Genomic DNA, 126,180 nt, shown 5'->3' with positions numbered 1-126,180 from the left:
TCTTGCACTCAGTCTGTAATGCAGTCAAGTCTTCCAGGCACACCCACTGTGATGTGTGCCACTTCTGTATGACTTAGTTGGAACTCTTGCATTAGTAAGAAATTGTACTCAAGATTCATTCAAGGTGTTTTCACTATCACTATTACCACTCCCTGTTTGTCAGATACTTGCAGTCAGTTCAGGAACATCCTTATTCCTATCATTAGACCTTCTTAAAAGGTAAAAGTAAAGGTTCCCCTCACACATATGTGCTAGTCGTTCCCGACTCTAGGGGGCAGTGCTCATCTCCGTTTCAAAGCTGAAGTGCCAGCGCTGTCCAAAGACGTCTCCGTGGTCATGTGGCCGGCATGACTAAACACCAAAGGTGCACAGAATGTTGTTACCTTCCCACCAAAGGTGGTCCCTATTTTTCTACTTGCATTTTTACATGCTTTTGAACTGCTAGGTTGGCAGAAGCTGGGACAAGTAACGGGAGCTCACCCTCTTACGCAGCACTGGGGATTCGAACCGCTGAACTGCCGGCCTTTCTATTGACAAGCTCAGCGACTTAGCCACTGAGCCACGGTGTCCCTATCAGCCACCTGCTTAATTAATTAATGACCCACCTGTTTAGCATACATAATAAACAGAATGAAGAATCTGTATCAGGAGAAGTCTATGAAGTAAGATCATGCCCTCTGATCAGTGGTGGGGTGCTCCCAGTTCTGTCCGGTTCTTTGGAACCAGTAGTAAAAGTGCCCGCCCGGATGCCATAATTCACTATCTGCGCATGCACAGAAGTGTGTACGAGTGAAGCAAGTGCATGCACACACTCCCATTGCAAACCACTAGTAAAGGTAAGTAGAACCCATCCCTGCCTCCGATATGCCAAAAAGCACAAAGTAAATTTATTCATTTGTAATTGGAAGGTTATGGCTTACTGACTGAAACAAAAACCAAGATCCTACAGCGCATATCATTGTGCAGGGATAGGAGTGAGGAGACTTGTAATCCTGACCTCTATAATAGTTAATGAATAATACTATAGGCTATATTTAACCAAAACAAAGAGAACACTGAATTTAATATGGTTTCCAGCTCCACCCACCGCAAAAAAGGAAACTCAGATACAAGAACTCATTTAATTCTTTTACTGTAAGTTAAGATGATCCATCAATTTTAAGTCTAAATTGTTAGTGGGAAAATCTAGTTCTTCCAAACAAATCTTAAGTATATGATGAGTGGGACTGGGAGAGAAACAAAAGACTAGTTTCTGAGACAGGCCAACCACCAATAATTTCCAATTCTTAACCCTTTACTCATCTTTATTTATTTGTTAGTTCACTTTATTAGAGAACTCTGAATCATCCAGTGCAACCAAACAGTGGATATTCAGAACAGATAGGAAGAAGTATTTACTCCCACAGCACATGGGCAGTTATGTATGCAATTTGTAATGGCAGGATATAATGAAACCCACCAATCTGGATGATTTTGAAAAGGAATTAGACAGATGAATGAAGCACAAGGCTATCAATGGCTACAAGTCGCACAGTGTCTTTATGTTACCTCAGAATCGGATGAAACATGTTTGTGAATAGTAGTTGCTAGGGAACCCAAGTGGGAAGGTACTACTGCACACATGACCTGCTGTGAGTTTCCTGTAGACATCTGGTTTGCCACAATAGGAGCAGAAAGTTAGACTAGACTAAACTGTTATGGTCCATCTCTTTGCTTCACTGTAGACAGAAGCCTGCACCTTTTTTTTTACAAGTGAAAAAGCGTTGCCCTTTCAATTTGGCTAAAATACTACAATTTGTTCCATTTGAGAGAATCCCAGGAAGAATCATGCCATCTTGGGGTATGGAGAATTAGGAAGATATATACTGGTAGTCCTCAGCTTATAACCATTTATTTAGTGACCGTTCAAAGTTATAACGGCACTGACTTATGACAGTTTTTCACACTTACCACCATTGCAACATCCCCACGGTCATGTGATCAAAATTTGGATTCTTGGCAACTAACTTACTTATGACGGTTGCGGTGTCCTGGGGGTGGTGGTCATGTGATCACTTTCTGCAACCTTCTGACAAGCAAAGTTCATGGGAAAGCTAGGTAGCATCAAGTTAAATAATATTGACATATTAAACATTAAATAGCATCATATTTAGTATAAATATTATGCTTTAAGGGGATCAATCGCTGTTTCCTATATTTATCTGGATTGTAAAATATATTATTATACTTTTATTAAGATATCCAAGCAATATAATCTCTTATGGGTGGCTAATTAGCAGAGGAAAGATCTTCGGCTTCAATTACCACCACTACTATGTTATTCAGTTCTGCTCTTTTTCCAGAATTCAAGGCATCAGTTTAGCTACTAAAGTCCAACAGAATGTGAAACTTTAAACAATCAATTGTCCCATACGTGGGGAACCCTTCTGACAATGACTCATGCCATTTTCACCATATTATTAAACTACAGCTCTACAATTGAAGATGACTCAGAAGATGTAGTTACTCCGAAATGGAGGGGCCTGACTATAAGCGAAGCACCACACCAATGTTTTAGTCACGCTACTGGTTAGTGCTAGGTTTCCAGGTCTTATTTAAAGTGCTGGTGTCGTCTTATAGATTCTTACACAATTTAAGTCCCATGTATTTTTTCTCATATCCAAAATATGCTCCTCCTGTGTGCTCATCCCAAATGGAGATGCTGAAGATATGTGGACATAAAGGGAGTGGAAACCTGGAAGTGGTCTTTCTCAATGGTGACTCCCACATTATGGAACATTTTACCCCCTAAGATTTGTTCGGTTAGGGTCTATTCATAAACAAATACCCTCACCCAAGATCCAACAAAGGTAGGAATAGCCCTCAGCCATAATAGGAATTGCCCAAAGCCCCTTCATTGCATCACCAGCAAGATTCAACCAAGCCTGGGACACAGACAGCCTACAAAGTTAGCTAACACCCCCGCATAGCCCCCTGGGAGTCTGACAACCAATAGGATACATTTCTTGCACAGGAACAGGAAGCTCAAAGGCAAGGCCCGAGAGAGGGTATAAATCAGTGGTGGGTTGCCCCTGGTTCGCACCGGTTCTATAGAACTGGTAGTCAAACCAACGGGAGGCTCCGCCCACCGACCCCAACATCATCAAAATGCTTCTGCGCTTGCACAGAAGCGGGCACGCACAAGCAAAGCAAGGACGCACGCGCACGGCCCCGTTGCAAACTGGTAGTAAAGGTAAGTAGAACCCACCCTTAGTATAAATCTTCCAACAGGGTGATAACCTTAGAATTACCTGTACTTCAGCTACCTGTGCCTCCGAAAAGGCCAATTGTAAGGTTAGCCATATATCATAAATTTCTATGGTAAACCATAGAACAGATTTTATTTTATTACTTTATTAAATTTATTCACCACCCATCTTGCAGTGACACCACTCTTCAACATAAAGCCAAAACAGATAATTAGAAAATAGTATGCTGGGAAAAAAAGCAGGTGCGACGTTATACACATCGGTGACACATTATACAATGTATTCTGCGTAATACGTGTAGCACGCATAATAGTAATTCTCCATCTCAAGAGTAATGCTTTTTAGAAAGAAAAATATAAAGAATCTCCCACTCCCTATTTCTTGAGGGAGGTTGCCCCCCAATATTTTTTGGCATCACATATATGAGTTAAATTTCTCACCATCCTCCATGGTTTATTATCTGCTCTTGGGAAGGGCTGCCCTGTGACGGGGGGGGGGGGCATGCCTTTAAATTAGTCTTGGTGTGTGAATTTTACAAAGCAATGATTCCTTTTTTAAAAAAAGGCGGAAAGGGGAGCTGCTGTTGTCCCCCTTCTTTGTTTTTCCCGCCTAACGTTAATTCGACGGAAGGGTCGAGAAGCCACAGCAGGGTTTTAAAACCTGCCCCTGTCCTTCTCTCTCTCTCTCCACACACCCCCCCCCCCCCACACACAACCCGCTTCTCAAATTCCTCCGGGCTAGAACGTCCTTTCAATGAAATCCACCTGCATGAAAGAGGCGGCGTTGCTGTTTGTGAATGTACCGTCTCTGCACATTACCTATGCTCCGTTGCATTGTATTTGTATGAATGGGGGTGACATGTGCTTGCCCACACGTCCACGTGAGACCTGAGAGAGAAGGGCAGGAATTGTATATCCCTTTTTCTCGGGATGTGTTTTCTACAAAGGAAATGAATGGAGGGGAGAGGAGAGGGGAGGGGGGAGAAATCTGTACACTCTCCTAAAATGCCCCTTCTTTCCCCCCCCCCATCCAGTGCCCCCGATCCCCACCACAGGCGAGATATGGCAGCTCCAGGGACACAGGCGAAATCCAGCAACTCCAGGGGCAGCGCCCTTCGTTGGCCCTGCGGTGTGTGTGTGGTGGGGGGGGGGCGCTTGCGCCTGGGCTCCTGCGAGCATCCTTCAATGGCTGAGGCGAAGGCTAAAAACAGAAAGATGCAACACAAAAGATACCGCAGTCAGCTCTAGCAAGGGAGTTATTTTTAGATCAGAAAAGGAGAGGAGGAGGGGGAGAAGGAGGGGAGAGAGTTAGAGCGCGAGAAAGCGGGGAGGGCTGGTCTGGGGCGTGCAGTCTCATTTGATTCTCTTTCCCCCCCCCCCCACCACCACCACTACCACCCTCGATTTCTATCGAGAGTATTTTTATGCAAGTTTATTCTTTTTTAACTTCTATCTTTTTTTATCTCTCTCTCTCTCTCTCTCTCTCTCATCCACCCCCTCCCTTCTTGGGGAGGGGAGGTTTGTGGGGAGGGGGAGGAAACACGGGGAAGCTAAGCTGAAGATTCTGGAGTTTTATAGCTCATTCCAGCTAGTGGCCTCTCTCTGCCAGTTGAATTAATTTGATACTATTTTTGAAAGTCAGTGTTTCTAAGGGAGACCTAATGACGCAATGACGTCAATGCAGGTCAATAGCACACACTGGAGGAACTGACTGTGCTAGCGGGAGGGAAGAGCTGGGAGCCTTTTCCAACCTTCCCCCCTCCCCCAAAAAAACGCGCTCTTGCACACACACACACACACACACACACACACACACACACACACACACCAATGAAAAAGTCTTTTGCAAAAATAATCTTCCCCCATAACATGTTCACCAATACGACCGTTTTGATACCCCCCCTTTCCAAATACTCCAGAAGATTCCCCCATTATCTATCTATATATATAAAAGATGCGTGCTTTTTGCACGCACATGCACCTACAAATATATGTATTTTTATATATATAGAGAGAGAAAAGCTGCGATTGGACGCAGTGCAGTGCAAAAAAAACCACCCCAAAACCACCCTTTTGCCTGTCAAAGTAGCTTTATTGACACACACACAGAGAGAGAGAGAGAGAGAGCGCACACACACGTTGTGAATGCAACACACGCTCGGCATTAGAAGCCTATAAATAGAGCTCGCGAAGGTGCGTGCATTGGCAATTTACTCCCCTGGTGGGGAGGGGGAAGAGGAGGGGGGGAGGGAGGACGAGCGGGAGGCTTGTGAACGTGGGTGATGAGTTATTCTGCACCGCTCAGTTACTCAGGAGGTGCCTGTATTGGTGGTGTGGGGGTGGGTGCGTGGGTGGGAGGGTGAGTGGGAGGGGGTTTTTGCTTCTCTCTGTCTCCAAGTCAGGCAGAGAATGCGAACTGGGTTTTTAAAATTTCCTCTCTTCTCCCCCCACCCTTCTCTCTCTCTCCTTCCTGGAAGAGTTCAGATACACATTACGCGACATTCGCACAGCCTTTTCCTAGGGTGCCCAGCACCAAATACTGGAGTGGTATTTATGTAATCTCCCACCCACCCTTTTCCTCCTTTGCAGTCCTCGCCAAAATTCCCTAGAAATCAAGCTCTAAGGCTCGCGCTGAGGAAGTTGATCTGGGCTCCCTATCTCCCCTCCTCTTTTTTTTTTTTTTTAATTTTCTTTTGGTTTTCCGTTGTTTTGTGAACTCCCGCACTCCCCCACACTCACCCCTTCGCCCCGTACACATAAGTGAAGAAGATGTTGCAAGGTAGGTTTCTGTGCAACTGTCTCTTCTTGCCTGTGTCTGTTTTGTGAATGTGCGTTGTGGGGTTTTTTTTGTTTGGTTTTTTTTTGGCTTTTGACAAAGTTTTCTGATTTCAGTGGCTGAATGCTTTTGTAAAGAGCAGACTTCGCTGTTGCTGGCTGCCTTTGGAAAGCTGCACGAAGCTTTGGTCAGCAAACCCTCCCTTTCAAGAAAGGAGGAAAAAGTTCCAGACTATTACTGGGCTGTATTTTCAGGGTATTTAAAGGGTTTTTGCTCAGGGAGAAAAAAATGCAAAAGGTGGAAAATTCATGCCCTCTTTGGAAGTTAAGCACGATTGAGCTTTTTAAAAACAAACTCCAAATTGGGGGTGGGGAAGGGGAATGGACGAAGGTGTGTATATTAAGTTGTAGACTTTACTAATAGTTGTACTTTGCCACACATTGGAACCAAAAGAAAACTTGTTTGTCTAAGGATCATGCATATGCAATGCTGATTGCATAAAAACTGATGGGCAGTTTGCTGATAAATCCCAGCACAGGTAAGCAAGGAAAACGGACTGCATTTTTGGGGGGGGGGCTACTGTATAAAGAACTGTGGTAAGCCCAAGGATGGGCGCAAAATAAATGGGGAGAATAAATGAAGATTGAAATGATTTTCTGTTATGGAAGAAGAAGATGCTGCCAAGGTCTTCAACCACCTGTAGAGGGAGATCTTTGTACACTAAAATTCCCCCTCCCCTATAAATTGTGCTGGAAGAAAAATGAAAGAGAATTTCCCATTCTAAACTTTACAAGGCAGCAAGGACATCATACAAATGCCAGATTTATGCTAATATAGCTGTTGATGGCCCTGACTTTTTGGAGTCTCTTTCCTTTGAATGCGTCTAATGGAAACAGGAAATAGACCTTCTCTTCTTTTGACAACACATTTCTGATCATCTTCAATGCTGCCTTTCTAGTAGAAGTCTACCCTATCAACAGGTGCTTTTGTTGAGAAGTTTCCATTCATGGTTCATCTGAAAGAGATTTCACAATGGAGACAAACAGAATTGAGGAGCCCACTGCACTTCTGCTACAATGTTTGTGGTCCATTAGTCCTTGTTTACCCATGAAGAATTTGATTCAACTGACTGGAGAACATGAGTGATATGTTCATAGCACACCATGTTTCAAGTGACCCTAACTCTTTACAGTTGTGTCTGCACTGAAAACTGCTTCATTGAAATGTGATCTGCTACAAATTTCTGATTCAGGGACGAGAACTGAAGTGTAATAGAGACAAGAGAACTAGCAAAGCTTAGTCATGGGTTGATACTTGAATAGATGTAATAATGCCACTTGTTATCATAACATGGAATTAAGAGACTTGGAATTCCAAAATTAACTGGATGCAAAAGCACCAACAGCATTACCTATGGCGGTAAATGAATCATTGCAATGGAAATATTGATGTCTCAGTCATGATCTGATACAGAAGAATATTTCTAGTTTTGTCAAAGACTTGACATTCTCTATGAAGTCTTGCTGTCATAGTCAATTACATAGTATTTTTTAACTTGCCAGGCAAGGTGAACATTTTTCCATTTTTATAAGCCGCCAAACCACTCTAGACCACAATGTCAATATATATTTGCTAGCTTACCAAGACAATCCTATGTCCATTTACTTTGGAAGAACACAAACTGAACTGAATGGGAAGTGAGAAGACATGGATAGGATTGTGCGATAGGTGTCCTTCGGAAGACACTGTTACACACAGATGTTCACCCATTTAATCAACCAATTAAATGGAAGAAATAGCAAATGTTAAGAAACAGTATCCTAATTCTAACAATTGGATCCACTAGAGTTCTCATTCAAGTGGTCTGCAATGTTATCTCTGTTTTCTATCACTTAATGGATAATGATAAAGGTAGAAAACAAAACTTAATTTGTATCTTTTTTTCCAACACTACATACGGTAGTTGCATCAAGTGAGTTCAGTTATTACCATAAAGCTTTCTACTCAAGGCAGTCAAGCCACTGTTAGACTATTAAAACAATTGTGTCTCATTTTGATCAGCTTGTATGTTTCTTTGGAATAAAGTTGAATGAAACAGTAAAACACCAAAAGTGTAACATTTTTAGATCACTAAGTTCAAAGTGATAAATCTGCCTGGAACAGCTAACAGTTTATGGATTTTCAAATGGTTTCAGATGTTATTCTAGAAATACTGCTGCTTCTTAATTTTCCTCCGATGGGTATAGGTACATCCTATTCTACAGAATTACAATCCTAGAAGAGTAACTGATTGAAGTTCATTATCATGAAGTAATTTATTTTCAATTACAGGATAAAGACAAAATCAAAATTGCATGATAAAACAAGTTATTTTTTTCAATAAATGATGAAACATCTATCTACTACTGTGGCATAATAGTTCCAAAATAGATGGTGGTTAATCTGGCAATTAAAAGTAGACTGAAGGTTCTTAAGTAGCAGAGTGTTGGAATTGCTGTTCTATTCCTGGACATTTCACACACTTTAAGAAAAGAACTCCGTCAACTGCATCTAATGGAAGCCAATATTTGGATGTTCTACATAGACTTTCTGGCATCGTTTTACATTTCAAGAATGTGATTCTTGGTGCACAATACTTTCAGTATACAGAAATGTAATAGCAGTTTTTTCATTTTACAACATAGTATATAATAAGAAAAGCATTATTTTTTTAAAGAGCACAATTTTAAATCTTATCCTTTAGACATAATAAATAAATACATCTGAAATAAATAGGTCTGACAATATAAGTAAATGATACAGTAAAATTTTAATAAAGCCTAAAATAATGTCATGGATTTATTTAATATAGAAAAGTACACTCTAAAAAGTATATAATATATACTTTGATATCCTTGAACATGTGTACACATACTGACAATAAACTAAGGAAAGATCTTTCTTGTTCTCCAAATATTTGTAGATATAATCGTGGTTATTAATTTAGAAATAAAGGTGCTACATTATCAGGGTAATCAGTGGAGGCCATAGCCAAGTAGATTTGAGTGTAGATTTTTTTTTAAATTCTAGAACCCATTCTGATATTTAAACCTGACTTCCAGATAGGTTTACGTTAAACAATATTCTAGAAGCTGGGTATTTCAAAACATAACCTTCTACTGCCCTGACTGTACTCTTAACAATTTTGATTTGGTAGCTCTATTTGTTGAGAATTTAAGGAAAGCAGGTGGACATTTGCAAAAAGTCCATTAAAAAAAGGCAAGATATGAATCAAATATAAACATCGTAGGCCGTCTCCCCTGTCTTCCTGATACTGTAGTATAATAGCTAAGTATATGACCTCTATAGCTGTATAACACAAAAAGAGACTTGAACTGTGAATATATGCTCATTGAACACACTGAGTATAATCAAATGTCCCTGTCCTATTAGCCAGGTTACTTACAGCTATTTGTCACATTTTGTAAGACGTTGTTGTGCCTTAGTAAGAGCAGAAGCTTCAACACATGTCCTATCTTGCTGAGAAAGACTGGTGTGACATAGGAGTCTTGCATGCTTATAGTGACCTTCTTTTATGTCTAGTAAATCAGGGAAGCCCCACTGAGCTGTTGGGGTTCACTATCATTTTGCACGTGCCACTATTAAAAGCTGAATTTTAGAATTCAGTTTACATCCAATCTTAGACATCATGGTGACTTCAGATGTTTTCAGTGCAGTAAAATACAAAAAAACCCTCAACTTTTTGGTTTACTTTCACAACAACTGAAACCATTTCTGTAATAACAAAGTCATTCTAATCATCAAAACCTAAATCAAAGTTTCATTTTTTTTTCAGTTTCAAGCAAAAAAAAGTCCAAAAGTGAGTTCCAAATACAAACAAAACTAGATAAATTCTTCTCTTTAATTAAAAAAGTTTATCCATCCCTGCTAATTAGATATTGTTAAATGCTAATCAAAGAGAGAACCAACCTACACAGAAATGACCTGTTTCCTACTTAAGCAGGCTTAGAGTAAAAGATCTCCAAGGCCCCTTCCAACTCTGTTATTCTGCTGTTCAGTAGTTATTAAAAGTAGTGACTCTGACTAATGCAAAAGTGGTCAAGTATAATGTTGGGATACACATCTTTATAGAATGCATACTAGAATTCTCCCACACAGATTTACTTACCTTAGTTCTCATTTTGCTGGAAGATGCTGGCTCATATGCCAGTTTAGACCACAGGTCAGTGTAGGGTTTGTGTGTGTGTACAAACAAGTCAGTGTTTGACTTGAATTGTCTGTACAAGCCCTTGCAATTTTCTTGACAAGTTTTTCAGAAGTGGTTTGTCATTGCCTCCTTTCTAGGGCTGCGAGAAAGTGATTCTAGGGCCAAAATCATCCAGCTGGCTTTATGTCTAAGGCAGGACTAGAATTCACAAGTCTCCCATTTCTAGCTTGATGCCTTAACTTGTACATCAAACTGGCTTATAATAATAATCAAGGTTATTGTCACATAGTGATTCCAAGCCTTTAACAAAAGATTTTATTGAAACTTAACTGCAGGTGCCTTGGATTAATACTTTTATATGGGGACCTGAGGTTTGGTAAAGGTGCAGTTCTCTCTATACAACATTAGATATTTGATTGATTGATTGTACAATAAGTAGGAATATTTATGAATCAACTGACAATATTTATGAGCAGGCAAATAACTGCCTTACTTTCTGAGCAACTGGAAGCAATTTTATTATTTAATTACATGTATATTATTTCTTTGTATATTGTATATGCCCAGGCACTAACAGTTGCATGCCAAATATAAAAATAAATACAAAACAAAAGTACCCAACAATTAAAACACAATATAGAAAATCATGCATGGATAAATAAGTCATAGTAAATTAAAGGCAGAAGTTAAGTTCAATCTAAATATATCTGACGTGTAAGTGAATTGCTGATCAGGGATTAATATTTTAGCTCCTTGATTAGAAATAATCATAAATCTTTTTTTTCCTATTTGCTGCCAACAGTAAGTATGCAGGTATTTTGTTTTGAAATTTTTAGTCCTGTTATTGAACTTTTGTTGAAAGTCAATGTACAATAAATCTAAATTAAACAATAATGAATAAACTTAGAAAATATATAAAAACATTGAAAAAATAAACCAAGTAAAAATAACAGTAATTTATAAGTAATGTTAAAGAACTGGATTTTAATTAAAATCTGTCAAGAGAGTGGAAGAGATCAGCAATTATCAATCTCGATGCAAATGCTTGTTTGTCTGGGGAAAAAACCCTTTCATATATGGTTAAAAAAAAAATTGGCTGTGAGTTCCATAAAGGAAATGTATCTTATGTAGCCTTTGGGTTTCTTTAAAAATAAAGTCTGTGATGAAGGAGGGGTGAAATTGATTTCCAGCCATTCCATGTTACATTACTGTAATTAGAAACTTTCTATATAAGAACTGGGAAAAATTCAATATGTGTTCAATATAGGTAATACTTCAGAAAGACTAGATTTTGTGTGTACGAATGTATGATGATGTATGACTGAGCAAAACACTTTCAGGAAACCTTTTATAAATCAACTCTTTTATGGACAGTGGTCTGTTTATTTTTTTAAAAATAATCTCCAATCATTCATTGTCCAAAGATGCAACTTTAGTCCAACCTTTTCTCATTTTTCTCAATGTATCATAAATTAGTAATCCATCTAGGTCAGGATACACCTACAAAACAGCTACGGGTTCTCTTGACCTATAGTTAGAAGGTAGTAGGATGCCACTCTGTTTACATTCTGTTTGATCTCACTCTGTTTCTGAAAATTACCTACAAGTAACCCAGGGTGCATGTTGCAGAGGAAAAATGTTTGTAACAAAAGAAAAGCTGTATTTTGAAGACATGGATTTGCTATTACTATTCTTCATGTTGAAGAAGCCCCAAATAAACATCTGAGGAGCCTTAAGAGAACCTCAATATACAGTCTGAGAACCTTCACTGTAAAGTTTCTAATGCATTTTGAAATGTACAGAAGCCGTGTTTATACATCTAAGATCATTTTAGTCAATATACTTCACATTCTTCACACCACCCTGCTCCCATGATGAGTCATATTCCTTCATTTTCGTAACTTGGAAATTAATAACACTGAGTTTGATAGAATATACTTCCCGGAATATTGGCTAGCATTGCATTCTACAGAAATACTTGTTTCTGAAAATAGATGAAAAATAATGGACAACATAGTAACTGTATAAACTACACAGGCACTACCATAATAAAATGTGAACAAATGTATTGAAAGGCAACCATGGAGTAAAAAGAAAAAATAACTAAAAAAAAATACTTGTGTAGGCCATGGTCATTGAATTGTTCCTTTCTTGTGAGTTTTCAATCTCATTCCATTTTTCCTCTCTTTGTCCTTCATTTCAAATATTTTTGCAGTATGGTCAATTTCCAAGAAATATTATTTTGCAAATGCATCACTTGCTGCTTAAATGTCAGTACGTAAGAGAAGAGTCTATCTGGCCAACATCTTGTTTTCATAGTAGCCGTTCAGACAGCTGTAGGAAGTCTACACAGAGGACAAAAGAACAGCAGCTTTTGTTCCCCCCTTTTTTGTAATGAACAGAAATGCACTCTTAACATTGACCCCCACTTTTATTTTCTAAGTAAAACAAAAATTCATTATATATCTTAAGTCCCACTCTGAAGACTTGGAAGAAAAATATTGTATTATTGGTCTGGCTGAACTATGTTCTACTGAGTGTCCTTAGGATCAAGGTGCCAGTGGTTATAAACAATCTGTTGTTTATAAATAACAGATAAACAATCTGTTGGTAAGGAAAATTTACAGATACTGTGTCTACAACTGAGACAGGTCACCCTGACTTCCTGTTTTGTGAGAAAGAAAGTGGTCTTAATGTTGTGTTCACGTGCATAGCAGGGGTGCTATTCAGCAGGTTCTGACAGGTTCTGGAGAACTGGTAGTGGAAATTTTGAGTAGTTCAGAGAACCAGCAAATACCACCCCTGGCTGGCCCCAGAATGGGGTGGGAATGGAGATTTTGCAATATCCTTCCCCCAGGAATGGGGAGGGAATGGGGATTTTGCAGTATCCTTCCCCTGGAGTGGGGTGGGAATGGAGATTTTGCAGTATCCTTCTCCTGCCATGCCCACCAACCACACCAAGCCATGCCCATAGAAACGGTAGTAAAAAAAAATTGAATTTCACCATTGATGTGTAGTATATTACTATTGGTGAACAAATCATAGACAGGTAGTTCTCAACTTACAACAGTTCATTTAGTGAAGATTCGAAGTTACAACAGCACTGGAAAAAAGTGATTTGTGACCATTTTTCACCCCCCCATGTCATGTGATTAAAATTCCAGCACTTGGCAACTGATTCATATTTATGAAGATTGCAGTGTCCTGAGGTCACGTGATGACCTTTTGAGACCTTCTGACAAGCAAAGTCTATGGGGAAGCCAGATGCACTTTACAACCTTGAAATGCTTACTTAACAGCTGCAGTGATTCACTTAACAACTGTGGCAAGAAAGGTTGTAAAATGGAGCAAAACGTAACTATCTCAGCAGGATAAAAGTTGGGTTCAGTTGTGGTCGTAAGTCAGTAAGTAAGGACTATCTGTATATCAGCAATTAACATTTAGAATCCAATGGGCTTTCCATCATTTACTGACCAAAAAACCCCCAGGTTTTAATAACTAACTGAACTCAATTAGGTTTGATGTTATGTGTCTATTTCTACAAATCTTCTGGTTAATGATTAGAAATATTTGCCTATGCTGGAAGTATCAACTCATATCTTATTCTGAAAACTATGAAACCATGAATTGCAGAACAAGCATTTCTAAGGTGGTTAGGCCAGATGTGTTCTCACAGTCCATTTCTCCTTTCACTCTTCAGAATCTCCTTTAATGACCTTTCATAATTCTTTCATTTTTGCCTTCTTGCCATTTCTGTTTCCTTTTTTTCTCTGATTACTTTAACCTGGCAGAGTGATGGGAGTTCAAATCCAAAATACCTGAAAGACCAGTAAGTTGGGGAAGGAGGTATATTATGTCATCTCCTTCCTGAAGACAAAATTATATCTATCCTTAAGTATCAGTCTGTTATTTCTGATCTTAAATATTTTGTGCAGCCTATTTGATTGCTTATTTAATTATTGTTATCTTTCAGTGATAACATGGATGCTTTCAGTTAACTGTTGCCTTAATCTTATTGCTCCAAAGAATCTACAAGTCTACAATCCTTTTCCTTTGTATACATTTATACCTACATCATTTATTATTTTCTCAAAAATGACTTGAAATACTTACACAGAATTTTTTGTCTGTCAATTATCACTGATAATTACGCCTAATATAAATTAAAAAGCAAAATGAATTTACTAATAAAATGTTAGAAATATAAGGATTTTTTTAAAGTGGTGTGATCTTATGAAAGGATATACTCTTTATTTTAATGTAACTTCATTAAAGGCTTAGACTTAGACAAATTGAGCCTCAGTTTACTGTAGATCAGCCTGAACTGGTTGATCTAAATGCCTAGACCTGTGATGGCGAACCTATGGCACGCGTGCCACAGGTGGCACACAGAGCCATATTGGTGGGCACGCGAGTGTTGCCTTAGCTCAGCTCCAGCACGCATGCGTGCACCGACCAACTGATTTTCAGGCCTTCTGGTCCCACCGGAAGTCTGGAAACTGGCTGTTTCTGGGCTCTGGAGGGCCTCTGGGGGGGATGGGGAAGGCTGTTTTTGCCCTCCCCAGGCTCCTAGAAAGCCTCTGGAGCCTGGGGAGGGCGAAAAACAGGCCTACTGGGCCCACTGGGCCATTGCATGCCAAAAGCAGAGGGGAGCGTGGGAGGGTCACATGCACATGTGCAAGAGGGTGGGGTGCATTGAATTATGGATATGGGCCATGCACCCGCGACCCCCCCCCCGCTCCCCCCGCTTTTGGCCCGTGACGGCAAAAAGGTTAGCCATCACTGGCCTAGACTCATGTCAGAAAAATGTCTTAATGAAATCATTAATCTATACAAAATGTCTCTAAATACTGAATAAAAATTATAATTCTTCTATACTGAAATAAAAGATCAATTTCCCTTGAAATCAGTAGTTGGATTGTTTGGCCTCTTACCCTTACTGTTTTCTCTGCCCAGCAGTGGCTCTCCAAAATCTTAATTTCATCTAGTAAAGGCAGTCAGAATTGAATTTTGTATTGTGCACCATTCAAAACATGTGTGGAACCAATGAGCTCTGAACCAAAGATCTGCTACAAAGATCTCATCACATCTTTTTAATGTAAGTATAATAAAATTGAAATGGATACAGCATACTAGAAGTGGCGTGATGAGTTTGCATTCACAATTTAAATTAATGATAACATTTTTATGAAATACAAGTCCTCTTTATATGTGCAATGTGTAATGTGCAAAGACATTCATGGCGATGACTGACCCATATTCTTGGACAGAAGGTTTCAAGTTGCAGAACCAACTAACATCTATATGTATTCATGACAACCATATCAGTTTTAGGCTAGTAGCCCAATGAATGTTCTTCACTCAGTTTTAACACATGTCTAAATTCTTTCAAATTCACAGGCCAAATGATTCCCTAATATCATTAATGGCAAAAAATTGGGGTTTCTTTTAATGATAGCTACTTATACTTTAAGAAACTGCTTCTCAGCTGGAATTGCTAGCAGTAACTTCTTTTTACCAAAGTAAATATAAGTAACAGAAGGGCATAATACAAACTCTTGGTGATCCATACCTATAAGCTACATTATAGCAAAACTAACTTCTTAAAATTACAAACAACAAATCAATAGTCAATGTTTATATTAAATGGTGGAAAATAAATAGTGAGAGCTTTGGAATCCTTCAAATGAAAAGTGATTTGGATTTATTTTAAACAAACATCTCAATGTTAAATATTGCTGGGGGGAAAAAAACATTCAGAGCAGGCTAAATATGCTATTACCAATGGGGAAAAAAGACATTGTATTATGATAGTAGGATCTGAAATTTTATTGATCTGTTTGCTTATTTGTAAGATGAGTAAATTATATCACTCCAGAGGCTCTGAGAGGTATACAAAGTCAAAGTGCAATCTGAAACCACAGATATTAGGGATAGCAAATGCGGTGCTTCCCCATCATATTGTAGCACTTCTGTTAACTGATGGCAATAGATGAATAACCACTATCTGTGAAATACATTAAGAAGACAGACCTCTTTGATCTGAGAGGAATCTTTGAGATTGGTTTGATTGTAATAAGTTTCCTCCCTCTTTTCCTGTCTTTTGAAATGCTTTATTTTTCATAATTTTTCCCAATACTGATAGTGTTTTGAGCCTATATTTTTTACTTAAGCATGTTCTTTAAATGCATTATAGAATTAGTACTGATGTGGAATAGCCTTCCTTCCTTCCTTCCTTCCTTCCTTCCTTCCTTCCTTCCTTCCTTCCTTCCTTCCTTCCTTCCTTCCTTCTTTTCTAACAGATAGGCCCAATGGAAAAGCCTCTGCCCTACTCTGAATATTCTGGATAGTTTTTATAATAAACGTATCTACTTGAGTAAGAATGGTCCTGGCCTTAAATTGGAGGAATAAGTGAGAGTCTCTTGGTTTTGCTATTTCCTTGCCATCATAGAAATAGTTTTATTTATTTTATTTTATGCTGTCAGTCTTAATACTTTGGAAAGCAAAGAATCTTGATAAACATAACATGCTGAACTGCAAATAAAATTCATTTTGCTCTTGAAGCAAGTTATTCTTTACACTTTGTATTTTCAAAGGTGAGGTACAAATACAATAGAGATAATGTTATTATTTAGAAGTCTCTCAGTTGTTTATAATAAAACATAAACTCAAAATTAACATTGGACATATTACAAAGCATGTAAAGATCCAATAAAGTCAATGAAATAATTAAAAGCTTTCCGAAAAAGATGCACTTCACTGGCTTTTTAAAAACCAATAAGGATGTGAGGTCTTTCAACTCAATAAGGACAGTATTAGTGAAAAAAAATTGAGGCAGTTACTGAAAAGACTCTAGTATGAGTCATCACGAGATAAGCCCCCAGAAGCTAAATGCACCTCGACAAAGATCTCAGTGAGTGGGATGGAGGTTCTCTCAAGTAGCTTCTGCTTCCACCACCGTCCACTTTACTAACCTTGTAACGTTGTTGCTGGTAAGAAAACATGAACCCATTCCAGGGTTCTAATCTCCCAAAGAGCATTAAAATGTATAAGAGTGGTGTTATGCTTGATAGCAGATCTGTTTCTTAAATTGTGTAGAAGTATACTCTCTGGTCAGATCAGATCAGTTTAAAACTGGATTACCTGAACTGCAAGTTATCTTTCACTCTACAGTTTGATTTGTAACAGGTATAATATTAATGATAATGTTTGTAATCCTATATGTATTGTTGCCTTTTTTAATCCAATAGAATCAGGATTAATCAAAATTTACCATAGGATGTACTTTCATCAACTTTACACGATATTGCCTGGATGGTTTCTTCATGAATTGGAATAATAGAAGGATGAATTAGTAACCTGGATGCTAAATATTTTGTTAGAAGGAAGAAGGCCTAGCTGTATGCGATATATAACATACATGTGTTGACTTTAGTAAATCTTTTATTCCAAGAAATTAGTATGAAATCTTACAGTCCCTTTTAAATTGTTTGCTTGCATCAAAAAGTCTGAGAAAAAAATGAATGTTTTGCAAGATTTCCCTCATCGTTATTTGCACGATGATAAATACTTTATTACGAGAGAGAGAGAGAGAGAGAGAGAGAGAGAGAGAGAGAGAGAGAGAGAGAGATCTGACTTTTTGAAGTAGTGTTCCCAAAAAAGATTCTATACACTGATTTTGGTGAACTTGTTTTAGATTTAAGGATTCTTTTTGGAAGCTTGCATTAATTTAATTGGTGTATGCTACTTTCCCAGAGAGAAGACCTCTCTATATGAGAGAGATGAAGAAATGAGAGAGATTCTGAATGAGGCATGTAGGGAGATGCTATGTGACTGCATCTCATCACAGCTGCATAAACATAAAGACTGTAGCTGGATTATGTTTTTAAAGTCAAATAAAAGCCCTTCTTGTAATATTTATCAAGGTGCATATGGATATCCTAACATTTCTTTGGCATCATTGATAATGTTAATGTCTCTTCTTATTTCAATCATTGTGTGCCTAGCAAAAAAAAACAGTATTCCAAAAAGTTAATAATAACTGGCATCTTTAATAAACTGTGTTTGCCCATGCAATTTAGATTACAGATAGCTTTCTATGTCTTGTCTGCACATTTAGTTTCTTTCATTCATCTAGACAAGGTATGAAGTGAGTTCTTGGAAAAGTAAGCCCTTTGGTGCACCAGTCACAATATATAATTTTCATTTTGATCCACAGATCTTGTTTCTCTTGAGTGCATGTGTGTTTTTCCTAATCGTACATCGTACATTTTTCATTTTTACCTGAATCTATTTACCACCCCTTTGCCGAGATCCTTAAAAACTAAATCAACCATCAACTAAATCTTTGCACACTTCCTTGAAGTTGCTTATCATTTTTGGAGGAGGATGGGGAAAAGACGAAGGAGAAAGAAACCTATTTTGCAGTAAAGATTCTGATTAATACTCATGAGGATATATAGAGTGTTTTCTCTCTACCACCCACACCTATCTTTCAACCTCAGTGTTTGTTTTTCCTGTCAGTGTTTGTAATCTGGGTCTTTGCAGGTATATTTCTTTTAATGGAGTTGAGGGGAAGGAGTTTGTATGTGGAAGAAATATCCAATTTGCCAAATAAACTATATATATTTTTTTCCCAATAACATCCTTTCTTTTGGAGTAATTGAAGTTGAATTGATAGATGAACATTGGTCCTCTGGATTCGTGCGCTGTGTACCACTGAAACATCAAATTTCACCTTGTGGGTACAGACATACAGCTGTTAGTTATAATTTTTAATTGCAACCTCTCCCTCTCTCTCTCTCTGTGCCTCTCCATCTCCTCCCCCTCCTCTCTAATCTGGATCATTGCTCTCTGTAGCTGATTCCGTGGGAGACCAAGCAGAGTGCGTGGGTGCAGAATATAGAAAGCCAGAGCCATAGAATTTGTTCTTTGCGTCACTCTAGGAGACAGGGCTGGTTGCCTGCAAATATACAGAATTAATCTCTGCTTTATCAATATATGGGTTTTGCTACTGTAGAAAGATAAAAATATGAAGTGTGTGTGCAGTATAAGTGGCTCTAAGGGTAAAAGGAAGAGATGTTGAATCCTATTTTTCTCCAGATTTTTCAATGGGTGGGTGAGAATAAGGGAGGTGTACTAAAATGCATCCACCACACCCTCTGGTTTGCTTGATAAGTATGTACTACCTCAAATGTTATATTCCCCCCCCCACCCCATTCTTCATTTTACAGCACATGGGAATAATAATAATAAAAAAGGTGGGAACACATGAAATTCCTGCAGAGTGCATGTATAGGGTGTATAATAATCATTATATCCTCATCAAGTCATTTCTACCAGGAGTATGTGTTTTAAATAAATCCAGTTTTCCCCACCCCCACCCCCACATAGCTTTTCAACAACACCTTTGTCTCTCCATTTCTTTCAATGCCTTCCCTCCCATTGTGCATTATGTTGATGTTATTTATTTAAAAAAAAAAAAACTCAGCCGATTTAATTGCAGGAACGGTGCAAATGTAGAAGTGGATGCAACCCTTAAAAACGTGGCTCTTGCTAATTAACTCTTTTCCCTCGATCTCAATTGCTTCTCTGCAAGCACAAAGCTCCGAGCATACACCTCTTTCATGATGAACTGGAGCCTCTGAAGAGGAGAATCTGAACGTGACGTCAATAGCTGATAACTGACGCAGCCTTGGAAAGGAGTCTCAGGCTGCCTTCTTGCAGCCTGAAAGCCTTAATGATTCTATTTTTCCCCTCATCTCTCTTCCTAGTGATTTACTAGAACGCAATCGTGTATATACACACATTCACGTTTTTAAAAGTGTATGTGTGAGAGAGTGTGTTGATAGAGGCTTTATTCGCAGACAAAGGATTTTTTAAAAAAAAAAAATGGGGTGGGGAATGAAGAATGTTAAAAACAACCTTTCTTTGTGCTGAATATAATTCCTTCTGTGCGAGGTCTCTCTTTTTTTTTTCTTCTCCCCAGACAAGCAAGCAAGCTTGCTTAAAAAGCCACATCTGTGCATGCTGGTAAAGTAGTGCATGGCTGTTGTGTGCGTGTTGCTATTGTTGCTATTGTTACTGTTATTATTACTGTTAGAATCTACTTTATAAAGACAATGCAAGAGAGACACAACAATGCTCGCAAGGCAACAGGCAGAATCACTCTCAATAAAACCGTGAAGTGTGTGTGTGGGGGGGGGAGAGGAAGGTTGAGCAGTAGGGTAATATGGAAAGCGATCAATGTCGCCCCTCTAAATTCTCTGCAATGTTGCACTTAAAACAACTCTTAACGGTGAAAGAGAAAGAAACTGAATTGGGGAGGGGGGAGCAGGTGAAAGACTTATTGTACATTTGATATTTTGGACATAACGTTCGAGCGAAATGCCTTTGTGTGGATTTTTTTTTTCTCCCCAGCACTTGCTAAAAATAGCACCAGGGTTTTGATCGCGTTCCAGAAATAGACAGAGAGTTGCACTTGTATATAAACGCCAGCGCGGGTGGAAGAAAACCTGGACATCACCGCAGTATATTTTGCCTAACAACTGTCTGGAAATTAATTGTTGGATTTTTCCCCCTCCTCTCTCTCTCTCTTGTCTGTATGTTTTCTCTCCCCCCCCCCAAATCACCACCACGACTTTTCCTCCACTCCCCTATATCCTCCAACTCTCTTCCCCTCCCATCCCTATCAAAGGAGTTCCCGTTTGGGTAAGTAGTAATATTTCTTGTGCATGCGGCAGAGAATGTGTCTGTGAATCTTGACTATACTGTATGCATGCTTGGATTTATTTCGTGCCTCTATTTTTATACCGGAGCAGGGTGGAGGAAGAGGGAGGGAAGATCGCACTTGTCTGTTTAACGAATTTGGTGCATGCACGGAGCCCCAGACACAGGGAATTCTTGCAGAAAGGGGAATCACCCTGTCGGTAAATCTCTGAATCAATAGCAAACTGCAACTCTCTCGATCCCTCTCTGTCGGCGCTATAGAGTCCCTCTTTCTCTTTCGAACTCTACTCGCTCCCCCCCCCTTTTTTTTTTTTTCCAGAAAGATGGCTAGATGCAATCTAACGGTAGGATTTCTCTTAGCTTGAAAGAGAATTAGCAAAATAGAGAAAAGGAACGAACGGACAGGAGAATTTTCGCTGTAAACAGCACGAAGATGAAAGGGTTAGTTTGTTGCTTCTCCTTCTTAGAAAGCCACCCGAGCATTCTCTGCCTGGGAGCTGTCCACGGCTCCGGGTACTGAAAGAGCGAGCAGCCCGCTTTAACTTTCGCTCCCGGGGAGATTGACCTCTTCGCCATGCAATCGCTAGCACAGACCCCTTTTTGCTGGCCGGCGAGGAGAGCCGGTTGTCCAATGGCGGTGAGGCCAAGGAGCAGAAAGTGCCAGCACCCTCCCTGATTGTGACTTACGTGCCAAGAGCATACCCTTTTCTAACCCCGGATTTTCTATCAGGTGCGTAAAAGCACAGTTCTGGTTTGACTTGGCTATCCTTTTCCCGCCTGTGCATTTGAAAACAGCCGACACCTGATGATGGTGCTTCTCAAAGAAGAGTCTATAGGTTGTTTCATTTGGACTCACCCCTTCTCCTCCCACCTCGTTTCACCCCTCCGAAATGCCCACATCTTCTGCCTATCCTTGTGTGTATGCCTTTGTTAGTCTTGCCCTTCCTTCACCCCTCTTAGAGACGTCCTCACCAAATGAGTTGGTGGAAGAATGGGAAGTGGAGGCAAAGCAATGCTGAGAATTTATCGTAATGTGTACATTCAGCAGATACAGGATACAAAGCCCAGTCATTCCCCGATATCTTCTTAAAGCCACGGTTGTTATTTTTAAGTCGTGATCACGCTACCACAGAAGCCTTTCTGGTTAGCAGAAACCCCACCGTCAGAAGAATCTGTACCATAGATTCATCCCAAGGTTCACGTTTATAAGTCCATTTAGCTCAATATTTGACGAGAAAGGGAGGGAGGAGGTGGGTGTGTGAACACTTTAGGAAGGAGCCTGAAATCAGCCCAAAATGAAGAAATGAAGCACCTACCACATGCAAAGTTCAGCAACACCTAATGGTTCTGCAGACACTGAAAGAGGCAGACAGGATTGTAAGATGATACAGTAGATAACAGATAAATAGGGTTTGTTAAAGCAGTCTTGGCTCGTGTTGCCTGAAATAGCTTGGGCAGTTCTTGCAACAGAAACAACGCAGACGTGAGTCAAGTATTAAGTGCACAGCAACACTGAGTGATGTCCTAAAAATATCGAAGGAGGCGTCCATTCCCGGGGCTTGCTTGGTACCATCACAAAAGAGCCCTGTGGTCCTAAGAGTAGACCCTTTAGGTGCTTAATATTCTATATCCAAAGTCTCTGCAAACTAAGAAGCCTTTCGTTCCGTACCAAATCCCACCCTCCCATCCTCTTGCCATAGATTTCCCCAACCTGCCTGCACTTTTGTCAGATCACACTTGGGCATCTCCCAGGTCAATGTATAAGATTACCCTTAACTGGATCTTATTAAATAATTCAATGGCGGTGGTGTAATTTCGCTTGCAAACTGCACGGATTTCCAAGTCGTGACTGTAAAAGTGAGTAATGTGTGCTGGCTGCGTCATGGCTCCAGTCACAGATGGTTCCAAACTGAGGAGAAATCGTGACTTCGACTTGAGACGTCCCCTCTACATGAAAAGACCATCCAATCAAAACGGCGTCGGGGGAGGGGGGGGGCTGGACTCCTCTGAGCCTCTGCCTTTTTTGCTCCCCCATCTTTGTGCATGTGTGTATGTGTGTGGGGGGGGGAGTATCAGGTTTTACACATTCTCTCTCTGTGTGTGTATATGTGTGTGTGCTCAGAGAGACTTGTCGCAACAAGTTGCAGAAAGAGAACTGAGGCAGCGAGGGAAGGGTTAATCTTTAGGAAATCTTCTGCACTTAGCAAGATCGTGACCCTCCCACACACTACAGTAGTTTATACATACCTGGAGGAAGGGATGCTTGCCACGAGTTTCCTTTTTTTTTTTAAACAACAACAACAACAACAACAAAAACATACACACACGCGTGCACAGACATTGGGGGGAGGTGATGCCTGTACCTCCAAGCAAGGATTATTCTTATCATAATTCTCACCAGAGGCCGCTAAGCGCCTGGCGAAAGAGGTAAGTGAGAGGGAAAGGGATCCCCAACTTTGTGGTCTTCTCTTGGCTCCTCGCTTCCCCAGTCCAGAAGGTCTCGAAAGCAAAGCAAGTTGAGGGGTGAAGCCGCAGCAGTCGCCGCTGCTGCCGCTGCCGCCGCAGCAATAATAAGAGCAGTACTAGAAGGGAAAGAGGAAGCAGGTACCGCTCAGTAGGAGTTTGCCTCTTGACGGGGCTGCGCTGTTGCTGCTGCTGCGTTAGTGCTGCAGCTGCTGGAGAGCTGTTGCTTGTCGAGGTGGATTTGCCGAGGAAAAGGCAGCGAAGGTAGGAGCTTTCAGGTCTTCTAGAAGGAAGAATCTCTCTCGGTGCGCTTGGGGGTGCGGGGAAGGGACGGGAGGGGAAAGTCGCCGGCGGAGGTAGTCAGGAAGGGGTCTACCAAGTTTCTTGGGTCCCCGGAGAAGAATCTTGTCTTATTTAACTTGGCGATGAACTTCATGGGAAAGTGTCCGCTGCCTTTCACTGCTGTAGACCAGGCACCTCTGCGAGGGTTCAGTGCCCAGCAGGGGGGGGTGGAGGTGGTGAAATCAGTTCGATGCCATCTCCTGCAACTTTTCGCTTGGAAGGCGTTTATTCCGCCCACTCCTTTGCCCCATCTTCGGGCTCTTTGGGTGGGGGGGTTGGACAGACGCTCAGAAGCCACTGATGGGCGAATGAAACGCACATCCCTTCGAACTAGCTACGCTCTCCATGCTGAGGGACCTCATCTCCAATAGCCAGTCTTATGGATCAGCTACGGCCATTGGTTGACCTCCGCCAGTGGGCTTTCCTTGGGTGGAATGATTCGGTGAAAAGGAATCAGGTGAACCTGAACTTTTTGACTTATAGTTTTCTTCTCCCTCATCATCCTCATCCTCATCATGCCCATTTGGCTCACCTGCTGATCCTTCGGGTGCTTTTTGTTGCATTGTGTTTATCTTTAAATCTTGCTACTGGATATTAGGACCTATGGCTCTTTCATCTGGAATCCTAGCCTATCCTAACCCACCCCACCCCACCCCACCCCCACCCCCCATTCTTCAACCCCGGGGCAAGCAGAAGGAAGAAATCTAACAGACATAGCAACACTATGGATTGTGCTCTTATCTAAGGTTTGTTGAATAATTAGACATGGAAATGTTTCTTCTCTTTCTCTTTCCCCCCTCCCCTTTGGGGAAAAAAGAGGGAGAGAAAGAAAAAAAAAAGTAAGGCGCCACCTGATTGGCGAGTGACGATTTTAGCTCGCACCAATGAACGGCGGGCCTCGTCTCTATTTATTTAGTGCTCAGGGGGAGAGTTTTCTCTTTACGCAGCGTCTGTGCACAGCGCTAGACCCTCTGCTCGGGAGCAGAGCGATGGAGGGGTGTGGGGGGAGCGCCTTCGGAACTGCCTCGCTCACAGAACCCCTTGCTTCTGCAACCCAGTGCGCTCGGCCCCCTTCAAGGGGACAGCGAAGGAGGGGGCTGGATGTGAAGGGCTGGGCCAAGAACCCCCCCCACTCCACCCCTCCTTTCTTTCCTTCCCCTCCTTTTACTCTCCCGAGTTGGTATCTCGGCTTGGGCTCGCCGAGGTGCTCGATGGGGATGGAGCGTGTGTGAGTGAATGGACGGTGGGGCGGAAGGTGTTCCCTAGTGCTTGAGAAACCAGCAATCCTGCCGTCTTGGATCTATACACACATTTTTCCTCTTTGGTGGCAGCCGGATGGATGAATGTGGAAGCCACAGGAGACTTTGTCCTTCGCGAATCTTTTTGCGGTCTGGGCTTGCTGTATATAAGTACCTAGCCGGGAAGCCCTTACCCCAAAAAGCATTCGCGGAGGGCGCTTTCGCCGAAGGAGGAGCAGCAGCTGCGCGACCGCCGAGACTTGGACTTTACCTAGATTCTGGGCTTTCCCTTTGCTTTCCCTCTGTAACCCCACGGACCTCTCCGTCCTCTGTGTGTGTGTGTGTGTGTGGTTTGTGTGTATGTGTGTGTGTACGCGCGCGCGCATCGCGAGGATTAAAACGGCTTGTCCCAGTCCCTACCATACCTTCCCAGTTTAACTTTCTGAATCGACTTCTGCTCGCTTGCTTTCTCCTCCCCCCCCCCACCGCCCCAAAGGATGATTTGGTGGTGCCTTTTCATTTTTTTTCATTTTTTTCATTTTTTTTTAATCGCCGAATAAAATGCAATAAAAACTTTCGCAAAAGTTTGGAGGACGCCCCCTCCCCCCGCTTGAAGGGTGGGATGTGTTTCACCCCATCAGGATTGGAACTGATGTGCATTTGACCTCTCCCGTAGAAGAAGGCAAGGAGCGTCGTCTGGGGTTTAAAACGGGGGAGATCTCTCCAAGGGAGAATGGGTGGGATATTTGGGGAATCACCTCCTAAATAATATGGGGGGGAAAGAAGGACGAGAAGCAGCCGCTGTCGAGGGGAGCCTCAGGTATTAGGCGATGCCTTTCCTTCCTCCGCCTCACTTCCAACCTCCTTTTAGACAATTTGTAATTCTCTGATCTCCCGGGTCGCCCTTTTTCCAACTCGAAGCGATCCTGCACTTGGTTTAAAAAAAAAAAAAAAAGGCCAGATCCCGCGAAGAACTCGACCGAGGCGGCTGGGATCGAAAGAAGCCGCCTCAGCCTCCGCTGTCTAGCGCCGGGATCTGGTACCTCGTCTTCCCTTGGTCAGATCTAGCGCGGCGAGGAGTTGGAAGCAGCTTTGCATTGCTTTCCCTTTCCCCTTGTCGTGGCCGCCCGAGAGAAGGGCGCGGGAGGTTTCCCCTTCATGGTTGCCCCCACCGCCTCAGAAGACAAATGGGGGAAGAGCTCCGGTCGGGAGACCGGACCAGTGAGAGGGAAGGGGGCGAACAGCAAGGTGCCAGTGGAATGCCCAGTTGTCGCAATCGAAGGGCCTATTGGTTACAAAAGCCTTCTTGGGAGGGAAGGTAGGAGGGAAGGAGGGGGAACCCAGATATTCCAAAGACTCTTTCTCTAACTATTGACAACTTCAGGATCCCCCTTCTTCCAGCCAATAGAGAGGGGAAAGTGCTTCGCTCCAGGCAGGAGTTTCCCTCTGGCTCAGGAGAGAAAGCTGCAGTGGAATCAGGGCGATTGGCACAGCCGAGGCTGAAGGGCTGCTCCTTCTCCAGAGATAAAAGGCCATTTGACAACCTGAGGTGGTTTGTGAAAAGAGTAAAAGGCCAACTAAAGGGTGAGCGGATAAGCCCGGGAAAAGCAAAAAAGAAAAAGGAGGGGGGAAAAAAACAGCTCAGCTTCCTTTCCCATCCTCGCTTCCCAACCTTAGCCAAGATTCGTGACTCCTGAGCGAAGTAGATAGAGAAAGGTTACATCACGAGGACCACTCCATTCTGCAGCCCAGCCTGCCTTTGCCCACAGTGGTTGCCTTTTGCATCTTTACCTTCTGTACACAACCTTCAGCACCCTCAGCCTTGCCTTCCTTCCTTCCTTCCTTCCCATCAGCACCAGGTCCTCTCTGCAGGGGGCAAACCACGACCACCACCCCTCGCAGTTCTTGAAAGAAAAGTGTATTAAAGAAAGAAGGGAGAAAAAGAGGAATGCAGAGACAGGTCTCTATCTGTGAGGCTTGTATCCCGGGTGGCAGAAGAATCCCACCTGGGAGGCGAGAGGTGTCTGAAGAGATGCTTTTTTTTTTTTTAAGCCCAACTTAACCAATGTTAGCTTCTTGCCTTGGCTTCTCAGCTCTCACATTGGCAGCCAACTGTTGCTACCAATCTGGAGAAACTACTGCAGTTGTGGGGCCTCTTTTCACTCCAAATGCCAAAGGGCAAAAGCAGATCCCGAATTCTTGCTTCCTTTATGTCCACTCCCCCCAGTTTTTCTCTTCGTCTGTATGCTTTTAGCATCTGGAAGGGGGTTGCTCTTTTTGGGCACCTTTCCACTGTCTCTGCTCAACAAACAGCAGCTGCTTAAGAGGCCTGAGGTGATGGGCAACAAAAATATCCACCTTACCCCTTCAAAATCTCCCCACTTTGGAGGGTATTTCACCAGATTGCATAGTTTTATAGGGGGGGGGGTTTCTCCAATGAATAAACTGGGACGTAAGTCTCACTCCTCTGGAGTACAGAGAAGGCCTCAGCCTCTATTAGCTTTTCTCCCAATTAAAAAGTCTCATGTTTTGCAGACAGAGGCTGAAGGAAAAGCTGGGGATGCATTATAGGGGCTGCTGGATTCCTTACCCTCCACCCCTCCCACATTTCTAGGCAAGAGGTGGGGGAATGGCTAATCGTTAATTATTCTGCACAGTTCACGTTTGTGCTGTTCTTTGCTCACTTCCCCACTTGTGGGGGAAAGTGTTTCTTTTTCAAGGGGAAAGTCACATGGGGGGGAGAAATCCTCTTCTATTTCTGCCCCCCCACACACACCTCAGGAACGTTTCCATCTAAAACCATAGAGCACTACCTTCCCATTTCAAATGCTTGCCACGCATATCCAAAAGCTAAAACAAACTGACTGAAGGTTGGGCTAAACTGAGTCTGAAAGAACAAAATCAACTACCAGTATTCTCAGAAAAACTCAAGATTTCTTGGAAGAAATGGACAAAAATAGACTCTGACTTTCTCAATATTCTTTATGTACTTCGTCTCTTGTTACCCCCTCCTCCCTTGCCCAATGTATCCTGCAAGAAGTTTCCAACTATAGTGCAAATTGAATATTTCCTTAATACTTCCCACCTTTTGCCTATACCCTTTTGTGATGCCTGCAACAGAATTTCTTCTCCCTCCCGACCCTGTATGGCAGTAGCAAAAGCTATAAGCATTAAAGTAGAGTACATTGTGCTTCCTTGCAGGTGGGCCCCTACATTTGGCCTGAGAGAGGCCTTTCGCAGAGATCCTATCTCCAAGGAAAGAAAGCCGAAGTGGATTCACCTAAGCTGGGAGAATGCAGGTGAGAAAGATGCCTATGTCCCCACCAAATCCCTAACAGACTGAGCTGAGTTACCATCAAAGGCCACTAAATAGCACCTTGCTCTTCTGATCAACCCCATTATTCCTGGAGCAGAGCACAGGGAGTCATCCTGAGATTCACTAGATAGGCCCAGCTTGTGCCATTTTTGATTGTTCTCAAGGTAGATCATTGGTAGGATTTAGGCTTTTAAAAAAAGGAATATATGCTTCCAAAAGATTTTGGGAAAAGAAGAGAAAACCCACAATGAGAAAATTTACTGATGAGTCGATTTAGTTTTTCAACCATCTTGGAGATGGAAATGTGGAGGGGAAGGATGTTGACATAATTTCAAGTTTGTTCTTTCCAGAACACAGAAAAAAATTACAGTCAGCAGAAAACAGAATCCACATCGTATTCTCCCTTTGCCTTGCAAACCTGAAGTTGGTCACGCTAAAGTTCAACTGAGAATTGTCAGCATTCTTTTCTTATTCCCTAGAAATGTAACTCACGTTTGAAGTTAAAACTTTCAGCAAAAATGTCTGCCTTTCCTCCCCACCTTTTTCCTAAAGGAAGGTTTTCCAATCCCAGCTTTTTCAAAAGGCCTTCTTTAAATATGCTGGGATGTTAGGCTAAAGATATTCCCCATAATCCTCAAATATCACTTATTCACTTATTCAGCAGAATGAATAGTTCGATAGATAAACTAGATTATCTAGATTTACTAGATAAAAATCAAGCAGAAAGAGATGGTTACTCTTCATTTGGCCTTCTGCGAATGGAAATAAAATGACCAGTTTAATTAGCTAAGGAAGTCTGTTCTTGGGGGGGGGGATTGTAAGTCTTTCTTAATTTCTTGGTTCGGCATGTTGCCTATAAAGCATGCTTTTCAGCAGAAATAACTTGTCTGGGTTAAGCCCAACTTTCTATCTTTGTTTAAGAACTGTAGGGCAGATATGGGTGTTTGTGGAATAGCTAATCCCATTGAACTGTGATCCAAAATAAAAGATCTGGACCCTCCTACTTTGAAATCCTCTTGCTGCATCACCATTTGAATGTTCCCAATTCCCAGGGATTAAAAGTATACCTGAGATGCAAATTTAATGGAAGAGGATTTTCTAGAAACTGAACTGACTAGGATTAATATTTACATGGACAGGCAGAAGGAAAGGAGAAATCCAGAGTATTAATGAACATCATGATTTCCATTTACAGCAGCCCCTATCCCCAGACTGGTTGTTGGTTCATAGCAAAAGATCTAACCCAGAAGTAAAATAATGTATTGTTCAATTGCAATTTAAATAGGCTTCTTGATTCTGTGAGCAAATTTGTTATCACAGAGAAAGAAAATTAGGCCAAAACATGGAATTCGCTTACTATCCATAAAACAAAAATGTTTATTAACAAGATGCAATCTTGCTTACAGATACAGTGTTTTTGAACTGTAACCCAGCCCAGTTCCAAATGTAACTGGACAAGTTTGCAACTATGAACATAGTTACACTGTGAAGGTGTAAGACTCTGTTTTTTGATGACCTCTCTGTAACTTCAAGAGCATGGTTAAGCAGTGGTTAGAAGATTTCACCTGAGACAAAGAAAATCTAGGAAGACTTATTTTTACCTGAGTCTCACTTAGAAGCAAATTGTAGTTATCTTGGGTCAATATGTCAGAAACATCACAGTTTATCTTAAAATCCAGAGACGTTTGGAATGTTATTCATATAACAAACCAAATTTAATTCATTTATTAGATACTGACCTGCTTTCATATCCAATCTGTTTTTTAAAAAGAGGAAGATGTCACTTCGTTTTATTGGTCAGTTAAAAATAAACAGAATGAGAAATGATCAATGAATTATGGGTTTATAAGTACCTTTAATTGAATATTTAACCCTAAGGTATATTTAATAAGGCTACATATGGGATTCTCGGACTTAAAGTAAAAGTTTTTCAGGATCTCTTGCGTTAGAGACCATTGCTGTCATTGCACCTTGGCCCTTAATTGCATAGGAAATCATTATCTTATAATACACAATTTCTGATAATATAACATAATGTTTTTTTTAATGCTATAATAGTCTGATGGCATTGAAAATAGGTTGCTATTTACTGCATTGTCTTGGGCCATGTTTTTTTTTTTTTACTGTGTGAAAAGCTTAGACATCATCTGCTATTGTGATAAAAATATTGTTCATATATTTATATATAGAAATACAATGCTACGCAATACCAATTCTATTCACGGTTTCTTGGAAATAAGTCAGTCTGATTTGAATGAGTTATTCCCAAGAACATTTCATAGGACTGCAACTTTGATTTAAGACAGGAGGGCAGAATATCAACTGTCCAGATTATTTTTGGTAGAGAAATGTGGAATACATTGCATTGAATAAATATCTTTAGAATATTCTTTTACCCTAGCTAACTTTCACGTTGGTGAACTGTATGAGGTTTTTTTTTTTGCAGGAGAAATAACACAGAACTTTGTAGGCCCCTCAAAAACTTGTATTTGACGTGCTATAAAACTCCTTTGTTTTGATATTCATTTTTATATTGGTACTATGAGGGAATTTGATAACAGAGGTAAGGGCTTAATCTCAATAAAATTAAAGTGACATTTCTTACTTGGGAGAAAGGCCCATTATCCACAGTGAAACCTGGTTCAGGATAAAGCCTTCAATAATATTAGGAAATATAATTTCTTTCTTTGTTTTAGCATGAAGTAAAGTACTAACAGAAATATCTGAAAAGATGTGTAGTTGTTTTGCCATCAGTTGTAGGTTTGCTTCCTCACCACCATTCTCCTTAATGGCATATATAATCAAATGCCATTTCTGTCTTCTCTCTATTGCATTGCTTTGCTCATTTTGGGCTGTTTTTCCCTTCAAGCACTTTGCACTTCTTTATCTGACAAAATACCACTTTATTTATTTCAAGAAATTCCCGTCATCAATCTTTCTCTATCTATGAAAAAAATGCTTCAAGAAAAGAGAGGTACAGTTTGACAATGAGCATTCAGTATACCAGAAGAATAGATTTCTCTTGCATTTGATGCAGATTGAAGCAGGATTATAAATCTATCCAGCTGTGATGAATATATTTCTTAGCAAATCTACTGACCAAAACATGCATATTTATTTCACCATGGTTGAGGGAGAATTATAACCTTATCAGTGCTGACAAATTCTTGTATCCTAATTTCTATCACTCCCCTAACTCCATCCTTGTTCAGTTCTCATTTCATTCATTCCATAATTTCTGTAGGCCGTTCCTTAATTCATTCTTTGTTTTAAAGATGCACCAAGAAACTTGATTTTGCCTTTTTGATTGTGTTATAGTAGCTTCTGGTTTACATGGAAATAAACTGAACTGATTAATGATAAACTTCAACATTTAAAATATATTATTATTGAAAATCTGGGAATTAGCTTGAAAGTCATTGTGGGTTTGGTTTGGTTTTTTTAAAGGTTTTCAGCACCTCTATATACCCACTAGATGATTTATAATTCAGAAGTGCAGATTTCTCATATCTAGTTAGTTTTTAAATGGCAGTGAGTACGTCCCATGAAACTATAATTTGGCTATCTAATTTCTGTTCCCCTTTGTCCAATAAGAAAACTAACTGGTGTATATGAGTGCCCAAAGCACTCTGTAAAAAATGTACAGTATATTTTATGTTACACATTTTTGAACATCTCACACAATTTACACTATTAAAATCAGAAGCAGTTGCATTCCCATACATAGGTAATTTCCTTTTTCTTTAACAGAACTGTAAACTCATTGGAGTGCAGAGAGATCTTATAATCCTTCTTACAATTAATATCACTTCTTTAGGGAGGCCAAGTTGCAACTTTACAAATTACAATGTGCATCTCTATTTCCTAACTAGAGGTTCCCACCATAAGAAATGTCACACGCATTTCTGCTGACTCACTTGGGAAAAGATAAGTGTAAGACAAAACGTCAACAACAATCTTTAACTATCTCTAGTAGTTGTCTCAGTATCATCTAAATGGTTAGGATTAGTTTGGTTAAATCGGGACTTCTGGTTTTGGTGTTTCTGCAATTTTTTAAAATGCCGCATAGTAGTATTGCGCTGGATAGAAATTAGGCCCCATTAGTGATAGCAAAATAGGACATTTTAACTTTTATATGTTAGTACAGATTGTATAGTATTTGGATGCAGAGGACAGAAAAATAGACTCAGAAAATTTTGGTTAAGAAAAATTAAGATTTTTTAAAGAAAACAATGCCTTGGATATTTAAAATAAGATTTCTTTTAAAATTAGAGATACATCCCAAAAAGGTGTATATGTTATATAAACTTAGGAAGAATGTGTATTATTTTATTTTCATTAGTCTATGTCAACAGATGTGTGCAATACATAGTTATAAGAGATCTTCTCAATTAAATGTAGTTGAGGCCTTTTCAGTAACTTGTTTTTTAACTTTATCAAATCAGAGTCACGTAAATAGCTGTGAAGCCAGATTTTATATCTGAGATAAAATATAGAATTATAAAGAAATATAGAAAATGTAGAACAGGATCATTGTTCTTAAATTATAATGCAACAAACTATTTCTGCAGCATAGCAAAACAATGGTCCTTTCACATAGTTTCATGAGGTCCCAGTTTGGTTTGTGTAAATTAAAGCTGGAACTACACTAGTTCTTTAAAATGGCCATCAGTGTTATCTTAATCCAGTTCATAAAAATCAGATTGTTAAATTTCAGGATTTTTTAAAATTAAGTAATAAACCTCTTTTCTTTATTAGTTATACTTCCATGATATAATTGTAAGCTGTTTCATTAGAACATGTTTAATAAGCATCCATTTCTTCTATCTTTTGAGATATATTTTTTTAGCGTATGCCATCTACCAAGGTCATGTAATCACTGATATACAAATATAAGTTTAAATAAAGTATTAGTAAATTATATATATACTATATACATACAGTATGTGGACAATACAATATGTGGTATAATCGTTTGGCACATGTCATTGCATAGCTCAAATTTACAGTATATCTTTCCCTTTATAGGGAGCTCTTCCTTGGCATTTTGGTAGTTTTGAATAAATTTGCATTAGATTATTAAATTATCAGGAAGATAATTTTTCTTCCCTGAAGAGGGCAGTTTTTTGCCCTCCAGAAATCAATTTAACTGCTCCTTGTTTTGTGTCCTTCAACATGGTATGGCAGTGGATGTTGACATGATGTTTCCTAGTGACATGGGTGGAGAAAATGGCAGCTCTCTCAAGTAAAATTCACCACAAGTTTCTTCTCTGAACAGTCACACAATTAGCTTTTGTTAAGAATTAAATTAGAATCATCAAATTGAAATTGGTCCATTCGTTTAATATATATAGGACTGGGAGCAATATTAAAACAATTGGGAAGGGGAAAACTCTTATTTAGCTGACACAGTATACATTCTGTTTTGGAATTTATATGGTTGATACAAGGGGGGGAAAGAAAAACTCATTCCCCTTATTTCCCCCCCCCCTATTTTATTAGACCATTAATATGCACACAATTGAATAACGAGAAGGGAAATTTTCCTTTAGTAGAAAAAAGATTAGTTGGATCTTTTGAAATATATCGTCACGTGACTGGTTCTGGTTAATCTGTTCAGAGGTGAAAAGACAGTGTTATTCTTTTGGAACACCTGTTGATCAGTAGCATAGAAGATGGATACAGAATGCACCTCTGCTTGTCAGTACTGACATCTCCTAGTAAGGCTGTGGGAGAGTAAAAGAATGAAGAGATGCGGCTTGTCAGTATAGACAGAAACCAACTTGAAGGACTAGTGGTCTGACAGTCTAAGGAAGTGATCAGTATGTTCATTCCATTCCTCCATTCCTGAGCATTCCCTCTCCATTTTATTGCCATAATAACAACCTGGCATAGTGGGCATGTCAATGATCCAAATTCATGAAATGACTGTTTATGTCCAAAGGAAAATCTCTCGCTGTTCCCAATCTGGCTCAGTCACTAACCATTATAGGGTATTCATTCTCTCCATAAAGCCCTAAATGAGCTTCTCTATTTACAATAGCATTGCCTCTGAAAACAGTCTCCTTACCTGGAATGCTTTTTCATGGAGAAACAAAGGACAATAACTTAGATAATAGTTTGTAACATTGAAAACCAGGGCCATGAACTGATAAACATTTTTTAACCTATGGAAAGCAAATGCCCTCCACCCGCCCAGTGTTTAAAACTTCAAATATATCTTTGTGTCTTTTTAATTTGCAAAAAGTCTAATTTGTCTTAAAGGCTGACATTTTCAGAAGTTAATCTCAGTCACAAGTACCATTTTCTAAAGATATTCTTAATGGTAACAACATTGTCCTATAACATTGCTATTGTCCCTGTTCCCATGTAATTTATTAGCTTCACTCCATTTAATGTAGCATTAAAAATAAATAGCAAAAAAGTGCCTTGACCTTAGTTGGGCTGAATGTTTGTCGTCCCTTAGCTTTTTGTCTGTTGAGTGGTCCTTTCTTCTTCATCTTTTCTGACCTAACCATCATAAGGCTGATGATTGTATTAGACTAGCAAATGCTTCTCAAAGTACAGCTTAGAATATATGTAGAAAACACATATGTGCTGCACAGATTCCTAAAGTCTCTGTGTGTTCTCTTGGAACCCTGTTGTTTCATAAAGACATAAAGATAGAGGTTAGTTTTATCTATGATACAAATGGTGGCTGTAGCGTACTACTGTTGCCCACTGGAATTATGGGAAGTCATTCAGAGAGAGTAGAGAAGGCAAAAAAGAATTCAGCTGTAATGCTGCTAAGTAAACCACTTTCTTTATTTTGTTGTGTTGTGGTGGGAAGTCTTGCAAAGGACTGAAAATGAATGGGACAACAATCCTCTTTCCTTGCACACAATATTATTTTGATCACATAGCATTTTTGTTCAATTCTACTCTCTCTATGAGGCTTTCATAGCTTCATTCTATGTTGTGTTTTAGTTGAATGCAGTGGAACCATGAGAAAGATAGATGGATGGATGATAGATAGATGTAAAAATCTGAGTAGTAACATAACAAAGTAGGCTTTCAGAGATGGCCCAGAAGACAGTATTTGTCTTTAAGTAGTCCAGTGCGTGTTCTATTGACATGATTTAGAGACATGTAAATCGTTTTATGTACTGTACTTAGATAACTTTCTCTGAACTGTGTCCCATCTGAAAGGGTGACAAAGCCTACCGTTTCTTCTGACCTTCAGTCTTGAAAAAAGTGTTGGGTTAGTCCAAGAAATACCAGTATGGTTGGGGAAAAGATATGTAGTAGTGGAAAACACATTGGACAATATATATCATTCTTGAGGAAATACATGGTTTGCGAAATACAAACTTTTCAGTCAAAATAAACTACATGAAATAATAAAGTTCTTATACATTTTAGCATTTATCATCGAACTGAGCTGAATGATATAGGATAAAGGGGATACAGAGTTTTGCATCTTAGTTTTTATGTACCATATCCTGTCAGGCAATCATTTCATGATTTGTATAACACTGGTCCAAGAAAGACAATGATATTGGAAACTCTCTCAACAGTTAATAGACTTAAATTTTGGCTTGGTATGTTTATTTGTTTTTTCCTTTTTCTTCCCCCTCTCTCTGCTTTTTCTCTTTATTTTATTTTGTTTCTCCTTGGCTATGATTCTGAAGTTCCCTCTGTCCTTAAAAAAGAAAAAGTCTGTCCATCAGTCAGCTCTATGCCACCCAGTTTCTATGCTATGGTTCCTAAGTGTTCCATTCACCAAACGATGATGAAGCAGGAGAACTAGGAAGCAGAATCAAAATGTCTGACTCTAATGGATTAAGAGGCGGGTATAAGCCACTTAGTACCAATTTCAGAAAAGCACAAGGTATCACTTGTACTTCTGCTTGAGGTATACGAAGGAGCAGAATGCAGGATTTAAATTAGGTCCTTAGGTCCACTCCCACATGAATTCCCTTATTTCTCATGATAATAGCCAAGGCAGATAAACTATCTTGCCCTGAGTGTTGTTTATTAGAGATTTGGATTTAAAAAGTTAATACAAGAATGGTTGTCTCGTTGGTTAGAGAAGGTATCAGTTTTACATTAAGATGAATAATTTTTCTACATTTTTACCAATGTCAGAGGGGAAAAATAAGGGTTGGGCAAATCATTGTTAGGTAAAACAGTTGTTACAGTCTTTGAGTATTTTTAGGGCTGATGAAATAGCATATAATATTTCACGAGACTAATATCTTCTAACTAATTGCTGATAACCCCTAAAATACCTAGCACCTAATAAGAGCCATTCAGTTTTTTTCATCTCCCACTTCTTTATATTTTTTATAGGCTGTGACATATAGTCACTAATGACTTCTTTAAAATATTATTCATACATGTGCAGTATTAGTAGCCACAGTCTGTGTAATAAATTTATATATAATATGTGTATATAATAGAAAGCTGTGAAGGCCAATAATTGAGTACTGAAGTATCCTGAAGTGCCTGAGAGAAGAATATTTATATCCTAATGGAATTATATATTTATTGGATAAAGTTGTCCATACTCTGTTTAGTCTTTGCACAATTTCTCTCTCTTCAGTGCACTTGGAACCTATCAATGTTATCATAAGAGTGTACATTATAATGAATTAATTGTCTTATTAACGATCCATCAATTTAGGGAATGATTTAAATTTAATTTCTCAAGATCTGGAGCTTCCCCACATCACTTCAATACAAATAGGATGTTTCATATGATCAAAGGGTTACATAAAACCTTTTTCTACCTTCCAAAGGCATCTGGAAGAGTTTAGTGAACTTTAGGCTTTGAAATGGATTTATGTGGTAGAATTTAAATTTCATTGAAATCAGTGACAATCAGTGGCAATGTTACTTGACTGGATTGCTATCTAACATTGTTGGAAACATACTTAATAACACCTGCAAAAATGCCTCCATGTGCAGATTTATGTACAGTATACAAAAATTATTTTGGTATAATCAGAACTGTATTGCTTCAAATTGAATTGCAGATGAGTGAATTAGAAAATGTTGAAATATTGCTCCATTTTTACAAATATTTTCCTGATTCCCCTCATATTAAAATCCTTTGACCAGCCTTAGTGATTAGAAATGGTGGAAAGAACGTCTATGACACTGCATGACATATCTTGATTTGGACCTCAACAAACATCTACCTAGTACTTAGTCTAGAAACTCTGTACTTAAAAGGGTATGTAGAGAAGGTTAAAAAATATTATATGGAGAAAAAGAAATGTACCACTGAGCTGTTTCTATTTTCTTGTTCCTTTCTAAATAGCAATTTTCTCATATCTGCCAGTGAAATTAGAAAAAAACAGTAAAAAGCAAGAGCAAAAAGACTAGTTTGAAAACAAGGAAAATAATTGACATGAAATGTGTTTTCTGTTTACCAAATACAGATACAAAGTACAATTAACCAGGCATCCTCTGCCTCAAACAAACCCTTTTATGTTATATTTCTAGTTATAAACTAGAACTTCCAATTAGTTTCAAACAATGCAACTAGTTATTTAAATAATACAATGTCTTATTCCTATTTCAACTCCATTGAACTGTATATAATTCATAAAAATCTCTTATAATCCCATTTCGTGACAGACAGCAGATATGGTGATGGGTCTTTGATATAGGAGACTAGATTAAGCAGGAGTCTAAATTTATTCAAGAAATTGTCCTTTGCAAACAACAGTGAAAGATAAAAGATGTGGGCAGAAGTTTGTGTGTTACAAGTAGGAGGCATCATATATGAATGACATCATTATTAATTACAGGCACTTCAGCTAGAAAATTTTCCTATTCTGGCAGGCGTGCTGGATGTGTGTTAATAGATTCCCGTCTATTATGTTTCAATGATATTTGATAAATGTTTATGTATAAACTGTCTCTTGGTGTGCATAAGTGCTGTTTTAGAAAAAGAGACAGTGAATATGTAAATCCAGGAACCAGACTTGTACCAGTAAATACCATATCGTTTGTTGATTGCAGTCATGTTCACATCTCCCAAGAGATAGGTGCCCAGTTTTAATCATGATAAATTTGTACTTGGAAAGAAGAAACGGAATTGCTACTATGCCTAAGTCCCATCTTTGGAGTTGGAGACTGAGAAAAAGTAGACTCTTCCAGTCTACAAGGTGTGTTTTGAAATATAAACATAAATTTCTTAGTGCAACAAGCCATCAAAGAAATAAATCAGGATAAGAGTCTCTTACATAATAATCTCACAGGGATTGTTACAATCTTTAATAGTATGATCACTGTGAAATGAGGTTCAGGCTTACTGTAGATTTGTACATACACATACACATATACATACATATATACCGTACATGCATATATACATATATGCATACATATATTTCTAAGTAATATTTCTGCACGCCCTTTGCAAAATATACTACAGGCTACTTTTACAATCCCAGATCTAGTACAGTTGGAACAGAGCAAAAAAAGAAAGCACATTAATTCAGGTATAATTGTATAATGAACATGATTTTAAGCAAAGTTATTCATTCTAAACATTTGTTTATTTATTTACATGCAGGCACATACAACTAATTGATTAGAAACAAAGATATATATAGTACTTTATGGTTAACCAATTTATTAATGCAAAACAGTAATTGGGTGGCCATATTAAAAGAAGAATCCCCAGTAGGGCAAGATTAAGCTTTATTTATTAAGATTAAAAGTGTCAAAAGTGGGCTAAAAGTTAGATGTTGCAGATTTTTTTAAAAAAATCAGGAAAGACGGAAAAGAACAAAATATTAGCTGAGTTTCAAACCGTGGAAATATGATCTGAAATATAAAAGCACATTGCAGAATTTGATATATGAAATATTTCCTTTTATGATTCATATTTGTTTTTGGGGCAGTACAATACAAAACAGGGTTAAAGTAAACACGTTCAAAATCCATCAGTACTTGGGTAGATATCTTTTAAAATGTTTTTGATTTGATTTCACTGTGCATAGCCAGTTTATGGTTGGAAAACATATAATGCATCCTTCGCTACTTGACGCCCAGTGTAGGAATTGAGCCACAGTTTCATTCCCAGACAAAAAGCGGTAGTTTAGGATGAAAGCATGAAGGGAAAAAGTATATATTTCTGCTTACTTTTTATCACACCTCAAGCAATGGGAAGTGGCCTGATCCATTTGCTGACTCTATCCCACAGACTACCGAAAGGACATAATTTAACCAGAAATTACTACTTTAGGACTGACTTAAAAAAGCAAGATTATGTATGCTTACTTGAAGGCAAGGTTTTTCAGTGTGATTTATTCTAGGTAAGAATTACAAATTACTGCAGTCTTATATAAATTAAGATTTGCAGATATGTATTTTAGTCCGGTAAAAAACTGCTCTTAATATTAAATTACATATTATATAATGCTACAAACATAGAGTATTGTGGATTTTCAAATCTAGATCAGTTTTGAGAAGCAAAAGCTTTATCAGAAGTAGTAGACAAAGCAAATTCTAATCCACAAAATGTATTGCTCTTTATTGTATTGCTCTTTAAAGAGTCCAAGGATTCTTTTTGTTTTTACCTCAGCACAAATTAGTAGCCTTCTAGAAATTATTATCTATAATTAGCAATTAGAGCATACAAAATCAATAGTTATATATACTTATTTGCAGAACTAAATAATAAATCATATCCATTCTGAATCAGGCATGTTATAAGTGGATTCAGTCATGTTCGTTCAGAATTACTAGTCCCTGTTGGTTTGAATTCAGAATAATTCAGAAAAGAAGCCTTAAAATTGTAGCCTGTGAAAATGTACAGATATTTTAAGCATAGTTATTTTATTTTTGTTTTAATTATTCCGTCCTTTGAAGACCAGGCCTCATATCACCTTGCAACATTCTTTGAAGATCTTTCAAATTTGGTTCACAACATTTGCAAGGGGACTCATGAGAGCCTCAGAAGTAATGGACAATTTGTGTGGTTCCTTGGATCCTAATCTTGGTGGGAGGGGTTTTCTCATTGCCTTCTATGCACAAGCTATTTAATAATATTTTAGAGGGACAAAGAAATCATTATTTACTTAAATAACAAAGCGCTTCCTCATTCTCATAACTGCTTATCACCTGCAAAGAGCAAACCAGCACTATTGTAAACTCAACACTATGTATTATGAATATTTTCCCTATTCCCTATTATGGAGTGGAATTGGCCCGAAATTCTTCTAAAATAAATGTATTGTCCCCATTGTTAATCCCTACCCTGTTTTTATTAGCGTTGAAGGTAAAGATGTCAAAGCTAACATATTTTGTATACCTTAGATGATGTCAGAATAAAGTGGAAACACTAATGTAATATTAGTGCAGCTAAGAATCACTTATATTTTCTCATTCATGAGTTGGGGTGGATAGGATGATATCAATGTCATGAGAATAAGACCTAAATCCTGTTTAGATTCTACAATCACCTGAGAAACGAACAAAGCTTTAAGGGCATGTAGCACTTTTTTAATGGTGGCTCTTCCCTTATTCTGCAAAATATTTTCCCCTCTCATACACTTGAGCACGCGTTTTTCCAGAGGCTATTTAGCAGCTGGGAATAAATAAAAACGTATTTTATAGATTAAACAATTCCATGCACTTAAAACATTTATTATATTTTATTAAATCTGGCAATATGAGTATGGCAACAGTTTCATTTGCACATTATTTACCTTCAGCTCTTGTAAAAAAAGAACAGTTTGTTTTATCAGGTAAGTATTTTTACCATATAAGACACAGTTATGGGTTTAGCCAAAAAAGCTGAACCACCATTTTGGCCCATCTAATCTAAGCACCACATTGTTTGATAACATCTATACTCTTTTTAAAAAATGAAATTAACGTGGTTGTGTATGTATACATTTCTAAACACACACACATACCCCACACTGACCGTACAATATTTCTTTGAAAATGAGACGTTTTTCATTACAGGTATTGTCCTAATATAGATTTTGGACATTTTTCTGGGCTATCAACATTATTTGTTTTCTGTTTATGATTATATTAATTCATCAAGTAAATAGTAATTAAAATGTCTTGCAATATAGTAACAGTAAAATACAAGCAGCAATATATTTGGAATAACTATTCCAAAGAAACCTACTTGTTTTTTAGTGAGTCTGAAAACCACATGTGTATGACTCATAGCCATGATTATTAGCCATGTCTTCCCTTTTGGTATCCATTATTTGCTACGTTATTTACAATGTAGTATTACAAAACTGCATAGAGTAAATAAATTATCAGCTTCTGAAATTCCATCCATTGCTTTAGTAGACAAAGGAGGGTGGAAAAAGCAGACTAAGAATATACATTAAATTAAAGACTTGGTTTGGGTTATTTCTATTTCCTAAATTGGTAGCTGCTCTAGATCTTCAAATAATGTATTTTTTTAAAAAAAATAACATTTTTTTAAAAAAGTTAAGAGTATATAAAGGAAAAATGTCTGCTGCAATTATTTCATTTAATTGAAATAAAATAATTGTAGTTTAAATAAGCAAACAAACACCTCTGCTGTGAAACACCAAAAGAAATAATAGTTAACACAAATATTTATTTTTTCATTGCAGCTACTATGAAGGTAAATCTGTTTGCTTTCTAATTTATCACTGGGCAAAAACATTTCCTTGATCTTTACATAGTCTGTTAAAATTTCCTATTCCTCAAGTATTTAGTATTAGGGATCACTAACTTTTCTATTTCTAATTAATAAAACAATTTCTGATTAATGAAAAAGATCCTAGGCAACTAGAAATGCAGTCTGAACATACTAGGCTTAATAAAGTTATTCTTTCACCTGCATTTTTTTCTGTCACATTTTAATTAATAGAATTACCTATTTTAAGATTGTGTCCAAACAAAGCTAAATGGAATGATTATGAAGAAATCTCTCTCCCCCCCACCCCCGATTTGGCATAACTGAGATTTAACTCTCTTGCCTAGAAAGATTGGCCTCTAAAGTTCTGAGAGAGAAAGCTATTGAGTGTTATTGTTGTTATTGTTGCAGGGCTGGCTAAGTCCAGAAATAGTGAGAAGACATATAGAAGTGGTAGCACTAGAAAAGTGAGGTGTCTGTGTTTACTTAAAGCTAAACATTTTACTTATTATGCAAAGTCATGAGAAGGGGAATTGGAGCAACAAACACCTGGCAGAGTCAGGGCCAAATTTAATTTGTTGTCTGAAAACTATATAAGCTTTCCTTCCTTCCATCCTTTTAAAAACCCCAAGGAAGGTGTGTGTGTTGGGGGAACCTAGGAATGATAGTGATAGACACTGAAATTGTTTCCATTTCAAGATTTACTCACCTGGGAAAAGAAGCCGAGCTTGGTATAATGTCAACCTTGTCACTTTTGGTGCCATTGTGGTTTATTTACCAGGGCAAACGAAAGCATCAGACAAATAATTTTCACTGAACTGTAGAGCTCAATAAAACCCTTTCTCCTCTGTCTTCTTCCCTTCCTGAGCTGCCTTCTTCAGGAATGCTATTTATATAAAACCAATATGTTAAATGTTTAGATACATCGAACACAGTTGTATCCAACTTGATGCCGTCCAAAGCTGTGGGAAGGTTGACGGAATGTATTATGTTTCTAATTCTTACTTTCTCTGATTTTCTAAATTTCACTCTCACTTGTTCAACTTGATTACCTCTTCCTCCATATTTGCACTTGTCCTGGTTCTATATGGAAAACATCTACCCTTAAAACAACAACACCCAAAAGTGCTCTAGATGGAATGGCATGCTGGCAAATATATATCTGCTGCCTCTCAATGGAAAGAGGCATGAAATAAATTAGCCAGTTCAAAACCCAAGTGAATATAATGTATATTGCAAATCTGGGGGGAAAATTTTTTTTTTAAAATGCTGAAGCTTAAAAAAGAATGTTGACCCTTGTTCTGTTCATCGGAAGATCTCACCAGATTGTAAATATATGCACTGATTGTATAGGACACTGTGGTGACTGTTTTCCACAACAATACACGTTCATTTTAATGCCTGAAAAGAAGCTTTAGATGCAGGGCTGAGCACCACAAGTGCATTAATTCTATGTGAATGTAACATAAGAAAAGAGCTTGGAAGAAAGCAAAAAAATCTGTGAGTTGCTGGATCTCTTTTATTTTTTTTTCTCCTTATTTATATATTGTACTGCACCTTCTTTTATGTGACATCTTTGCTAAATAACATTCAAGGATAGGCCTGAGTTTTACCATACTTGAGTCTTACGAGTTTCCAGTGTTAATTGTCAAACATTAACATAGTACAAATGGATCTTTAGTAGTGTTCATATTGCTTGTGTAATAAAAAGATAGTATGGGCTGGATTTCCCAACTCCTATATACTATTCACAAATACAAGACAAAGCTAAAGAATCCACATGCAGATTCATAGAACCATTGTGAGATATTCAGTTGTTCCATGGATTGTTATTTTTCCTCTAAATTTTCTTTTGGATTATATATTTTTATATAATTGCATTTTTATTGTTTGTTTTAGTGGTTGTATCCCATACACATTTGGGCAGCTTATAAATTTAATGAATAAATATGTCAAGACTATATTTTATTAACTTTCTTAAGAATATCAAAGAATACAGTATTTGTCTGCAACATTCAACCAGTGAACAGAATCTAATGCAAATGAGATAATATCCTATTTATGAAACTATATTTTTATATCAGTGAAAATATATTTTTTAAATCATGAATTGGTTGATATCCTCCATTTTGTTGGTTTTGGAGGTTTTTTTTTAGCACTAATGATCAAACTAATGTTAAGGATGGGTTTTACTTATTTTAAGAATAGATTTTTAAGTTTCGGTATTCAGGAAAATTATATAGCTGAACTGCAATAATACTTTGCAAACCAGAGTTTGTTACATATAGTCTAACAGATGTGGATATTAAAGTCCTTGCAACAAGTTATAGTTCATCCTATGCACAATACATTGATTTTTAACTTCACTGTTATGGTTCTTAAATTCTGGCTTTTTCATTTATAAGATTTAAGAATGCTTTTGTATTCCTCTATAGGGGCAGAATGGGCTGTATTGTGAATATTTTGATTTCTGATATTTTCCTTGCTGCCTGGTTGAAATTTTAATATGTCTTTCCCCACATCTTAGTTTTCTGCACAGATAAGTTAGAATATAGAGCAAGATGATAATGCTTGAAAAAGAACTCCCTATATTCTCTTTCCTGGGCATTAAGCCTAGTTTAAATTCATGCAAAAAATAACATCAGAGACGTAAAAATAGCACTAAGAATATTTTTTGTTTAGTCATGTTTAATTTCTATAGTAGCTGTAGTAACTACTATATTGAATAAACCAACAGTGCAGCAGTGCTCTGGATAAAGTAAATACCTTGGTTTGTGTCATCATTAGAGACCTGTTGGGTTAGATCACTTGTTTTGTACCTTAATAGGGCAGTTAGATAATATGTTTTCTTATAAGTAAGTTCTACTGTGTCAGTGTTAGAGTTCACTTCTGGATAAATGTGATAAGACTGCAGCATAAGTGACTGCGAACAATCAATGGGTCTGTGTACATGGGTTCTCTTGATAGAGGTACACATTCTATGGCTAGTTGAGTTTTTGCCATTGCTCTTGATGTATATTGCTTTTTAAAAGTTTAATTTTCATAGTGCTAAGGAAAACATTTCACATTGTTTGAAAACATCCATTTGATTCATGATAATCTTCCATGAAGCTTGTAGTTTTCTACTCCCAGATCTGCAAATATTTTAATTGCCACTTCCTCAAAAATATGCAATCCCAGCAACATATGATATAGCATATATAGTTCTTTTCAATGTTCAAGTACATTTTTTACAAGTGTATTTGGAATCAGAGTTAAGCACAAAACTTAGTAACTATTGTGTAACTTGTTTTGCACTGCAATTAATAGAGGCCAGTATATACATGATATGATCCTTCAATATGCATCAGTATCAGAACTGGTTATGTGTCAACTTTGTATCAATTCCTTTTTCCAAGAAGCATTCAATTTTTTTTCTGCCGCCATTTTGTCCTCTCAAGTAGATGAGGCCCAATGTAGCAGCTGAAGCTGCCGGTGAATTTCATAGCCGTGGTGACTACATCATGCTTCACAGCATATTTAGAGAACAATTCAAGCCAACCAGCTGAATATGTCGTTCATCAGCCAAGCCATTAAAAATAGAACTACAGATTTTTAATGAATCCCATAATATTTTTAACTCCACATGTCAGTTCTGGTTGGGACATCAACTTTTTAAAATGGTTTGGTAACCGGTTCAATTGGTTTACAGTAAGCGATGCACTTATCAGGAAATAAACGGTCATAAATAGTCTGTAGATTTGAAGTAAAATCTCCTAAAATAAACTGGCATAAAAAGAGGCCAAAAAACAATAATCCCCAAATTCTGTTTCTGCCCTCACATGGAATCACAATGGCAAATGCAGTGCATGCCTATCTATAACATTTAGCTATTGTTTTCTGTTTTACAATGAAGACATTTTACAGCATGTCTTTTTTTTTATAAAAAAAGTTTTTATTTTATAAACAAACAAACAAACAATACATAATCAATCATTCAATGTGTCATCTAAGTACATCTTTTGTGTCTTCTTACTCCTCCAATATTTATCATATCTTAATATTATCATTTCATTTATTATGACATTTCCCCCACATTTCTTACTTCTCTGTTAATACACTTCTCTATCTTTTTATTTTATTAAAAAATTTTCAACAATTTTATCCCCACACAACCTTCAACCCCCCCTCCCCACACACGCCCCGACTTCCCAGAGCAAAAACAGGGTATAATATTTAACAAACCTAAGCTAAAATATGCTAACTTACTACAAGATTCAAAACGCCCTCAAGTTCTTTAACTCCCCTTTTAAAAATTATTCATCAACCTTCCTTTCATAAATTCTTTTATCACATTTCACATTTGTTACTAAAATCCTTTCCATACCTTCTTTTTCAGCATTACTCCCTAGTAAAATTCTAAATTAAACATTTATCCTCTTTAGTCATTCATAAACCACTTGCCAATTTCTGATTGTTCACCATTACTCCCTTGTAAAATTCTAAATTAAACCTTACAGCATGTCTTTTAAGCACAGGTAGAAATTCAATTTCCTTGGCTAGTAGATTAGAGGTAATATCCATTGCAATATCATTGTTGCAGATGCAAAATACCAGTATAAAACTTTTGTACTGAATATAAAGTGCTCTGTTTTTTTGGTTTGAAAGGGAAACTGCAGATCTTACAAAGCTATAGAGTAAACCAGCAAAATTCTAGAGAACCCCTTCCCTAGAAAAAAGATTTTTAAATTTAGAAAATCAACATATATAATTTCTTCTTCTTTTAGAAGATTTAGGAGTATCTTTAAACCTAGTCTTTGGGTTGCTTCTTTTGTGCTTTCACAATATTGATTGTTGGGCAACTGAGTTAATTTATTTTGGCTTAGTTGTAGCACATTCAGAGTCAAAGGGCTTCATGGAGTTCGTGGATAACCACTTTACAACAGTAGAAAATCCTGGACTGTGCCATTCTGCAGAAGCTCACTTGCACACTTCTGATTTACTACTGTTTCAGCATTTATTATTATTTAAATTGTGATTTCAGGGGCGCTGCTGTGATACTATTCCATCAGTTTAGCGACTGTAGCAATTTTCACCAGTCCCAATAAGCTGGATACAATGTATGTGGGTGCTCTTTGATAGCTTTATTTCTGGTCTTCCATTGGTCACCTAAGAAGGAGCATTGATGGTCCATGTGGTTTTTCAGTGTTACAGGGTTAGCTGGATTAAGGACAAGGACACATTGGTTTGGATTTGTTTCTGAAATTTGAGATGTGAAAATGGTGACAGGATGGAAAAGATCAAGAACTGAGTTATCTATAAAGACATGGAAAAAGTAGATAACGATAACAATGCTGGTTACTGATACTATTATAACAGTGCTTGCTTTAAGATGTGTGAACTGGCTGGGGAACTTTAGGAATTGAAGTCCATACATCTAACCTTGCCAGGATTGAGAGACACTGCTATATAGTACCATGCATAGTTGAAAAAGCTTTTGTGTCTTTAGACAGAAAAAAAACATTTAAGAGAAGACCTCTATACCTGTTTTCACAATTCTGAAGTAATCCTTGTCAGGGTTCCAAGTAACACCCCCAACGACAGAAGACTCCGATTAGAAGTTCCTCAAAGTTCCATTTTATTAGAGATGTCATATTGGCACATCTGGGAAAACCCGAATCTGAAAACTTCCAGGTTTTCCCCACCCAAAGGAAAATCCAAGTCCCTGCCCCAGCACCCACATGTCCATCTCATGTCCCAATCAATGCACCGTCCCAACTGGAGATGCCTCCCAGTCACACCACTCCAGGTGCAGGGCAAGATGTCATTGACTCTCAGAGAAAGGAATGTTATTATGACTATATATCTCCCCTGCTCCATATAATTCCCCCCTCCCAGTTTCCCACAGCACTAAATGTGGCAGGCCTGAAGATCCAATGCAAAACATGGCTTCCAGGCCTGACAACCCTGTTCAGAAGAAGTCTGAGACTAGTCCTCATCTTCTTTAGGGGACAGGATCAGGACTAAAGAGTGAAACTTGGAAAGAGTTGAGTTCAATTAATCAATGGTTGCGGGCTCTTCCAAAAATATTTTTTAAAAGAGTTTGAACATTATCGTTTCAGAATGTTATAGATCAGTATTTCTTATTTTTTCTTTCTTTCAGGACCTCTTCCCACTTTTAAAATTTATGGAGTATCCCAAAGGAATCTTTGTTCATATGGCTTATATTTATCACTATTTACCCTATTAAAAATGAAACTAAAGAATTACCATTACCACCTGTCACAAAGGTTTGGTGGGATTTTGATATTACATTGTAGGTTGGCAAATAATTTTGATTTTATTGACCCCTGAGAGATTCTTGGGAACTTCCAGGGGTCCTTGGACCACATTTTGAGAAACAGTGTTATAGATGCTCTTGCAAAATAGGTGCTGGAAAGCTTTCAAAATAGCTGCCAGAATAACTAGTTCAAAGCACCAATATATCTTCTTACTATCTGCTCTCTCCTCTAACCCTTTGACATGAGACACTCTGTACTAGTGATCAACCTTTGATTTTTTGCTGGGCACAAAGGCATACTTATAAACAAAATACTAAGGCCTGATGGCAAGCATTCTCTTTGGGATCTCCCCTCCTATGAAACAGCTCCCCACCCCCAAACAAAGATAGCTCATACTCTCATGGCCTTCTGGAAGCTGATAAAAACTGGCTCTTCCTGAAGGGCTTTGGGAATTGACTCAAGAGGAATTACCCAAGTCAATATGTTTTTAATGATGTATAGTAATGCTGGACGATATTGTTTTGCTTTGAGACATGACAGCCTTCCATTGATAGCAAGTAAAGTATCAGTTGTAATGTCAAAATCCAGATAGAGAAAAGAGCCTGGCAAGTATTCAAAATGAATACTTGCATCCTCAGAAATACAGGTGACCAGAATGCAATGTGGGGCCTTCAGCTGTGATTGAATTGTGCAGCGACTAAAGAGTTGACATGCAAGGTCTGTTCCATGAGGTTATGATTCCTAAGTTGATCTGTTCTTTATTTGATTGATTGATTGATTGATTGATTGATTGATTTCTACATTGCCCATGTCACTAATACAGTGACTCTGGGCAGTTTACAGGATAACAACAGCCACAACAACAACCAACAGCATGACAAAGTAGCAACAATGATGCATTGGAAGATATGCAAGAAATACCATTTGCCTGCATGTAAGAACTCGTGGGACCATAAAATAAACAAGTAATAGAAAATGAAGAAGTTGAAATGCTCTGGGACTTTAGAATTCAGGCAGACAGGTACCTGCCACATAATAATACTCCAGACTTAACAATTGTTGATAAGAAAGATAAAAAAGTATGTATAGTGAATGTGACAGTACCTGAAGGCAGCAGAATAAAAGAGAATAACAAATAGGAATAGAATGACTGCTGCAAAAGACAGCAAAGGTAGTACCAATAGTACTACCTTTGCTGTCTTGGGTGCAATCCTAAAACAACTGGAACACCAGTTGAACACCATTGGCGTCGACAAAACTCACCATCAGTCAATGCAAAAGGCAGCTTGACTTGGAACAGCTTATATCCTGCAATAATACCTTTTAACACCATCAAACATCAACATCTACCTATCCCAGGTCATTGGGAAGGACTCAATAGGTGAACAAAAATGCCAAATCCAGTCGGAACATCTGGCTAACTGTGCAATGAACCACAATAATAATAAGCCCAGACATTTGAACTACAAATGAACTACATCTTCCACAAAACACCATGAACTTATAGTTCAATTACTAAAATTATAGCCATTGGTTTAAGTAGCTTTAAGTAAAGAGTCATTACATTCAGAGAAAAGTGGTCTATTTGTGAAACTTCCATGCTCAACTGCAGCAGATCTTTGAGAAGCAGATGCCAGGAATAAGAAATAGTCCTTATTTTAATGCTTTGCTTATGAGTTTTGCGTGGCATCTTACCACAATTAGAAATTGAAAACTGAACTATGTGCATAATTGGTTTCATTTGGCAGAACAGTTAATTGAGTCTTACTTACCTCCTTCCCCATTGATTCAACCCTTATCAGCAAAATATCAGTAGGATCTACACTGGAGCCTATTTCGTTTCTGAAGTATCATTATGCTGACATTCTGAAGTGCAATTGCTTGGTCTGGAATCACAAGTATTTACCTACAGTATTACAAATGTTTATATACCATCTATTAGTACAAATACTTGTATGCCATCTAGTCACATGATCCTAGTAAATGTATGCTCCACAGAGTCATACTGTAAGGTTTAGTTCATAACTGCAGAAGAAGTACTTGGATGTTGAAAAGTTCCCTTTTACATTGGTATTTATAGTGTGAGCACATACATCATAATAGCCCTATTATGCCATGCTGATCTAGGAGACAAAAGGGAAGCTATGCTGTTAGTTCATGTGTTTTTTTTTTTTTAAAAGAATGGAAGTTTCATGTGAATCTCCATAGGTGAACAGGAGTGCAGATTTGTTTGTCTGGACAATATCGTTTTTAATGTACTCCAGTGGATCTAGTCTTCTTTGTGGTAAAGTTTGGTTAATTCAGATTTTGTTACCTCTCCGTTCATTCCACTATGATTTTAGGTTTCTCTCTCATTCTCAATCTCTTTTTCTCTCTCTCTTCCTCTTTTACATTTAACAGATACATGCACAAAGAGCCCCAAAGGGTATTTAAAAAATCACCACATTGTTTTGGCTTGAGGTCAAGCTAATAAGGAGGGGTTACAGACATATTCTACAGCTTTTAAACCACTTCTAGTGGGAAAAGTAAAAATAATGCTAAATTAGAACACATGCAATACAAAGAGATTCCAGTAATTGAAAAAGCTTTTGTAAAAGTAGATTGAGGGAAATGGGGTGACAGAGGAACAATCTCAGGCAGGGAAATGGGTTAGCAAGCAGACTAGTCAAACATGAGTGAATAAGACCTTACAGTAGATACTGAAATTGTAGTTGAGCCTCTCCACATGTTGTTAGATTTCATCATGTCTTCTGATGTTCATGAAGTGCTCTGCTAGTCTTCTGCCTGTTTTCTACATTGTGGCTCTTAACAGTTCTTTCTTTCTTTCTTTCTTTCTTTCTTTCTTTCTTTCTTTCTTTCTTTCTTTCTTTATTATTCGTATTTCTATGCCGCCCATTCTCTGAGGACTCTGGGCAGCTTACACCAAAGACAGTATACTAAATAGCATATTGCCCCCAGCAATCTGGGTCCTCATTTTACCCATCTCGGAAGGATGGATAGCTGAGTCAACCTTGAGCCAGTGAGATTTGATCCGCTGATCTGCTGAACTAGCAGTCAGCTGAAGTAGCTGCAGTACTACACTCTAACCACTGCACCACCTCGGCCACTTGCCTTGCATGTGATATGATGACTCAACCAGAGTTTCAACTGGGATACTATTAGCATCTTATACCAAACCAAATCCAAAAATACTAGGAAGTGGAGATGCATAACTGAATATTATCTACTTTTTGATGATACTTCACCCCAAACCAGAAGATGATTTTCCCCAGAGACTTCAGGTAGAACAAGATAGCGAAAAGGTCTGAACCCTGAAGAACATCATAACACGTACCTATCAATTTGAGCTCTCTGTCCCAACAATCACCTTCTCAATCCACCCACTCAGGCAGGACTGGAATCACAGTAAAACTTTGTCTCCAACCTCCTTTGTCTCCAAGCTGTCCAGAAGGGTATGATGGTTGACGGTATTGAAGGTTGCTGAAAGATCTAAGAGGATAAGAATGGTCATGCCACTTCCATCTAAGGTTTACCATATATCACCCATGAGGGTGGCCAATGTGCTTTTCATGTCATGCCCAAGTCTGAATCCAGATTCCTATAGGTCCAGATATAAGTGTCATCATGTTAGGATTATACTAGGATGCTACATCAAGCAAGGATTATGTTTCCTTAAACTTCACATAGTAAATTTGCACAAAGTGAGGCACTGAAAGAAATGGAAAAGGCAGTGGAAAAGAAGGAGATTGCTGAGTACTATGTGAAATTTTGAAATCAAAATGCATTGAAATCTGCTCACAAATTTCTTAATTAATATTACTTGTTGTTTTCCTTATCTCCATATATAGTCAGGCTAGAAAAAGCCATATTCATTTTAGAATGTTTATCATACACAAAGGTGACTAATCTGAGAAATTGTCAGGAAAGACATTAAAATTTCTTTGAAGTTATTTTTCACAGCCTATATTTATGGATTTATTTCCACAGAGTGCAATAAGACTCACAATCTTAAATGGTTTCAAGTCATTCAGTAGCAGGCACCAGTCACTACTATGACTTCCAAGTTCACTTTGAACAAAACCCTCATCCCTTTAACCTTCTCTTTTTATTAAAGATTATTGAGAAAATGGTGGGGCTGCAGTGGCAAAGGTTCTGAGGAACACAAATTCTGTTTGCCTCTCCCTATTCCCTCTATACATTTGAACTGTACACAGATTTATTGCAAATGTTCCTTCACCACCTACTTTCCCCCCCCTTTATTTTCTATGCTGTGAGTTACTGAGTCAAATATTATTTATTAAGTTTATGATTAGTATATCTAGGTTGCAAAAGTATAGCTGACCACTAAGTGGCAGTAAAGAGATACGGAAACCTCCAGGTCTCCTTTTCAGCTAGTCAGAGCCAGTCCTAAAAACCTATGCAAAACCTATCTAAAGATGGGACTTAATTCAAAGACCTGTCAACATATCTTCATACTGCACCATCTTTGTTTATTATTGCCCATTGCCCCATTTTGAGTTGCAGATGTAACAGATATTTTGTTGTCACATTTACAGATTCATTTATAGGTGTGTTCTTGAAATAGGATTGAGTTGGCCTTTGTCATATGGTTAGAAAGAGAGATCCAAGTGAGATGGAATTTTTAATATGGCAATTGTATGTGTTGAGGCTATTCTGGGAAGTCCGAAGTCATGCAGGCTCAGCTTCTTCTACCCTAAAAACAAGTTTGCTTCCAGAAATCATAATGACAATGTTGGATTCTCCAGAAGATTAGCATTCACTTTGTAGTCTATTGAATGAATGCCCCCTACTAATAGCATTGCCAGTCAGACCAGTCCACTTTGAGTCCAGTAGTGGAAACTTCACAGGACAGTGAAAAACTAGAGACTTCCTCTTGCTACCTCTTCTTATTTCACCATATATGAGTTAATTTCCCCCCAAGAGATAAAAGCAGAAATCCTAATCTTTTCAACCGGGGTGGGGGGTTTCGGTTACTATGGTAGGCTTGTCTCCTGTAGTGAATGTAATGAGTTGCCAAGATCTTCCTTCCTGAAGATAATTAAAAATTCCATGCATTGAGGATAGATAGGTTAGATAGGTCTTTGAGATAAGTGATCCTTAGGTTTGAGTACTTAGGTACCTTATCTTTTCTGAATGGGATAGAATTCATCTTGCAGGAACATGTTCTTGAAGACTCACCTTTCTCTCCTGGTTCAACTGGCCAAAAGTACCTACTACCAGGTTTAACCAGTACAGCAGCCCCCAGGTTCTGCAACTCCTTCTCCTACAATGATACCAGTTATACTTCTCAACCTTTAAGTTGACCAAGTGATGCTATCAAAATTCTGTCACGGTATCTGGAAGTTGTTGGGATTTTGCTTAGATAATCCTTAGTAAAAACCAAATGGCTGTGGGTGTATGGGCCATTTATTGCCAGGGAACTTCCATCTGTAGCTCTGGATGGGATAGTATTTACCTGAACAAAATTGATATGCAGTTTGATGGCATCCTTGGATTCACAGTTGCTGTTTGAAGAGCAGATGCTAGCCAAAGAGCAAGTGGTAGTCTATGGTCACGAGAGTCTTTCCACAGATTCATCTTGTGCACCAATTGTAACTATTCTTGAAGCAAGATATCCTTCTCACAATCACTCATACCTTTTACAGTACAGCTGGATTAATGCAATGTGCTTTACATGGGACTATTAAGAAACTACAACTGGTCCAAAATGTTGCAATAGTTATGTTTAAAAGGCTTAACGTTTTCCCCTGTCTAGTTGTGACCAATTCAAGGGGTGCAGTGCTCATCTCTGATTCTCAGCTGAGAGAGCCTACTGTCAACTCTCGAAACGACTCTGGCTAGCTGAAGCCATATTTTTTCTTGCTTCATTTCTTAGTTGCCATGCTTATGGGGGGGGAGGGAGGGGGACTTATGGAATGTAGAATGTTTTCCTCCAATGTGCCAGACATAACAACAATAAGGCTCCTGAGAACCAAGGCCAAATCAACGTGCCCTAGCAACAGCAGGAGGGAGTGCTGAGTGGTTCATCACCTGCTTGGTTGGCTAATGTGACCTGTGACACAAGGGGGATGGGCAGTATCTATTCTTTAATTATACCAAAGTGTGGGAATTATTCAGTGTTGGATTCACATTTGACCGTGCTGATATGATATACCCAATAAACAGAACTTTTGAGGAAGCCATGGCCTCGGAGTCTTGAATTGATTGGGAGCATTACTCGGAACTATGACACTTACATTGTCTGAAAGATATTTCTGCATCATATGGCCAGCATGAAAATGCAGAATGCTGTAACTTTCCACCAAAGTACCTATTTATCTACTCACATTTGCATGCTTTCAAACTGCTAGGTTGGCAGGAGCCAGAATAAGTAATGGGAGCTCACCCCATCATGCAGCATTTAGTCTGAAACCCAGCCTTTTCAACTGACAAGCCCAGATTTTAACCATGAGCCATCGTGCTGCCCCTATGTAAATAGTATACTCATGTAACCATAACTTTGTTAGGTGCCATGATTACAGTAGGAGTTCTGGTACAATTCAAGTGATCATCCCTTCATAGCACAGGCCCTAGATATTTATGATATGCTCACTGCCCATAAAAATCTGACCAGGTTGGTAGACTCTGAGCTCGTCAATGAAACAATGCTACTTTGGGATCAAGGAGTCGTACTTTGTCTGTTGTGGAATATTATTTCCACTGAGATTCATATATGGTAGATCTGGCCTAGGTGGCCTTCAGGAAGGAGCTTAAGATTTGATTGTTCCAGCAGGCTTTGAGTTACATGTGGGCTCGCTGTACCAGAAATGGTGTAAAACATTTGATTTGCTCTTCACAGCAAATGGTTGGTAATTTTTTTTTATTGTGTTAACCTTCCGTAAATGGCTCAGTTATAGATGAGCAGGTGGCCATAAAATGAATTAAATGAATGAATAAATAATAAATAAATGGATTAAATAAATGAACAAACAATATATTTTTTTTAAAAAAATCATTTTTATTTGATTTTTTAAAGCATTTATGGTAACTAAATTTGTGCAGGAGAAAAAAAACCATGAATTAAATATAACGTATTGTAAAATGTAAAAGAAGAGGATTGAAGTTATCTACTTTGAAATTAGCTTGCTGTTTAATTTGGATGAAAGAGTGGATGGATGTTGCTGAGAAACAATAGGCAATTGGAGTTAGAAGGATTTGAATTGAGATTTGGATGGCATAGATATTTATGGTATGATAAAGCTAAGCGTAAATTTAAAAATTTATTTTGTTAGACATGCCATATTAAGAATATAGATATAAACTCAGCTATACAGAAAATACTGTAGTGGCTGTCAGCACAAGTAGCATTTTATAAAAAGAAATAATAAGTAAACACAAATGGCTAACTTATTGTGACATACGAAAACATAGAATTTTGCAAGAACAATGCAAAATAAAATCAAGAGAAAATCTGCCAACAGAAGTATATTCTTGTGAATGGTTTTCTTATGTATAATTACTAGAAAAGTTTAATAGATCAAATAATTTTTTGGTTTTGAGCATTACAAGAGTGAGTTTTAAAAAAAACTGTGTACAAATGATGAACATGTTATTGATAAAATATATAAATGCGTATTGAAATTCAAAAGAAATGAATGAGTGATAAAATGGGCTAAAAATATGATTACAATAAATAAATGGATCAAGTGAGAGAATTTGTGATTGAAAGGATTGAACTTTATATTATGTTATAATCTTAAAGAGAATTTTTTTAATAAAATGATGTATATTTGGTATATGTCACCAGATAAATAAAGCTGCAAACCAAAGTAGGAAGCCAATTTAGCATGTATGGCTGAACTTGGACCTTTTTCAGCCTTATTTTATAGGATTGTTGAAGATTGGACAGTAAGTGATACCCATGGTCAATATTCTGAGCTTAGTTGCAGAAAAGTGGAATACTAGTTAATGTAAAAACAAAGACTAACAACAATCAAATACAGTGTGTGTGTGGGGGGGGGTGTCCTGTTACTCTCTCATTGTTTCTCTTTGTCCAATAAGAAGACAGGATGGAGAGTGGCATGTGGTTGGGATATGATGAGCAGTATAATTTCTCTTCATATATTTATTTTGCTTAGGCCTTACAAAATAGGTGCATAAGAGCCACTTAGGCCTAGTAGTAGAGACTGGGTTCCAGTCCCTCCATAAAGCCAATTGGGTGACCTTGAGCCAGTCTCCTTGTCTCAGCTCCAGGAAGGAGGCAATGGCAAACCTTTTATGAAAAAAACCAAACCTTGCCAAGAAACCTATTCAGGAAGTTTCTGAGAATCAGACATGATAGAATGGAAGAAAAATAAAAATAGGTGCATAAAAAGGAAACTATGATCAAAAGCCATAAAGGCCTATAATTAAGCACTAAGTCTCAGAGGTAATAAATCAGTATAAGAATCGCTATAGATCTGGAAGTTAAAAAAGCAGATCTAGGAACTTTAAATTTGAAAGTAAATTTAAATATTAATTTCATCTTCAATTGGAATTAATTCAGAAGTGTGTGGCATTAGGGAAAGAGCACATATATTAAATATCTTCTTCGTTGTACTTTTACACAACAGATAGCTCTATTGTAACATCTACTGTATTCAATCTATATATTGGAAAAATAAATACATTGCAATTCTATCATTTCAAATTTTAAAGCTGCAGATTCCCCGCCCCACACTCCCACAAAATGGATTTGAAAATATTCCACTTAATTTTTTTTTTCTGTAGCCCAGATTTATAGATCCAGTATCACAATAGAATTTGAAAACTTCTCTCAAAGCAGTAATTGCTGGAAGGCTAGACAAAAAGCTTTTATATAAAGTCCTTGTGCTTCTATAACAGCCATTTGGCAAGAAAACACCTAACCATATAGCTAAATGTCAGGGCTAATATGAATATAAACTAAAAGAAAAAATATTCATTTGAAGAACGTATCTAGTAAATGAATGAATTAGATTTAGATATATATGTAATATAGTCAAAGTGACAATTTTTCTATAATATTGAATAATAGGATTTGTATTTGTAGAGTATATGTTGAGTATATATTGAATAATAGGATTTGTATTTGTAGAGTATATGTTGATCACTGTGTGTGTGTGTGTGTGTGTGTGTATTAGATTCACATTTGAGAAGAAGCTTATTTAAATTATTTGGGTTTCTTTTCATATCTTGGTAATCTATACCTACCAACATCTCATTATCCATTAATTTAGAAATTAGAAACAGTGGACAAAGCCAGCCATGGGATATACCTTTAATTTACCTGCTACAGCTCTAAATGTTTGAAAGCCTTGAGGAGTGCAAAAGATGAGAGTGCTTTCAAAGCTAAGAAGGTATTACAATTATTTGATTAGTCTTTTAAATTCCTAACCAGAACTCTGCCAGGCTAATCTATTGTGTTATGGAATGTCATTCTGAGCTATGTAAAATGAATTTTATTGTACAGTATGACAAACTGTATAAATGACACAGCAACCTTACTACCACCACAATCTGAAATAAGACAATTTAGAAAGACTGGATGTTTCACATGAATACCTAGTTAGGTCAAATTCACGTATCCATCAATTGCAAGAATTTAAGGAATGCCTTGGATCATATCAAAGTTCTACATAGTGCAGCATTCCATATCACACAGTGCAGTGGTCTTCCAAAGAATTCTGGGAATTGAAAAACACAACACATGCACAAAAGTTCTCTTCTGCTCTGGCACCCCAGCAACTGGCAATATTTAAGGCCTTCTGCCTATGACTCAAGAGGCAGTGTATGCAACCATCAAAACTAATAGCCACTCGTAGATACACCCTACTAAATTTCTATAACAGTCTTGTAAAACGATATAAATGGGTCTTCCCCAACTTGGCAGCATCAAATTCCATTATTTAGCTATATGTACATTTTATCAATCTGAAATCTCCCTGTTTTCATCTTTACTGGATCATTTTGAAGTTTAACAGGGCAAAATGGGAAGGAGGATGAAGAAAAACAAAGGAGGAACACATTACTTTGTCTGGATTTTCATGCCAATGTTTTGTATACTTCTATCTGGTCACAATTTTTCCCATAGGAGAACTGTTCCAGCACCCTATTAATTCATCCTATTTGGGAAAGTTATTTTTTGTTATCCATTGCTGCTGACAACTGTTCCAGTTTTATATTTATCTTTTATCTTTTTGAGGATGCCTGTTAAACCTTTGTTAATAAGAGTTGTTGAACTGAAATGCTTCTAGGTTTAGTTCAAAGTTTCTAGACATTAACAGACTGATAGCACAATCCATACTCCTATTTGCTTGTTTCTTTTTTCAACATTTAGTCACATTATCTTTTTTTTTTTTTAATTTGATTTATATGCCGCCCTTCTCCGAAGACTCAGGGTGGCTTACAGTGTGCTCAGCAAAATCTCTGGCAAATATGCATATAAACACGTGTGAATGACTGTGAGACATAGCCATTTTACTAACAGCAATTGTTGTCGTTCATTTGATCCTAGGGAGAGGCAGATATTTCTCTCTCTGGACATACTGAGAATATATCTGCTGAACAAAACTCCGCATTGGTGACAAGAAAGGCATCTGGCCATTAAAACACCCTGCTAGCTCCTTTCAGTTGCCCAGACTCAGTGGTGGGATTCAGCCAGTTCGCACCACTTCGGGAGAACCGATTGTTAACTTTCTGAGCAGTTTGGTGAATTGGTTGTTGGAAGAAATCATTAGGGCAGAGAACCAGTTGTTAAATTATTTGAATCCTACCACTGCCCAGACTCCATCCTGCAAGGGATTATGGAGTTGTTAAAAGAAGATGTTGATGAATTGTTGTAGTTCATTGAGCTAAATTATGTCAAATTATGACATAAACCCTAATCTAACACCATGCTCTATGTCTCTCCAGATGGGTGGTCGTGTATGAAATACCCTTTTCAATGGCAACCAGTGGTGGGTTGTTACCGGTTCACACTGAATCAGGCGAACCGGTAGCAGCAGCAGCAGGAGGCTCTGCCCACCCACCTGGACGCTTCTGTGCATGAGCAAGCGCACATGTATGCATGAGTGAACCGGTAGCAACAGGATTTGGAACCTGCCCCTGATGGCAATCCTCTAATTGAAGAATGTCATCCGTAGAAATCTTTGTGGTGTCTGATTTAATATCTTTTTGAAGCAGGCAAAAACTTCTTAATGTTTCAAGTTTCTAATTTACATGGTAATTTAGTACTATTTTAGTTTTCTGAATGCTTATTTTTCTGCTTTGCATTTTATAATGTTGTAGCATGGTGCTGTGTTTCTGGCATTTTCTGCTAAATGGAACCCCCACCCCTACCCTTTACAGTGTTAAACTGGTGTAGGAGAGTTTATTGCAATATATACCAATAATATACCACATGATGATGAGTTTTCAGCCAAGTATAGAACGGGTGGGTAAACTATTAGTGATTCATTATCAGATGTCACGTTTTGTAGGAATTGTCAGGTTTAAAAGCGTTTGCAGTTCTTTTACAGTTTGATCATGTATTTCACCAAATAATTCTGCCCAGAAATCTGTACTTCCCCTTTTAACTAATTGTGTTCCTTACTGTAAAGTTGTAATTGAACTCTCCAATCATCTATTGAGATTTCAATTTCAATGCATGTCAGTATGTTGCTGTATCCCTGCTTCTTACCTTATCTTTCTGGATGGTACATTGAAAAGACAACCTCAGAGCTTAAAAATAGTTACATTAATACATGTCCATCCCGCTGTTCCCTTTTAGTGTATAGTAAACAATATTTTGCTAAGCAAAAAAAGGAGTTGCTGATGGATTTTAGACTCCATTGCCTATTTGACTTTGATCAATTGAAGTTTTCACATAATGCTTTCTAATGAAATAAAAGTTGTTTTAATTACCGTATTTTTCGGTGTATATGACACACCTTTTTACCCCCAAAAAGAGGGTGAAAATCTGGGTGCGTCTTATATGCCAAATGTAGCCCCGCCCACCCACCGGCCCCCACCCTTCGGCCATTTTCGGCCAGTTCCAGGCGGCAGGGATTTGGGTCGGGGCACAACCTTTTTTTTTTTTAAATTAGATTTATATGCCGCCCTTCTCCAGAAACTCAGGGCGGCTTACAGTGCGTTAAGCAATAGCCTTCATACTTTTGTATATTTATACAAAGTCAGCTTATTGCCCCCACAAACTGGGTCCTTAATTTACCTACCTTAGAAAGGATGGAAGGCTGAGTCAACCTTGAGCCTGGGGAGATTTGAACTTACAGTAATTGCAGACAGCTGGTGTTCATCACAATGCTATCAGTCTGCTGAGCCACCAGGCCCTTTCCTGAGCCTCCCTCTCTGGGACAGTGGGGGGGGGAATCTGCCCAGCAGCTTTGGGGAACAAGGCGGGTGCCACGATTTGCGGCTGGTCACCCCTCTAGCCGTGCTGACTTCACTCCCCAGCAATGTGAGGAGCCGCCGCCGCCGCTGCCTAACCCTCTCTGCGCCCAGGAGCCAAGCCGAGCTGAATGGGAGCCCCTAAAGGGAAACATTCCTCCTTTCCAGTCATCGCTGCCCGGATTCCAAAATGCAAACCTCAAGAGTCGCGCTTCAGGTGGCAGCCAGTTCCCCTGCAATGTGCAGCGGAGAACTGGGAAGTGCTTTAGATTCGGGGAGGAGATTGTAGCGCTGATGCCTAAAAGTGTTTTTCTGCACATTGCAGAGCCGCGGGCCCCCGTCCTCCTTCTCAGCAGACTCTTCTCTTTCCTCCTGGCCAGATCCGCTGCCTGAAACACGGTGCACTTTTTTTTGTTTCTGCACACATCCCATGTTTGGAATCGGGAAGGTGATTGCGGGTTCGAGCAGCAGACCCGTGATGCCCTTCCCGATTCCAAACATGGAGTGTGTGCAGAGACAAAAAAAAAGTGCACCGTGTTTCAGGCAGCAGATCTGGCCAGGAGGAAAGAGAAGAGTCTGCTGAGAAGGAGGACGGGGCCCGCGGCTCTGCAATGTGCAGAAAAACACTTTTAGGCATCAGCGCTACAATCTCCTCCCCGAATCCAAAGCACTTCCTAGTTCTCCGCTGCACATTGCAGGGGAACTGGCTGCCACCTGAAGCGCGACTCTTGAGGTTTGCATTTTGGAATCCGGGCAGCGATGGCTGGAAAGGAGGAACGTTTCCCTTTAGGGGCTCCCATTCAGCTCGGCTTGGCTCCTGGGTGCAGAGAGGGTTAGGCAGCGGTGGCTCCTCACATTACTGGGGAGTGAAGTCAGCACGACCAGAGGGGTGACCAGCCGCAAATCGTGCTACCCGCCTTGTTCCCCAAAGCTGCTGGGCAGATTCCCCCCCCCACACTGTCCCGAAGAGGGAGGGTTGTTCCTCAGGCTGTGCTCTGTCCCTCCCACCAGAGCATGCTAGGGGTCTCTTTGGGGGAAAGCGAGTAGTCCCTGCACCTCTCGCTTGCAGGAGGAAGAGGAGGGCGGCGCCACCTTAAATGCTGGTAGGCAGAGGTAAAATACTTTTTTCCTTGTTTTCCTCCCCCAAAATTAAGGTGCGTCTTATACTCCGGTGCGTCTTATACACCAAAAAATACGGTATCAGCCTTGCTTATACCTGTATCAGTTCTGGCCCATGGGGCCACCCTGGAAACTGCAAAGGACTGGACCGCAGTTCCTCTCTAGTGAAAACCAGTGAAAATAGGGCCCTCCGGAGCTCCATTTTTGCTGGCAGAGGTTTGCAGGAAGATGTCCCAGCTGAAAATGGACTTCAGGAGCCCGTTTTTGCTGGCAGAGCACTCGGGCCACTACAGGCACCCCTGACATTAGTGACATCAAGCGGGCCATGCCCACCCTGGCCATGCCCACGCTGGCCCCCTGAGGTCAAACACAACCCTGATGCGGCCCTCAATGAAATCATTTCCTACTAGTGATAACGGCATATTTTCCTACTAGTGATAATGGGGTGTTACTAAACAACCAGACCCTAGTTTATCCCAAATAGTTTCATGCTATTCCATGCAAGAGAGGCTTTCTAATCCCGAGACTATCTTGCACATCAATATAATCTTGCCTACATGCTATTGTCATCAACTGAGGATCATGTGCCCTATTCTGACAAATGAAATAGAATTCAGGATTGTATACAAACGTGCTGGAGTGGATGTACAATTATTTATTTATTTATTTGCTTATTTATTCATGAGGTTTATCTACTGCCTCAATCCAGATGGATTATACCTGGCATACAAATATTGTGAATACAAAGTTCTATAGTAAAAAATAATATAATCACCACACAATAACCACACTAAAACTAGTATTGATGCCCATGATTTCACAGTCAATCCCCAGAGGCCTTCCAAAAAAGCCAAACTTTTACTAGTTTCTGGGGAAAAAAAATAAAATTTTTGAGAGAAATGTCTATGGGGAAGGGTCTATTTGAGAGAAATGCCTATGGGGGCAGAGGTAACATGACAAGAGAAGTTCCCTCACAAAACTCAGTTCTAGTAATGACCAGGGGTTTGGGGAGTTTTTTTTTGCAAGTAACCAAGAAAAGAAAAAAAATGTTTGTCAAATTGTTTCCTAGTACCTGACATTATAGATAAGGTTTATACAAGTGATGAAATCCAGATTTTTTTACTATCGGTTCTGTGAGCATGGCTTGGTGGGCATGGCAGAGGAAGGATACTGCAAAACAGTTTCCACAATTCCTGGAGGAAACATCCTATCTGGATCCGTTCCAGTCAGGTTTCAGGTCTGGGCACAGCACGGAAACGGCATTGGTCGCGCTGGTTGATGATCTCTGGAGGGCTCGGGACAGGGGTTATTCCTCTGTTCTGGTCCTATTAGATCTCTCAGCGGCTTTTGATACCATCGACCATGGTATCATGCTGCACCGGCTGGAAGAGTTGGGGGTGGGAGGCACCGTGTTACGGTGGTTCTCCTCCTTTCTCTCCGACCGGTCGCAGTTTGTGTTGGCAGGGGGGCAGAGGTCGACCTCGAGGCCTCTCATTTGTGGAGTGCCGCAGGGATCGGTCCTCTCGCCCCTTCTGTTCAACATTTATGTGAAGCCGCTGGGCGAGATCATCCGTGGCTTTGGGGTGAGATACCACCAGTACGCTGATGACACCCAGCTGTACATCTCCACCCCAGGCCACCCCAACGATGCCCTTGAAGTGATGTCCCAGTGCCTGGAGGCTGTGCGGATCTGGATGGGGAGGAACAGGCTCAGGCTCAACCCTTCCAAGACTGAGTGGCTGTGGCTCCCGGCATCCCGATATAGTCAGTTGACTCCATCACTGACTATTGGGGGCGAGTCTTTGGCCCCCACTGAAAGGGCTCGCAATCTGGGAGTCCTCCTGGATAGGCAGCTGTCTTTGGAGGAACATCTGACGGCTGTTACCAGGGGGACCTTTTATCAGGTTCGCCTGATTCGCCAGTTGCGGCCCTTTCTTGATCGGGATTCCCTGTGCACAGTCACTCATGCCCTCGTCACCTCTCGCCTTGACTACTGTAACGCTCTCTACATGGGGCTCCCCTTGAAGAGCACCCGGAGGCTCCAGCTGGTCCAGAATGCAGCAGCGCGGGTAGTGATGGGAGCAACATGGCGCTCCCATGTAACACCACTCCTGCGCGAGCTGCACTGGCTCCCGGTGGTCTTCCGGGTGCGCTTCAAGGTGTTGGTTATCACCTTTAAAGCGCTCCATGGCATAGGGCCTAGCTATCTCCGAGACCGCCTACTGCTACCGATGACCTCCCATCGACCCGTGCGCTCCCACAGAGAGGGCCTCCTCAGGGTGCCATCAGCCAAACAATGCAGGCTGGTGGCCCCCAGGGGGAGGGCTTTCTCTGTGGGGGCTCCCACCCTCTGGAATCAGTTGCCCCCGGAGATAAGAAGAATCCAGGACCTCAATGCCTTCCGTCGTTCCCTGAAAACCTATCTTTTCCAGCAAGCCGGGTTGGCTTAAGAAGAAATTTTAAAACTTTTAAATCCTTTTAATTAGTCTGTGATTTTTAATTTTTTGGGCCAAATTTTATATATATTTTTAAATGTTTTAATATTTGTATTCTATGTTTTTTATCTTGGCTGTACACCGCCCTGAGTCCTCAGGGAGAAGGGCGGTATATAAATTCGAAATTAAATTAAATTAAATTAAATTAAAAATCTCCATTCCCACCCCAGTCTGGGGCCAGCCAGAGGTGGTATTTGCTGGTTCTCTGAACTGCTCAAAATTTCCACTACCGGTTCTCCAGAACCTGTCAGAACCTGCTGGATTTCACCTCTGGTTTATAGGTATTGCTATCCACAGTATATATTCCTCAATGAGTCTTTGACCATATAAAAATCAAAAGCTATCTCTTTGTCAAAGCAAGGTCTATTGGTGGAAATTTACTACAAGCACACAAATACATTGTGAGCAATCCTTTAGAGAAGAAAGAGACCACAAGATGGAAGCTAATTTAATGCTTATTACATGTTAAGAGATGTAACATCCACCTGATAACTAAGATCATTCAGCCCAAAGAGGTGTCTTCTTTCAACATCATTCTTTAATGACTTTATAGAACATAGAGGACAAAAACTCATGTCAACTCAGCAGAATGTCACTCAAATGTCTCCTGCTAATCCCTGATAATCTTTTTTATATCAAGAACTCCAGATTCTTCTGGGAAGACTGGAATCAAATAGTCTAGCATACTTTAAGAGTTTTGTCTGGGCATAAAAGAGGCATTTATAATTAATTTGGTTTGTACTGTATATTTATACTATATAGTCTCTATAAGCTTTAGAATGCTTAATCAAAGTGCACATTCAAAATAATTCTGTGGGGAAAATATAAAATATTGCATTTGGGGCACAACAATTTGTCATCTATAACACTGTGTGGTTTGATACAAGTTACTGAGGATTCCCAAGGAGACAAGATATCAGGACATACTGTAAGATTTTTTTCCACACATTTTTCATATAATATTTTAGATATAGGTGTGAACATGTGTGTGTATGTAACAGCTATCTATGTACACATGCTAGCCGAACATAGAGTAACAGATTGGTTTCTTGCTAGAATGTTTAGAATTTCAATTTGTTTCCTGATATTGTTCTGGGATACCACCTTTCCCACCTGATGCAGCTCACTTTAAATCCATGATTTATTTCAGAGTCAAAGACTCTGATAATTATAAATTATCTCCCAATCAAACATAGAAAAAAATAATTGTTGGAACAGTTTTGTGGCAGTGAAGGCGAGTAAAGAAATATTTCAGAGAGTTTTTTTAAAAATAGGACTTTCATCAAAAAGATGCAGTATTTCAAAAGAAAAAGACATAGACTACAGATATACTCAGAGCATTATCTTATCTTATTTTACTGAATGAACTTTTGATTTGGCCAAAATCCTGGGACAGATGAGTGATACCATGGATAACATTGAGCAGAATAGGATTGTTTGGCTCCAGAAGATAGAGAATAGGTAAAGAAAGGAAAAGATGGATGTGAAAAGTACTCCTTAACAATCCTGCCTTCATTCAGAAAGTCCATAACAATTTTCAATAGATTGCTAGTATCTCCTTTCTGGGAGGTTGTTACTGCTTTATTATTACATGCATTTTTGGAGGCAACAACTATAGACCTCATTTTAGTCTATTTTCAGACCTGATTTTAACATAGGAAACTGGGACAAGTATCCTGATGAATAACAAATGTGGGGAAAAATACGGGGAAACTGTTCTGCTGAAACTCTTGGTACCCTTCAGTAGCATTGGCCATAATTTTCAGTGGTATTGATGGTATGGTGTTGCTCAACATTCTTAAACAAAGCTCTTTGTTTAAGTGGTGCTAACACCTACTTTTCCTTTTCCTTTTTATAAGTCTTGTGGCCCTAGGAAGGAAGGAGAATGGCAACTAATAGGAGCAGTAATAAAACATAGTAGTTGGTGGAAGATTTGCTTATCAGTAGAGGTGATAAGTGGAATAATTAGGCCATGTAGTGATTATTCATACTGCTTGTTTTTCATCCTGTGATTTTTTTTAAAAAAAAATCAAATCTTCAACAGAAAACTCCAAGGACCAATCTACTTTCTCAAATGTTCTAACCAATTACTTATATTTTTTGTAATGATTGTTATGATAAACAATAGCCCGATCCTCAAATCAGATAAGGCAAAATATGTTCAACTCAGTTCACTTGCCTTAGAATAACTATTAGTGAGTAAAGTTTGAACACATCCAAATATTCAACTTCAACTACTTTGTGGAATATAATAAGTTTCTCACTGAAGTTAGTTTTCCATTCTTACAGCCATTCTCTTCTGCTTTTGTTGTTTGTGGTATATTATAGGTATAAGAAAGCAAGATACTCATGAAGAATTTCAGAAATGATACAAATGATGAGATACACTTTTGTCTAAATTGTGGCGTAAGAATCATGCCTGCAATGGAAAGAAAGGCATTGAATTAGAGGGTTACATTTGTTGAGAATAAGGTTTTCTACCATTCTTAGCATATTTTTTATGTTCCTGCTTTATCAGGAATTCATTGGCTAAGAAAAAGAATTCAAAGGCAAAACATAAACCAAGAACGAAAAGTATAGAAGGAAAGAAAAACGAAAAAGAAAAAAACAGGTATTCATATGGCAAAAATTTTAATAGCACTGTCATGATTAAACCAGCTGAAGATCAAATCTTTTCAAGTTCACAACAGCTTTCCCATGAAAAGTGGCTAAATAACAGACTTCACATGTGAGGTTAAATTGACATTATGCTTTTTTCATCAAGTGGTATTCTTTCCCAATCCCTTTAAATTAATATTTAATATTAATTACATGTTTCACTATGCTACATTATGGGTCTCCTGTTCACATTCTTCATTATTGGGTATTATATTGTCCTGGAACAAGACTGTATGACTAAATATGATGGAAAGAGATCTTGACGCTGGATTGCCATTTCCTGCAGCAGCTCTGAGTCAAGGATTGCCTGATTTTGCCACTTGAAAGCCTTATGAGCTCTGATGTCTCATAGGTGAATATTATAGATGGACAGTCAGAAGGTAAAGTATCAGAGGGTCCATTGTTTCTGGCGTTCATTAATGCAGTCAACTTAGTTATTATATTTGAACTGCAAGCCCACGAGGAATTAAAAGACAACAAGCTAACAGTACTAGCTATAATTCTTTTTACAATAGTCTTAAAGTTATGTCTACAACAGAAGAAGAAACAGTAGCCCTTGCCTTTAAGAGTACATTAATTATCTTTGTTAGAAATACATTCAGAAAAGGTATCGTTTTAAAGGATATTTTATGAAAATACTACTTCTGTGATTGTTTAATATAACCTTTTTAAGTACAGTATTTGGAAAATGTATGTGCAAATGTAATGCCAGGAATCTGTGTTATTTCTTTTTTTTTTTAATTGCAAAAATTTTACAATTACATTTTCACCCCTTTCCCCCCCCCCTCAACCCACCCCAGCCTTCCCAACCTCCCTAACCCTCCCTAACCCTCCCCTCCCCCCGGACTTCCACACAGTATACTCATATCAAGTAAAAAAAAAAAACCTTTATATAAAACTTATATAAAACTTGAACCCCTCCCTCCCCCTTATAATTTTCTTTTTTATCTTCATTACATTAACATATTTCTATCTTAATATATCATTTTCAAATAAAAGCTATTTGATACTTCCTAGTTTGGTATTTGTTCTGAACATAATCTATCCACTTTTTCCATTCCCATTCATAAGTCTCTTGTGAGTGATCTTTTAGATATGCTGAAATCTTCGCCATCTCTGCAAAACTGGCCATCTTCGTAGTCCATTCCTCAATAGTGGGCAAAGCTTCATTTTTCCAGTATTTACCTATCAATAATCTTGCTGCTGTTATCATATACAATATCAACTTTGTTTTACCCAATGTATTATTTGTTATTTCTAATAGATAAGAAATTTAAGAAGGGAAGCTCCCCCAGTATTTGCCCACCTTATAACAAATATTACAATGGGCATTTGCCAGAAAGCCTATATAACCCAATCCAGGAGGAGTAGAATAGAAACAACAAACGGACATATATAGCATATTCTTCTTATGGACTTGTGAATGGTGGCAATGCATGACTTAAAGCAGGAAAGCTATTTTTAAATGGAATAAATATTCTAGCTGATATGATTTTTAAATTCAGAGAATGAGTGTCACAAGTGGGAACGCAGACTAACGACTCCTTAAAAAGTTAAGTTCTAAAACTTGACTCTGAATTATTGTAGCTTTCCACAAAGGTGTCTTACCTGTAAATCTTAATTTTTAAATATTCCTACAAACCTGAGGTCAAAAGGAACAAAAGGTAGTCAAATGGGGGGGAGGGGAACTCATGGAGAATTGGTTTTAAGTATGGTAATGACAGTGAGGTTATTATACCACATGTACAAAGATGGAAGAAAACAGAAATAGCAACAATGGAAGAGTGGGCTGTGAAGATGGTAGAACTTGCAGAAATGGCTAAATTGACCTGTTTGATTTGGGAAGGAACAACAACTTTTTTAAAAAGACTGGAACCCTTATGGACATTTTGCTGAAAATTGATAAAAATGAACAGGTGATTTCTGTATCTAACAACTAAAAAGAGCTGTATATGGGAAGAAGGGAACTATGTTATGTAACTGCGAAGGAGGAATGGTATCAAGTATGCACATAGCTGCTATAAAGGAGATCAGAAGTCTTTAAGTACTTTAAGCAGTGGTGGGATTCAATTTTTTTAACAACCAGTTCTGTGGGCATGGCTTAGTTGTGGGTGTGGCTTGGTGGTAATGTGACCGGGTGGGCATGGCTATGTGCATAGGGACTACTCAGAGGGCTGAAAAAAGTCATTTCTGACTGGTCCTCGCCCTTATGACCATCACATTTATGCTGGCTGCGGCATTCTTAACAACCGTGTCAGTCATTTCACCACTACTTCTCTTCACCACGGTGACAAGATAGGGCGTAAAACGTAAAATGTGAGGACAGTCCTAAGTTCAAGGACTGGTCAAAAGTGCGAGGACCGGTCAAAAATAACTTTTTCAGCCTTCTGACTAGTCCATATGCACATAGGGACTATTCAGAGGGCTGAAAAAAGTCATTTCTGACTGGTCCTCACATTTTTGACCGGTCCTCGCACTTATGACCTTCCTCATATTTATGCCCCTTGCGGCATTCTTAACAACTGTGTCAGTCATCTCTAATCTTAATCAAATTCAATTTTTCCCTTCTATTCTATATTATACCCCTTCCCAATGTCATCTATTTTTATATCCATCCTCACATTGGTTAATTATGTAATATTACAGTTGTTTAATACAAATTCAACATTTTAGTATAAATCAATTAGTTATATAACTATCTTTTTTGTATATTAATCAATATGAACATGAATATTCCAATTATTTCCATGCAATCCAATTTCTTACAAATCAATTAATTATATTTACCAATAATAATAAACCAAATAATTTTCCCCATATATTCCTCCAAACCACAACTTAACCATTTCTGCTTTCAACACAATATACAATTAATAGTATCTCAATTATTACAATTCCCTAGTTAAATAGAGCTTTTTTTCTTTTGTGTTTTAAAATCTTGAACTCTCCTCTTTTCCCCTAAATTTCCCATTTGCACCTACCTTTTTTGATGAGGAAAAAGAAAAAAAATCTGCCTGCTTAATTTTCCAACATTGCAGCAACAGCAAAGCCAACAGCCTGCTTTACTTTCAGTTTCGTTTTTCAGCATAGCTAGGGGGAAAAAAATCTGCTCCAGCACTCCTTGCAAGCAAGCAAGCAAGCAGCAGAGCCCTGAGCAAAACAGCTGAGAGCAAATCAGCTGAGAGTCGGGAGGCCGATCTAATCAACGGGCTAATTAACCTATGCTGAAACTCCATGGGCCAATAAAATTACAAAAAAACACCGAACCGTTTGTTAAGTTGCTGGCTCGCCCGCCCCTCGCCCACCACTATTTATTGGCAATAAATAGTGGTGCGGAGGGGCGGGACAAGGGGTGGGGCGAGCCAGCAATTTAACAAACGGTTCGGCCGAACCGCCTAGAACTGGCAGAATCCCACCACTGACTTTAAGTATCTCTTTTTTATTTGCTTTCAATTGTTCAAACACTTTTAAAATCATTTTTCTTTCTTAGTTTTCTTCTATGTCATTTCATGTTTATCATTTACAAAAGATTTTTGTAAAAAAAACTTTAATAAAATTGTATGCGTGTGTGTTTGGGTGTATAACTATAAAAGGTACTGTATACAAGCATGCCCTTTTCTTAAAATTCACCTACTTAAGTGTAAACGGCCCAAAGGTGCTTCTTCAAGAGGCAACTAGACTTTCTGGTTTTTCTTTGAAGATGTTTTACTTCACATCCAAGAAGCTTCTTCAGCTCTTTTTTTAAATGTCTTCAAAGAAAACTCCAAAAAGTTCAGTTGCTTCTTGAAAAAGCACCTTTGGGACAATCATGACCTGGATGGCTAAGAATCTCCATAGACATTAAGTGTGAATGATTTTAAAAATACATAGTTTAGGTAGGGTTCTATTTCTCTTTGGGGTAGTACTAAATAAAACAGATTCCTTATAATAAATTCAAACTCAAACTCAAAGTATATATATATATATATATATATATATATATATATATATATATATATATATATATATATATATATATATATATATATATATATATATATATATATATATATATATATATATATATATATATATATATATATATATATATATATATATATATATATATATATATATATATGTTTTTCTTTCTTTTTTGTAGGTTTTATGTGTATTTCTCTCTAGCCAGGTTCCACCTACATAAACCAAGATATTATGCAGCCCTAGTTCAGAGAAATCACAATTCACTAGTTTCTGGACTTTTTTTCTTTTCCTTCTGGCAGCCAGCAGACCCTTTGCTGCCCATTGGGAGACTAAGATAGATCTATTTCGGCCTTATAAGGCCTCATCAGTTAGCCACACCCTCATCTCATGTATCCTCCCTGTAAAGGTACAATATTTGTTTTTCTTTCTTTTTCATAGGTTTTATGTGTATTTCTCTCTAGCCAGGTTCCACCTATGTAAACCAAGATATTATGCAGCCCTAGTTCAGTGAAATCACATTTCACTAGTTTCTTATTTATTTTTCTTTCTTTTTCGTAGGTTTTATGTGTATTTCTCTCTAGCCAGGTTCCACCTACATAAACCAAGATATTATGCAGCCCTAGTTCAGTGAAATCACAATTCACTAGTTTCTATATATATTGCTTTAATTTATATGCCGCCCTTCTCCGGAGACTCAGGGCGGCTTACAATGCGTTAAGCAATAACCTTCATCCTTTTGTATATTTATACAAAGTCAGCCTATTGCCCCCACAATCTGGGTCCTTATTTTACCTACCTTTGAAAGGATGGAAGGCTGAGTCAACCTTGAGCCTGGTGAGATTTGAATTTGCAGTAATTGCAAGCAGCAGATGTTAATAACAGTGCTTTATTTATTCCCCTTTATTCTCATGTTACATTATTTTACTAGTTAACAATTCATAATTCATAATAAATCAGTGTGCGGTGGCAGCCAAAAAAGCCAATGCAATCCTAAATTGCATTAATAGAGGGATTCAATCAAGATCACATGAGGTACTAATACCACTCTATAAAGCCTTAGTAAGACCACACCTAGAATACTGCATCCAGTCTTGGTCACCACACTGTAAAAAAGATGTTGAGACTCTAGGAAGCGTGCAGAGAAGTGCAACAAAGATGATTAAGTGACTTGAGGCTAAAACATATGAAGAACGGTTGCAGGAACTGGGCATGGCTAGTCTAGTGAAGAGAAGGACCAGTGTTCCAATATTTTAGGGGCTACCACAAAGAGGAGGGGGGTCAACCTATTTTCCAAAGCACCTGAAGGCCAGACAAGGAATAATGGATGGAAACTGATCAAGGAGAGATTCAACCCAGAAATAAAGAAATTTTCTGACAGAATCATCAACCAATGGAACAGCCTTCAGAACTTGTGGGTACTTCATCACTGGAAGCTTTCAAGAACAGACTGGATAGCGAAATGTTATAGAGTCTCCTGCTGGGCAGGGGATTGGACTAGATGTCCTACAAGGTCCCTTCTAACACTCTTATTCCATTCCATTCCATTCCATTCCATTCTACTTAGTTACTTAATATAGCCTAAAGTTATGAGTTATATTACCTTGATTTCAGTGACAGAAAATAATCCAGTCATTTCATGTTTAGATAAACATTTAATTACAGTATAATTTTTTAAGAGATAAAGAATAGTACAATTTTTGTGTGATGAACGAAGTGGGCTTGTCTTTCTCAAACAGTAGCCTTTTGCATGATGAGACTAGGCTATTTTTTAATTGGCACAATTAAACACAGGTAGAATTAATTCATTTTAAATCCTGTTATATATATAGTTTTTCTGTCGAAGCACCTGGTCTACCTCAATATGGGTGAGAGCATACTGCTTCCCTTTTGCCTTTCAGCTCCAATCCAGGAGCCCTCAGGCATCATGGCTAGCTGATGAGAGCTAAATAGCTTGAAATAGATCTATACTAGTCTCCTTTTATTTCTTTATCAACAAATATAAATTTTAATTTGTGTGTGTGTGTGTGTGTGTGTGTGTGTGTGTGTGTGTGTGTGTGTGTGTTCCAAAAATGTTTTGAGCCCTTGCACCTAATTTGTGAATTATGGAAATATTTCTTATTATTTTTGTATAAATAAGATGTTTTTGTTTAGAAGAGTGGAGCATATATTTTCTTTCATTTGGATCCATCTTGGAAAATGAGAGATAAACTTAAAGCATTTTTAAGTAAAACTTTATGTTGAATAGGCAGTATTAATGTATTGTTAAAATGCTTTTAAAAAATTCATTAGGTTCTCATTTCTGCTCTTAAATGTGCACTGTCCAAATCTGAGAAACTCTTTTTAACTGATACTCTGATTTGTTCAAATGAGCCATGATCAAATCATGATTTATATTTCTAGTTTGTTTTCAAATCAAACTTTCAACCAATCAGAATTCTGCCAGTTCAGATGTGAATTAGTTAAAAGCAGAAGCAGTTGTGTTGATGTTAACTTTATATCTTATATCTCTACTTGAGATTCAGAAAGTAATAAGTATCACAGCAAATATTTGCACAGATAGCAAATAGTTCAAATAGACACAAACGTGCTTTTTGTCTTAGACTAGGAAAACTAGGAAAATAGACAATTTTCTTGAAAACAAGAGCAAAACATATGAACTGTATCCTAATCCAGATTAAGCAATTTATCTGATAGCGAATGAACTTTGCAGCTCTTTAATTGATAATATTCTATCAGGTCATTGTCAACTTTTAGATAGATTTTCTCCATGAATGTACCATCTACCGCATTTACTTTCTGTATTATTACTGTATATAAAACCCACATACAGAAATTATTTGAAGAAAATGAAAGGTGAATATAAACTGTTGGTAATTCAGTTTGAATTCTCTAGATATCTGCTTAGATGAGCAAAGAATATATTTGTATATTAATAAATTATATTATTAATTCCTAATTAAAGAAACATTTAATCAGACTTTATATCTTTTGCATTTATATCTTAGCTTTTTTTCTGAGTTCTGAAAGGTCTAAGCTAATCTTATGCCCACAATAATTGTGTCATAGTTTGAGCTAAGTAAACTGGGCAAAATTTATCCAATGCCTTTGTAGACAGATGAGAATGAGAACTAATTTCCAGAATTAAGTCCTACAGTTTAACCACTGCATTTTACTAGCTTTCTGGTTTGGATCAACCTTGCTTATTTTAGTCAGTTGAATTATTGCTATCCAAGGATATCTGAACATATGCAAGATGCATAGCATTTGCCTTTTCAATTTACATAAAATTCTTTGTTGAATATTTAACAGATTCAGAACTTAGCAGAAGTTGAGATATTTAAGCTCAAATTTGAGAAAAAACAACAATTCAGAAGTTACAAAACTCTAGATTATAGGTTTATGCACTTGCTTCTCCATCCAAAAAGTTTTCTCTGTGCTACAGCCCACTACTGTGCATTCATGTTAATACCTGATCTATTCCCAGAAGTGGCTGAGAGACTGGAATGTGACTGGAATGTAAGACAAAAGGAAAACTTTAAAAACAGTGTGGGTGGGAAGTAGACAACAGATTTATCATTGCAATCACAAATAGTACTGTTCCATCTTTCTCCCTTTCAGGCCCTGGGAAATTTTGGGTTTGGTAATTTAATAATAAAACAGACTATGGGCAGTTTAAAAATGGTTAAAAAACATTTAAAGCAAAGTACAATTCAAAAAACACAGAAACAGCATACAACAACAGAACAAGGCAAATAACCCAAACTCGGAGAGGAACAAAGAAAAGGAAGAAAGTGGGCATCAGTCCGTTCCAAAGGCCCATATGAAGAGCCATGTCTACAGGGTCTTCAAAATACTAATAGGGTGGAGGTCATATCAATCTTGGGAGGAACCTCAAACCAGGGGACATGTCCTGCTGCCGAGAAGGTCTGCTTCCAGGCTCTGATAGTATCATTTTTTAATTGATGGAACCCAGACCCAGCCAACCCTGCTCAATCAAATATGATGGAAGGTAGGTGGTCCCTTAAATCAGTGGTCCCCAACCCCCGGTCCGCGGACCGGTGCCGGGCCGTGGAGTACCTGGCACCGGGCCGCGCAGCGGCCGGGGGACATGAACGCTGCAGCGCAAAGGCTCCTGGGCCGTGCGCAAAAGCTCCTGGGCCGTGCGCAATGGGCCGTGCACAAAAGCTCCTGGGCCGTGCCCCCACCCCTGCGTGCGCTCAGCGGGCCGCGGCGATAAAAAGGTTGGGGACCACTGCCTTAAATAACCAATCCTATGCCATGTAGGGCTTCATAGGTAGTGACCAACACCCTGAATCCTACATAGAAGCAAACTTGGCAACCTATGCAGCTTTCAAAACAGAGTTGTTACATGGGCATAGTGAAACATGCCCATTACTGCCTATGCCACTGTATTCTGGATCAAGTGAAGATTCCTCTAGTCTTCAAGGGCGGTCTCATGTAAAGCGCATTGCAGAGGTCAAGTCAATTTCCTCCCCATTGGAACGAGGAGTTTTCAAATTGCTTTCTATTAATATATGCAATGTTTATACTGTTTGAAACAAGTATTTTAAATTTCCAAATGAAATAGCATGATTTTCTGATCAAATCCATAATCTAATAATAATTATCAAATGTCATTCATCTTAGTGCAAATAAACCACATTTTTGCTCATTTTTTCCTTCTTAAGTAGAAAGTCAGTACTTTGGGAAATGTAATTTTTGGAATCAAATTTTATTTTCAGCCAATCAAATTTTTATTTGCATCCATATGTTAATTATTCCAAGGGAGCTTCCTACAGATATAAAATAATGTGTTTTGTAACAAATGACTCCAAAAGTATTAGTAACTTTTCTTCTAAATAAAGATCACAGAGGAGCTTTAAAAAAATTATACAGCAGAAGCCTGCTTATTTTTATTCCATTCTCTCTCTCTCTCTCTCTCTTGTGTAACAGTAACTAAATTTTTCTGTGAAATAAAATATACAAGGATTTTAGCATTGAAATTGTCAAGCGCAAAGGTAATCAGGAGATTCAGGCAGTTCAAACGAGTATAAAGATTTATTGTAAGCTTAAGCTCTCTACAAGAATCTGAGCTCCTAACGGTCAATGGAAATTAGCAGGAGTTAAGAAAGGCATTCAAGATGGGCTGGACTTAGATCTCTTGTGGGCATGCAGGGACTCATGACTGATGACGCATTTGACCCCTCCCTCGGGCTCAGCCTTGCCATCTCCTACAAAAATTCCATGGAAAAAATATGGCACTGACTAAAAGCACTGCATGGAGTAGGAGAGCTATGTTTGCTTCCTAGAATGGCCAGAAATTCCAAGTTGGTAGATTTTGTCATTGTAGCATATATACATTAAAATCATACACAGTCCAAGGAAGGAAATTTGTGTGAGAGAGAGAGAAAGAGAGGGAGTGAGTGAGGGAGGGAGGGGGGGGGAGAGAGAGAGAGAGAGAGAGGGAAGGAGGGAGGGTGGGGGAGAGAGAGAGAGAGATAACAGATGTTATGTTTCTAAAATAGCATCCACAAAGCAACAAAGTCATTCTGTGTAATTAAACATTTACATGACACCTTAACTCTAACCCCTATATCAATGTTTCTCAAGTCAGTAATTCCCAGAATTCCTCAGTCAACAAGCTAGCTGGGGAATTCTGGGAGTTGAAGTCTAGAAATCTTAAAGCTACCAAGGCTGAGAAACACATATTATGATTGTGTACTTAGGTTGTTGTAATGCTTTATGAATATGCTGAAAACAATTTAAGAATTTATGAAAATCTTTTATGAAAATTTAGGGTGGTAAAGTTGAAGCATTTCATGCCTTCTTGCTTGAAAATAAATTGTACTGAAATAAGTAAAACTTATTTCTAAGGCACATGTAGCCTCCTGAGGTACCTAAATGTATAAATATATCTTTCAAAATTCTCATTGCTGTATAATAAGTATATTTAATAAGACCATGCTCAATATTATCAAACAAATGTTAAACAAATGAGACCACCACCACAAGTAAATGTCATCTATTTGTACAGTGTCTAGTTTTCTAACCACTTAAAATCCCCTTTTTTAAAAAATAAAAATCCTTTACATAATTATTCTTCCAATTCATAGGTTTGGAAAAAAGAAGTTCTTTACTTCTTCTCTGAAAGCAGAAGAAGCAGGAGGCAAGCTTAACTGCTCAGGGATTGCATTTCATAGTTGGGAATAAAACTCTTTCTGAAAGCTGCTATCTTTATACTATTGTTTTTTTTTTAATTTAATTTTATTTTACTTTAAAACCATGTTTCTCTGTCCCAGGATGGGTTTTTTGTTTTTTGTTTTACTTTAGTAGTAATTATAGAAAGAGCGACTTAGCATTGTGGCATTACCTAGCATTTGACTATGCTTGGTCATCACAAGGCCAATCCTGAGTGAGATCTGTTGTCCTCATTTCAAATTGGTAACCCTGAGCAAATCAGCTTTAGTTCAAAAACAATAACATTAAACAATTTGAGAGGTACTTTGGAACTCCTTTTTCGTAGCCCCTTTCCTAAAGCAATGAATGGGAATGCTTTGGCTGCTGATATAAGGTTTATTTAGAAGCCCTTTTGCTTTCAGTGACAGTATGTTTTTTATTGTTATGTAATAGCTGCAACTCTAATTTGACACTGAAATGTTTTCTCTAACATCAAAACTATAATCACTAAATATAGTTCCCTTCAAAAGGAGCCAAATACCTTAGCTGCATGTGTTAATGACCTAGAACAAGCAAATATGAATTTTTGGAATAGATTTTACATCTTAGGAGGAGACAACATCTAGTGTTGAAATGTTATGGTGCAAACCAGCCATAAGGGCTATTACCCAGACTGACTATATTAGCCTAGTAGCAGATGAGAGTCTATAGCCTAAGTCTATTTTAATGCTAAACTGTAACAACAGTAAAAGCTAGGAAATGTCTGTTTGTTTGCCCCATACTATTAGAAAAGAATATAGTGGGGAAAACATTTAGTGAATTTTAGTGAATTTGGTTCTTGCACTGAGAAGTCATGATTGAAATCATGTGTTTCGTGGTTAAAGAAGCAATCTTGATCTGTTTTCTGGTTTTAAAAAATAATAAGATGCCAAAGGTTTGAGATATGTCTCATCTAGATATAAAAACAACTCCCTTCTAAAAATTCAGGATGTAGCTATATCAACCATTTATTAAGTTTAGAATAAAAATATCAAGAACTTTAAATATTAAACCTTCTAGTTTAATGAGAAATTTGAACTGGGAATTTTCTATGAACATGGAACAGAAAGAAAGAAAAGAAAATGTAATATAAAATGAAGAAAACCTCATTTTCTCCATTATATTCACATAGTGCCTAATTTTAAAATTTCCCTATACGTTGTCTTAGGTCTTCCAACATTTTTTTTTAATTTAAAAGACCCTAATATGTTGTTTTGTGAAAACAAGAAAGTTTTCCTATTTTTAAAATTATTTTTATTTTGCATTACTTTGATCTTTTTGATTTTCAGGTCTTTTAGATCCTTTTTTGGATCTTGTAATCAGAAATGGAAAGGGTATTTCAAATAGGTCTGCACCATTTAAGCATATAAAGGCAATACTATATATAATTCCTTTATTTTATTTTCAATAAACCCTACAATAGGATTGGCTTTTTTCACTATTTGCTTAATGTTTAACTAATGTGTTTATTATCTAGCAAAATCAAAATCTGGAGACAATTTACCACAGTCTGCTTCAGTTTTTCTTCTGAATCCTTTATTATGGTCTATGACCATAATTAATTTGATTGATTGGTTCTTTTAAATACTTTGACATCTTCTGCAAACCTGACCACATAGTATATTGTAATGTTCATAAAGACATAAAGAGAAAGAAGGAAAGAAGGAAAATTTAAAAGAGAGGGAAAAGTATCAAAATACATATGTTAATAATAACTGCTTTTAAACAAAAGGTTAAACATTGAGCACATGAAATAATATTGATCTGTGTTTTCATTATGTTGATAAGCAATCAGTTCATCAGCCAAGTGGGAACAGGTTTCAGCATTTCAAAAATGTAAACCTGGTGTGGGTTTTCTTTTCATTATGAAAGAGTAGACTACAATTCAAAATTACATTTAAATCATTACATTACTCTAATTTCCCAAAACCAAATAAGAGTTAAAGCAAACTGTGACGAAGATGAGACATACCTATGTCTCCTCCACAATTTCAAGGATTGATAGACGATCTTTTAAAACATTCTCTGAGATGTCTAATAAATATTTTTAAAAATGAATTAATTTAGTATAAAGACTATAAAGGCATACTTTATGACCATTAATAATTGATTTATTAATATCGAGTATTCAAACTGTTTATTCTATGTAACTGATATTCCTTCAGCAAATAACCAATATCCATTTATGAATAATCTGTAACTGTCTATAAAAATACCATAGATTTAAAATAATTTAAAACACATTTCAATGTTTTTAGTGGTTCAGAAATTTTAGAAGTTAATGCTTAAGCACCAAAATGCAAAACATCATTTAATTCAATAAGATGCCATTTTCTATTTTAGACAATCCGAATTCCTATTGTAGACACTTTTAACCCAAGTATTTTTAAAAAATGACTGGCAATAATCTTATCTAAAGTATTAATATCCTGATTAGTCTATGAATTCCAAAATAAATAAACCAAATCAACTAATCTTCCCTTCTTATACTGGTCTAATCCCAAAGTATGAATTTATTGTTTGTGTAAGGATCAAAATTGTATTTCCATCCCAACATCTTCTAAATATGCCAAAAAACATTTAATGTTAAAAACAATTAACAATTATGACTAAGAGGATGATCGCAACCCTACTATGACAAAGTGACCATATAATACTTTGTAATCATAGGCATCATGGTTTAATCACTTGGATTCCATAGAGAAAAGGAAATTAAAATATATGCCCAGTTGTAAAGCATAAAGAGAGGAAAGTTAAAAGTCTTTATTGTAACTGTAATTTAAATAAAGAAGACTTAAGAGTTGGTTCTTCCCTCCTCCCATCCCGCAAAAAAATCATTTTTACTTTGTCAATTTACTTTGAGTCTCCTAAAAGTATTAACTTAGGAACTTTTCTAAATACATATATTACATATATATTAAATACATATATTAACTTTGGAATAATATTAATTTTTCCAGCATTTAACTTTCTCAGTAAACTGCCTATGACTTTTAACCATCTCAAAGCAGCATTACTTTGAGACAAACAATTTGAAATATTTGCATCTACAACTATTTTTTTTTCTAAGAATACCTATGCCAAAGTATCTCAAGTATTCAAATACCCAAGTAAAGCTCCAATTTTTACAGATTTCCACCAACACATCAAAACTCTCAGAAGTACTGTATATGAAACTTGCTCAAACTGAATTGCCTCAAATCATTCTTCTATATCAATAGATTTTAATATAGAACATTGTAATTATTTAACATCAGCATATATGAAAAAAAGTTTGGTTACTCCAGCTGTTTTTACATCCAGAATATCTTTTCCATGGCTGGAAAGATAGACCAGTTTTTCCAATGTCAAATGAAATATAAGACAAGATAAAGAGCACTGATGACAAATTCCATGAGATATTGTGATGCATAATAATTCCATTCTAATAAAAGAAATGAGAATACCACATTGTAATCCAATCAATAAAAAAGGAGAAAATTCATATTAGGACCACATGACCCACAAAAGTTGAATTGCATCATATCAATGGTCTTATCTGCATTCATTGAAATCATCAGTGCTGATTACCATTACAAATTAGTAGTCCGACATTATATGTCATCCTTTTATAAAACTAGATTGCACAAAGTAAATAATATAAGGTAATCTAAATTGTATACTACTTTCCAGGGTTACTGTTAAAATGTGTGTATTCATAGTTAGGAGACTGAGTGATCATTTGCAGACTCTGTAAATTCTTTACTAGCCTTTAAGATTACAGTTCAATTAAAGGAAACTGTAAAATATTCATTAAAAACGTTCTGTTAGAAATTTCAAATAGGTCTGAAAAAAAGATCAGTGTATGACTTCTGCTTCTCAATAGGTTAGGCATCACTTATAATAGTAACAATTACTTCTTGGGAAAGTAAACATCTAGATCAGAGGTGTCAAACTTGATTTCATTGAGGGTCGCATCAGTGTAGTGTTTGACCTCAGGAGGCCTTGGGTGGGTGTGGCCAAGGTGGGTGTGGCCAGCTCAACATCACTCGTGTCAGGGGTGCCTATGGTGGCCCGAGCACTCTGCCAGCGTGCTCGAGCCTCCCGAGTTCAATTTTTGGCTGCCATGTCCTCCTGCAACCCACTGCCAGTGAAAACGGCGCTTGGGAGGGTTGCATGTGGTCCTCCTGAGCTCCGTTTTTTTTTTAATTTGATTTATATACCGCCCTTCTCCGGAGACTCAGGGCGGCTTACAATGCACTAAGCAATAGCCTTCATACTTTTGTATATTTATACAAAGTCAGTTTATTGCCCCCATAATCTGGGTCCTCATTTTACCTACCTTTGAAAGGATGGAAGGCTGAGTCAACCTTGAGCCTGGTGAGATTTGAACTTGCAGTAATTGCAGGCAGCAGATGTAAGTGGATGTTAATTAGTCTGCTGAGCCACCAGAGCTCTTTTTCACTTCGTTTTCACTAGCAGAGGGTCGCAGAAGGCTGTGGCAGTCGAAAACGGAGCTTAGGAGCCCATTTTCACTGGCAGAAGCACTGCAGGCCAGTCCTTCGCTGTTTCCAGAGTGGTCCCGCAGGCCAGATCTAAGTACCCTGGGGGCCAGATCCGGCCTCCAGGTCTTGAGTTTGACCTCCCTGATCTAGATAGATAAACAGCTTGTTTATGTGTAATCTGTGGAAAAGCCGCATTATTTATAAATGATTAATTTCTTCTTTAGTAACTTTGAATTCACTACTGTAAAGTCACGCAAAATCAGAGTAATTAATATACTCTACTTTTCAATAGCATAAACATTACTTTGTTAACTATTGCTGATCACCTTCCTGCTCATCTGTGTTTACACATTAGTTCTTACTTTCCACCACTACAAAAGCTCCCTACATACCAGATTCTTGCTTTTTTATTCTTTGGCTAGTTACCAATTTAAATTACTCATAAAAAAAATAGTAGTCATGTTAGTCATGGGAAAGAAATCCCAAAGCTATGAGAGTATTACATGACTTAGGCCAATAGTTGTTAAGGTTTGTTTGCAATGCTCACTCCAGAGACATTATTAAAAAGGCTTTTATGAAAGCTGAGTATAAGTCTACCAAATTATCTGTATGTACATAAATCTTGGAAAAAATTTTTGAGATGCAGGTCTTTCCTTTGCAAAAATAATCCTTATTGTCCTCAATACTCAATACTTTCTGCCCTTCTAGAGTCTTAAATAATTCCACTGATAATGATGGGTCCTGACTCCTGCTACTAAACTGGAATCTAACCTAGCTGGCTTATGATCCTCTGTATTTTCTTTTTTAAAACCACTATGTTATTCAGAAATTTCTAATGTGTGTACTTTCTCCTCAGAAAGTTTGCAAAGTCACAGAATTTGAGTTCTTAAATAAATAATCTTAGAGGAATATCATTCAAACCCAATTCTAATGGACTTTTAATTTGTTGGTATACCCTAACACTTTTAATTTTATTCTATTTCATTCAGTAATATTGCTGATTTAAATTTATCTATAAATTTATCTTTATTAAAGATAAATATGTATTTACTTATTTGTTCACACCTTCATTATTTTACAAATAACTCAAGGTGGCAAACATATCCAACACCTTCCTCTTCCTATTTTCCCCACAACAACAACAACTCTGTGAGATATGGTGGACTGAGAGAGAGTGAAGGTTACCCAGCTGGCTTTCTTGACAAAGTTGGGACTAGAACTCACAGTCTCCCACTTCCCAGCCTGGTGCAATAACAAACTGGCTCGAGGCTCTTAAAATGTATTCAGTGTCTATGCAATCTTCCTTCTGTATTATTTTAACTTTTCTGCCAACTTACAATTTTTCCGGCTCCATTTTGAACTAACAAACTAAATACTTACAGTGAGCATTCATTATTTTTAACAAAATGTTTGAATCATCACTGCCACTGCTGATGTTCATTTAGTTACTATATTTTGCACATTTTATTTCTTTCATAAACATCAATTTTCTTTTTTAAAAATTAAAAATTGACCCATTACTCAGCTCGTTGATTATAATTTTCTTATTTTCTTGCATTTACTGCATTGCTAGCTCTATTTCTTTCTTTAGTGTTTTTTCCAAAGGGTCATACGCTTGGCAGAGATATTGGCTTGAAAGAAAGCTGAGAAGGCCTAACCAATTACCAAGTGAAGGAAAGTTTATTAACGTCTCAAGTGTCAGTTTTATATCCTAAGTTCCAAGTGCAAATCAGTTGATTCCAGTGACTTAATTCTGATTGTAACCTTAGTAAGGAACAACAGTAGCTCCCAAAATAGTCATTACTCCAAAGGAGCATTTCCTTTCACTGGCATGTCCTTCTATGGCCTTGTAGACTAGGAAGTTGAGTCTAGATCTGGACCTGAGATATCAGTTCCTTCTTCACCTGGCTCCTGGACCCATTAGTCTCCAGAGCTTCTTCAGCTGCTTCTTATTCTCTGAGGATGAATCTGTGATGTGTTTCTTCCATGACATCCTCCTGAGAAGGGTTCTTCTATATTAGGTTCATGCACATGTGCTGTAGCTGCACAATACATTCACAGATATAAATAACATTCATTTTTGCTAAAAAAAAAACCCAAAACCTTAATATCAATTTAGCCACTGGAAATGAAAATAGTAAAACCCACCCATTATTACAAGGTAGGATTTTTATTATTTTTATTTTTTGCTTTGTTCTACTTGCCTGACTTCTTTATTTAATGATCATTATAACATTTTGGTCTAACAATCTAATATTTTATTCAGTGTATAAAAAGATCTGGTTTTGTTATCGGAAGCTTTGTGGAACAGTTTGCTCCTTTTATATTTTCTAAATCATTGTATTTGTTGTTCATTTGTTGCTCATATATCCTTGAATATATGCCCTTCTTTTACACAGTTTATACCTAGAAATAATTGTGGACAGAATAATTCTGTCCAGTCTACCAATTTTCTCATAAGTGTGCCATCTTGTTCTTATTTCTTATAGAAACAGGCACTCCATTTTTAATGTCAAGATTGGAACTCTTTAGTTTTATCATATAAAATACATGAACGTTATTAAAGAAGCAGTTTGCCTTTTTAAGTATATGCTATAGTTCTATTGTAGGATCACAAGACAACTGATTATAAAGATTTTGTTAGGAACACATTTAAGAAAACAAATTGATTTTCAGATCGGAGTACAACTCAGAATCTAAAAGATTTTTAAAATCTATTCATATTTCTGTGGTTTGGTTGTCTGTAGATGTACTTCAGTAATGTTAATGCCATTTACAATCTAGAAGATTCTTTTCTTCTTTTGTTTCTTTGTACCATACATACCTTTAAAGGCTATTACGAGATCTGCTCCTTCTATAATTGATGTTCTGCTGTTTGGAAATTTTATCTATTTTGTTATCCATAATAGGCAACTTGTTCTGTAATACACTCTGAGATAGGGAATGCACCACTTTCTTTTAAGTTTTGCAAGATTGGTTGTTTTTCCCCCCTGCTCCATATGCACACTAATTGTTCTTTGCCAATCAGAAAAGGATTTATGTAAACTGGCTAACAAGTAGCCAGCATCTGTCCATGACCTAGAGTTACTCAGTGTTTTCACTAATGCAACTAACTCCATAAAAGTCACCTCAGGCACTAGTTATATTTTCAAAACAAAACTCTTAAGAATATTTCTTGCAGAACTCAGATTCACACTGATTCTATGTTTAGCATCTAAAAATGGTATAATATCTGTTACATCATGATTGTTCCATTATGTAGTTCCTTACCAGATATTAGATTAAACTTTGTCTTTTGGGACAAATGAAAATTAAGCCAGGAAAATATGGTCAAATTCACTGTTATGGCTTATTTGAGTTGCTTTGTTCTTTCAGCTTTTGCCTTTGCCTTTCTAAGCTTTTCCAACTAAGTAAATCTTCAACCATTTGATTCTAAGTGCCGTCGCAAATAAGATTCCGCATTGCTATGGAATAATCAAATTACATCTGATTGTGAATATTATCTGAAATTGCTCCCAATAACTTAACTGAGGATTCAACAGATGCTTTCTAGAAATTACTTTAAGAAAACATGATTCCACACTCTGTCCATGTAGATGGTTTGGGAAGATCATGTATCCCATTTTCTGTTTTATTGCCTTTTGTTTTCAGATATTCAATCTAATGAACGGATTGATTTCAAACTGATCTCTTAAGACAATTGGTATCACCTTAGTATTCAGAAAATTATTTGTTGTTGTTGTTTTTACTTCTCTGAATAGCAGTCAAGCCTCTTGGCAACAAGACATTTTGTCCTGTCAGCTTATAAAGTCCAATCTAAATGTTTATCGTTTCCCCAGTTTAATGAATAAGTCAGGATTTACCTAATATGAGTAATTTTTTCTTGTAATCATGTAATCTATATACTTTTTATAACCTATAACAACCGGGGGAAATCCCAGGGCTTTGTGCTAAATTGAGAAATATGGCAAAATAAGGAAGTGGTAAATTACTTGCATATTGTTGTCCAAGAAAACTGCATGGTTATACGAAGCTCAAATCAAGGCAATCTTTACCTCATGACAAATAATAAATAGTTGTATTGGTTATACAGTACCAGATCCTGGAATCAAGTGGTTAAATTATAAATATTTTAATAAAATAAATAGGCCCACCACATCTCATCTTTTTATGTAAATCCATATATATGTAAATTCATATAGGAAAAGAATATTGATGAATCAATAAAGGCAAAGTTATTTAATATATTTATGTTTTGTTACTTTTCTTCTGCAGTTATCTTCTGTATTTTCTCCTATCCTTTGAGGGAAAGTATCTCTTCTGAAAAGAAGAGATCCACTTTAGGTATGTATTTGAATAAGGTACGTATGCATACAATATATATATATATTTACATGCTGTATTGCAAGTGTTCTTTTAGTGAATGTGCCTGTCATAGGAAAAAAAATAAACTTATAATTTCATTCAGAAAAACTAAAATAGAAAAACAAGGGTAGATACTTAAGTTTGTGGAAGTTGTATATTGAGTTAATAGTGCTTTTTGGCCAGTGATTCCCAAACTGTCATATGTAAGAAACAGAAGTGCTTTCTTTTCTGTCTTCCAAGGTTGTTGGTACATTATAAGAATCCCAAAGGTGCATTTTCAGGGGGCAACTAGACTTTCTTGTTTTGTTTTTTTCTTTTGAAGACATTTTGCTTCTTGGATAAGAAGCAAAACATCTTCAAAATAAAAAGCAAGAAAGTCCAGTTGCCTCCTCAAAAAGCACCTTTGGACAACCATGACCTGGATGACTGAGAATCTCTACAGACTTATGTTATAAGAAGCATAACTTTCTCTTGTTTCTGTCCATATATGGGCAATTACATCACTATAACAAATAAAGATCAGCCTGTCCTGCAGTTAACTGAAAAGTAGGAATTTCATAAGCATTAATTATGTTCAAGTAGCATATCTTGTACATATCTTAGTAAGTATAGTCTCAACATATTTGACACTATTTTTGTCTAGAGGGCTTTAAAACCACCTTTCAACCTTATGTAGAAAGAGAGTAGTACCCAAATATCATTTTGGCAATCCCTAAGTACAAAGGACTATTCTGACAACTTTTTAAATGTTACAGCATAGTAAATATTATATTATTATTATTAGTAGTAGCAGTGGTGGTATTGTTAAATTTTTAATCTGCCTTCAGATTATACTCCAGTCTGAATCTCATAAATGTTCTCCATATACCAGACATTTGTGAATCACTCTGTGTGTGTGTGTGTGTGTGTATTTGCCATCATAATTAAGATATATTATGTATGAAAATGCAGTAGGCATTATTTATATCTAATGTGATATAATATTAGACAGATACTTTTGCATGCTAAAAAAGAATTTGTAGGTTTATTAGACCTTCATTATTTTGTTTAATGTGTGTGTGTTTTCTTCATTGAATATATCCAAAGCAGTTTACATATGAAAATTATACATTTTTTTCAGTAAGGAGACAGGTCATCTGAAGCCTTTACAACTAATTTCCTATTTGTAATAGCATTAGTGAACTTAACTAGTTAGGAACTTGACCTATTAAATCTACACTAGAAGTGTTTATAACTATGACACACACCAAGACATCATTATTTTAACATATGTTTTGCTAGATCGCTTATCTACAAATGGATAATTTAGTTTAACAATGACTGATAAGCTTGTGTTCAACTCACTGAGTTAATTCTGGAAATACAATAACATAATTTCAGGTTGTGTCTATACTATACAGTACATTATTTGAGGGTTTTTTTAAAAGTAATTAACATAAATCTATTTTGAATAAAACTGCAGTAACATAAACAGTCAGCAAGAGGAAGTTTAATTTGTTAATACCCAGTCGTAACTTAGTCAAAATTGTTCTTGCTAAGTATAATCAGAAAGGATGTGTGCGCACGCAGAAATCTCATTCGTGCCAGTGAGAAGTTTTGTTTTGTTTTGTTTTTTCTTAGTGTAATTTGTTTTGTGAGATAAGACTTATGAAATTGAGTAATGGGAGGGAAAGAACTAAATAATGTGATTGAGTCCTGTGTGCTATGATTCTGAGTCAAAATAGACTGGTCATCTTTATTGTTATATTTCTTTTTTAATCCATGAAGTGCTATTGCTTTGAATGTTACATTTGTTATGTCCATCATTGGGTTGATACAGTTCAATTTTCAATTTTGACACAGTATAAAACATTGAGTTTACGGCTGGCTCCCATATGCATGCAAGCTCTTGATAGTTGATGACTCACTACCGAACATATAAACTGACTGCTGAAAAGGAACAGATTTGAGATGGTTTGTCATTTGCCGTTGGTTGCCTTTTTTTTTCTTACATAACTGTTTGTGATTATATCTAAGAACATATATTTGCCAACCTCTGGAGGAATGTTAAAAATTAAAGTGGATGATCTAATACTGTCCAATCGTGCATAGCTGGAGGCATTTAAAAAAAAAGGGACTCTGGTATTAGGCTCTGCAAAATGTAGTTGGCCATTCAGGAGTTGTGCAACTCTCTCTTGCAGTTTGAGCATCTTATACCCATTTTGTGGGTGTGCTCTCAGTGACACTGGACAGTGGTTGTATTGAGCCTCCAGCTGTCTCTGTGGCCATTTTAAAGGGAAAAGAGCCTGTAATTTACTTGGCTTACAATTCTAACCACAACATCAAGGAATAAGTTTTTTTTTTTTCTCCATGAGAGGTTTTCATTTGCAGAAACAAGTCCTGCTTCTAGTTATTAAATAGGATATTGCAAAATTATCTTCTTAAAACCTTTCCTTGAAGAATTTAGACTGTCAAAAATCATATCAGACGTAACCCTCATCTGTTAATTTAGCAGTTTGTTTTTGTAAGTTTTTTTTTTTTTTTTAAGTATCAATGTTGCTATATAAAATCTTTGGAGAAGCTTTCATGGCAGTTTGCTGTTGAGAACTATGGGTGGATTCAAATCATGTTTGTCGTTTTCCCATTCACAATGGCATTAGCAGTCATCTGATAGTTAAGTTATACTTAGTATATTGGAAGAAAAGATAGCAGAATGTGCATGTTAACTCAAGTCACAAATTATCCAAGTAATATTAGAAAACAGTGTTATGTAATAGGAATATAAATTCTTACAGATGATTTCTATCTTAGGACCTTGAGCCAATTTGGAACTAGTGCTATGCTTCTGTGAATCCATAAACTGGGCTATGTTTGAGAGTTAAGCTAATGTCTGACCCAACTACAAGACATTTGAAACTGCAGTAAAAGGACCCGGATTGTGGGGGCAATAAGCTGACTTTGTATAAAATATACAAAAGTATGAAGGCTATTGCTTAACGCATTGTAAGCCACCCTGAGTCTCCAGAGAAGGGTGGCATATAAATCAAATAAAAAATAATAATTAAAAAAATCAGATTTTCTTTTAACACTGGAGGTTTGTGGGACTTGTGGGCAGTTTAAAGATATTTTGTCACCATCTCTGGCCCCTCTTCAGCTCCCTTTTATATGACCGATTCTTTAAAAAAGTTTTATACTACTGTGGGAAGCTACCCCTCTCCTAGAAGAATGAAATATTTTGAGAAATATTTAAAAAGGCAGGATAAAATATTTCCCCTAAAAGAGTAATAAAAATTTTAAGGGAGACACAAACTCAGAGCCCCAGTTCCCTGCCCCTAGCAGATATTTTGAGCCCATTAAGAAAGACTGGGCCATCCTGTCTACAAAACACCTTCAACTCTAGGATGATGGGATTAAGACATAACCCTTCAGGACATAATAGGATTAACCCACTACCATCTAGCAACAGAGCTCACTTCATTGCACAATCTCCTAAGGACATTGCATCACCCTCCAAACTTCAACCAAACTTAGCTCAGACAATCTATGATCCTTACATAACCCTTACAACAGCCAATAGAATACATGCTCGTCCACAGGAACAGGAAACTCAAATGCAAAGCCCATGAAAAGGTATAAAGACCCCTCACTCTCAACTCCATATTGAGAGCTACTGTATCTAGAACCAAGTGCTTGGTGGTTCTGCTTCATCAATAAATGGGCCCTCTTTCCAATCAGCCTCCAGACTCCATTTTGTCTCCAGTGCCTTTCTCTTGACTTGGAACTGAACCAGATGGATATTTCTTCTAACATTGCCAAACTGAAAAGCAATTCCTAGTAGTTTACATCATAAGGATGTTGGAAGAGTTTGGATGTTGGGGCAATAGCAAACAATTTATTTCTGTTTTATTTGGATAAAGAGATTTTTGTTCCCTGAAGGACCTGGGTGTCAAGCCTGTAATTTTTGTGAAGTTGGTAGTTCAAGAACGCCATGCATGATTTTCAAATAGTTTTTGTAAGACTGAGGAGAAGTAGTGGTGAGATGGAAGTGTTCAGAGGGAGAGAGTTCTTTGTTCTCCAAGTTCTTGACTTACCACAATATAGAAAACCCTAAGGAAATATTTTATTGCAACACACACCTTCTCCAAATAATAGGCTATTGCTCCAGAATTGCATCATTTCCACCTTTGCAAGGTGATGTTGTCATGTAAATGTGTCTTTGATACAGTATTCAATCCTTATTCTGTCTGTTAACCCTCACTTTACACCCATTTTCCCACTCTTGTTTTAGAATTTGTTTTGTAACCTCAAGGTTACAAAACTGCAAGGTTAAGGGACACATTAAGCAAAAGCAAGATAAGTAAATTACATCATGGCTTTATACAATGTTTAATGTGATCTTGGAGCAGCAATACTGTCAGGTATTCTACAAAATAACTCAAAGGCCAAAAGTAAAGGACTGAAGAACTACCTTCAGTTGGGTTCTTCCAACCTATTCAGAAGATCTTTTTAAAAATGAGCCTATTTTAATGGTTGAGATATATTACTTACTGATTTAAATGGGGGAATTTAAAGGAGGCAAAGGTTGCTTTTGCACTTTACTTATTTTGCCAGTTAATCATGGCAACCTGTTTAGAGAAATTATTCAGAAAAGTCCTCCCTGAATGTTCTGCCTGAGAGTGGTATCAGGTGCACAAACAAAGGGTAGTCAGTCAAAGATTCTATTCCTAAGCAAGGTGAAGAAAAACTTCTGCCTCTGGTAACAAGAATTGGAGGTTTTGGCCAGTGTTATTCCATCTATTTCAAAGAAGAGTGCCTTAAAGCAAAAGAGCTCTAGATATGCTTAAGGCTTAATAGAACTTTATGATCATTCTGTACTATCTGAAAAAAAAATAACCTGTACCTGAATAAAATAACTGAAGTGAAGTTTGTGTGTATGTGAGAGAGAGGGTGAGGGAGGGAGAGAGGGAGAGAGATCCAGTTACCAAAGTGCCAGAGTGGTTTGCAATGGAAAAATCCATTTTTGTTTTAAATCTGAACATAATTTTTCTTCCATTACCATCCGACCCACTCTATCTTCAATAGTCTAATTGAGGATGATCTAGAACTAATTTATATTTAATAAATTTGAACTGGTGTCTAAAATCTTCAGTTCTTGATATCAACATGATGGTTTGTATAACTCCAATTTTAATAAATTTAGATTGCAGTAGCAATATTGGCTTAATTATAATCTGAGCATCAATACCATATCACATGTGTTTTTATCCTAGACTTGCAAATTAAGTTGCTCTGAATTGTAAGAATAGGACTTTTTTCAAGTAAATGGTTAGAATTAGAACTCATTGATTGACTTTCAGAAATCCAAAGTGTATTAAAAGTTAAATGTCTTCTAGAAACATGAGCCTTGTAGACTTACAAAATTATTTACTATTTTAATCAAATTGATTCTAATCACTCAGGCAAGTACTTCTACATCAGCAGCAATGTTTAAAGATGGTCTGTTTTTCTGACTTTACTCCTGGTTTTTTTTAAGATGGGGAGTGTATTTTTCAGTGCTAATGCTGGTATCATGCATATCATATTCTAAGCTACTTGTAAGCACTGCATGAAAAATCTAGTTTAAGAATTTTAAATTCTTGAGGGGGGAAAATCACATCCTTGGGAAGCATTCAAAGCTAAGACCATCATCTTCTGTGCCTTTAAACAGGATAAAAACCAATTATGGACAATTACAGAAGAACCAGAATGGCTTAGGTGATGAAACATGTCATGCTGCAAATATTGGACTGACTTACCTGTGTGGAAATTGAGATTCAAATACTGTGTGTATTATCAAGTTTGCATCATTTGGTTTTGCAATCACTACAGGAACCAATTATATATTTATATACTCATGGCCCAAATGTTTTAGTTTCATAGTTTATAGAGGCCTAATTTAAAGCTTCATTGTGAGTTTTTAACATTTTCTATATTGCACTAGATTTCTATATACAGTATATGCTAATGTTCACCATGTTTCCATGTAGTTTAGATTATTTTTTTAGCAGGAATATTTCAATATTGATATATACTTTGTCAATTTTTATGCTACAAATATGTGATGTACTTCCAGAAGTATGTGAATAGCTATAGCACCTATGTGAAAAATATATGAATTATATTGTTGTTTTTCTTAATGATATCTGTTTTTTAATATTACATTTTCAAAATGCTAATCAAATTGTTAGTCAATTCACACTTAACATATAACCTTAAATTTAAATTGTTCACTAAAAACCTCAAAATAAAAATGTTGTGGATCAATTTAGAGTTTTTATTTTACACTGTTTCTTGAAATTTTAGAATTTGGATGAATAGAGAAGGCAAAATACTGTGAGGAATACCGTACATCAAAATCAACTTTTGGAAGGGACATTAATAAAGCAACTCGCTTATCTATCTCTTTTCAAGCAAGCTTTTCTTCTGTTTTTCAGATTACAGAAAAACAAAACTAGATTAAAGATTAGGAGAGATGAACTAATATAGTCTAGCTGCTTTGACAAAAGAAATACTTATTTCAGGATCTTATAAAAAGTTTATTTATTTATAAATAAAATTTTATGCAAAAAACTGGCACAATTTGTTGTGTTTTTTCTCATTTTTACAGAGAATCTACATGGGAAATACGAAGTGTATCATATCAAAATATTAAAATAAGACTTACATCAAGGAAAGCGTAAGGAATCATATATTGTTCAACAGCTAAAATGTTATTGTTGGAGATATAGAAGATGAACAATTCTCACTCATAGTGTAAATAAGTCATTTAAGTGGGTTTATCTGGGTTCTATCAAGTGCACTTAAGTCTGCATTGGATGGTGGAAAATGAAGAGTGGGGCCCTTAATAAAGTTCATGAAGGGCAGCAAGTAACAACTGCCAACACAAACAGGAGGAATGATTGTACTTTTTGTGATTGTCAACCAATGGCAAATTGGTAAATAACATTACTAAATTCACACAAATGGTACACCTGTGTGATGTATGATCATCTGGCAAAGGATGGTTGCTGGTAACAACATATTTCGATCTTCAGCTTCATTTCCACTGAATGAAAAGATGGTACAAGAATGTAGGACCAATCCAATTTATTTATTTATTTTATTTATTTGTAAAAATTTAATGGCCGCCCATTTCCCTTGTTGCTTTATAACTTTATACACAATCATAATACTGGAATATTCAAATGTGCATTGTTTAATCCTGTAGAAATCAATGTAGTATATTGTCCTAAATATAATTATGTTGAGCACAATAGGCTGTGATCAGTGGTGGAATTCAATTTTTTTTACTACCGGTTCTGTGGGCGTGGCTTGGTGGGTGTGGCAGGGGAAGGATATTGCAAAATCTCCATTCCTACCCTACTCTGGGGCCAGCCCAGGTCAGTTCGCCCGAACCAGTAGTAAAAAATGCTACTGGTTCACCGAACTGGTAGTAAAAAAATGTAAAGAAAAAAGTTCCGTCGATCAGCTGAGCGATGTGCGATTGTCGGAACCTTTTTTTACTTTTTAAAGCATTTTTTTTACTACCAGTTCGGGCAATCACATGGCACAGCTGTGATCATCGAAACCTTTTTTTTTACTTTTTAAAAGCATTTTTCACTACCTATTTACTTGAACCGGTAGTAAAAAATGCTTTAAAAAGGTTTTTAAAAAGATTTCCAAGATCGCGTGCCACAGCTGATTCCCCCCGGTTGTTCTACTTACTTTCCCAAGCCTCCTTTTGGTGTGAACTGTGCATGCACGCATGTACAGCGCACTCTTGGGGTGCAGCACGCATGCGCAGCCAACAAACCGGTACCAAACCGGTTCAGATTTCACCACTGGCCTAGCCAGAAGTGGTATTTGCCGGTTCTCCAAACTACTCAAAATTTCTGCTATCGGTTCTCCAGAACCTGTCAGAACCTGCAGAATAGCACCCCTGGCAGCAGGGCCGGATTTTCCTATAGGCTAACTAGGCTTCAGCCTAGGGCCTCAAGATCAAGAGGGGCCTACATTCAAATTGTTAGCAAAATTAAAATTACACTTTCACTATAGGTGAAAGGGCCTCATAAGTGGAATAGCCTAGGGCCTCTTTTCATCGAAATCCGGCCCTGTCTGGCAGTAATCATACTTTTGTTTTCTTCCTAGAATTTTCCTACAAGTGCAGGGTTTGCTTTTTTTCAGATCAACTGAATGTTGATCCATTGGTTGTGACCTGAATTGACCAACTGGCTTGTCACCCAAACCTGACATTGTGGGCTTAGAGAGGGTGACTGGCCATAAGCCACCTAGCCAGGTTTCATGTCTGAGATGGGACTAGAACTCATGGTTTCTAGCCTGATGCTTTATCCACTAGACTAAACCAAACTAGTTCTCGGGCTATTATCACACTATTATATATAGTCATCTTATAATTATATGATATCTTATAATATTAAATTGTATAATATATAATTATAATAGCTTTAATTATAAGATAGCTTTATAATTCTGAATTCAGTTTTGATTTTCTTCAGGCTGAATCTTACCCAGATTTCATAGTTTTAATGGGGCAAGAATATCACTTTGACAATAAAAAAAAAATAGAGAGAAAGCCAGAAAGAAATAACAATCTACATTTTTAAAATATATTTAGATAGCATAAAAAAGTAAAAGATCTCTCTCAACTTCATTTCAGAATTTAAAATTCTGCTTCACCTTCAGATCTAACTCACAAACCAGCTGCACTGGGACAGGATGACTGGAAAGACTTGGGGACACAAGCATATTATTTCAATTGATTAACAAAAATAATGTCTATGTGTACAGGTAATCCTCAATTTACAACATTTCATTTAAGGACTGTTCAAAGTTACACCAACACTGAAAAAAGTGACTTATGACTGTTTTTCACACTTACAACTGTTGTGGCATGTGATCAAAATTCAGAGGCTTGGCAACTGGCATTTATTTATTTATTTATTTATTTATTTATTTATTTATTTGTTTGTTTGTTTGTTTGTTTATTTATTTATTTATTTATTTATTTATTTATTTATTTATTTATTTAATTTGTATACCGCCCTACTCCCGAAGGACTCAGGGCAGTGAACAGCCATAAAAATAAAACATGTAAATACAAAATTTAAAATAGAGATAAAACCGATTAAATAAATTTGGCTGAACCATTTATATAACCATATTTATGACAGTTGCAATGTCCCAGAGTCAGGTGATCACATTTTGTGACCTTAAATGGGGAAGCCAGATTCACTTAACAACTGTGCGACTAACTTAACACATGCAGTGATTCTCTTAACAACTGTGGACAAGAAAGGTCGTAAAATGGTGCAAAATCCACTTAACACACGTCTCACTTAACAACAAATTTGGGGTTCAACTGTGGTCGTAAGTTGAAGATTACCTATATTTACCCATGTAGTATGGCTGCAATATTATTATTTATCCTTCTTATCTTCTTTACTCACCCTCCCTTATTGGTCTTATTATGATTATCATTATTCCGTAGCTTTGCATGTACACTGAGAGCTTCTGCACCAGAGACAAATTCCTTATGTGTCTAATCACATGTGGCCAAATAAAGTGTTCAATTCAATTTAAAAAGTATGCTAGCATTAAATTGCCTGCTTGATAGCTAAACCCTATCCTAACAGAAACAAAGTTGGTAAAGGATGATGTCCCTGTAGCCTTAATGCAGGAATAATTTCAGGAAAGCAACTGGTGGAGTCCTCCAATTTTTCCCCTAACAAGCATCATTTGACAACAGGAAAAGCCACCAACAGCTTTTCTGAACCTGGGAATATCAGGAGACTTTCATCCTACTTATCCCTGCATCTCTACTCCAGGTCTGTGACCTGTCATTTGGGCTAATGGACACTTAGATGACATGGGCTGAAGTAACTAACAAGTAACTAACAATGCCAAACTCTGTCCTTGACTGATGTTAAGAGTCCTAGAATGGGCAAATTCCACCAAAGTAGTAAAAAGTAAAAACTCTACCAAAGTAATAAAAAAGTAAAAGCAAAGCCATGCATAACTTCTTGTTGGTAGCAGCAGTGGGGAACTCATTAGTAGCAAGATCAGCAACACAAATTCTCTAAAAAGATGTTGAGATTCTAGAAAGAGTGCAGAGAAGAGCAACAAAGAGGATTAGGGGACTCGAGGATAAAACATATACAGAACAGTTGCTGGAACCGGATGAAGGACAAGGGGTGATAGCAGTGTTCTAATATCTCAGGGGCTGCCACAAAGAAGAAGGAGTCAAGCATTTCTCCAAAGCACCTGAGGGCAAGACAAGAAGCAATAGGTGGAAACTAATCAAGGAGAGAAGCAACTTAGAACTAAGGACAAATTTCCTGACATTTAGAATAATTAATCAGTGGAACAACTTGCCTCCAGAAATTGTGAATGCTCCAACACTGGAAGTTTTTAAGAAGATGTTGGATATCCATTTGTCGGAAGTGGTGTAAGGTTTCCTGCCTAAGCAGGGGGTTGGACTAGAAGACCTCCAAGATCCCTTTCAACTCTGTTATTCTATTCTAACCCTCCTCTGTTTACTGATTTGAATCAACTTTCTCTGTATCACAGATCTCCTCCTGTTTTTTAAAGCCTAGGTCTAGTACTTATCCATATAAGAAGTCTGCACAGTACTTGACACAGTGCTTCAAAAAGTGTTACTCTTGCATTTCATAAGCAGATGCCTCTATGGAAGCCAGATGTTCATCCACTTCCGATAGCCATGCCAAAATGGAACAGCGCCCAGCAACAAGAAGTGAAAGATTAATGCAATTAATAGGGGCTGGGTAGATCCAAACTCTTGATACATCAGCAGTTATTATCATTGATGAAGCCTGCTAGATCATATAGATGATCACATACAAAATTTCTATTGAGAGAAGAAAAAAACCCTCTAACTTAAAACTAGACTCACCAAAAATAATGTTACGCTGCCTCAGCTCTGGGCTGGAATGAAATGTAAATGAAGGCAACATCACTAGAACATGTCATATAAAAATAGTGACCAGAGTATAGTTAGGTGTAAATAGAGAGCTGTGAAAAGGAACTCTGAGATAACTTGCACCTTATAATTATTAAAAGAAATCAAGACTTTCAGACATTATGTCTGTTTCTTTTAATGCCTCATTTCAATTTTAGTACAAGGTTATTTCAAAACACTTTGCTCTCCCAGACAAAATGGCCTTGTTTCCATGTTGCATATACAAGTAGCAGCTGGACGACTAGTTGAATTTACATCAATACTGTTGACAGAACAGCCTTACCTGAAGTAGCAGGTTACATTAAGGGTCTCAGGAAAAACTGTGTGGTATACCTAATTCTACCTTCCCACAGAGGAATCAGCTGGAGAGGAACAGTCTAAGAAGACATCAGCACTGCTCCTAAGCACCTGCCATCCAAGGTAACCCTTGCTTTATCTAATAATATGGGTGAGTCCAAAATAATCAGTTTTAAGCAGATTAAAAATCAAGAGGAACTATAGCTATAATTCTGAAGTACAAAGTTAATTTGATGACAAAATAAATTGAAAGAAGACAGATACTGCTTTTAAAGCTTTATGTAACTAGAAAGATTGCATTTTTAATTTAGTATTTATGCATAGAGTTATCAAGAAATCTATTTCTTGAAATTATTGAAAGAGAATATAGCAATCATATAGCTATATTGAGAAGCTATTCTTGAGAAGCAAATTCTCTGAATTTGAAAAAAAAATGCACTAGCATTTAAAACATATAAGAGTAATTTGCCCCAAAATAAACTGATGGAAACCTTTTTTTTAATGCATATAATGAACTTCTAAGATGATCTGAGTGGAATTGAAATTCAATAACATTCTCTTAAAAGCAAGTCACTCTGGACCTTGATTGCTTTATAGATAAAATGTATAGTTTATTATACGACACAAAAAAGAGAACTAACCTCAGAATTAACAGATACTTTCCATTTAATAGTACCATAGTACATAACCCTGCAAAGGTACATTCTGTTTATTTTTTAAACTAAAAATAGAATTAAACTGAAATGAAGACATTTAAGGAGAAAATCATGCGCAAACTTTCCTGAGCAGAAGCTACTTCCTTTGGATAGTCATGAAAGTGATGGCAATGTAAAATATCCCAAAGCAAATATCTAATTCATATAAATCAATGGACCATTGGTAAGGTTTAACTCCTGCATCTAATTATTTGGCAGAATTCAGTGGGGATTGCATCCTGGTACACATAAACAGGATTGCATTCAAATGGGTTTACTTCTGAACAGAAATGGATTAAATTTCCTGGGAAGAGTGCAATTTATCTGCAGGTCCTTCTGAGACTGAGACTGAATTGAATGCATTTCAGAGTAATCATGCAGAGAAATATAGCAATAACAGTAACACTTAGACTTATATACTGCTTCATATTGCTTTACAGTCCTCTCTAAGTAGCATATTGCCCCCAACAATCTGGGTCCTCATTTTACTGACCTCAGAAGGATGGGAGGCTGAGTCAACCTTGAGCTGGTCAGAATCAAACTCCTGGAGTGAGCAATGAATTAGCATGCAGTACTGCATTCTAATCACTGCGCTACCACGGCTCTGTTAATATCTTTTGTTAGCTTTTGTTCTGAGTAACATTTTAAATATTTCTAAATATATTATTTTCTGGCATGGGAATTAATTGTCCAAATTCCATACAGTTAAAGCTGTATGAACAATGAATTTTTTTTCTTAAAAAATTACCTAAATAATAACAACTTTTAAAGGATGGGGGAGCTTACCTTTAACAGAATGGTTCTTATTTTAACATTTTTTATCTTCAAAAATTTCTCACTTATGCTTATGCAGTAATTTGTCTTTAAAAAGATCAAAAATATTTTCTTCCAAAATACCACAAATGTAAGAGTATTATGATTACCTGGAATGAAGTGAAAGGACAATCCATACATTGTTCCTTAAATAATCTTAAAATGTAATCAATTTTTATATCAAATTTGGTTAACCTCTTTCTTCTAGTATGCATTTGATAAAAGGATTTAACTAAAGATTACTATGAAAATTTCAATTTCAAAGCACAAAAATATAAAAACATTTTGAAATAGGATTTGATTTTTTTTATTAAATATCATTAGCATTTTATATTACATATGAAGGTTTTTAAAGAAAAAACTAAAACCAATGTATGACTTGAATAGGATATCTTTTGTTTCATATACTGGAATGAAGCATAGGAATTTTTTTTCTGTTTTCAAATACTTCCTGGGTTTTAAATTCTTTTTTATGTGACTTTTCAGATTTTTTTTTTTTTTTGGTAGCAAGAAAAGGCAGTATATCCACACCATGTTACAGCCTAAAGAACAAATAAACCTGGTTGTTAAACAGATCCGTTTAGATTTTAGATCTATCTCTCTCTCTCTCTCTCTATCTATCTATCTATCTATCATCATCTATCATCTATCTAATATGTATATGATTAAAAAACATTTTCCTACTGGAAATAATTTAAACAATAACTTTACCTGTCATCCATTTAAAAGTTGGTTTCCATGATAGATAGATAGATAGATAGATAGATAGATAGATAGATAGATAGATAGATAGATGAGAATTTCTATCATTGAAATCAAAAGCACAAGCTAAAAAAACATATAAACTCCATTTTCTAGTCTATTTCTTCCAAACTGTATGCTTTTCATCCAACACAGTAAATCTCAGAATATAGAGAAATGTTATTTTAATAAATTCATTTGAATCTATAGTGTTACAGCAGCATCAATAATTTATTATTGCATTTTAGCTGAGCCTTAATTGTAATTAAAGTCATGTTAAAATAATTGTCTTTCCATGTAAGAAGTACTGCTAGGTACAGAACTACCGTATATCCTGTTAGTTCAAAAGCTGGTGCTCACTTAATTTTACTTATGATGGAAACATTTGTTAATATATCTAAGAAGAACTGCCTGTGTCTTTTCCAAATTAAAGACTTTACAGTTTTCCAAATTAAATGGAGCAGTATAAAAACAGGACAATACTAGTATTTTAGCTAGAGATCAAAATTATTAATCAAAGTGTAATCTACATATTGCATGCTTGCAAATTTTACAAAAGGAATGCCTGATCTATTTAAATTGAGTGCAATAATTAAAATTAGACATACTGAAAGTATTTGTTCAAATGACTGTGATCATTTCACTAAATATGAAATATATGGCTTTGAATCAACCAAACTCATACTTCAGATTATATGATATATCAGATAGTAATATCATCAGATCCTGATTATGGGAATAACATTGTTTAAAAAATAAATAAATTTAAGAATAGATTTTTTTCCTGCTTTTTATGAAATCTAATTCTTTTGTATTCATAAACTAGGATTCTAAGAATAACAGTGAGTTCTTTTTTCTTTCATAAACATATCACTTTATTTTGAAGATTGCTTTTGAGAATTCCATTCATTTCAGTAATGATTGCTTGTGGTTCAAAAAAGTATTTCCAAAAATAGTAAATTTTTCAAAACCAATATATCCTAATGCAGAGGAAATACTTAATTTTAATTGGAATCAAATGAATTTACATATGAGTAATGTATTTATACCAACAAACTGGTATAAAGAAATCTAACACCATTGACTGCATTAGGACCATTATTACCTCTAGCTTGCTGGAAATTTCAGATGGACCATTTTTTAAAAAAATGTAGTGGCATCTTAATAGTAGAACTATCAAAATAATAAAGGAACTCCTATCAATTAAATATTCCACTTGGGAAAATATTACAAAATTATCTGGAATCACTGACTAATTCACATCACATGCCTTCTAATACTTCACATACAATGTCAATGCAATTGCTTTGCATATTTTTGCTCTGATTTATAAACCAGGATTTATGGCTTGGCATATCTGTGATCCCATCTAAAATGCAGTACATTTTGCTTCCATGAACTAAATGTTAAAGATACAGGAAGGTCTGCAGTGTAGTAATGGAACTCAATTTCCTAAATAACATATCATTGTTTAAGGATATTGGATTCATGAGATAATTTGTACTTAATGTTAAACTACTGTTTATTTGATGTCTATGGAGATTCTCAGTAATCCAGCACCTTTGGGATTACTGTGGCTTGATTCATGGACTGTGGTTAATCACATATAAGCAAATTATATTATGGTTCAGATAATGTGTGAATCCAATCAATAATTTCACTGAATGTGATTTGTTTAGTTTCTTATCATATGAAGTGGGAATCCAACTATACCATTACATGAGAATCAGGCCCCTACAGTGTATTGATCAAGTTATGATTGGAATATATAGTTTAGCATTATATGTTATACCAGATTCTTTTACAAACTTTGGCAGGAGTAACTCTACCAAAAATAATTTAATTACTTTTTCAGGTATCACATTTAAGACACTGATATAAAATGGAAGAACTAATCTAAAATTAAATTTAATATTATAGCCCAGTAGATGGTTTAGTTATATAAAAATTCAGGTTTCCTTAATTCTGGCTTAGAATTATGGCTCCAAAAACCTAGTCTATTATATTTATTCAATAACCAAGGTTAAATAAATTAGTATTTTATTTGTAGTAAATATTTCAATGAAGGATGAGTTTGACAATAGCTAAGACACTGGACTAGAAACCAGAAAACTCTGAAATCTAGTTCTGCCTTAGTCTCAAAATTAGAAACCTTTGGAAAACATTGCATAGACTAAAACAAAGCCAACGAAGTGTACATTATAGTTTCATATGAGTTATTTAAGCTACGGGTTATGTCATAAGCTTTCACAGATAAAATGTATTTTTTGTAATTTAGTTTACTGTTTCAGATAACTAAAAAAATCCCACAATTGATTTTGTTAGCTTTTAAGTTGCAATAGGGCTCTGTTGATTTTTTTTCAGAGGAAAAAATTTGAAGTTCCATAGTCCAGTAAATTTTCTCAACATACAGAACAATCCAAAATCTATTTACATAGATGTATATTATAGAATATAGAAATACAACACATTTCATTATACTTCCACTATCCCCTAAATATTAATTTTGGCCTACCCAAATCTGATAACTCCTCCATTTAATTATTGCTCCTTTTAAAAAAGTTAAAGCACTATTTTTATCTTGCAAATATGTAGTGATTAATAAATTATGTTGGGAAGTAGGTGAGTTCATTACTGCAGTAAAGTTTGTTTTAATTTTGTTTTGAAGAATAAAATTACTTTGTGATGATAAATTCATGCAAAATGTTAAATGCTAAACAATGATTTGCAAACCAAAATAGTTTTTAGACATTATTCCAAGCCATTATTATGGTTTCTTTGATTTGTCTGCTATAAAGCTTTGTAAATTAGGTTTTCATGGTTGGAATACCAAGTTGCTATCAGGCTTAATATTCTAACCTATTATTTGCCAATCTCATGCTTTTTATACAGTGGTGGGATTCAGCCAGTTCGCACCACTTTGGGAGAACCGGTTGTTAACTTTCTGAGCAGTTTGGTAAACTGGTTGTTGGAAGAAATCATTAGGGCAGAGAACCGGTTGTTAAATTATTTGAATCCCACCACTGTTTTTATAACTTCTTCACTATGATTCTTACAATCTAAGCCAGGGGTGTCAAACTCGATTTCATTGAAGGCCACATCAGGGTTGTGCTTGACCTCAGGTGGGGGGTATACATGGCCAGGGGGTGTGGCTAGCTCAGCGTCACTCATGTTGGGGGTGAATTCACTGCTTCTTGATGCTGTCAGTGAAAATGGGCTCCTGAGCTCCGTTTTTAGCTGCAACGCCTTCCTGCAACCCTCTGCCAATGAAAACAGAGCTTGGGAGGGGCACCCGTTTTCGCTGGCAGGGGCACCGCGGGCCGGTCCATTGCAGTTTCTAGGGTAGCCCCGCAGGCCAGATCTAAGCATTCTGTGGGCCAGTTCTGGCTCCCGGGCTTTGAGTTTGACACCCCTGATCTAGGCCATTAATCATATTGGGTAAGCTGATAGAAGCTGTAGTCCAGAACAATTTGACAGATCTGTATTAAGAAAAACTGATGTAGCTGGTAATCCAAGCTGGCTCTGATACACAAACATTTTTAACCAGGCTTAGGCAGGGCTACAATACCATATTTTTTCACTGGATATTTTCAGCGGACTTTATATTCTGTTTTCCTCCTCTTTTTACTATTAATTTATTTTTTAAAAAAATTCCAATTACTGACTTACAATTTGAGTTATTATTGTTTAAGTCATTATTATCTGCATGCACTTTTATTTATTTATTTAGAATATTTAAATGTCTGCCCATCTTAAACAAATGAATGGGTAAACATAAAACCAATAAAAATAAGACAAAAACTACTGTTCAGATTATTTATAATAGAATAACTGATGTGCTTCATGACCAACTTGCCATTCCAAAAGCACATATATTATACTCTGGTAACAATTTGACTCTAAACTTGATGGAAAAGCCACATTTTCATAGCATCCTGGAAGATCAAATAAGGCTGAGGCCATCAAGATTAGTTCTGAGCTATATTGTGGATAATGACAGACGGATTATTTTAAACCTGAAATAAGTAAAACTTATATGCCCCTACTACTTTGTTTAATATTATTTAATTACAAAATAATGTATTATATTATATTATATACTAGTCACAAAAATCTAGGATGAAACCAACAATCAAAATTGCAGCTCAATTTTATTTGCATTTTTTTTTTTTTGCTGGAATTAATGGACAGTCAATTAAAAAAAGTCATGGAAGACTATTTTTATATATGATATCTCATGCAAGACCATTATATGTGCAAAAATGGCAAGACTGAAAAATCCACAACAGAGAATGATTAGTGAAGATGATAGAAGTAGCAGAAGGGGCAAAATTATCTTGTTTGATTAGAGAACGATCAACAGCTACATTTATTTGTGACTGGAAATTTTTATGGACATTTTGCTAAAAAAAAAAGAGAAAAAGTAACTTGTAATTATGAATTTAAACATGGGAAGAGAAAATTATGATGTAACATTAGAGAGAGAGGGAAAAATATAAATGTATGTGTTAACTACTGTCAAGAAGATCAGAAGGTGCTTTATAATCTTTATTTTCCTTTCCTTTTCCTTTCTTTTTCTTTGTTTTAGTATTTTCTATTTTTCTTGTTTTTCTTTTATGGTTTTTACTTTGTTAAAAATTTTCTCAATACAAATTATATTTTTTTTAAAAAATCATTTTATCGTCATCACTATGAAAAATGTAGTATTTTTCCAGTTAAGATTAAGAAGTGTTCTTGGAAGCCTGTGGTTCCTTAATTCCACCAAGCATTAATAGAGCAAGTCTGCTTTCTTCAGGTGCTCAATTTGATCTTGGAGCTTGGCCTAAAAGCCTGTTTCTGGAGATTTGCATGTAAAAACTTGTTGGAAAACAAGAAGCTTGGGAAAGGATGGTATAGTTTTATATTCCAGTAGATCTCATTGCTTTAATATTGCTTTCTGTTTTTATTTATTTATTAAATTTATATGTCCTCCCCCAAAGTGACTCTTTTTTAGTTTAGTTTTTTTGTTTTTTTTAGTCTGATATTGATTAAAGTATTGAGGGACTTTTGATGCAGTGAATTTAAAATCCCAAATGTGCTTTTTTTCCCAAGAGGTAACCGGACTTTCTTTGAAGATGGTTCTTTTCTTTGAAGATGTTTCGCTTCTCATCCAAGAAGCTTCTTCAGAGCTGAAGAGGTTTCTTGGATGAGAAGTGAAATGTCTTCAAAGAAAAACAAGAAAATCCAGTTGCCTCTTGAAAAAAAGCACCTTTGGGATAACCATGACCTGGATGGCTAAGAATCTCTATAGGCATTGAATTCAAAATTTTGGATTTGGAATAGCCCATCTGGGACTTTCTCCTAAGTCCCATTGCCAAGAAAACCTCTGGCACTAGCTTTGCACTCTTGGAATTAATTGTGTAAAGAGATTTCTCTGGAATCCTGATTCTCTGTGGCCATTGATCCAAGAGTTAGAGCTACTCCTCATTGCATCTTTATTTAATCAGGATTTTTGAAACTAGAACTATTGGGTTTGTTTGCTTGTTTTCCAAATTTTAAAAATAAAGATAAAAAAACCTGAAACATAAAACAGGTATGGGGAGAACAAACCTTAGGCTCCTAAAAATGTCACAAGTTTATTTAAATCTGGTAATGATCTATGGCATGTTTTGCCTTTGTTACTTGTCACTAGTCTAAAATCATGCTCTTTAAACTGCTGTGCTTCTTATATAATGTATGCACATGGCATGAGAGAGAAACAATATGACCAAAATAGCAATCCTCACTCTGATTTTATTAATTAAGCTCACAATTGTGGTTGACTTTGTGCAAGAAGTTTAAATACTGTACATTTTTTAAATGGGTTCAGCTATAGGGTTTTAAAAGATAACCTAACTCACCTTAATTCTAGTGTTTTGTATAAAGTTAGAGAAAAGGGAATTTGAAATAATCAGTTTTGATACATGCTCAAAGCAAGTCTGTTTTAAATAGAGTCAGATGTGTATTAGGATAAAATTTGGGTACTAGAAATTCATTCACACATAATGCTGTGTGGTAACTGATTTTATTGAGACAAGAATATTTGCATGTGTATAAATGAAATTTTTTTTAAAAAATAATAGCAATAAAAAATAGCAAGCATAAATGTAATTGTTAATTTTTAGGAATACGTTGAAAGCAATTTAAAAGTAAACAATTAAGACACCCAAAGCTGCTATGGAGCAACAGTAGCAGAAATAAATGGTTTAGAAGTAGAATATTCCAACCTTTCTACCTTAAATATCAAACTCCCTAGCAAATAACATTTAAATGTAAATCTGATTTTTAATATCTTCTGTAATATTAGAAAATTAAGAAAATATTTCTTAAGCCCAAGTCAAGTGGGAGAATTTGAACTGTACCTTAGAACTTCAGGCCTTTTGTCAATTATATTTACTCTAAAATTATGAAACTGAGCTTCCTCTCTTTTGGGGAAAGTTATAGGTACCCTCAAACTAGCTCTGCTATACCTATAATAGCAACCTATAATAGCTTTGTATGGAGATTTTAATAAGCCAACATGAGGAGAGGAGTTATTTTGATTTGTTGTGGTTTTTTAAATTAGAGAATATTTATTAATTCAATTCCTGGAGGACATATTTCTTGTCCAAACTAAACAAAACACAAAGATATTATATGAAAACAAAGAGTGTTACTCATTCAGTTCATTCTTCACAGATTCAGGTAAAGATATTTGTCAATTTAATACAAAACTAAAGCAAAAGAGAAAGGTACTGATTATTTGTTATAAATTGAGTTTTAAATGGCCCTATATAGGCCTTTATCCTTGGAATAGTGTGCATCTATTGCCTAAGTAATACGATATTAAATGGAAAAGAAAAAAAAAGAATTATGAAAATAGCAGATATATAGTGATGTTGAAAAAATGCCTTTATGGTGAAAAATTAAGCTGAATTATTTGAACTTTTTTGCAAGTAGATTCTATAGTAGTATTCATGCAGCATTATTTAAAATGTTAAGAGCTGTTTTTGGAAATGAATGAGTATTTCTTCAAAAGGACAATTATCAACAGGATATTCCATTGGGGTTTTTTTTAAGAAAAAAAAAGGATTTTTTTCGGCTTGGTAAAAAAGATATCTTGTAGACTTTTTATTTTCAAATATGTTTCAGTGATACCTTTTTTTTAAAAAAAATGGAGAAAATTAAAATCTGTATAATTTAAACAAAAAGTTGTATTGGTTGTGTTGATGAACACATCTTTCCATGGCCTTGCATAGATACATAGATTCAATAGTCATTGAACTTATTTTTTTTAAAAAAATATGTTCTTCAAATATCTTCTAAATAGCACTCTGATGGTTTCATTTCCCTCTCTTCCTGGAAGTAGCATTTTTAAACCTTTTGAAGTCCTGGTCATATTTTAAACATATATAGGTTTCCTGTATTATAGCTGATTATCTGGAAAATTTATTGTTACATTTCTTTCAGTTTACAGAAGATATTCAAGACAATCATTTCACAGTATGTGATGGGAAAAAATGTAGGCAGATTACAGGTAAACTCTGTATTACTATTATTTAAATATTTTCTTGATTTGAAAAAAAATAGTTGTACGATAATTCTTTAATTTTAAATTCGCTACTTTTATGATATTAAGCTATGCAAATCTGTTTCATTTTTTGTAAAATGTTTCAGCATTTTTCAAACTAGTTAAGGATGATAAAATATGCATCACAAGTAAGTGAAACAGTTTAATGTAAGTTAAAAAGAGCTTAGCACCCTGAAACTGTGTTTATGTAACTCAAATTTATTTCAGAATGCAAACATTTAAGTGGAATGTAGCTTTAGATTGTAGAAAAAGGAATTATAAACATAATTCTTAACAGTAAAGATGTGTTACAATTTTTCAATAGATTACTTCGAGAAGCAACACTATCTACAAGTCATATTTCCTTTGTAACTTTTAATGAAATGGATATATGCAATGTCTCTTTTGCAATTCTGTTGGATCCGTATGTAGAAAATTCCCAGCAAGTTGACTAAATATTGTTTTAAAACAAATTCATTGAAAATTGGTTATGATGCAATGATTTCGATTTGCTGTGTTTGATAGCAGTACTGTTCCATAAAAGCAAATTTTACAATACAGAATTTAGCTTATATAAAAGATTATTGTATTACAAACTTAGCATTTCCTACTTGTTTAATATTACAGATTATTTTGTGCCATATTTAACAGTTTGGGATAAGTAGTTGAGAGTAGAATGCTTTGTTGCACCCGAGTAGCTTAGCTGATTATATACTATAGGTTATTTATTCTATTCTGATAATAAAACATTCTGATTACTAGCATTTGAAGTTTATGGATAGTTATATTAGGAAAATAAATCTCAAATAGAGATTTTATATTCTAAATATTTTACATTTTACATTCTAAAATATATTAGAAAGTGTAATTAGTGGTCTCCGTTACATTATTGAAGAAACAAAAAGAATTATAGCTGAAAATAAAGATTGTCAGGAAATCCTATCAATATACCTTACCAAAATATTCACTCTTCTTTTTAATTTCCATTTTTAAACTATCTTGACAATGAAATTGCTTGTACTTTAAAGTGCATGTTATATTTTCTCCCCCTTTTATTTATATGTAAAAATCATATGATGTCTTTGCTCTCTTATTTGTGAAACTTTGGAAAAAAATATAATAGGAATGTACAGCTGTGTTAAAGCCTTTAATTTTAAACTATTATATTAGTAGGGATAAAATTAACTAAAATACTAATATCAAGATATTTTAGTAAGTGTTTTTTTAAAAACTCATACTTGTACATGAGAAGTCCATCCATATATTGGGCAGATGTATGTCCCAAGAGAGAGATATATTTAATGGCTATATATTGAATATGGTATAACTACGTTTCTGATGTTTCTGGTTTATTTACAGTTCTTGTGTTCTGTGGTCCTGTTCATGACTTCAACCCATGTATTAAAATGAAAAAATGTCTATTACTCTGTTTAAAAGTAAAAAACAGAAACAAAAAATGTGCTATATATCTCTAGTTGTTGAAAGGGTTTTTTTAAAAATAGAAATACTGAAATCTTTCCTGTATATAATCAAAGAACTACTGCTCAAAAAATTATGGTAAATAAATGTACTGCTGTTATTTGACCAAAAACGTGCATTGGCTTTGGAGATTATATTACATATTAACAGTGTGATAAAACAAGGAATTTGAATTTTGGGGGGATTACATATTAGTTTGGGGAAAAAGAACTGCTTTAAAATTGAAAGCATAATAGAAATGTTTTAATTTACTCAGATGCGTGGCAGCACTTTGTGAAAGAAAAAAAGAAAGAAAGAAAGAAAGAAAGAAAGAAAGAAAGAAAGAAAGAAAGAAAGAAAGAAAGAAAGAAAAACTATTCTGCTTTGCTTTGCTTTCATGGGCTAAAATAAATGATAAATAGAAGAAAAAGCTACATTGACAGTAAGTAAATATGCTTCAACTGCTTGTACAAAATTAAGTACTGCATGAAATAGATTGATTTGAGATGTTCGAATTCGTTTTAGAAAGCATTGACCAATCACTTCTTATGTAACTATAATATTAGGCAACTAAAAGTCAAGAAAAACTCTAGCCCTGTAATAGTGAATATTGCAGCACAAACTATAATAACTGTATTGGCTCTTTTGGGAGAGGCAATGATATTTTATTGATACTCAAAATAAGAAATATATTTTTCAAAAAAATAAATGCCCTTTATAGTTACAATTGTTAAGGCCACTCTATAAAGATGTACTTCATGACCTATTTTGTTTCTTTTAAAATACATAGTTTCAGGATGCACTTTTTGTTTGTTGTTGTTTATAAAACTAATTTGTTGGCTTATCTAATTCAAAAGTCTTTGAAAAACAGTTTGTAAACCTACAAATATTTGGAATATATAATTCTCTGTTGTGCAGAGAAATCATTTCTTTGAGATTATTTTTTCCTAAATCTTTATTTTTGCTATATTGGAGGATAAAATATTCTGAATCAGAAAAAGAAAGTTGACTACTTTAAAAATTGCTAGTGTGATCAGGTTTAATTAGGAACTCTAAATTCCTTCTCTTTCTCCAAGGTGCACAGAAGGATTATGTATAAAAAGTTTCTGAGATTTGCAAGAAAAAAAAATAAGAAAACTACAAACCATTCAGATTAAACTGCTGATGATTGCAGTTGCAGATCTATTATTATTTGCTAATATTTATTGCTAATATTATTATTTGTGAGCAATGATATATATTCTTTGTTTAAAATTCTCAGGGATTTTTTTGGAAGTCCTGTGAGGGTGGTGGTAGTGGTGAGGGATGCATGCGTGCGTGTTGGATTCCGGCAGGTGAATGTTTTTTAAGGTATCTTCCCGTGCCAGCTGCTGGCACTGAGAGGAAAGGACAAAGTACAGTAGTTAAAATGGACTGTGGAGTTTGGTGGCAGAAAGTTAACTGCGGGTAAGAAAAGGGTTAACCAGGGCGGTGAGCAAGTGCAATATGGGAGTTGTAGGCTATCAGGATGCTGGGAGATGTCGTAAAATCCTCCCGCTTCCTCTTGCAATGGCTGCCTGCAGACGGGACTCATGGCGTTATTCTCTCTAATAAAAGCTCGTTTTTCACAAATCCCAGGGCAGCAAAGTGTGCACAACTAAAGTGATATAGGTCTCAGGACAGGTCGCAATTAATTAAGTAGCAAAGTGCGTTGGAAGAAAGAAAAGAATTGATTTAGGCGTCTTTCCGGTGCCGATGCAGATGTGATCCTGCCTGTTTTGCTGGCTGGAGATCTTGTTTATTTGCTGGCTGGCTGGCTTGGTGTCGTTAACAGAAGCTCGGTATTTTTGTTTGGTTTTCCAGGTTGTCATCCTTGTGGGTATTTTTTCTTCTTCGTGTTGGCTTTGCGCGTTATTTATCGGCGTATACATCTATCGATTAGTCGCTTTCCCCTTTTTTCTTTCCAGTCTGCGCTGCTTGGAATTTCACGATTGGAGCGAATCAGTTGAGTGGGATTATTAACGTGTCTTCTGTATTTTTCCAATGTGGGTTCATTGCGGTATTTTTGGATGCTGCATTGTACTAATTTGGATTTACAATTTGTTGGTACTCTAAATGGGCATTCTCTGTACCGTAGCAATGTTTTGGAGCCTGACTTAGATTTAGAAAAGACACGATCGGCCATGCAGCATTACACAAAATATGAATGATGAATGCTTAAAAGTGATTAGTTTCACTTGAGATATGAAGTCCCCAGAATCTAGAAAAAGTCCCCAGAACTTAGAAAAAGTTAGGAAGAAATATTTTCCTTGAGGAGGTTTTCCCCCCCGAAAAACTGGATCTGTTTTAGGTTGTTCTTCTTATTTTACATCATTTGTGAAATGTTTAAGTGGTAAAGAAAATTAGCCTAAGTTTAAAAATGCTCAAATCAAAAATTAAATGTAAAAGCGTAGAGATTCTTAGTCAGTGGAGGAATACCTATTTTCAAATAAAAAATAGTAAGATTTAAAAATGATGTTTTAAAAAAGAAACAAGCATTAGAAGCTGTTTATAAAGTTAATGGTTTAGATTTAGAAAATAAAATTGGCTAGACAAATCTCTTAAAATAGGTGTCCAGCTCACGTCATCATGTGACGTATCGGGACTTTTCCCCCTTTTGCTAATCCGGTCATGGGCATGGCCAGCACGTGACACATCTGGGTTGCGGGCCTGGAGTTTGACAGCCCTGCCTTAAGATATACCAGTTGGAGCTTACAAAGGCCTTCCTGGTCACATCTGTATAAAGTAGGGAAATGGCTTTGTATCAGAAGAATTAAAACTCTAATAAATCTGTTTCAATTTCCCTGCAAATTTCCAATTTTTTGAAATTCAAGTCCTTTATTTCAGATGAAGTTCCATTCAAGCAAAGCATCAAAGTGTGGTTCATGGATGCCTAGGGTACCTCCTCAAACCCTCTCGGTGCTGTGCAAGATCAAAATTATTTTCTCAGTTCTTGGAAAATGATACAATATTAAAATGCCATCAAATAATTATGAGAATCAGTATGGCAGCAAATATGTCAATTTTAATTTTGCACATAGTAAATATCAGTAACTATAACCCATACAAACAAAAGCTCATTTGGGTTCCTCCATAATTTTTAAAGGGAGTGGGAGACGTGGTGAGAGACAAATGTTTCAGACATTATTCTAATTTATTGACACCCTTGTGATGCAAGTAGCTGTCTAAATAAAAGGAGTTTCCCTCTTTTATATTTCCAGTTGTTCCAGTGAATCCAGTATAACAAATTAGTGGATGTAGAAAGAAAGCAGAATCTGAATTGCAAATAGTCCATTCTGCTGGGAGGCACTGTTCTGTCCCCATCCCACACGTACACACACCAACAGACGACCAAGAGTTAAAGACCAAACCAGCCAACAAAATCCTTTTCCTTATGATAACGGAACTTGGCAGCAATCTCGTGGCTGCCTGCCAAGAGTTTATTATTTACGAAGGGAAGAGAGAACTTCTCTCCGCTTCTGGTACATCAAAGTAAAATGTTCAATAATTACAGAGTAATTCAAGTCCAAAGATAATCCACCAAAGTCTATAGCAAAAGTCCGGCAATGCAGAATGGCGTGGAAGCTTTCAGCTTTGTTCATCACAAGGCTTGACTGGCCACCACGCTCCCTTTTGTACCCTGTGGGGTGTGGTCCAGTGACTCAGCCTAATCTCGGGCACGCCTTTTCTTCTGTTGCGCGCGCTTATCTCTGCGACGCTGGCGTGGATCCAGCCAAGACGCATTACTCTCATCACTGTCCACCTGTGGCTGCATGGACGTGCTTGGCCCCGGCCCTACCTCTGGCCCTTCGGCAGACACCGAAGGCATTGCCAAAGAGGAGGGTCCTGGAGAGGAGGACTTGCCAACTCCTCTCCTTCACTCTCGGACTCCTCTCCTGCCAGATGACACAGGTAACGGAGCCACAACAGGCACTTAAAATTACATATAACACAATAGCACTAAATTAAGACTTAATCTGAATTCAGAACATACTTACTGACCTGGTACATTTTACTAAGGCATGATGGTTGCTCTAGCGAAGGATATAGGAAGCATTAGCTAGAACAATTATAAAAGCTAAAAGGCCAGAATATTCAGATAAAAAGCAACTTCACTGGCCTCCCAAAGAAGAAACCTAAATATTTGGCAATGATCATGTTCTTAATGTAGGGCCTAAAAATGCTTTCCGTAACCTTTTAGAAGAAAAAAATAGGATAAAGCTATTTTAATCAGAACACGATAAAATAAAACGGCACCAGATGAGTTTCTTTTGGAAAGATATTCCATACACTTAAAAACCTTCACTAAAAAAAAAAATCCTATGAGTTGTTGCCATGTGTCTCCCCTCTGCTGGCAGACATCATTATGTTCGCTTAAATTTATAGCAACAGGCAAACCTCCAACTACTAAATGCCAAGTCATAAGTACAGATAGTCCTCGACTTACAACAGATCATGAGGTGAAGTTACTTCGGCACTGAAAAAAGTAACTTATGACCATTTTTCACACTTAACTATTGTTGCAGCATCCTCATGATCATATGATTTACATTTGGATGCTTGATTTATGACGGTTGCAGTTTCTTGGGGTTATGTGATCCCCTTTTGCAACTTCTGACAAGCAAAGTAAATGGGGAAGCCAGAGTCACTTAACAACCATATTATTAACAAGTGCACTGGTTCACTTAACAACCATGGCAAGAAAAGTCATAAAATGGGGCAAAATTCACTTAACAACATTTCTAACTTAGCAACATAAATTTTGGGCTCAATTGTGGTCGTAAGTTGAGGACTACCTGTAGATTCATACCTGTGTTTCCGGTATCCCTGCAGTAGGTAAATGCCGTGCATAGTTTGCAGTTTAAAAAAAAAGAATCTAGTTCTGTCAGGGTAATGATGATTTAAAGCTGATCAGCCACTGTAAGGCTGTGGACCAGGATGAGTTAGCAGGGGTTTTGCTGCTTTAAGAAGCTGTCTATATAAGGGAGGCCATTATAGGGCGTTTCTCTCATGTATCGCTCTCCTACTTGTGTTCTATCTGCATTGTAGCTCTCCGTGTAGAGTTGAAAACTGATTGCTTGCCTGGTATGTGCCTACCACATGTATGTATGTATATAGAAGTCTTGTATATAAACTACTGTTTGTAAGACACATCTCTGTGTCCTGTATTTTTTTCCTGGGTTGTCGCAAAATAGTAGTCACGCTGTAAACACTCTGACAGGTTCTCATTTTTTACAAGACAATAATTATTGTCCTGATATAAGTGCCAATTCCTACAATTTGAGAAATCACTCAGCTTTATTTCTAACAAGGAGAGAAAGGTCAACACAAGCACAATTCACTCAGGTTGTGAGTCTGATATTACTTTCTATCAGCATAAACCCATCCTAAACTAACATCAATGTGCATATTTTCTCCTGTTCTACAAAGATGCCTGACTCCAGCTGCAGGGATTAAAGCTGTGGCTAAGGAAGCCAATTTGTTCAGTGAAATCATATGCACTCATTGTAGAATAAAACTGTCTTTCTTCTCATTTGTCTACATCACAGCTGTCCTGTTCGTCCTTTTCCATTCCCCTAGCTGGCAGACTTAAAAATCATAAAGCCATATAGTATCTCAGTCTGGTTTCCTGGCACTAGTTAATTCATTGATGCTTTCAAGTGACAACAAACCTTTCTGAGATGATGAGCAGCTTTACACCTTCCTGATGAAAGAAAGATAAAGTTGAGTGTCATCATGATACGCTCTAAATCCTTGCAAATCAATATCATCTACTTGCTGAAAGAAAGGAGGAGTCAGATAAATTATTGTAGGAACATCCAGTGCAATATCCTAAGGTGTATCTTTACTGCTACTTAACGAAACTGGTTCCTCATAGGATAATATATATACTGTAATGATCTAAGCTCTTAAGTCACAGAGATTTTTCCACGGGATATCTTGCTCAAGACATCATGGAGTATTGGTACATTTTCTTTTGTGCAAGATATTCACTTCAAGTAACCCTGCATTGTTTTCAGTTGTTACAAACATATCGTTCTTTATGATCAGATGTTCCCAAGAAATAATCACCAAAATTGGTGAAATGTGCTAGATTATCATCAGTAAGGAAGGGCCAAATGTTTTAGCCTCAAAAATGGTTGCTCAAAATCTTCTGCTGAAAGAAACAATGTGTATTTCAATGTGTATTGCTCCAGTTTAAGTTGGAGCAAATACTTGTTCTAAGAAATGAAGCAAAATTTGACTGTTTCAAGCAGCCTTGTTCCAAATACACTTAGATTAGGCTGTTGCCTTGAGATTTTAACTCATATTTTTCGGAATATAAGACGCTCTGGACTATAATACACACCTACCTTTTTTGGTGAGGAAAACAAGAAAAAGAAATCTGTCTCTGCCTCCCAGCAATTTTGCCTCCTTGCAGCAAACAGCAAATAGCCTGCTTTACTTTCATTTTCGTTTTCAGCATAACTTGATTAGCACAAGAAAAAAAAATTCTGCTCCCAGCAATTTACCTCCTTGTAGCAAGCAGCAGAGGCCTGGGCAAAACAGCTGAGAGCAAAACAGCTAAGAGTTGGAGGCCAATCCAAATCAACTTGTGCTAATTAGGCTGTGCTGAAGCTGAAACGAGCTGTTTCTTCTTGCTGCTTGCTGCAAGGAGGTAAACTGCTGGGAGGCAAAGACCAAAGGGTGGGGGCCAGTGGGTGGGCGGGACTACATTCAGCGTATAAGACGCACCTAAATTTTCACTCCCTTTTAGGGAGAAAAAGGTGCGTCATACCCCCGAAAAATACGGTAGATTTTTGAGGGTAGTTTTTTGCTAACTTTTTAATGAAAAAGTAACTTTGCTAACCATCCTCATATTCACAGTTTTTGTAGCTCTGTAAATCGAAAGAAACCTGAAGTAAGATCATAAGCACAGTAACAGTTTTGCTTAATACCCAAATTGCCAGTCCCAACTGTGGTTGCTGTACAAGGACTATCTTGTTAAACTTTGATTTGCATGTACATCTTGTACATGCTATTGTGGCCTATTGATATCAAGCTTCAGGATGCATTTAAAAATACAAAGAAGTTACGTTGTGAAGATGTGTTTTATTATATTACGATTTGGTAGGGCAGCAGAAACTAAGTAGTGTAAAGTGTTTGTGTCTTCTATCCCTTTGAATCCCGGTGGTCCTCTGGATTTTTGAATCCTGGTGGTCCTCTGGATTTTTACAGACTAAATATGGTAGCATCTGTGTGATATTCATATAGTCCTATGGTCTTTTTTATTGTTTCAGCCAGCAGCCTTCTGTATATGCATAACAAAGGAACAAAGAACAGCACCGTTGCTTTCTCCTGGGCTTCTAGACGTTTTTTCTACAAGGATAAAAGAAGGAAAAAGATATCAACTCTGCTTGATCTTGCTAAGTAGTAAGTGATGAGTCAGTAGGCACAGAAAAAATGGTCAAAGAAACTTTTTAAAAGTTAAATCTTTTAAATCTTATAAAGGATCTGTGTGGAGATTCTCAGTCATACAGGTCATAGTTGTTTCAAAGGTGCTTTTTCAAAAGACAGCTGGACTGTTTTTTCCTTGAGGAAGAAGAAGACGTTTTGCTTCTCATCCAAGAAGTTGCATCAATTCTGGCAGGATGGTGGTGATGGTGATTGGAAGGATCATATTTCTTTGCAGGCGTCTTGGTCTTAGCAGTCTCCCTGAGACCTCTTGAGGCCACTTGGCAGTTTATCGATGCTCTCAGGGTCACTTGTATCAGAATGCAAATGGGGTGGAATCTTCTTGGAACTGCTGAAAGGACTGTGTTGTAAATAGGACAGATGGTGTCTTATTCCTCTGTTGAGAGATGGCTGTTCAATATTAACATAAATGGCCTCTTTTACTCTTCTTTCAACCAATAGTCCTCTCTATCTAGAATGTGGACTTTGCTGTCTTCAAAAGAGTAACCTTTGTCTTTCAAATACAGATGAACTGCTGAATCTTGTCCTGGTGGGTTTGCTCTCCTATGTAGTGTCATGTGTTCGTGAAGTGGTTGTTTTGTCTCACCAATGTATAGATCTGCACGTCTCATTGCACTGCACATATCACATTGCTCAGTTTGTGACTGGATGTTTTATGGGGTAGACAAGCTTCTGCCTTAATGTATTCTTGGGTTTAAGGCGTACATGTATGTTGTGTTGATTGAAAATTCTCCTGAGCTTTTCAGATATTCCTGCAATGAGTGGAACAACATTGCTTTGCTTGTTGTCCTCTTCTTTGTCTGTTATCGAGGAGCTCCTGCTCATTCTTTTTCTGGATTTGATGAACGCCCAGTTGGGATAGCCACAAGTTCTGAGAGTTTCTGTGATGTGTTTTAATTCTTTTTCTTTTCCTTCTTAACTGTTGGCAAACTTTCCGCCCTGTGGTATAGGGTTCTGATCAATTCCATTTGGTGCTCCAATGGGTGGTGAGAATCAAAATGTAGATACTGATCCCTGTGTGGGGGTTAACATTAACATTGAAATTAAGATTGAAATTTATAGAAAACCCCCATACAGATATCAGTATTTACATAAAAGACAAAGGTCACTCCTTTGAAGACGGCTAAGTCCACATTCTGGCTAGAGAGGACCATTGGTTTGAAAGAGGGGTAAAAGAGGCCATTTATGTTAGTTACCATTAAGCAGCCCTCTCTCAACAGAGAGGGGAGGGATAAGACGCCACCTGTCTACAACACAGTCCTTTCAGAAGTTCCAAGAAGATTCCACTCCCATTTGCACTCTGATACAGATGACCTGAGAGCGAGAGCACAGATAAACCCCCAAGTGGCCTCAAGAGCTCTCAGGGAGAGTACTAATGACCAGATGACTGCAAAGAAATATGATTCTTCCACATACACACACACACACATCCTAATCCCTCCATAGCCCCCACCATCCAGCCAGAACCAATGAAGCTTCTTGGATGAGAAGCAAAACGTCTTCTTCTTCAAGAAAAAAAAAAAACCCAGTCCAGTTGTCTTTTGAAAAAGCATCTTTAGACTTATAAAGATATGTGTTAATTGAAAAGAATACCAAACAGATTGTCTGTTTTCTTTGTTCTGTAACTGAATGTGCCAGAGGTTTATTCAAATTGAAAAGACTTCTATCAGTATTCTTTATTGAGAAAAGGATTCAGTTTTTATAATAATTCTATAATTTATAATTCTACCTTATACCAAGTCTTTAATTGATGAAATCAGTTGAATTCCAGTGGTTTCCAATGGTTGTTGTAAGGTTTTTAAAAAATGTTAAAAATTTGCCTGAATTTTCTGCAGTTCATGTGATAGATAGCATTCAATATCCCAACTATCTTTGTGGCTCTTGAATAAGAAAAGAATCAGCAGATGATCCCGAGATAATACTGTTTCTATTAGCCAGATCTCCTGAAATAGTTCCCATTTCAACAGTACATCCCAAACCATTTCAGGTTTTAGTCTATCAATTTTTCTGCAAGCTTTGCTTCACTACCTTTGGACATGAAGATTGAAACACATCCAAAGAAAACGAGTTCCTGAAGAAAGAGGCCTAGGGGACAGAAGCTCGCATTTTTGTCAATTCACAATTAAAATCCTGGAATGCATTCTCTATAGGATTTACCAGAAGTTGCAGTTGATATAAAAAGCAACAACCTGCTTTTTGGCTGGTAGGAGCTACTATTTGTGTATAGTGCAGTTGCTGTCAGCTCTCCCTGATCAATGTTCCAAAGGTGCTTTTTCAAGAGGCAGCTGAACTTTCTGGTTTCTCTTTGAAGACATTTCAAAAAAGAGATGAAGAAGCTTCTTGGTTGAGAAGTGAAACGTCGTGAAAGAAAAACCAAAAAGTCCAGTTGCCTCTTGAAAAAGCACCTTTGGAACAACCATGACTTGGATGACTGAGAATCTCCATTGACTCCCTGATTACTGATAGTCTTCTAGATACATTTCAAAATACAGATTTTAACCAATAAAGCCTTGTGTGATGATGTATTTACAGAACTGGACTGTCTGCTTTAAGTAGTACCTGAGGTATAAATTCTGTTTCAAAATATATACCATCTTCTATTTAGACCAAGATAACAAATGCTAACATGTACTAAAGAAAAGACAAGAATTAGAAAAGGAACATAGGAGATTTGGAGGGTCATGCATCTCAGTTATGATCCCAGCCGTATCAAACAGTCTTCCTCTGGAAATCCAGCAGTAACCTCTCTTCTGAACTTCAGGAAACCAATTATTGAAAAGAACTTTTAATGTTTTAAAGTGTCAAAGTTGGATGCCTAAACTTAGCCCATCTGCACATTTATGAAAATTCCATCAATCAGGTACAAAAGGCTATATTGTTTGGCTCCAAACATATACTACCCCAATACATTATGACATCCAGTTCTTGGGAAGAATTTGCTGTGAATGAAGACCCACACCAGCTAAAGAACTGTCAGCTGTGAATTTATTTGTTGTGTAGGTAATGCAACGATACCTTTAACAACACCAAACAGTAACATCTGCCTATCTCGGGTCCTTGGGACAGACTCGATAGGTGGATCAAAATGCCAAATCCAGTCTAAACATTTGGCTGACTGCGCAGCAAACCATAAATAACCATATTAATTAAATATTTTAGAGGATTATGTATTATTTTTGTTGCATATTACCATGAGTCATTTAGGACAGGGGTCCAAGCCGCCAAGCTGCAGACTGGTACCAGTCCATAGGAACCGGTCCGTGAAAATGGCAGGTGAGCAAGCAAAGCTTGCGCAGGATCTAGGTTGCACACAAAACCCCACCCCACCCCAGTCTGTGGAAGAATTGTCTCCCACAAAACAAATCCCTAGTGCCAGAAAGATTGGATCACTGAGTTAGGAAGTATGATAGTTAAAGATACATATTCATTTCAAATTTCATTTGAATCAGGGTTAGACTTTAATTCTGCCACTTCATCCTCCTCCGTTTCGCAATTAATCTGGTGGAACCTGTTCTTTCTTTGAAAAAGGCTGAATAAATGAATAACACTTCTTTTCTTTATTACATTTCTTGGTACGTATCAGCTGCTGTATATTTTGAAGATGCACAAATAAGCCTATTTTGTTATCCATCCTTTGCCAGATTAAGTTTATTCTCTACTGTTCTGTATGTTATCTATATGTTACCTTAGTGCCTTATCTTTCTTTAACTTATATGTGCTTTTATTATTTCCAGCTACATGGAATGTTGGGAAAAATTATGCAAACAGATTTGGGCCTCTGCTTGTATGTTCTCCCAACATAGCAAAACAGAACCAGTTTTGGTAGAAAGGACAAGGGGAAGAAACCATAAGCTAGAACCAAGTTTGAAAATTGAGCCAAATTTGGCTGAGGGAGAATAAAAATATGTTCCAATATATCCATTTGGGAGAAGACATTGGAAAAGAGTACTTGTGACTACAGGGACACAGAATCATCTTAAGACAGACGAAAGAGTTTTAAAACACCAAAGAATTAGCTTATCTCTGCAATCTTTCTAGGAGACAAAGGGTATTAAACAACAGATATCACAGATAGTGCACAATACATCCTAAAAGCAAAAGACTGATGAATGTCAAGGAAAGCTATGACCTCATAAATTTACAATCTCATAAACTCAGTACAGAAATTGGGCAATCAATTCAAGATAATCTTCACCAATATAACCCAAACAGACAAATAACAAAAGAAGAAAGTTGAATATGAAAAGCTATGGACCAGACGTTCTGACTTCTATATATGCCTTAAAATATACAAATCTAACATAACTGCATCCCTGTAAGAACCCAACACACAACGAATTCAAACATCCCAAAGATGGGACCAAATATTCCATTAATTGATCTTTATGGTGCCTCATGAAAAGTGAAGAGTTAATAACTGAAGAAGATGAAATCATTTGATGCCATTGTGCTCTTCATATCCAGCAATTCAAAACAGGCGGAGGAATCTATTGCACCACTCATATATAGCACACCAACCCCTAACAAGTAATACAAATACTGAAATTCCAAGATTTATTGAACTTATAGGTATGTGCCTTATCACATGCTTGCAGTTTGACATATGAGTATACAAACATGGTGAACCATCAGTGGGATCAACCATCTCCAGATTCTTAGTAGAAATAGTGATACAATGTCTAGAAGTAGCAATATTCTTATGCGTATCACCCAAAACATGGATTTTTTTATGTGGATATTTTTGTCATAATCAAGAAACAACAATTAAACAATACACACAAGACAATCCATTAACATCTTTTTGATGGAATCAAATTCACAACAGTAAAATATAACAATAACAAACTACTCTTCCTGGAAGTTACCATCAGCAAAGGAAACAATGACAAATTTCCAATCCAGATGCATAAAGCAACACATGCTAACCAAGTATTCAACTACAACAACAATCAAACAAACAGCACACAATAAAAACCATATTCAGACAAGCAAAATTGCTAATATTAACTTCCCAGGTCTACAAAAAATATTAAAAGATTATATAACTTTCCAATAGAGTAGAGATTCTCACAATTAACTATTAGCCCTGCAAGGTAGATCAAACCATAAAATCACTTTCATAGGATGTCTACAGTTTTTATTGAGATTGGCTATAGTAACAGAGATTTACAAGTCTGATTTTGCTGTACCGCCCTTCTTATAGTTCAGAGAATTATTTATTTATTTATTTATTATATATATACCGCCCTTCTCCCAAAGGACTCGGGGCGGTGAACAGCCAAGATCAAATACATAAATATAAAAGTTAAAAACAATTTAAAACCAGATTAAATACTTTGGCCCACAATTAAAAACATCCCATTAAAATCCAATTTAAAATTTAAAACTGTTAAAATTAGGCTAGCCCGGCTTGCTGGAATAACAAAGTCTTCAGGGCACGGCGGAATGTGCGCAAGTCCGGGATCCTCCGTACCTCCTGGGGCAGCTCATTCCAGAGGGCAGGAACCCCCACTAAGAAGGCTCTTTCCCAGGAGGTCACCAGTCGACATTGTCTGACCAACGGCACCCTGAGGAGCCCCGCCCTGTGGGAGCGTACTGGCTGGTGGGAGGCTGTCGGTAGCAGAAGGCGGTCCCATAGGTACCCAGATCCTAAGCCATGGAGCGCTTTAAAGATGTTAATCAACACCTTGAATCGCACCCGGAAGACCACTGGGAGCCAATGCAGAAAGTTATTTGTCTAAGCGTCTTCCAAATGTTATCTATATAAAATGTTTTAGCCTTTCATGCCTTGGGAATAAAGTCTGCATAACTAATCTAATCTTGATTGTAGGAAATATGACTTCTACAATAGAGTAGTAAATGTCTGGAACACTCTACCTGATCCTGTTGTTAGTCTCGCTAATCCCCATATCTTTTACCTTAAACTGTCTACTGAGGACCTTTCAAGTTTCTTAAGAGGTTCCTAAGGGAGCGTGCATAAGCGCACCAGCCTGCCTACCATCCCTGTCCTACTGTCCGCATTTATATGTAATCATTCTATGTGTTTATGGCTATGTTTTGCCTATTTATATCCTTTTATTTGTGCCAATTTTTTTCATGTGTCCATGTCTATGTCTATACTGTTACTTGTTTCCTTGTACTTGTTGATAAATAAATAAACAAACAAATATAAATAAATAAATATCATTATCTTCTTTATTCTCTACACAACCATAGCAGAACCATCACAATCCACAAAAAGGGTAACTTCCATACATCAAAATACTTAAAAACTACCAATGGGTTAGTCAATCCCTTGGTATCACTCATAAAGCAACAAATTCCATCCAAAGATCTTAAGATCCTTTGAGCAAATCCAAAGACCGAGTAATCAAAAGAGGCAAAAAGGACTTCTTTACAATGTACAATGTAAAGACAGCAAAAATAAATATGTATGAGAAACAAGTCAAAGATTGGCGAAACACATTCATGGAAAGACACGCAGAAGGAATAATAGTTCAGAATGAGGAGTGTGATGGGTTTGCAAACTGCATTGGTTGATTGCTTCTGGTTATGATTAAAAGTGCTGGTTATGACCAGTGGTGGGATTCAAATAATTTAACAACCAGTTCTCTGCTCTAATGACCAGCTGGGTAGGCATGGCTCAGTGGTCATGTGACTGTGTGGGCATGGCCAACTCAATGGGCGTGACCAACTCACGTTGCAGGGGGCTTCGCCTTAGCTGTTACAATGTAATAAGGGTTAACCAGAGAAGCAATAAAGATTAGACTAGAAACCACACCAGAATGTTTCCTTCCTGCCTTCCTTTACAGGATTAGCCCTGTAAAGTGGAAAAAAACTACCAATGGAAAAAAACAAAATAAGATTTCTTCCAACAACCGGTTCTCTGAACTGCTTAGATAGTTAACAACCAGTTCTCCCGAATAGGTGCGAACTGGCTGAATGCCACCATTGGTTATGACCTATAAAACCTTATCTAGGACTGGGTTATTGGAAGTACAACATATCTCCCATGGTTTCTGCTTACAGTTTATACCAGCCAGTATGTGCTGGCAGAGTTGATGCAATTTGGGCTTCCTTTTCCTTCCTGTTCATATGACCCTAAGTGTAATATATATATACACTACCATACAGACATAACATATCTAGAGGACCAGAAGCATCACAGAAACATACCAGACATAATAGAAAACATACCTAGAGGCAATTATATACTGCTATCCCCACTCAACTCATTTCCCTTTTCATATTCTATCCCTCTTTAAAACTGCCAATTTGAGAGTGCCTAAAATCTAATGGAAGAGGGTCCTCAATGAATCCAAAATGCAAACAAACTTTTCCAAAGAAAATCATTTTTGAGGTGGATGGGCAAAGTTCTAGTTTTCCTCAGTTTTATTTTCTAGTTTCCTATTACCAGTTTGTGACTTACACAACAATCCATATTTATTATTATGTATAGTTCTTCCAATACATTTACTTGTCTGTACTTTAACTTACACATTTATTATACCTCTGTTGATTTGCAAAGTACATTGCAGAATTTGAAAAGTTTTAATTTTGTTGCCTGACTCATTCTAGAGTAGTTGGCATAAATAGATAAAGGTGACTGAACAAATTTTCCTTTCATTCTTATGGAGATTAATAGTGTTTATATAGTAATAGTAGACAATTGCTTTCATTTTTGAAATTAAGGTAAAACAATTATTGCATTAGGAATGGCTTTTATAAAACGTGTACAAATCACAAGCATGTGCAAACAATGATGATTTCCGGGGCATAATTGCAGTGTGGGTGGTTTTTTGTGTTCCTAAAATTTCACAATCTGAATGTTCCTAGTTATATTCTGTTTACATAAAGACTGTGTAAAGTCCAAAGATATACACTTAGTAAGTTAATTCCAAGAAGCTCGATTCATTCCAGCTCTAAACTGACTCCCAATGATTTAGGAAATATTCACATGATTCAATTCAATAGGAGTTAACTATGATGTCACAATACTTCTATCTAAATGGTTCTTTTGCAGCACTCACGTTTTCTGAATATGTATTGACAATATTGGCTCTGCTAAGAAAAGATAAACAGATTGAAAAGGCTGCTTAAGATTATCTCTTTTATAATAATATGTGCGTCCCACTAGTAGTTCAGACTAAGCCATCAACTCCACAGGGAGGCGAAGCTACTTTGTTGACATTAGCTATAAACAGAATCTTGCAAGTAAGATTATGTTGTTGCACCTCCTTTTACTTTACAGGTTCTTAACTTACAACTGGTTGCATATCGACCATATGAAGTTATGATGGACTAGGTTAACTATAACCTCTCTTTAAAATTATGACTATTGCACCACCCCAGTGATTACCTGATCACATTTTGGATGCTTGTCAACTGAATTGCATTTTCAAGTGGTTGCAGCATTCCACAGTCAGGTGATAGCTTTGTGAATGCTTTGCTGTTTTCCAGCCAAAATTCTCATCCATTAGATAAACTGGATTTAGATTTACGACCGTGTGATCCACTTAAAAATAATGTGCTTCACTTAACAGCTGCAATGACTCGCTTAACCAGAGTAAAAATGGATGTAAAATTGAATCCAGATCACATGGATCACACACAATGACCTACAACCAAAATTCCAAGCTCAACTGTGGCTGTAAGTTGAGAAATACTTATATAATACAGTCAATTAGGAAAATATTTCAGCTGCTTCTGAATGTTATTTTTTTGAGCTTGAAGTATATTACATCCCCTGTTGCCCAAGCATCCTGCATATCTCTGTCAAGGTAATCCTCATTGCTCTCTACAGTATATGAGAATTTCTTTTTGCATTATTTGATCAGAAAAGGAATATTCTCAGCAGTCATTTCTGTATTTTTATTAGTACTGGAAATAATAGGCAGAATTCTAAACAGGATGTTTTAGTCAGGAAGAACCAGTTTAATTAATTATTTCAGTTATTTATTCATTAGTTAAGAAAGATTATATAATTATTAGAAAATACATTCTTGTTTATGAGCATTTTTAGTACTTGGAGATGTAGATGTCATTTCTAAATACCTCATGAAGCTATTATTTATACTGATTTTAAGCTTCTTACCACTACTTACTAATACTACACTTTTTAAAAAATCACTAACATAATTTTGATAAAATGCTTGAGAGGAATTGACACTAAAAATGAATGCCAAACTTGATTAATTTGATCAATTCATTTTACTATATTTATTTCCCCTCGGAAACCCACAGGTAAATTCTTTTTTATCTGGTTTATCCAACTAAATATCCTCAGATATTTAGTAGACTCAGAGCTATATAGTATTCTAAACATCTTGTATGCTTCCATATGTTATTACCAATTGGTGAAATATTATATTCATTCCAGTGTATGGGTTGACCATGGTATGATTTACTGTTGTATGGTTTACAAATCTGGGCAAATATCTTTTATTAGCCCTGGATAGCTTAACGTAGCAACAAGTTGTACTCAATTCCTGTTACTTAAGCAACCCAAATGTCATCAGATTGTCCTAGTAAAGGTTTGTTGTTGGTTTCTTTGTTTATTCAATTCACATAGCCACCAAACTCACATTCATGACTATGAGCAGCTTAAAATGAAAACAAACAGTAGCAGCCCCCCAACATAATGCAAACATCAAAAACAAAGACAGGATTTGGGAGAGAGGTAGTCCTACAAATATATTGATTGAAGAAGATAAAAAAATAGAACATTGGATCAGGCTTGCAGGGCATACTTACAGTTTAGAGCTGAAATTTCACAATTAAAGAAAGTATGGATGCATGATTGTGAGTCTAATAGAGCAACTCAAATTTCAAATTGATAGTAAATTAATAAGGAGACAACGAAACAACATCCACATCTGATTTCAGCTGATGAGGTAGAGGAAATCAACTTCAACCCAAAAGACCCATGGACAGTCTTAGAGGAGAAGCAACAACCTTATCAGATGAATCAATAGCAGTCACTGAATATTTCAAAAGATTCTAGATGAGCTAAAGAGAACTGACCAATCAGCAAGTTTAATTTTGTATGATACAACCCAACCATCAAGCCAATTTACTCCAGTTTACAAAGATATACAATATGACCTGTGCCATAATAAAAAAAATCAAAGGAACTTCACTATCACCATCATGGTTAAAATGGGGTTTCTCTTTCTCACTGTTCTAGTATCTGTTCCTAAGATCTTTGGGTTTCTGTAAGAGTTGGGCT

At 36.8% G+C, this 126,180-nt stretch overlaps 1 protein-coding gene across 10 annotated transcripts; it reads left to right on the top strand.

Annotated features, from left to right (window-relative positions):
- The first annotated feature begins 5,656 nt into the window (after positions 1-5,656).
- Positions 5,657-116,114, top strand: LOC132710712 (uncharacterized). Of its 10 annotated transcripts, XR_015729559.1 has the most exons (7): positions 5,657-6,026; positions 20,927-20,940; positions 28,203-28,300; positions 85,826-85,911; positions 106,922-106,988; positions 108,757-108,921; positions 115,778-116,112. XR_015729559.1 is itself a non-coding variant. In XM_087876971.1 (6 exons), exons 1-5 carry the CDS (start codon positions 20,834-20,836, stop codon positions 108,888-108,890), a joined length of 492 nt encoding a protein of 163 aa, XP_087733097.1. In that variant the 5' UTR covers positions 20,445-20,833; the 3' UTR covers positions 108,891-108,921; positions 115,778-116,113. The 10 variants fall into 10 exon arrangements, 3 of the variants coding, with proteins under 3 accessions (XP_087733097.1, XP_087733100.1, XP_087733098.1); XR_015729560.1 differs by lacking the exon at positions 5,657-6,026 and having other exon boundaries at positions 20,445-20,940; positions 85,826-85,894; positions 115,778-116,113; XM_087876971.1 differs by lacking the exon at positions 5,657-6,026 and having other exon boundaries at positions 20,445-20,940; positions 115,778-116,113.
- Positions 116,115-126,180: the final 10,066 nt, after the last annotated feature.

This window comes from Pantherophis guttatus, chromosome 1, assembly GCF_059756535.1.
Source record: "Pantherophis guttatus breed Tessera chromosome 1, ASM5975653v1, whole genome shotgun sequence".
Classification (NCBI taxonomy): Eukaryota; Metazoa; Chordata; class Lepidosauria; order Squamata; family Colubridae; genus Pantherophis; species Pantherophis guttatus.
Note: the sequence above shows the minus strand (reverse complement) of the source record. Positions and strands in the feature narration are given on the sequence as shown.

Excerpts from the sequence above, each read along its gene's own strand:
- LOC132710712 (XM_087876971.1), top strand. The coding sequence starts at position 20,834 with ATGTTTTCTCTCCCCCCCCCCAAATCACCACCACGACTTTTCCTCCAC. Across the intron at positions 20,941-28,202 it reads TCAAAGGAGTTCCCGTTTGG|GTGGGCCCCTACATTTGGCC; the intron begins GTAAGTAGTAAT and ends GCTTCCTTGCAG. Across the intron at positions 28,301-85,825 it reads CCTAAGCTGGGAGAATGCAG|TTATCTTCTGTATTTTCTCC; the intron begins GTGAGAAAGATG and ends TTTCTTCTGCAG.